This window comes from Schistocerca americana, chromosome 2 (assembly GCF_021461395.2).
Source record: "Schistocerca americana isolate TAMUIC-IGC-003095 chromosome 2, iqSchAmer2.1, whole genome shotgun sequence".
Classification (NCBI taxonomy): domain Eukaryota; kingdom Metazoa; phylum Arthropoda; class Insecta; order Orthoptera; family Acrididae; genus Schistocerca; species Schistocerca americana.
The window spans coordinates 208,268,642-208,412,820 of NC_060120.1; positions in this window are offsets into that span (position 1 = coordinate 208,268,642).

Here is a 144,179-nt window from a genome sequence, read left to right on the forward strand (position 1 = left end):
TGAACGTCCATTTACAGAAGGTGTTCGAAGTGATGACCATTGGTATCAATGCAGTGGTGCGGTCATCGTATCATGGATTGAGTGGTATTCCTTATCATATCGGCACTTATCGAACCACCCACTGACAGTTCTTTCCCGTATGTCGTGCAAATACTAAATATACACCGAATACGGCGTATCCATCTAACGTGCCACAGACGTGTAAACACCATTCGACGGTTTCGCAGTACAACACTAACAGGAACCGTGAGACAAATATTATCGAATCAAGCAAATGTGAATGATATATTCCTTTGAAGAACAAGTCCATATGCTTTTCATTTACGGAGAATGCCAACGAAATTCAGTAAGAACTAGAGACTTATACGGTGAAAGATATCCTCAACGTACTCACCCTACGCATCGTACATTTAAATATGTATGTGATACATTGAGAACATCTGGATCTTTAACGCTACAGAAGCATATCCGGCAATGGAAGGTTACTAACGAGGAAACAGAAATTGGTGCTCTTGCCATTGTTGTTCGAGATCCTTGTGCTAGTTCACGTCAAATCGCAAAGGAATCTGGCATGAGCCAGAGTAGTGTAGTTAGTGTTCTGCATCGCCATAAATTGCATCCTTACCATATCAGTCTCCACAAAGAATTAACTGGTACAGATTATATGCGTCGCACTGAATTCTGCCGATAGGCTCAACTTCAGAATCAGACGGATGACACATTTATTAATTTGATTTTATTTACTAACAGGATACATTCACGAACCATGGAATTGTTAATTTGCATAACATGCATTATTGGGCAAATGAAAATCCATTTTGGCTGAGGCAAGTTGCACACTAAAAACTGTGGTCGGTGAATGTATGGTGTGGGATTCTGGATGACAGAATTATAGGCCCCTATTTCATCAAAGGAAATCTTTATGCTAGGAAGTACACCACATTCCTGCAAGAAACATTAGGTCTGTTGTTGGAAGAAATACCGTTAGGAACAGGGAACAGAATGTGGTATCAACACTATGGGTGTCCGGTACATTTTTCTCTGATGGCTAGAAATGAGTTGCAGAGACAATTCCCAAATAGTTGGATTGGACGCGGAGGAGATGAGTCGTGGCCGTCTCGTTCGCCAGATTTGACGCCTCTGGATTTTTTCTTGTGGGGATTCGTAAAAGACATTGTTTATAAAGACTTTTCAACTACACCTGAAGATATGCGAGAGAGAATTGTCAGAGCATGTGCTTCGATAAGTGCCAATGTGATTAGGAATACCGCTTAATGCATGATAAAAAGACTGCAGCACAGAATTGGTACCAATGGTCATCACTTCGAACACCTTCTGTAAATAGACGTTCATGCCACCTTTTTTACCTCCGTTGACCTTCAAAGACCTAACTGTTACACGTCATTGGATTCGTCTCGATAGCCGCTATCAGAAGATAAGTACCAAACCATAGCATCCCATTTAACAAAAAAAAGTTGACCTTCATATCTCTGAAGCGACCCCACCTAGCAACAAAACACCAACGTCGTATTATGGCCCCCATTGTCCCATGCAACTTTTGTCCCACAAACTTTTCAGCTCCTATCATACTTTCGGAGTTCTTCTTGGTGGTAATAGTGACTCACCCTATATAAACGCTTTAGGAGACAATCTGAGCAGCCGCCTTAGGTTGTTTACAGATGATACTGTCGTTTATCCGGTAGTAAAGTCATCAGAAGATCAAAACAAATCGCAAATCGATTTATAAAAGATATCTGTATGATGCGAAAATTGGCAACTGACACCCTAAATAATGAAAAGTATGAGGTCGTCCACATGGGTGGTAAGTAGGCTGTTTATGTTTTCTTATTGGCAACGTTACGTAGCGCTCTGTATGAAAATCACTGGCTGTGCTTTGTGCAGTCTGTGGCTAGTTTGCATTATTGTCTGCCATTGTAGTGTTGGGCAGCTGGATGTTATCAGTGCATAGCGTTGCGCAGTTGGAGGTGAGCCGCCAGTAGTGGTGGATGTGGGGAGAGAAATGGCGGAGTTTTGAAATTTGTAAGACTGGATGTCATGAACTGCTGTATATATATTATGACTATTAAGGTAAATACATTGTTTGTTCTCTATTAAAGTCTTTCATTTGATAACTATGCCTATCAGTAGTTAGTGCCTTCAGTAGTTTGAATCTTTTATTTAGCTGGCAGTAGTGGCGCTTGCTGTATTGCAGTAGTTCGAGTAACCAAGATTTTTGTGAGGTAAGTGATTTGTGAAACGTATAGGTTAATGTTAGTCAGGGCCATTCTTTTGTAAGGATTTTTGAAAGTCGATTGTGTTGCGCTAAAAATATTATGTGTCAGTTTAAGCACAGTTATGTATAATTTTTCTAAGGGGACGTTTCATATGGCGACCCTGCCAGGATACCTCACTGGAATCTTCTGATTTTTTCTTGTAGTTTGTGTAATTAGTGTAGTTTTGTTTATTGCTAGTGCATAATTATAGAGAGAATTTCCTTTGTAGTTGTAGTTTTTCATTGTTGTACAGTAAAACAGTTGTGGCATGCATGTAGATTTGCAGCAAGTATTTCGCAGCTGCGCTTGCAATTAACGAGATATTATTTTCAGTGCTACGTTAATGTGTTCTCTTATTTTTGCTCTTCAAATTGTGCTTTTCTGTGTTATCGTGTGAAATATTGTGACAATAATGGCGTGTGAAAAACGTAATACTAGGCGCCAAAGTAAACTGAGTAGTGACAGTGAAGGCGAAAGCAGTGTGTTAGCGCCACCGAGTAATGAATTAACTAATGTTCAAAGTAGTAATTTGGTAATTGTGCATAGGGAAATGGAGCGGGCTGCAAAAAATGGTGTAGACAGTGAAACAATTAGTGAACAGGGAAGGATTATCGATCGATCGGTCGGCAACAGCTTGCCTCAGGAATCCGAAATGACAGGACACAACCTTGCATATACTGTAGATTCAGGTTTTGCGTCCTCACTGTTTTCTCAAATAAGTCAAGACACATTTTCTGCTTTTCAAACTTCGAATATTGCCGGTTCAAATGCATTGCCGAATAGCACTGAGGAACATGTTTCAGACACCAGTGCATTGTTATTACAATTAATGCAACAAATGGGACAAAAGCTTCAAAAGTTAGACATAATGGAACAAAATCTTCAAACGTTAGACACAATGGAACAAAATCTTCAAAAGTTAGACACAATGGAACAAAATCAGAGACAAACACAGCAAAACCTTCGAAACTTAGACACAATGGAACAAAATCAGAGACAAACACAGCAAAAGCTTCAAAAGTTAGACACCACACTTGAACAAACACTTGAAGATTTAACTACTGAGTGACATAACATTGAATTGAAATGTCAAAAAGTCTGTAATGACGTAAAAACACAAATTTGTGAGCATTTTCAGCCTATTTTTTCGTGGCATGAAAATGCATTACAGAACCACAAACCAGCCATAAAGGAACTGCAAACCATTGTTCATGAAAATCATGAGACCTTGTGGGCTAAAACTGACTCAGTTGCATCTACCGATTCGGTTACGCAACTTGCAAAAACTCAGGAAAACTTAAAGGACACAGTAGATTCGGTTTCAACACAAATGGACACTCTGAAACTTGGTTCAGAAAAACACACTGAGGAAATGTGTTCACTATCGGAGAAAGTAGCCGAACTTTCGGATCAGTTCACTAACTTATCTACAAAGGTAGATGATGATCTGAATGACACAAGACCCGTAGCCTTCACGGACACTGAAGAGTATGAACAAATTAGAAAATTCAAACAAAATCAAAATCAAATCAATACACAGTACAAAAGAGAAATCCGGGAAGTACAAGATCACTTGGCACAAGTAATACAAGAACTACATATTTCAGAGGACACTCGCACTCCAGTACGGGAAGAGGGACATAGAAATACGGAACAACCACAAAATAATAACACAGAACACTTCGGAAATTATGAAAGAAATTGGCAAGGCGCATTGGATTTTGAGATGGAACCGCCGAAACGAAGTAACAATGAGCGATGTGCGACTCGCCGACACGACAATTTTGACTATAAGCTGTTCATTACTACACGTAAATTCAAAACATTTAAGAATTCTGACAACGACATTCATCCACAAGCATGGCTGCATCAATTCTCTTAATGTTTTCCTCCCAACTGGTCACTGGAGCACAGGTTAGAATTTATGTGTGGCTACTTGGAGAATGAACCAGCTGTAAGAATGCGATCGGTCATTCACGATTGTCACAGTGAAGGAGAATTTTATCATGCCTTCCTCTCAGTGTATTGGTCTCAAGCTACACAAGACTGAGTAAAACATAGCATCATAATGATGAAACGTTTCGAACAATCTGAATTTTCCAGTCTTATGAAATATTTTGAAGACATGTTGCATAAGAATCAGTATCTTTCAAACCCATACAGCCCCTCAGAACTTATTCGCATTTGCTTAATCAAACTGCCTGAACATTTACGACATATTATTTTAGCAGGACGTTGCAAAGACGACATTGAAGCTTTTCAGGGACTGTTATAAGAACTGGAAATTGACACTAACAATCGCGGAACGAAAACAGGAGCACAACAATTACAGGTCACATCTGTCGCAATTCCGCGATGACAGAAATAATACACGACAAGGCTATTCTTACAACGCAGATCGTGACCAAAACAGACACCACCCGTATGACAACTGTTGGCAGAGTAGTAATAATTACAGGGAAAGATCACCTCTCCGGAGTAATGACTATCACAGAGACAATCAGAGAAACAGACAATATGGGAACCAAAATAATTATTATCAAGGGAGGCAGAATAACTTCAGATGCAATGGTCCAGCGCGCAGTTACGATTCAGGGAGAAATTCTCCACCACGTGACCGACACGAAAGAAACTATGGAATCTACCGACATGACGACAGACGATATGATCGTAACGACAGACCTGAATTGCATCAGAACTGACGGGATTCAAACAGAGCAGGGCCCTCTCGACAAGGTGAATTTGTAGAAGTTAGGTCTCCGAATCCCAATAACGACGCGCGCCAACAAAGACACAATAGGCAATGACTCATACTGCTGGCAGCCACAAAACGTACTTATGAGACTGACGACGGAGCTGGCGTAGCTAGTAATTATGTAAAAATGGAAGACATTAGGGAGATCTTACTCCAGGAACACGACGTAAAACATAACAACATTGCATATCCTATGATTCACATTACTGTAAATGACGTAAAATTTACAGCAGTACTTGACTCTGGCAGTCCCATTTCAGTAATTAGTGAAACAGCTTTTAGCAAATGCAACAAATCGAACGATTTCCCCACACTTCCGTTACGTAAGATTAAATTACAAGGTGCAATCATTGGAAAAAGTGTAGATGTACGCCAACAAACCAACTTAGAATTCTTTTGTCACAGCCACAGCTTCTCTATGAACTTTCTTATTGTTCCATTATTGTCGACGGAAATTATATTGGGAGTAGACTTTTTGAATGAATACAAAGCAATCTTAAACTTTCACGATGGTGAAATGAGTTTAGAGAAAGAAGGTAAGTCAATAGCTTTGAAATTTGAAGATTGGCTCTCAAACCATGACGAGGATATTAATCGGCTTTACCTTCTGTTAGACAACAGTTCGGAATTTTCTACAGAACTAGACATTAACAATCACTCTGCAAGTACTGACATATTTGAAACTAATGAGTTAATTCAGAATAAAATTCGAACAATTAAGAATTGTAATGACACTGATAGGCAGGACCTTTTTGAGATTTTACAAGTACATTCCACAGTTTTTACTCACAAAACAGGAACAATCAAGGGATTTCAATACCAATTTCGTGTTCGTGAGCATACTAAATTTTGTGTTAGACCATACATAATTCCAGCACATTATAGGGACCGTGTTAGAACAGAAATACAATCTATGCTTGACGAGGGCATTATTGAGCCTGCAGTAAGCTCATACAACAATCCATTACATGTTGTTTAGAAGAAAAATGGATCGATCAGGCTTGTCTTAGATTCGAGACAAATCAATACTACCATCATTCCTGAAACAGACAGACCTCAAACGTTGGAGGAACTTCTTCAAAATTTTAATGGTGTAAAAGTGTTGTCTTCCATTGACCTCAGATCCAGCTTTTATCAGTTCGAACTTCATCCAGAATGTAGAAAATACACAGCTTTCCCTTGTTTCGGTGTTTGTTATCAGTTTCGGAAACTTCCTTTTGGTTTGAACATTTCTTCGGCAGCATTCCGTATTACCTGAGTTCTTAAAACGTCACATCACCTTACATGTGGACGATATTCTAATAGCAGAAGTTTCATGGGAACAACATAATCGCATCCTCAACAGTTTGTTACGTATTTTTGCAGAATCTGGAATTACAGTTAACTTGGAAAAGTCTGAATTCGGTAGGTCAAAGGTGAGGTTTTTGGGACATATTATTTCTTCTGAAGGCATTCAGCCGGATCCTGAAAAGTTAGAAGCAATCAGAGCCATTCCAGTTCCATCCACAAAAAAACAAGTCCGCAGTTTTCTAGGTCTCGTAAATTTTTACCGTCGTTTCCTAAATATGCATATTCTAGTTACACCAAAACTTTGTTCTCTCACTGGAAAAAATACTATTTGGAACTGGGACGAACAAGCACAGTTGGAATTCAATTCTTTGAAAGAATCGCTACTTAACGCGCTCATCCAGATCTGTCACAAGATTTCTGCCTTAGCACGGATTCTTCTAAAGTCGGTCTTGGTGCCCATTTATTTCAAGAAGCCATAGAAAATGGCACTACCGTTCAGAAAACCATTGCTTTTGCTAGCCGAGTGCTAACAAAATCTGAAAAAAATTATTCCGTTACTGAATTAGAAGCTTTAGCTATCGTTTGGGCATTTAACAAATTCCGTTTCTTTCTTTCTGGCAAGCACGTAGAAGTATACAGTGATCATCGTGCATTACAATTTCTTATGTCTTCAAAATTAAATCATGACAGGTTAAAATGTTGGGCATTGTTTCTGCAAGAATTCCACTTCACAATAGTCTACATTCCCGGCAAGGAGAACATTGTTGCGGACGCACTGTCACGCGCACCGGCTGCGCTTGAGAAAAGTAACACAGAAGGCAACCTCGAGAAAAATTTCAGTATTCTTTGCATCCAGAAAGTCGCCTTTGAAAACTTCATCACCACATCTTTAAAGGACATAGCTCATGAACAAGATAAAGATCCGATTTGGAAAGACATCAAGAGAAAATGGCATGAAAAGACACACACACAGATTCGGCATTATTATCTGGTTAGAAACAACATACTGTTCAAACGCTGCACTGTTGATGACAAGCTATGGGTACTTTGCATTCCTGACGATTTTGTTAATAAGCTCATTTGGTACATTCATTTCAGCTACGCACATTTTGGCCCACGAAAATGTTATCATATTCTTCGAACGACTTGTTATTTTAACAATATGGAAAAGAGAATTCGAAGAGTCTTGTCTATTTGTAAACTTTGTCAAAAGGCGAAACCATCTACTATCTCCCATCGTGCTCCGCTGTTTCCTATCATTCCTTACAAATTAAAAGAATTTGCTGCTGTTGATCTCTTGGGACCGCTTGTCAGAACATCTAATGGATTTTCGTTCGTTCTAGTCGCTGTTGAACTTACTTCAAAATTTGTTTCTTTCACACCGTTACGTAAAGCCACTGGACGGTCTGTATCTAACACCTTTGTTAAAAATTTCTTACCTGAAGTTGGCCACATTGCTAAAGTCATTTCAGATAACGGACCGCAATTCAGATCTGCTGTTTGGTCACGCATGCTTCGCAACCATAAAATCAAACCTGTTTTTATTTCATTGTACTCACCACATTGTAACCCCTCCGAACGGATTATGAAAGAAATCAATAAGCTTTGCAGACTTTATTGTCACTGAAAGCATCAGCATTGGGACAGATATTTACACTTATTTCAAAACGTGCTGATTGAAATGCCTCATGACTCCACTGCTTTACCACCTACTCTTGTACTGAAGAATGAAGAACCACCGAACAGAATCAGAGAGCTTGTACCTTTCCCGAATACACGTAAACTTCGACACAAAGACATAATTGATTTGGCTATTATAAATATAAAATCTGCAGCAGACAAAAGGAGAAAACTACACGGTAAAGCAAATGCAAAGAAATTATATATTGGTCAGAAAGTTCTCATTAAAGCTCATTCATTGTCACATAAGAAGAAACACTTGAGTCACAAATTCTTTCTAGTTTACAATGGACCTTACAGAATCCGACGTATACTACATGATAATTGCGTTGAAGTTGAAACTCTGCGTACTAGGAAGAGTAAAGGTTTACACCACATTTCACATGTAAAACCGTTTATTGAAAGATAATCTGCTTTTTAACTTTGTCTTTGCCATATAACCTTTCTCTTTACATTACTAGTACGCTTTGTCAGACTTAGAATCTGTTAACATGCAACAATGTTTTGAAGTTCACTATACAGTCTAGAACCTAGGGAACATATTTAGACAGTATTTACGAGTGCATTGTTATAGTGAACAGACGACACAGTGTTATTGTGTGTGTACATTCTTGCTTGTTAGTTGCACGATTACGTAACGACCATAGGGCTGACATACTTAGAACATGTACCAGTACTGCTAATGAGATTTTAAGGCAACATTTTGGTTTACTTGAAAATACATTCTGGATTTAAAGTACTTTCTGTGAGATACCAGATGACCAGTGGTTAGTTTATGTGACAGCTACACGATTTTATCACGACGCTACTAAAGAGTGACAATTTACAATGTTGCTTTTGCGGTGCACCTGTTTTATATCTATACAGTTTTCTGAATTCTTCTGGAAAGTAAAACATGTTTTAGTAGTAACTTTTGCGGTATAGCTACAAGGAGACAGCCTTTTCTGTAGCACAACAATACGTTACAGCACAGTACTTTCTTCATCACGGCAATAAGCGTAATAACTAAGATATCTATACGCAAAGCATTTCACTTTTGTGTATCATGAGGTAAGTACATTGACTTCTGCAGAACTTAGCTTTCGGAGGACGATAACTACGACACTTCCACAGAGATTATCTTGCAACAAGACGCACAGTTTAGCGCTACAGTACACGTATTTGAGTGATTAATTTTGTACTTAAAACATTTATTTTTAAAGATATTTGAAGTACAATGATACAAAGGTTTTCCATTATACATTTCATTCCATTGCTGTAATCTGTAACACCTGGGGGTATAATTACATTAATCCTCAGTGGGGTACACGCTTACTTTGTGTACCATGTGTGTGGCAAGCACAAGGATCCCTAGCTAATATGGTATTTGCTTATACAACTTTACACATCGGTACCATATTTCTCCAACACAGAATTACACAGCTATCTGATCGTTTAACTGAGAGATAAACATTTTTTTTACTACATCAGTGACACATGTTTACGCAATTACACAGTTGGGTAACTTCACACTTATGAAATTGTATTTTGTCTGTACTTTATGAACTGTTCATATTTTTTCGGAACCATGGTGATACTATGAGAGCATTGATTGATGTATTTGGTATGGGATCATGATTTTTAAAGTACGTTTGAGGTAGATGACACTGTAGAAATGAGCAGAGCATTTTTTGTAGGTTTTAAAATATTCAGAAAGCTACGACGATTTTGAGATGTGATTGATCTGTTAAGATGTTATTATTATGACGACGATGTGTATTATGCTGTTGCAGTATGTTTATGATCAATAAGCCAATGCTATATGAGTTATTTGATTATGCTACGTATCTGTTATGATGAAATGTTGAAGAAGTGTCGACGAATAAGGTAAGGAATAATGAGTAGTGGTTAGGGACTCTGGTTTGTGAAAAAGGATGATGGACACCAAGAATCGTACTTTAAAGAGTTATGAAATGTGTGTAAACGCGTGAATGTATCACAACGCTGACGAAATTTTTTTGGACACTATTATATTTAAAAGATTTTGTTTCTACACATTTCTAACACAAATTCTCGACCTGTGAAATTTTATATGAGACTGTCACTGTAGTGCAATCTGCTGTCGTAAATATTTCGGTAAGAAAGGTAAGTGACCTTGACGTAATGCGTTATGGGCGACCAGCTGTGCGAGTCACCTGGAGAAAAAGCCATTAGGTAAAAAAAAAAAAAAAAAAAAAAAAAAAAAAAAGAGACCATTAACCTCGCTATTGACTTTCCATTGTAGAAAGCATCACAAATACGACACGCTCATTACTTGGAAACATATCGTACTTTGTGCTACTTACTGAAATGCTTATGAATTGATGGGAAATATTCTTACATCTGCAAACCTGATTATGGCAAGTGTCTTTCTACGAGAGTTGAGAGCTACTGACTTACGAAATGCCACATAGCTATTGAATGATGTTTTTATGCTTTGGTTTGCGTAATTGCTTATTTCATTTGATATCTGTTTTCCAGCTGTGTTGCAGCATTGGTTTTATAAAATAAACTTAAATGCATTTGCTAATGTGAACACTTTCTGTCAACAGATCTATTAAATAATTATTTTCTGATCCACATTCTTCGAAAAAGGATCTCTTGGAATGGAAAGAACAATAAGAAGGGACTAATAACAGTAAATGCATATATAATTTTCTTTTCAAGTACTTGGTAATTTTTTGTAGAATTAGTTTTTGTGGTGCACCACTTTAATTACATAGACATTAAGATGTGAATAGACATTTCTCTTATCTGCATTGTTGTCTTTAGTGTACTATTTTTACTGCTTGAGCTTTGTCATGTTTAGGTATAAGTTATTGCATTTGCTGCTGCTGTGTGAGAGGCATAGTGCTACTAAATTTAACTTTGTATTACTCTGTTAAGCCAGTTTTACTACTGATTTATTTTTCTTGTTGCTGCACATTGGCTCATATTAGTTGTAATTTTGCATTTTATCTGTTAATTTAGATTTATGCTGCTTGCTTTGCCAATTTGTATTTTTTTGTTGTCATTGCTGTTTGTGTTAATTTTTTATGTGTTGCTGCATTGCCTCGTCCCATAGTTTATGCATCTGAGCTCAGTAGATTTAAGTTAGCTTAAGATGGGGTAGGTTATATAAGAGAACGAGTTGTGATGAATTGGAAGAAATGCACTGAGAAGCTATAAGAAAATGGTTTGGCCAAAAAGTATTTTGAAAGAGGATATGAACAAAAAAGTAGGGTTTAGGGACAACAGGTTTAGGTAGGATTTTCTTGGAAATAAATGATGAGGTAAAATAATGGAAAATAAATAATAAGGTAAGAAATATGTGAACATATACATATAGAAAGCATGCTTGGATAGGATTTTTTTGGTGGAAACAAATGTTGAAATATGACAAAAGATCTATGGAATGAAGTTTTGGGTTGGACTGCAGTACCAAATGTCATACTGAAAACAAACCCTGTCCTGTACTTTTGTGTTATTATACTATATATATTTGTGTTTTTCTTGTCTTTATGTGTTTATCTGATACGATTTATGTTGTAGAATTTTTCTAATACTCAGCTACATTCACTATGATGAGGAATACTGTTATCCTCAAATATAATTTGCATTAATAATATGTTATTTTCTTTGTAAAGATGTTTAGACATTATTTATTCTGTTCTGTTTTAATGCTCATGTGTGAAGTTGATATTTCGAAAGTTATTCTGATCTTTCATGTATGTACTCATGTCATAATTCCTGTAACACTGATGTATATGTTATTTCGATTCTTTTGTAAAGCCTGTACTACAAATGTTATCTGTATTGTTATGTTCTTTAATGATGTATTTTGTACCTTTGTAATTGTATTCTTCTGTTATAAAATTGTAATTGACACCAGTTCATCATATATTAACTTGTAAGTTCTATTTCACTGCACACGTTTCTGTTGGTCATAGTATATGGACAATATGTGAGAAGTAGGGACTGTTAGTGTTTGCACATGTGTTAATAATTCAGCAAGGGACTGGATAACAGCATTGCTGGTTCTAAGAACAATTCCAAAAACTTTTTGAGTGCACAAGTTGTGGTTATGGACTTGCTATATTATCCGCAAGACTCTTCAATGCTGATTGTGCACCTGCACAGTCGCAACAGATGGCTGCTGGCCGTCTCTACAAGGACTACAGTGGGTCTGCACCTTTGATGACCAACCAATACCATTATTTCTACAAGGATTGAAGTGGGTTTGCACCTTTGATGACCCACCAATACCATTATTTCTACAAGGACTGAAGTGGGTCTGCACCTTTGGTGGCCCACCAATACCATACTCTCTACCAGGACTACAGTGGCTCTGCTCTGTGATGATCTACCTACCAATATTCTTCAAAATTTCGACTGACTCTGCTGTGGGTTTCCTCTGTTGTGGCCCATTACCGGTCTGCATGTCAAGAGTCAGCACTGTCTTTCTGTTGGAAGGACAACACCACTTCTTCAATACGGCATGGAAATCCACTACTTCCGTGTGAATTTTCTTTTACTGCTCAGACTTTGAGAAAAACACTGCAATTTTACTGTGATGAATGATCAGGACTGTCTTTAAGGACTGTGAGAAAATTTTAGCTTTTGACCAACATTGTATCAATAAGTGTGTGCATTTGATATCTTTGTTATTGTAATTATGAAAAATTTTATCAAATCATTATTGGCCACTGCCCGAAACAATTTGTAATATTTTTTGTGGGGAGCATTGGGGCTATGTAAGTAGGCTGTTTATGTTTTCTTATTGGCAACGTTACGTAGCGCTCTGTATGAAAAATCACTTACTGTGCCGTGTGCAGTCTGTGGCTAGTTTGCATTGTTGTCTGCCATTGTAGTGTTGGGCAGCTGGATGTTATCAGCGCGTAGCGTTGCGCAGTTGGAGGTGAGCCGCCAGCAGTGGTGGATGTGGGGAGAGAAATGGCGGAGTTTTGAAATTTGTAAGACTAAAAGGAATCTGTTATATTTCGGTTACACGAGAAATCAGTCAAATCTGAAGGCCGTGAATTCAACTAAATACATAGTAATTACGAACATTTTAAACTGGAAAGAATATATAGAAAATATTGGGAGAGGGGGGGGGGCAAGGGCAAAACAAAGACTGGGTTTTATTGGCAGAACACTTACAAAATGTAACAGATCTACGAAAAAGACTACCTACACTACGCTCGTCCGTCCTCTTTTGGAATACTACTGCCCATTCTGGCATCCTTACGAGATGGGATTAACGGAGTACATCGAGAATGTTCAAAGAAGGGCAGCACGTTTTGTATTGTCGCGAAATAGGGGAAAGAATGTCATTGGCATGATGCAGGATTTGGGGAGGACATCATTAAAACAAAGGGGTTTCTCATTGCGGCGTAATCTTCTCACAAAATTTCAGTTACCAAATTTCTCCTCCGAATCCTAAAATATTTTGTTGCCCTCATACATAGAGAGAAACGATCACCATAATAAAGTAAGTGAAATCAGAGCTCGCACGGAAATATATAGGTGTTCGCTTTCCGCGCTCTGTTCGAGATTAGAATAATAAAGAATTATTGTGAAGGTGGTTCGATGAACCCTCTGCAGGGCACTTAAGTGTGATTTGCGGAATATCCTTGTAGATGTAAATGTACCTGCAGGAAGCGACGACTAGTATAGTGGAGCACTGTGGTGTGCACATGTGGGATAGAGAAATCCCTGCACAAGCCAGATAAGATGCGTTCTGATTCTAGACAGGTTAGTATTCGCCGAGGCAGATCGGGGAAAGAAAACTTTATAGAAGGCTATCGGAACTAGTCTCGGTTATAAACGGTAACAATGACCACATAGTTCTAATGATACATACATGGCTGAAACAAAATTTTAATAGCAATGAAATTCTTAACTCTGACTCGAATGCATTGAGTAAAGATAGGTAGTATGCTGGCGGTGGAGATGTGTTTATAGTCATAAAAAACACGATACTATCTAACTAGATTAGCACAGATTCCAAATTAGAAATAATTTTGGTGAAGATAATAAAGGTGAATCAAATACGGTCATCAGATTCTTTAGTAGACTTCCTGCATCAACAGCAATGATGGCGAAACGTTTGATGGGAACCTTGGAGAATATTTCGCGTAAATTTCCTGGCTATTTTATAGTTTTAAGTGAATATTTTTACTTACCGGCTATAGTCTGTAAATGCAAGTGATTACAGCTGGTGGTAGGGACAGGATATGGTGTGAAATTGTTGTTAAGTGCCTTATCCGAAAATTACTTTGAGCAGTTACTCAGATAACTGACTCGTGAAGGCAGCCTCTTAGACGTGCTGGTGAGAGACTCGTACTTTTCGACTCGGCTTAGAACAGGCATTCAGTTATCACAAATCCGTTACAGTATCAGTGAATATAGCTGTAAATAGGAACACAAAGAAAGGTAGGAAGACATTTCTATTTAGAAAGAGCGACAAGAGGCAATTTCAGATAGCCTAGAGATCAACATGAAAATTTCATGTCCAGCACTGACATTGTTGAGCATCAATTGACACAGTCCAAGAGCATCATACAACACTCTTTAGATAGGTATTTGCCGAGAAAAGTTGAGACGGATTGAAAAGAGCCTCCGTGGTTCGACAACCGTATCAGAAAGCTGCTACGAAAGCAAAGGGAGCTGCACCGCAAGTTTAAACGTAGTAAAAGTCGCACAGACAAACAAATCAGCGTAAAGATGGGCATGTGTGAAGCGTTCAACGAATTCGAAAGTAAAATTCTATCTACCGACTTGACAGAAAATTCTAGGATGATTTCGTCGATGTGAAGAAGGAATTTAGTAAATGTACAGAAATCTTCAAATCTGAGTGTAGTCAGACCAGAGAGGTTGTAAAAGCTGAAACCAGTCAACTGATATTAATATTCAGGATGCCAGACAAAAAGTAGTAGAAAAGTGGCAAGATAACTTTACAGATGCCCATAAACTCCAACCATTCCATTTATACAGGTGAGGTACCTGTAGGTCAAACCGTAATACCTAAACATAAATATAGCTTAATTAACAAGAGTGAACCATCTGTTTTTAATAATAGTAGAGCTTTATGAATTAGCGGTGTATCACACTCACTAGCAGCAACAGGCCTTAGGGATGAATTTGCTGAGTATGGAAAGATACATCATGTACGGATCTTATAAATCGTGCAACACCTGCAACAGAGGATAATGGCTATATTATAATGGTAAATAGTGAAAATGTTACAAAGTGTATTCACCTTTTACAAAATACTGTATTGCATGGAAGAATGTTAAAAATTAAATGTGCGAAAGAGTTAGAGCCTAAGGTATTTGGAAACGTTAGACCTGAGGTCAAGACAGGAACAGCGAGAAACGATGAATTACTATCACCTAAGTTATTAGAAATGAGACTAATAAGTTAAGGTACTTTATGAATTTTTGCTTGAGAGCTTGAGATAGGAAGCTGAGGATTCATAATCGGCTATATGTCTCCTCATCGGAAAATCTCTTATCTACCTTATCGATCGTCTTCCTAAGCTCAGCATGAAATTAAGACGTTTAATCTTTACCAACAAAGACAATATTACTATCTAGGCGACATTGAAATGTCTTGTGTCTATATAAATCTTCTTTTACTATCATTGAAGAATTCTGTTATCAGCTTAGGTCTCAATACATTTATGAACGTCGTATTTCTTATTAATTCCTCATACGTCTCAAAACCATACAAAATATTTTTAGGTATATCGGATTTAACTGGTACCGATAATCCTTCTTTGACTTTAACTTGGTTCTAATGTTTTCGTAAGTGCTAAATTCTGAGCTGTTAACAGTTGTTACTTTCTCTATTTGTGAGCCGTCAGCCGCGACATGATTTCTGAACGATAATATCATTTTAAATGTCCACCAAGGTTGTCAATTCTTCATACAAGATGACATTTATTGTATTACTTATTACGTCACATTCATCTACATCTAAATCTACTGATTACTCTGCAATTCACGATTAAGTGCCTGGCAGAGGGTTCACCGAACCACTTTCGAGCTAGACTGAAGAGCGAAAGAAACTGACACACCCTGCCTAATACCTTTTAGAGCCCCCGCGAGCACGCAAAAGTGCCGGACCACGATGTGGCATGGACTCGACTAATGTCTGAAGTAGTGCTGGAGGGAATTGACACCATGAATCCTACAGGGCTGTCCATAAATCAGTACGAGTACGAGGGGGTGGAGATCTCTTCTGAACAGCACGACGCAAGGCATCCCAGATATGCACAATAATGTTTATGTCTGGGGAGTGGAAGTATTTAAACTCAGAAGAGTGTTCCTGGAGCCACTCTACAGGGTGTCCCAGCTATCCTGTCCACCCAAAATATCTCTGGAACAATAACAGCTATTGGAAAACGACTTTCACCGGTATCAATGTAGGGCTGGGGCCCATGAATGTACTTACTTGGAAACATTCTAAAACGAAAGCATATGTGTTTTTTAACACAAACTTATGTTTTTTTAATGGACCTCCTATATTTTTTCTTCAGCAATCCATAGCATGACAAAGCACATACACAATGGCGTTGATTGCATCGCAATGTTCCCATTACATCCCATGATATTGAGACGCGAAGTTGACGCTTGAAACACCCGACATGCGCTGCTAGCGCACGTCCTGAGGCTCAGGCGTGAACCCCATGCTGCCCGTAATCGCGATGTGATTGACATGTGTAATCACACCTCCATACTTATCAAGAGGGACACTTACTTGTCAATCACATCGAGATTACGGGCAGCATGGGGTTCACGCCTGAGCCTCAGGACGTGCGCTAGCAGCGCATGTCGGGTGTTTCAAGCGTCAACTTCGCGTCTCAATATCTCGGGATGTAATGGGAATATTGCGATGCAACCAACGCCATTGTGTAAGTGCTTTGTCATGCTATGGATTGCTGAAGAAAAAATATAGGAGGTCCATTTAAAAAAACATAAGTTTGTGTTAAAAAACACATATGCTTTCATTTTAGAATGTTTCCAAATATGTACATTCATGGGCCCCAGCCCTACATTGATACCGGTGAAAGTCGTTTTCCAATAGCTGTTATTGTTCCAGAGATATTTTGGGTGGACAAGATAGCTGGGACACCCTGTATAGCAATTCTGGATGTGTCGGGTGTTGCACTGTCCAGCTGGAATTATCCAAGTCCGTCGGAATGCACAATGGACGTGACTGGAAGCAAGTGATCAGACAGGATGCTTACATACGTGTCACCTGTCAGAGACGTATATAGACGTATCACGGGTCCTATACCACTCCAACCGCACCCGTCGCACACCGTCACGGAGCCTCCACCAGCTTGAACAGTCCCCTGCTGACATACAGCGTCCATGGATACATGCGGATGTCTCCACAGCCATACACGTCCATCCGCTAGATACAATTTGAAACGAGGCACGTCCGACCAGGCAACATGCATCCAGTCATCAGCAGTCCAATGCCGGCGTTGGCGGGCTCAGGCGAGGCGTAAAGCTTTGTGTCGTGCAGTCATCAAGGGTACACGAGTGGGCCTTCGGCTCCGAAAGTCCATATCGATGATATTTCGTTGAATGGTACGCACGCTGACACTTGTTGATGGCCCAGCACTGAAGTCTGCAGGAATCTGGGGAAGGGCTGCACTTCTGTCACGTTAATTGATTCTCGTCAGTCGTCATTGGTCCCGTTCTTGCAGGATCTTTTTCTGGCCGCAGCGATGTCAGAGATTTGATGTTTTACCAGATTCCTGATATTCACAGTGAACTCGTGAAATGGTCGTACTGGAAAATCCCCACTTCATCACCACCTCGGAGATGCTGCATCCCATCGCTCGTGCGCCGACTATAACACCATGTTCAGACTCGCATCTTGAAAACCTGCCATTGTAGCAGCAGTAACGGATCTAACAACTGTGCCAGACACTTGTTATCTTACATAGGCGTTCCCGACCGCACCTCCATATTCTGCCTGTTCAGATATCTCCATATTTGAATTCGCATGCCATACCAATTTTTTTGACGCTTTAGTGTATTTCTTTACCATTCTACTCTCGAACAGCGAGCAGGAAAAACACATATTTAAACCTGTCGCGATGGCCGAATGTTGTTCTCCCGCACGCGAGTCCTGTGTGCTAACCACTGCGGTACCCCGCTCAGTGAGACATGCAGGAAGTTACTCTGGGTGATTGCGGAACAGACCTACAAGTGACATATTATGTGTTGGACAGCCTGTAGGGATACGATGATCGATGTCCTTGTCAATGAGCTTCCTGGCAGAAGGCGCTAACTGGCGATCCACAGCTTTTAGAACTTTCTACAGCCTCTGGTCTTTTCCAGCAGCCAAGGCATTGTTCTGTTGCATCGACAATACGAATTAGTAGCAAGTGTCCAAGGGTAGTAGTGGGAGACACTCGGTGCAGTGAACTTGTAATGAAATAGTTGTGAGTCGGAAATATAATAAGTTGAGTTATAAAGTGTTTAACAGCGCATGGAGAGGATTATTAGGTTAGAATAGGAATGTTGAATCGTCCGTGGCTTTTTTTTTTTTTTTTTTTTGTTAGTGAATGAATTAAGAATTTTTCTCCATCATCAAAGAAGTAAATGCGATACGATTAGGCATGTTTCTATTCTTTGGAAGTGGAATAAACTACGTTAAAGGGTATCAACGTATACTGAAGAAGAACCTTACAATCTTTTATAGTTAATTTTCTTGTAAATGATAAGCCACATCGAAACCAGGTGACAGTCTGCTTTATCGGTCGTGGCTATAGTTCGACAGTCAACCGTTAGGATAACGATCACACCACGTAAAATTAGCGGGGTTATAGTTTACAAGTAGCGTACCGTTCCACTATACAGTTTTCGAATTTAATAATCGCAAGAAGGAACCATACTGATAAACACAAGTCAAAAATAGGATAGGCACTGTGTGCACCAACAACAACAGTTGTTGATATGTACAGGAAAAAAATGGAAATGAGTGTTTGGCGTCAATGGCCGGGAGGCCCCTTACGGTGCAGGTCCGGCCGCCGTGGTGCAGGTCTTATCACATTCAAGGCCACATTGAGCGACCTGAGCGCCGGATAGGGATGAAATGATGATGAAAACAACACAACACCCAGTCCCTGAGTGGAGAAAATCCCCGACCCAGCCAGGAAACGAACCCGGGCCCCTTAGGAAGGCACTCCGTCACGATTTTGAATTTGTTCGTGGCGGACGTGCGATGACACTCGTTCAGGTTGTCCGCTGATCCAGTCACTCTGTTATTTATTACAGAAGGTAGCTAAACCCTCTGACCGAACACGCTGAGCTACCCTGCCGGCAGCCATTCAGCTATCTGGGCGGACATATGTACAGGAGAAGCATCTCATGTATGAAACAATGAAAACTATTATCAAGCAAAAGAGGAGATCGGTTACAGTGGCACGGGACATCAGAACACATCTACAACGGCAGCGCAGCGAGCAAAGTAATGATAATGAGCGTATGGCATTGGTGGCCGGGAGACCCCTCGCGGGGCGGTTCGGCCGCCGCTCCACAAGTTCTTTAACGCCACTACGGTGACTTGCGAGTGAATGAGGATGAAATGATGATGAAAGACACACAACACCCCGTCATCTCGAGGCAGAGAAAATCCCTAACCCCGCCGGGAATCGAAGCCGGGACCCCGTGCGCGGGAAGCGGGAACGCTACAAGACCACGAGCCGCGGACAGCGAGCTACGTCATCAAGCGGAATAACGTGTAAGCATCGAAAAAACTTTACTGGCGTAGTCGGTTGCATGTGGCACATCTGCTGTACCATTTCTAAGCAGAAGCAGATGTGTATTTCTGTGTGTGGGGGGAAAAAACTAATGTACTGCGTCAGAAAGTGAAAATCAGTGTAAGGAAGCTAAAATAATAGAACATCGAGACAAAAAGTGAAAATAGTTTTACATTGCACAAGCTTCGATCCGAAATAGTCGTAGCTGAAAAAAAAGGTAGATGCAGATTCAGGAATCGCTGAAACATCTGGAACAGAATCTTGTTTCATCCATGGAGAGGGGAAGTGAAAGACAGTAGTACATCAATCACGCTTCCGCGGCCCTGGCTCTGGCCCATATTACTGTATCTGCAACAGCAATCTGAGCACCAGTTGGCACCACACTGACACAACGAACTGTTACAAACCGCTTACTTCAAGGACAGCTCCGAGTCAGACGTCCTGTTGCGTACATTCCACTGACACCAAAAAAGACATACGTACAACATAATGAAATGATTAACACATCAAGTCCAAGAATCATGACAAAATAGTTGTAACAATACAGAAATTTATTACTTATGTTCGCCCATTAAGTTCTGTCTCGAGCATCTTCAGCGCTGGCTGTTGGATCTGCTGCTTCCATTGTCACTAAGGTCCCGTCACTCCACCTCAATCGCGGGTGACTTCTTGGACGTCTATCAACTGAGTGACGTAGAAATTCTCTGTTATGAAGAGTGCCCTCTGCTCGCAGAACATGTCCTGCCCACTGCAGCCTTTTTCTTGCAATCACTCTCCCAACCTCAGTTTTCTTAAACCGCAGATACAGAACTATACAGTGTTTTCTTTCCCATCTTTGCAGTTGCTGCGTTGTATACCGGGCCACAATTTTTTCTTAAAATCTTCCTCTCAAACGCATTAATGCGCTCTTCCATTGTTTGTGGAGTTACTCATGTTTCACAACCATACAATACAACCGGTTGTACCACTGACATGTATAGCTGTATCTTGCTTTCTTGGGGCACGATGCGTGAAATATATAGGTGCTTTAAACTGTAGTACACCCTGTTCGCACTTATTATTGTTTGTCGAATTTCCTTCTCTACCTCACTTATATTCGACAATATTGACCTAAGGTATTTGAACTTCTCAACTCTTTGAAAATTATGAGCGACTGTATTGATGGCATCCGCATCATTTTGTCGACGAGAGACTACAATATACTTTTTTTCTCATCGTTGAACAGTAACCCTAGTTTGCTAGCTTCAAGCGTTAATGGGGAAAAAAGAAAAGATTTTCTGTGAGTCGGGTTTTTTTTGTCTTAGAAGGTATTTCATGATTAGAATTATGGATGTAAATTTATCCTTCTCACAGATCACAAACATTTAGTGGCTGTCTTTAGATCGAAGGATACTGTTCCTATGCAGACAGCTCAACGTTTGCAGCGCAGGGCGCTACTTTCCTAGAATTACGACTACGAAATTATATTCACGTCCACAGCACAACACTCGAACGTAGATTTGCTTTCACGTTTGTGTCGCAAATCATATCAGTTCAAGTAAGTAACCCGACCGAATCTGATCAAATCTGACAATGAAAGTAATATTAAGTCGTTGTTGATAAACATTTTTCTGTAGGTTCTGTCTACGAAAGCCATTCCGACCTTTTCTGTTAAAATAATAGAATACAGTGATTTCCATTCTCTTCTTTCTTCAACCTCGGTTCTAGAATGTCGCATTACTCCAGTATCTTGAAGTCTGTTGTGAAACTATAATGCTATTTGAATTATATCATCTGTATTGTGTAGTACGGTGCATAATCTTACGTTCTCGTACTAAAGAATCTTTTGTATATTACTTGGTCTTTTAAATTAGTTGAAAGTATTCAGTTTGATGACACTATTATCGCGCGTCGTAGGCGCTCTATCGTCTTTTCATTTCATTATTTGTAACTCGAAACTTAAATCTGCTTTTATAAACTCGGTCCGATTACTATTATGCAAACTATTTCTTTGCGCTGACATTTAAAAACAACACAGATTCTAGTCACCAAGCTCGTTGCAGTCCAATGACGAGTTCTTGGCCTGCAGATAATTATTCCATGAGAATGAAATGAAACTCATAGTCTCTTATAGAATCTCTTAGACCACAAGAAAAGGTAAAAGAACCAATGCCTTATTTCTAATTTCATGATTAGATGTTTCCTTTTCTTATCGTCAAGTGGTGTATCTTTTCTTCTCTAAAAATGTAATTTCACGAACAAATTTAAAACAACACAACCCATAGTGGGAAATAAAAGTGTTACGTTACACTGGCGACAGTTCTAATTGACGAATGTATAACAGTTTTGTGTCGTTATATTGTTGCATGTTGTTTTTCTCTGTTTCATGTACTAAATAGAAACTGTAAAATACTGTACTGTCGAAAACGAACTGAAGTGAAGAAGAATATGTCTCATAAAAAAGAAAATACATTACGTAAGAGAATTTCCAACAATTTAAGAAGCAAGGAGGAAAAAGGAACAGTAATAATTTTTGAAATTATTTATGTTCTTTACGCCACAACATATGAGGTAAGGACTAGAGTCCTGCATGACCGAGTAAGCTAGCACAAAATTCGAGATGGAGCGAGCACACACTAACTGGATAGGCTGCCCGCACTAGTTCTAGTGACCGAGCATAGAAGCCGTGACCGAATACGTAGCACGTAACTTCAAACACTTTATACGTGTCATAATCCGTGTGTGACTGCAGCCAGTACGGGCTTGTCATTTGTGGTGTCTCTCTCTCTGTAATCATGCAGCGCGAGGAAGCCCGTGCAATAAGACGTAAGATTGACACCATTGATTACATAGAAAATGTATCCCAGAAATTTCGCTACTCTGTATTAAGTGATTAACATTGCAAGATCACAGCTTAATGTAAGCATGAGATAAGCCATTGCAAAAGGGAAATTCTGGTGCATTATGAGGTTCTTTAATTTTCTATTGTAACATCTGTCTTATCTCTTTGGTAGACGCTTCTTGTTCCGCCAGTGTAATGGAGTGAGAATTTTTGCCAAAATAAATATTACTTCCATTGTTATTGGTAAGTACCTACGATACCTGGCTTCCTATTGGAAAGTGTATGTATTCCAGTAACAGTTCTTTTAGTCTGACCTGCTGTTGTGAGTTAATAGTTGATGACCTTTATCACTCTGTCCTTTATATGATCTTCACCACTCGTCACAGTACTGCGGTGAGGGGGTTGGCTGCCAATATATATAAAGCTGTCATGCTATCGCGCGCACACGCACGTGTGTGTGTGTGTGTGTGTGTGTGTGTGTGTGTGTGTGTGTGTGTGTGTGTGTGTGTGATAGCATGACAGATTCATCACATTTGCTTCAGTACGAAGCTGCGAACCACTAATATCATCCAAACTCCTACGTGTCCGGATGAACGAAATGCTTGCGGCAAACGCTCATGAGAAGTGGTAAGTCCCCGTTCGAGTTCTGGTCCGGCAAAAATTTTCAACTTTCGCCATTGCATTTCCACAATTCACTGCATGGGTGCAAGTTACTAGTTTCCCATCCGCCCTTTCCCTTTCCTGCCCGTTCCTCTATTTGATATACAGTGTTTACCGACATGCCGCAACCCGGCAACTGAAGCCAGTTTCTCGATAGTCTCAGAAGCCTGAGTATTGCGATACTGAATAGCAGAGTATTTCACCCTTGCCTGATTACGTTTTGAGATTTCGTTTTTCCCTTCGATTGTGGTATATCTTCAGACGGGTTGGCTACGCCTTGGACTTGTGTGGATTATTTGTTCACCTCGTGACCTCCACTGTCGTTCATTCACCTGTGGACCTGCCTGTTTTTGTTGCGCCGGTCTCCACGTTAGTGGCCATGCGAGTTGTTATAAAATGTTTTCCTTCCTATGTAGGGTAGGATATAAAACCTCCCGTAGTAGTTGTGTTTGTAATAAGGCTCTTTCTAATTTCATGTGTATGTAGATGTACCCTGTTACTTGTGGTTACTAGTTCCGTGCATCGATGATCTTGTGGGACAACATTATGTTATTGTTAAGTATTTAAACGGCCAGCAGTGAGGTAGTGCATTTATTTATTTTGATTCTGAAACTGTGAGCATGGCGCTATGTGCAGACGTGGCTACTGAAATCCGAGGAGCTACACACAAAAATGGTTCAAATGGCTCTGAGCACTATGGGACTCAACTGCTGAGGTCATTAGTCCCCTAGAACTTAGAACTAGTTAAACCTAACTAACCTAAGGACATCACACACACCCATGCCCGAGGCAGGATTCGAACCTGCGACCGTAGCGGTCTCGCGGTTCCAGACTGCAGCGACAGAACCGCGCGGCCACTTCGGCCGGCAGCTACACACATACTGTATATGCATCTTATAGATCCAAAGTGCAGTGCTTGTTTTTTTTTATGTTACTGATGAAATGGCGCAGCTGCAGTCAGCGACGGATGTCGGTGGCACCAGCTGATACACGTTTCTCCCTTTCGGATGATACTGAAATACAACAGAATGGTGTAGCAAGATGTGATGTATTGTCCCTCTTTAAATTTTATATGGAAGTTAAGCTGACTCATGTCGTTTTTCACGTTATGAGGCCGGCCGTTGTGGCCGAGCGGTTCTAGGCGCTTCAGACTGGAACCGCGCGACCGCTACGGTCGCAGGTTCGAATCCTGTCTCGGGCATGGATCTGTGTGGTGTCCTTATGTTAGTTAGGTTTAAGTAGTTCTAAGTTCTAGGGGACTGATGACCTGAGATGTTAAGTCCCATAGTGCTCAGAGCCACTACAGTATGTTTGTCATTTTTAATGAGACAGCTAAATCTATTTTCTAGAGATCTTAATTTCTCCTACATCTATTGAGTTTTGAAGGATTAGGCTGGTATTAATATATGAAAGATAGATTATGTATAAGCCAGGTGTATGATTTATAGATTCTAATGTTATGAGTAGTCAAAGGACACATTATAGATTATGTTTTAAGATGTGCAAGCTACCACCACCAGTAAATAAATACCCTGGGGTAAAGGGAGAAGAAGTTTTTTTTTTTTTTTCAGGCACCAGTTTTGCGAAAAGAGTGTTCAGCAGTCTTAACCTTAACTGTTACGAGGGTTACTGTTTTTCTCCGTGCCCTTGTGAACGCTTACTAGCTGCGACAGCCAGAAAATATTATTTTAAGAAAATTTTCCCCACTGTTTATGAACTTTCTCTGCTCAGTGCACAACTTATCAACATTTACCACTTGGACCAACGAATGAGTGAGGACGGGAAAATTTGTGTTTAATATTTCGGGGCTGCGGCGTTTTTCATGCAGATTTGAAAAAGTGCTTGCCGTTAAGAGATATTTTTGTGGGAACTGTGTTTCTGAATTACATTTCCTTTGTCATTTAAGCAAACTTAACTATGGGATTAAACAATAAAATTATATCTTAATTTTACGTGACTGAACAAATTAGCATTGCTTTAAAAAATCATTCATCGCCAAGAATTTCCATGCGAGGATTACCTTGTGTCGATGTAAAAGTACATGTATTTACGAAATTTGATATTGCAAATTTTTCAGCTGTTGAAGAGCAGGAGAGTTGAGAGGCCTGCATGAAGAATGTCCTTCCCCCTTGGTGCTGACTTTAAAGAAGGCCAATTGGCCATTTACCTTGCCCACGACCACTGGAAGGCGTCAAAAGGAGTCGCCAGCACATAGCAACTCTTTATACTGTCCGCCTTGATCGGGAGTTGACATGCAACAACCCCGTTCGGATCTTTAACCACGACTTAGACAATTTTGTGGTACTGTTGTGTGACACAATCATGACAAGAGAAAATGCACACACTTGTGATGTAAAATAATCCGTTTTTACTGAACGCATGCTCAATGGAGAAATTTCTGTTTACTTTTGTTGTATTATTCTCGCAGGGGGGGGGGGGGATGGGGGGGGGCATAATCCTTTTGTAAACGTGTACTATGTTTGAAAGAACGTAATCGCAAGGAAAAGATAGTTTAATGCAACGTAAGTAACTGTTTTAGAAACTGAATCTGTGGCAAATATCACCATAATTTGCAGCAACTTATGCTGAGAGATGTGTGTCTATCTGTACAGTGTTTGTATCAGGTCACTACAAAAAGCTACGGCACCCTACCTTCAGAAATAAGTTTTCTTGCCGCCAGATTAGTGTGATGTTTGATTAACATAGCTGCACATGTATTTAATAGACTACTTTTTTCTTATGCAAACACACTTAATTTGGTGATCCAATTTGTTAGCTATTATGGACACATGGAGATGTAAAGTCACTTGTACTTGTCAGATGAGCTGCTCTTTTCCAACCATGTTTTTTGCCAAAAACCAATTGTTTACCAATTTCTGTTTAAGTGCAAGACATAAGGTACTGTAATTATCCAGGCTGTTTTTTTTTTATTCTTTGTTGTATAAATTAAACAGGCATTTAGCCACCTTGACGGCTCATATATACTTGCTGTAAGATTGAAAGGGGTCTTCTTTTCACTTTTGTTTGACTAAATCAGTTAATTTGTTGTATGTGTTGTGTCTAGACAAGACAGCCTAGACACAATGAGAGGAAGCCGAAAGGCACGCGCTAAGCTAAAGCAGGAAGGCGTGAGGTCTGAAACAGGATACGTAATGAATGCTATAAAGAAAAGTACGTAGCTTCTGGAATACTTCATCCTTTTGGTACATCTGGAGATTGTGGCGATACAAGTGAGACTCTTTAGATACATGCAATGTTACTAATGGCGCCTTGCTAGGTCGTAGCCATTGACTTAGCTGAAGGCTATTCTAACTATCTGCTCGGCAAAGGAGCGAGGCTTCGTCAGTGTAGTCGCTAGCTACGTCGTCCGTACAACTGGGGCGAGTGCTATTCCGTATCTCGAGACCTGCCTTGTGGTGGCGCTCGGTCTGCGATCACACAGTGGCGACACGCGGGTCCGACATGTACTAATGGACCGCGGCCGATTTAAAGCTACCACCTAGCAAGTGTGGTGTCTGGCGGTGACACCACAATATGGATACTTAAACCAAGTGGCGGATGAAAGGGGGCGACTTTATTCCTTTTTAAAGAAGGACAAAGCAGTGATGTAACATGTTTGATATCTGTTACAGTCATGGGCTAATTAATTGCGTGAGCTTGGTACATGTTGCTGGCAGGAGAAAGTATTCCATTTCTCGCCGGAAGGGAGTATGTCTGGAGCGGTCAGCAGTCCTGTAGTTTCGCAGAAGGCTTTCCATGACGTCTCAAAAGCAGACAACGAGTGCCTCCTGGTGGCTTGCAGCCAGTTTTTTCAGAAATTGGTCCTGTTTCCAGAATTGCTTATTGTGGACAGTTCCAGGTGCTGATCTGCTTGCCACAGGTATGGTGCCGCCAGTCACCATAGCTTTCCCCTGAGGGCGCTTCAGAGTGAAATTTGCCTTTTTGTCCACACATTAGAGGGGAGCTGTCTACCGGCGCTACCCGGGCGCGAGAAATTTCGGTGGTTCCCTTCAAAATTACGGACTGTCCACTTCAACGCAACATCCCTGCTGCCAGATGCAGTGTGGATGGTGCTGAGCACTCGAGAGGTAATGCTCAAAACCAGTATCAACCTCATGGGTCGTAATGATGCTTTTTGCAGGTTTTCAGTGGGAAGTTCCTGCTGTTTTCCCCGACTTTACGTAGAAAACGGAACATATTCGTTTTTACTATATATGAAGGTAGTATCCGTTCCCGAAAGAACGGATACCTTTGATGACCGCGCAGCTTCTCCAGAATGAAATGATAATTCAATCGACACCCTAGCTTCAAACAGGCGTTGAAATACGTCAGTGTGGACATATTGAAAATGTGTGCCACGACCGGAACTCGAACCCAGGATATCCTGCTTACATGGCAAACGCTCTATCCATCTGAGCCACCGAGGACACAGAGGATAGTGCGCCTGCAGTTACTAATTCCTTGCATGCTCACGGTGAGGGGAGCGTGCCCTCGGCGGCTCAGATGGATAGGGCGTCTGCCATGTAAGCAGGAGATCCCGGGTTCGCGTCCCCGTCGGGCCACACATTTTCAATATGTCGCCAATGATGCATATCAACGCCTGTTTGCAGCTAGGGTGTCGATTTAATTATCATTATATTCGTTTTTCAGATTGGCACCATCATTCAACATCGCCTTCCATTGGAGCTTAGGAATTGCCAGGAGTTCTGGAGACAATTTAGAGTGGATAATTTTCGATTCTCGTCTATCCTCTGGCGCTGACCGGCGGCCTCTCGATGTATTTGAAGAACCTAAGTTGCACTCAGGCATTATCAGAATCCATCCTCCTAGCAGCTCAGATTTATGTTATTTGGTTATGCGTCTTGAATGCTCAGCTATCTACAGGGTGGGTGAGAAATCGCTCCCTAGTTATAAATATCCATAAGTTTTGTAATTATTGATATTTATTAACGAACGTTGTTGTGGTACAAGATCTCGGAGAATACCTTGACCGTCCTTAGTATCTTCTTTATGGTAAACGACGAGATGGCAGGAAATTTGACTTTACAAGAGCGCGCAGGTTGCTTCGCGTTTTGAAGTGTGCCGATCTGTAGCCCATGTTCAGCGGCAGCGGCAAGGCCTTCATAGCCCTCGTGCCACACTTGATGCTAAAACCATTAGGAACTGTCACACCAAGCTAACGACAACTGGGTAAGCGCAGTTCTGGTAAATCAACACGCCAGGCAGCTCGTGAGATGGAATAAGCAGGCACGCGGTGAGTATTGTGTTAAAGAAGGACCTGATCTGGAAACCCCAATATGGTCAGGAGTTATCGAGAGAGGATTTAGAGAAGCGGATGGAATGTGCGCAAATGATGCTGTCACGGCATAACGATCGGCCAGATTTGTTCAAGAAAATTATTTTGAGCGTTGGGGTCAATCGACACAACTGCCATTATTGGACAGAAACAAATCCAGAAATTACAATCAAAAAATCACAAAATCGACCAAAATTGACCTATGGGGCGGTATGACCGCAGATCATCTCATTGGCCCATTCATACTGCGACACACCGTGAACAGCGACCGGTAACGCCTGATGCTGAATGAATGTGTGTGGCCACTAATATCACCCTTGGACAATGTTGCGGATATTCTTTTTCAGCAGGCGGAGTACCATCTCACTTTGTCTGCGTCTTTCGTGACTGGCTGGATGAACATTTTCCAGGATGTTGGCTTGGACGGCGAAGGCCCCATGAATGGCCCCCTGTGACTTCTTCTTGTAATGTTGCGCAAAGAGGAGGTATACTGAACAAACCCACGGCCTCTGGACGAATTAGAGGAGAAGATCACAGTTGTCCTCGGAAATGTAAATGTGACTTTAGTGCAGAAATCACTTGATGACATTCCTATACGTTTACGTCGTTTAGTCGACAGCGCAGAAGCATCTGTGGAATTGTAGTGTAGTACACATACTCTCATGGTCCTGAGAACCGACTTCAACTGGTTCGGTGTACAAATATTCACTAATAAAAAAATTTATGCACATTTAAAACTAGAGAGCGACTTCTCACCCACCCTGTATATTAAATATTTGTCTTATTATCTTGCTTTTGCAACCTGTTGAAGTCTTACTAGTTTTGCTTCCAACAGTCTTCCAATTAAACACCAGTCCACGAAGTTTAGAATCATTTTAATTTGCTATAGTTTTCAGAAAAACTGTCAGTATTATTCATTATCAGTTGACCATTTAATTGGGTTAAATAAAAGTTTTGTCCTCTCGACCTGACTTACGTTTCGAGATTTCTAAATGTCGTACAACTTCCATATGTTAGACAGCCCTTAAATACAACGAGCCACATTTCTTGGATGTTTACTTCATTGTGGTGATTTTCTGTTGTGTGCAGCGACTGAGCATTAATTTTTAAGATGTAAGTGGTGCAGAGATAGTAGTTAATGTCAATGGCTCACGAGCTGTTGAGCGTTACTTCGACCTCTTACCGTTCTGTTAATCGTGTCACTATTCACGTTACTTGTGCCAGGCGTCGCTGTAGGAACATATTGCATAATTCACATTTAATTTTCGCAGGCTCTAAATGAAGTAATTACACGCCGACGTAAGTATTTATTACAAGACGAGGCATTTAATTTTCAATACATGAAATTATATTTATTTGACGTACAGTTTCTGCTCACTGTGGGTTAGCATGAAATAATGAAATATTTTGTATAAATATCGACCGTGAACTTTCTCTTAAAAACAGACTCACTGAAGAACCTGTTGTGTCATTAGCAGACCATAATGTTGCCTAAAAGAAATTGAGTGATGCCTGTTTTAAGAGAGGTGCGATGCATTCGGCTACAGTTTTCTGGCTGCGGCCACCAATGACGCAATGTCGATGTAGCACTTTGGTCCTTCCGCATCCTTTGATAAACCCTTCAGTTTCTCTGCACGCTGTATCCAGTCATCAATGAAATCATCCTTTAGGTCTTCTGGCACGCGGTTTACGAATGGACACACCGATGTCAAGAGATCTGAAAGAATAAAAAGGTAGGAATTATTATTATAAATTACAAATAACATGCAAGTATAGCATTTAGTAGCGACTGAATTTATGGAAGCTAGGGTTTTGACATATGATAGGATGCAAAAGGCTCAGTTTTCTGCTGTACGTTCAATGCCTGAGGTTTTTAACTATCAAAAACCTGAAGCAGTTCTGAAGTGGGGGACAAGGAAGGAGCCTCGAGGCGTGCACTATCTGAGATAAGAGACCGAGAATCATCTGTTAGATAATGCCGGCGTCCCCCGGATACGTTGCAATAAAAGACAACGGCCAATCCTTCCAACACCGGAAAAGTAAAAAGAATGGGCCCTTCTCATAGCCAACTCTGACGATTGCAAGTCTAAACGTAAGGGTATCACCAAAAACAAACAACAAATCATATCACAACTTTGCCGCACGCACAAATGGGACATACTGTGTATACAAGAAACACACAAGAAAGAAGGGGCAATAAGACCAGAAATAGAAGGAATGAAATTAGCCATAGAAAATCCACATCCTAAATATTGCAGCGCTGTCTTCACTAAACCTGAGATGGCCATAATATCAACTAACAGAACTACATACAATAACATAGAATTACTGACTGTCGAGTGTAGCACCTTCACCGTAACGTCAGTATACAAGCTGCCCGGAGAGAAGTTCAACTTGACTTTACCGCCAAACTTCAACAACCAGAAAACACAGTTCATCTTAGGAGACTTCAACTGCCACAGCACATCATGGGGCTACAAACATACAGACGACAACGGACATAAATTAGAGCAGTGGGCGGAAATAAATAACTTATCCCTGATCCATGATCCCAAGCTACCATGCTCGTTCAGCAGCAAAATCTGGAAGCGCGAATACAACCCTGATATTTGTTTTGTAAGCGCAAACGTGGAAGACCGATGCTTAAAAACTGCATACGCACCTCTTCCTAAAACACAACACCGACCTATCGGAATCCAAATATACGCTGCTCTGAGAACAACGAAAATACCGTTCCGCAGACGCTTCAACTTTAAAAAAGCTAAATGGACAGAATATGCTGTGAAACTGGATGCAGAAATAAAAAATCTACACCCAATTCCAGAAAATTATCAAACTTTCGTAGATACCCTCCAAAAGATTTCTCGAAGACACATACCCCGAGCCGGCCGAAGTGGCCGTGCGGCTAAAGGCGCTGCAGTCTGGAATCGCAAGACTGCTACGGTCGCAGGTTCGAATCCTGCCTCGGGCATGGATGTTTGTGATGTCCTTAGGTTAGTTAGGTTTAACTAGTTCTAAGTTCTAGGGGACTAATGACCTCAGCAGTTGAGTCCCATAGTGCTCAGAGCCATTTGAGCCACATACCCCGAGGCTGCAGAGAGCATTTCATCCCAGGTCTCTCTGACGAATCAAAGAACATCCTGAGGGTGCACGAAATGCTTCACGAACAGGACCCCTTTAGGGAAGAAGTAGTCCAATGTGGAGAAACACTAATGGAAATGATTAGTGAATCAAGACAAAGGAAATGGGTCGAAACTCTGGAGAGAATGGGTATGACCCACAGTAGCAATGTCGCTTGGAACTTAATAAAAAAAACTTAATTGTGATTTTGGGACAGCTAAACAATGCTCTTCAGTAACACCCAATCAAATTGCCCATCAGCTCCTACTATATGTAAAACCCAACAAGAAAAGTCAGAAAATAAAAATCAGCAGAATTCAGAGTCAAGAGTCAAGCATGTTCGAAATACCATTTACCATTAAAGATCTTAATCATGGAATGAACTCAATGATAAACGGGAAAGCAGCGGGAGTCAACGATATATGCGTGGAACAGATCAAACAGCTCGGACCTAGTGCCAAGCAATGGATCCTGCAGCTCTTTAATCATTGCTTAAAAACGTGTAAGGTCCCAAAAAAAATGGCTCTGAGCACTATGAGACTCAACATCTGAGGTCATCAGTCCCCTAGAACTCAGAGCTACTTAAACCTAACTAACCTAAGGACACCACACACATCCATGCCCGAGGCAGGATTCGAACCTGCGACCGTAGCGGCCGTGCGGTTCCAGACTGACGCGCCTAGAACCGCTCGGCCACACCGGCCGGCTTAAGATCCCAAAGATGTGGAGGAAATCAAAGGTAGTGGCGTTGCTAAAACCTGGGAAAGACGCAGGTCAACCGAAGAACTACCGCCCAATAGCACTCCTGTGCCATCTGTACAAACTGTACGAACGAATAATCCTAAACCGCATAGCAAATATCGCAGACCAAAAGCTCATTCCCCAACAGGCTGGATTCAGACCCGGGAAATCATGCACCAGTCAAATCCTAGCACTCACAGAACACATAGAGGAAGGGTCTGAAAACAAACAAATAACAGGTGTAGCACTGGTGGACTTAAGTTCTGCATACGACACCGTCAACCACAGAAAGCTCATGGAAAAACTGTACTGTACATCTAAGGATCATCAGTTCACAAAAATCATTGAATCTCTGCTGCAAAACAGACAGTTCTATGTAATGCTGGACGGAAAAAAAAGCAGATGGTGTCGACAAAAGAACGGTCTCACCCAGGGCAGTGTGCTGGCCCCCTTACTATTTAACCTATACACCAATGATCAACCAACACCGGAACGTACTACCCATTTCTTGTATGCCGATGATCTGGCCATTACAGCGCAAGGAAATAGCTTCGAGGAAGTAGAAGGGAAAGTACAAAGCTCGCTACACGTAATGTCTGAATACTATAAGGAGAACTCCCTCAAACCAAATCCATCTAAGACACAGGTTAGCGCTTTCCACCTCCGCACAAAAGAGGCAAACAGGAAGCTGAACGTCACCTGGAATGTCAACAAACTGGACCATACGGACAAACCAACATACCTTGGTGTCGTGCTGGATAGATCACTGACGTACAGATACCACTGTGAAAAAACCTGCCAAAAAGTTGCTGCCAGGAACAATATTTTAAGAAAACTGACGAATAGTAAATGGGGAGCCAGTTCGACTGTATTACGAACAACTGCTCAAGCACTTTGCTTCTCCACGGCAGAATATGCATGCCCTGTATGGTCTCGATCCACACATGCCAAAAAGTCACTACAGTCCTTAATGAAACATGCAGGCTAACAACAGGATGCATGAAACCCACTCCACTTGGGAAAATATACAAAGCAGCTGTATTCTCATCTCCTGAACCCCGAAGAATTTCACACGAACATACAGAAAAATTTAAACAGATTTTCCACGAGTCCCACCCGCTGCATGGTTCTTCATGTGGACGTAGCAGACTTAAATCCCGCAATAGATTTCTCGCTAGTGAATTGAACGAGCCTCCGAAGGACTACCCTGCCTCACGAGAAATACCCAGCGGCAGTACATCAAGCTGGAAGATTTGGAGAACACTGAACCACGTCAGAACGGGCGTAGCACCAGTTAAAGCAAACCTAATCAAATGGGGCTTCAAGGACGAAGGAGACAACAAATGCGACTGTAGTGAAGTTCAGGATATGGAACACCTTCTACAGTGTTCCATCTGCCCCACAAGGTGCACCCTTGACGAACTATGGCTTGAGAAGAGAGAAACATTGGACTTGGCCCGACATTGGGCTGAAAGGCTCTGAAACAAATCTCCGGACACGAAAAAGTAAAGTAAGTATGCAGAGCTGTATTGTCATTGTCAATAAAGAACTTTCGAAAGTAGAAGTATACAAACTACATACGACATTTCTTATCGTTTGCAGTGGAGTTACACGCAAAAGAAGTTAGAAACGTTCCAAGCAAAAATGCCAAAACTGCCTCCGCTTTGCAGCTTTCCATCCAGTGAAAAGACCGCAAATTCGGTTACAAACAGGCTATACCTTTTGTGTTGCCCTTGTTTTCGGTATCTTTCTCGCCCTTTCTGTCAACGGTTCTTTTGTGAATCAAAACTAACGTCATTTCATTATTATCAACTTTGGAATAGTTTTTGAACGTTGGCAAAAAGTACACGGATTCATTTTAAAAAAGTTTAGGTACTTCGATAGCTCGCAGACAAACATTCTCATCTCATTCCACGTTGTTGGGCAAGAGAACTGCTTTGGATGTACTCACTCAACCGTTCGTGAAATTTTACCGCTCACGACATTAACAGATGCTTTCCGTTATGACGGTGACCAGACGAATGGTAATTGCATTTTCCAACGTGTCTAACAAAACGGATAGTTTCTAGGGACGCTTTTATTTTCACGGGTTATGGTTTTTATATCAAAAAGGCGTATGTCACCCTCGGAGCACAAAATGTAGGACTGCGATTATTAAGATCCTTGATGTAACAGCTCGAATTCCCAGTTAAGATCAATGAAACAGGCGAAATACCATCAGACTGCAAGGAGAATTCGACGAACTCCATTCCAAAGAATGCTTGTGTATTACCTTACTAACAATTTAAAAAGACATGGTTGCAAAATAGGGACGCGAATTAATTAGAGAAGGATATAACGATTAGTAGAAGGTGACCTGGAAAAAGATTGGTTGGGTTTCAGAGAAATGAAGGAAGATGCGAACCAACACCAATCCTACGACTTACCTAGGAAACAGCTTGAGGAGGGGCAAACCCACATTTACACCTTCACTTAAGACTTCCGGGCTGATAGGCCGTGGTCGAAGTATAAAACTCTCCCCTGACGTTTCGTCTCTGACTGCGAGAGACATCCTCGGAGGTACAGTGGCGAACTGCGAAGAAAACTCGAGGAAGCGCTGATTATATAGGCAGTACAGAGGGCGACACTGTCGATCACGTGGCATCGGCTATGAGATTGTCATAGTCGACGCCACGTGATCGACAGTGGCGCCCTCCGTACTGCCTTTATAATCAGCGCTTCCTCGAGTTTTCTTCGCAGTTCGCCGCTTTACCTCCGAGGATGTCTCCCGCAGTCGGAGACGAAACGTCAGGGGAGAGTTTTATACTTCGACCACTTCGACCACGGCCTATCAGCCTGGAAGTTTTAAGTGAACACAATACCGACCGTGAAAGCTTACATTGTATTACCACAGTCAGATCAGTAAAGGAAACCAAAGAGAATTTTGGTAAAAGAGAACTGATGTTCACAGAAAAGAAATGAAAACTTAAAGGTTTGCCAGTGTCATTGTAAAAAGGGATGGCAAAACCCTTGGGATCAGTTGAACCGAATGAATAGTTTCCTAAAAATAAGTTGTGAAATTATCATCAACAAAAGTAAAATAAGGATAAGGGAATGTAATATAATTAAACTAGGCGATGCTGAGGAAATTAAATAAGGAACACTGACAGAAGTTTTTTACTGCTTCAGCAACAAAATAACCGAGGACGGCCAAAGAATACACGATGAAAGTAGCCCTATAATCTGTCAGTATCAAGAAAGTCGGTTCTGAAAAGAGAATACAAAGTTAAGTCAGAAGGTCTTGTCTGAAAATATTTATGTGGAGTGTAGCCTTATATGAAAGTGAAACATGGACGACAAACAGGTGAGCAGCAGGAGAGTGGCGTTAAAGCACAATTGGCTAGATTAGGTGAGCAGATAGTGTAACTAATGAAGAGTTACTGCATTGAATTATTAAGGAAATAAGGCACGTCAGACTACTTAACAACAAGATGGGATCGGTTGATACAACACTTGCTGATGCATGGAGGAAGAGTTAATTTGGTAATGGAGAGAGGGGTTCAGGGTACAATATGTAAAGGAAACCAAGATTTGACTTGAGTAAGCACATTCTAACGGATTCAGGGTGCCGTGGTTATGCAGAGATAAAGAGATTTACGCAGGATACACTAGCTTGGAGAGCGTTGTCAAAGCACTCTTCGGACTGAAAACTACAACAACCATAACAATAACTGTTGTTCACGGTCTGGGAAATGCACATGTTCCCTAACTGTGCAGCAGCAAGTGTGGTTACCAATGGAACCAGTATAGCTTGTGTAAGGTGGGTTAATTATTTATTTAGCGCCACCCTACATATTGCATTCATATTTTTCTGCTCTAATGGTACTCCTTAGGTCTGTTGACACAATAAATGAGTAACCGAAGTGTTCCTCTCATAATTCGTGATACTACTTGCAAAATACTTATGTAATTACACATACTGCCATTGGTCAAGCAAAAAATTGAATTTTGGTTAAAATAGCAGTCGAGATTACAATAACATTTATTATGACCGGTTTCGGTACGTGATATCACGTGAAAAACAGAAGAGCCGCCAGCACCAGCCAGAGGGAGCCCAAAAAAATCTGAGGATGGCCTCAACATAAACCGAAACCGGTCATAATAAATGTTATAGCGATACCGACTGTTGTTTTAACCAAAGTTTAGTACCAGATCGCTGCAGTCCACTAACAATGTTGTCTACATTTATAAGAATTGAAATAGCTGTTCACTTCTGCCTGAGATAAGCTATATTGTACTGTTTATTCGGCACAGCAACCTGGCAAAGAGAGCTAGGGCCACGTTAACGCGACGGAAGGTAATGCGACGGGTGGCTTGAAAACTCTCGGGCAAAGACGCGATGCCTATTTACTCAAAGAAAGCGGCAGTTTTCCGTGGGAACCGTAAGACACACCGTCCTGCTCTGGGACGTAACTAGGAACACGGTTAGCCCTTGCCCGTGTCCCCGCCTACAAAAATAAACAAAAAGTCTCACTCTTGCTGACGTTCTGTCACAATCTCGGGAAAACTTGGATTGAGGTTGGACAGCGCTCGGAGTATTACCGTCATTGGTCGATGACTTGGAGCTTTACCAAAACTGGAGAGATAAGTTAGAATTTCTTTCAGACACTCTACCTTCTGTCTCCATGAACGATGGTCTTTCTAGCAGGCCGGCCGCTGTGGTCGAGCGGTTCTAGGCGTTTCAGTCCGGAACCGCGCTTCTGCTACGGTCGCAGGTTCGAATCCTGCCTCGGGCAAGTATGTGTGTGATGTCCTTAGGTTAGTTAGGTTTAGGTAGTTCTAAGTCTAGGGGGACCGATGGCCTCATATGTTAAGTCCAAATGGTTCAAATGGCTCTGAGCACTATGGGACTTCTGAGGTCATCAGTCCCGTAGAACTTAGAACCACTTAAACCTAAGGGCATCACACACATCCATGCCCGAGGCAGGATTCGAACCAGCCACCGTAGCGGTCGCGCGGTTCCAGACTGAAGCGCCTAGAACCGCTTGGCCACAAAGGCCGGCTAAGCCCCATAGTACTTAGCCATTATGAACCATATCTTGCAAGCAGCCTCGTGGGCCGCACACGATAACATGGGTCCAGTGCGCTGTTAACTGAGGCACACAACCGGCGCGCAAGCAGCCAAGTACTGGAAGTTTATTTGTTGAGATACGGGAAGTTTATTTGTTGAGTTGCGGCGAGCAATGCTTTTCCGTGGAATAGTGCAGAGCGAGCTGTACTTGTTAAACTTCGCGGAATTAGTCGTTTCTGTGAGTGATGACCGCACTTAGTTGTCTGATTTTCAGGAAGTACCTTGCATCTGTGAGCGGTGTTTGTTCTTCCAAGTTCACATTACATTAGCAATTTCTCACATGCTGTTCGCTTGATCTTTGGCAATATTCATTACACCATCCTTAAATTGGCACCAAGATAGGAATTAAAGATAACTGTTCCCTACCTTTGCGTTCATTGCTATCTTGTTGAAGGTTTCCGACCTGAATGCTGTTCATTAAGGGAAAGAAAATAAGCGTGTATTTTGATTTAAGTGTTAGATTCCTCCCTTGACTGAAATGTGCGGTCGCGTTGTGATTGACCGTGTATTTCATGCATAACTAACAACTTTTAAAGGTGGGTCCGCCCTTGTTCAAGTCAGACTTAGTAAGACATCATCCGTTGCGCTACTATTTCATTACCTTTCCAAAGTAAATTCGCATAATTGCAAAGGGAGCTTCACTCCGTTTTCCGATCACGGGGACTTTACTTTTGGATCTCAGGAGTTTGCACACTACAACCATAACCACACTACCTTGTAATTTTATGTGTGCCACACAGATTTTTTTAAACGAATTTGTGTCTGCATTGTTCCGAGAAGCTCAGTAATGGATGTAAATACCGTAAATGTAAATTTAATTCAAAAAGTACTTGAAGTGAAGTGAAGCGCAGCCGGACAGCAACAAACTCTTTAGCGCGCAATCCCCACAACGATAGTAGCTGTGAATCTTTGAATATGGACTCCCCCCCCCCCCCCCAAAAAAAAGACAATTGCTTTATTAAAAAAAAGAGGACTGTTAATCTATATCTTGTGGAACGAGGACGTGTTGCTAGGCCGTCGCTCAGAACGTATTGGTACATTTAATGGAAATTGATATTTTAGTGATAAAACCGAGTAAAGTATGTGTAAGAGTTGCCAAACATTTATATATACAAATTTTTTGTAAGTGAAGAATAGAAATATCTTGTTTTTGTAAAAGGAGGTGAACTTTATTGTCGTCGCTGTCTATCAATCGACAGAATTGTAAGTGTACAAAGTTCACTAAAACACAGGAAAAGAAATGTATTCTCTATAGTTTTCATTCAATAAGTAACAACATCTCATAATTTCTTAATTACAGTAATTGGATTATGTTCTTGTACAATAGCATGATGCTGAACTCCACTGACCAATTCTGATTTAGCAGGACGTGTAGTTTGAAGGAAGTTTGTGTGCCAAGCAATCTCCTTTTCTCACGAAAAGCAGATTGCTGTTTGAGCTTATGTACTTACAACAGTAGTCCCTTAGGTATGAAAAGCTACGAAAACTTGGGCTCAAAGCTATCTGCAATACGGCCAAGTAACTAACAGAATCATATTTTAAACCTTAAAGAACAATAACTTCCTCCAAATTGTAATACGTCACCAACTGGTGCAGAAGCTGATCATTCAAGGAGGCAGCAACCAAAATTCAGGTACCAGTTACGACATAAAGTAAAAATCTCAATCAAAAATCAATCACTCTCTCTCTCTCTCTCTCTCTCTCTCTCTCTCTCCAAACACATATATAAATATTCATATTATTAAGATAAAAGTCATTTTATAGCCTCACACCTGCGCAAGCAAAGTTTACCATGTTAATGCTGAAGTAATTAAAAATATCATAACAAGGCGAATTTTACTTTACAATGCTGTTCAAGTTTATGAAGAGTGAATTCACTGGATTTACATGGAATGGCCACACCTCAGTCTTTATTCATCATCATCCATGTGCCTGTACGTTAGGCTACTGTTGTCAGTCAGTGGTTAACTCACAATTAATGCTTTAGCTGGCTGAAACAGTGGTTGAATGAGCGCTAAGCGTATCGTCTATTACAGCTCTTTAAGGACACCAACAGTTGAGTCACATTGGAAACGTACATCCAAGTCAAAAGTGAGATTCTGATACACAACCTTAGCTCTATGAGTCAGTAATGCGACACCCAACTTACAGCTGTGGATCTCGGTTTAGCGCGAGGTAGCCGCGCGGTATATGGTGTCTTGTCACGGTCCGCGCGGCTCCCCCCGTCGGAGGTTCGATTCCTCCCTCCGGTATGGGTGGCTGTTATCCTTAGCGTACGTTAGTTTAAGTTAGATTAAGTAGTGCTTAAGCTTCGGGACCGATGCCCTCAGCAGTTTGGTCCCATAAGAACTTACCACAAATTTCCAATTTTTTCCACTAAACCAGTAACCATCGATACTTTAAAAAAAATCGAGCTTCCACGTTGTATAAAACAGCTTCAAACGTCTGATAGCTTCACAAATAAATTAATACGTTAAATATTAGAGGCTATGCTAAGAGAGATAAAGTTTAGAAAAGGTTTGAAATTATGTTAAAAGTTTGGTGGATGTCGAAGCCGGCCGGTGTGGCCGAGCGGTTCTAGGCGCTTCAGTCTGGAACAGCGCGACCACTATGGTCGCAGGTTCGAATCCTGCCTCGGGCATGGATGTGTGTGTGCTGTCCTTAGGTTAGTTAGGTTTAAGTAGTTCTAAGTTCTAGGCGAGTGATGACCTCAGAAGTTAAGTCTCATAGTGCTCTGAGCCATTTGAACTATTTGATGTCGCGAAGTCCACTCGTCATGAAACACTGGATGAGTATTGTGTGTGAGTTATTTGTGCTCAAGTTTAAGAAAAGCTAGTTTTTCACTTATTTCAAAATTTACGGAGTGATATCTCTTGATGTATGTGTCGTAAAATGGTATAATTTTGCATTTGCATTCAGTTATAAGTGTAGATTCCGTCAACAAAGTGTGTTGCACATGGAGTTAGTATCACGGAACTAATAATTTGAAACGTCATGCCTGATATCTTAAGTTTTACTGTGGCCATTATAAGCAGAAGTAATTTTTTCACATGTCTAAGTGTCCATGACGACATATCCCCGGAAATATGTGTCCTACAGTGGCATAATTTTGCAGCTACATACAGTGGTACATGCAGATGCTGTCTGCAAACTGTGCCGCAAATAAAGTCGTTAGTAAGGAAGTATGAAATTTAAACGTCACGTCTGATGCTGAAATTTTACTGCACTAACAACGAAAACGTAGCAAGCGATGAACGTTTTTCCTTTAATAATTTTGTGTGGGGTATCAGCGAAAAAAGTTTCGTAAAGGTTTGAATTTGTTAAGTTTCTTGAAATGGTGTTTGCGCATCGTCAGTTGTGCTGCCTACAGACACCCTGTTCTCCCATGGTCGACGTTTTCCAAAATGTTATTCATCCATGACGTCTTAAGTTCACATATGACACTTACTCACAAGTCGCTTTTGTGTTTCTTTAAGATCAGAGTCAGTTATGGAGCAACAGTTAGTGAAACGCTTACAGTGTAAATACATTTTGAGCTATAATTCCATAATTAATTATACAACGAAAATTAAGTTATATCAGTGAAACGTTTACTTATTCTTTGTTTAGTTACTACAAAGCTTTTTCACAGGCACAACTACAGGTGTTTAAGGTTGTTGTATGGGAAATGTTAGGCCATCATATATAAACACTGATCTTTTTATCGCTTCTGTAGAGGCTTTGTAGCTGATGTAGGTACATTTAACATGATGTGTGAGCGCGTGGTACAAACTGAGTTGGCAACACTGTCACTGGCTAGCTTTGCCATTTTGAAAGACGCACTCAGAATTACCAAATCCCAAGGTTCATTTGTCCACCTGTTGCCAGTACCGTAAATAAGTAGATACCTTACAGTAAGACACCAGATTTTTATGAACGATTTGTATTTGCAAATTTCTCCCACACTTCTTCATTTACACAAAACTTCCGTTGTCTTGTTTAATTCATCCTTTTCGAAGAATAGCAAAATTTAAAATATTGCTACCGCCAAAAAATTGCTGCCCTGGCTGGTGGCAGTGGCAGTAAAAAAAAAATACCATACTTGCCTCAGTGTCTTTGTTGGTACAAGAGCTATGAGTAGTGTATCTGATGAAAAGAAAACTGCTGCTCGTGTGGGATGAAGTGTTTCGGTAGAGCAACGGGTGTGTGCAGAATGGTTCAGGGATGGCCGTACAACACGACGAGATGGGTCAGGTCGTATCACCCAGACCAACCCAACGAGAAGATCGACACTTCATCCGAATGGCATTGCAGGACACATCTGCGTCTTCCTCGGCTCTGGCGCAACAGTGGAACATTGTAAAACATCGTACACTTTCAAGGGTGACAGTCCGGCGGCATTTATTACGGCGTGGTTTACGTGTGTGTCGTCCAGTTCCCCACCTGCCTTTGACGAGTGTACAAGAACATGCTAGACGGCAATGGCGTATTGAACGACGTCACTGGGGACAGGAATGGCATCAGATAGTGTTTTCGGACGAATCCAGGTTCTGTTTGTTTGAAAATAATGGCCGCATTCTGCTTCGCTGCAGACAGCGGCAGCGGCATCTCAGTGACTGCATTCGTAAAAGACATTCAGCGCCAACTCAAGGCCTAAAGGTGTGGAGTGCTATTGGGTACAACCACAAATCACAGTTGGTGTGTGTCCAGGGCACTGTGACCAGTGTGGCCTGCGTGAATGACATCCTGTGACCCGTAGCCGTACCCTTTCTGCACAACACCTCAGACACCATTTTTCAGCGAGACAGTGCACAACCACATGTATCTGCACGAACACCTGCCTTGTTGGTGTCACAAGATGTCAGCCTTTTGCCCTAACCCGAAAATCAGCAGACCTGTCGTCAATCGAAAATGTGTGAGATTGGTGAAACGACAGGTGCAGCGATGTGACCCAATGCCAACCACCACAGATGAACTCTGGAACCACGTGAATGCAGCGTGGATGGCTATACCACAGGATGCCATTCGCGTCTTATATGCATCGATGACATCACGCATGAAACAAGTTATCAGAACCCATGGCGGATCCTGTGCCTACAGGGCAATAGGACACATTCTGAACTGAGGCGACTGAAATGATAATCATTTATGCAGAACATACTAATGTACACTACTGGCCATTAAAATTGCTGCACCAAAAAGAAATGCAAATGATAAACAGGTATTCATTGGACAAATATATTATACTAGAATTGACGTGTGATTACATTTTCACGTAATTTGGGTGCATAGATCCTGAGAGATCAGTACCCAGAACAACCACCTCTGGCCGTAATAACGGCCTTGATTCGCCTGGCCATTGAGCTTGGATCGCGTGTACAGGTACAGCTCTCCATGCAGCTTCAACACGATACCAAAGTTCATCAAGAGTAGTGACTGGCGTATTGTGACGAGCCAGTTGCTCGGCCCCCATTGGAGAATTTGCTGGCCAGGGCAGCAGTCGAACATTTTCTGTATCCAGAAAGGCCCGTACGGGACTTGCAACATGCGGTCGGGCATTATCCTGCTGAAATGTAGGGTTTCGCAGGGATCGAATGAAGGGTAGAGCCACGGGTCGTAACACATCTGAAATCTAACGTCCACTGTTCAAAGTGCCGTCAATGCGTACAAGAGGTGACCGAGACGTGTAACTAGTGGCACCCCATACCATCACGCCGGGTGATACGCCAATATGGCGATGACGAATACACGCTTCCAATGTGCGTTCACCGCGATGTCGCCAAACACGGATCGGACCATCATGATGCTGTAAACAGAACCTGGATTCATCCGAAAAAATGACATTTTGCCATTCGTGCACCCAGGTTCGTCGTTGAGTACAACATCGCAGGCGCTCCTGTCTGAGATGCAGCGTCAAGGGTAACCGCAGCCATGGCCTCCGAGCTGATAGTCCATGCTGCTGCGAACGTCGTCGAACTGTTCGTGCAGATGGTTTTTGTCTTACAAACGTCCCCATCTGTTGACTCAGGGAACGAGACGTGGCTGCACGATCCGTTACAGCCATGCGGATAAGATGCCTGTCATCTCGACTGCTAGTGATACGAGGCCGTTGGGATCCAGCACGGCGTTCCGTATTACCCTCCTGAACCCACCGATTACATATTCTGCTAACAGTCATTGGATCTCGACCAACGCGAGCAGCAATGTCGCGATACGATAAACCGCAATCGCGATAGGCTACAATCCGACCTTTATCAAAGTCGGAAACGTGATGGTGCGCATTTCTCCTCCTTACACGCGGCATCACAACAACGTTTCAGCAGGCAACGCCGGTCAACTGCTGTTTGTGTATGAGAAATCGGTTGGAAACGTTCCTCATGTCAGCACGTTGTAGGTGTCGGCACCGGTGCCAACCTTGTGTGAATGCTCGGAAAAGCTAATCATTTGCATATCACAGCATCTTCTTCCTGTCGGTTAAATTTCGCGTCTGTAGCACGTCAGCTTCGTGGTGTAGCAGTTTTAGTGCCAGTTGTGTATATGTCCGGCAATATGAGCGTTGAAGGTGTGCTGGTTTCGTTTTTTTCTTCTTCTTCTTCTGAAGATGAGTATAGCCCTTTACGTAAAGTCGCCGTGCTGGCTGGACTCCCCCTAGCACTCTGATACTTACGAGGAATTCCTTCGGCTGATTTCATTCGATTCTTTTTGAAGCTCCCTCCGCTATGCTCGACGGTCGCTGCCAGTCAGTTCATGACGTCTGTGTGCTCTTAGTTTAGCTGTGTTTGTTCCTTCGCGTTTCCACTTCACTGTCACCAGCAGTCGCTTTGGACAGCCTTAGAAGTTTTATATTGTCCCTGGTGGATGAGTGTCTCAGGCGACATCCAATGGCCAGGCCGCGTTCGCCGGTCTCGGTGGTCTCGCGGTTAAGGCGCTCAGTCCGGAACCGCGCGACTGCTACGGTCGCAGGTTCAAATCCTGCCTCGGGCATGGATGTGTGTGATGTCCTTAGGTTAGTTAGGTTTAAGTAGTTCTAAGTTCTAGGGGGCTGATGACCACAGATGTTAAGTCCTATAGTGCTCAGAGCCATTTTTGAAGGCCGCGTTCGAAGTCACTGAGCAGTCCTGACCGACACATTGTGCTGTCACTTCTCTACTGACAACACAATTATCCTCGCCCCTTTTTTTACTGGCGGCTCGACCTCTCGTGAAATGTAGTGGTCAGTTCCGCAATTACATACTTTTGACCATATAGTGTATGCTTCATACGGTGTGTTCAAAAAGTCTCTCCGCAGTGCCGTTTGATTGTTACCCGCGCGTGCCGTATGATTGTTCGCCTGCCTGGGTTACTTCCCTTCAAGTGGACTCTCCCAACATTCCACTGCTTCGCTTATCTCAGCCAGCGTCAGTAGTATCGTTGGTGTGTGTCGTTACGTGTTGACGTGAACGTTTAAGTTTAGTTCCTTTGTTCGTTTGTTTCGTTTCTGTCAGTGTTAAAATGCTAACCATTGAAGAACGTGTGTTTTTAGTCGAACAAGTGTTCAAAACTGGCCGTAAATACACAGTTTCAGTTTGTCAAATATTTAATTCAGTTTTCCCGAAGACAACACTCCCACATCGCGATACTATGCGAGATTTGACTAACAAATTTCGAAGTACGGGTTCAGAGACAGATGCACCGAGAAGTGGTCGTCCTAGCGTTTTGTCTGAGGATAAACTACTCGATATTTCCGATAAAACGTCCGTGAGTCCGAACAAGTCAGTAAGAAAACTCGCCCAGGTTAGTGTCGGAACGGCCCACACAGCTGTAACGAAAATTTAGAACTTTTCCCAAACAAAGTCGTGCAAGAACTGAAAAATTCTGATCATGGCAAGATACTGCATTATTGTCAATGGTTCAAAAATTTCGTTTGACAGAATGTAAGGGATATTCTTAATGAAACATTTTTCGCTGATGAGGCGCGGTTTCATTTATCCGGGTACATGAACTCGCAAAATTCTCGTAAGTGGAGTACTGCAAATCCATTGTGTATTCGTGGGGAACCACCTCGCTCTGTGAAAATAGGAGTTTGGATTGCAATTTCTAGGCGTCGGATTGTGGGTGCCATATTTTTCAATGAAATAATAAACGCACAACGATACTGTAGTGATATTATGTATTCATTCATAGAAGAACTTGTGTTAAGTGAAATACTGAACGGTTGTTTTCCACAAGATGGTGCAACCGCGCATACAGCTCGCGTTTCAATGTCACTGCTTGCTGATGTTTTTGGTGATCGCATAATTTCACAGGGACTTTGGCCTCCACGATCGCCTGACCTAACACCACCTGACTTATTCATCTGCGGTGCAGCGAAAGCAACTGTCTATAAAAGCCGTCCAAAATCTATCGATGAATTGAAAACTGCAATATCCACTTTCACTGCTTCTGTTACAGAAGACACGTTACAACTTCTGTTTGGAAACATGGTTAGCGAATTGAATTGTGTATTCAACAACAGGGGGGACACTCAACATTTAATGTGAAAATTTGTGAGTAAATATGAATATTAAATAAATTAATAACTTGTATTTCACTGAGTTTCGTTTCGGTATATTCACTGCCGCATACGGCACGCGCGGCTAACAATCATACGCCACAGCGAGGAGACTTTTTGAACAACCCGTACAACAAAACATGTGGCACTCAGCGTGCTAGCATTTGTCGAAAACAGCCTTAAGATATTTTGAACAGTTCACGAAATAAAAGGGCTACTACATCTCACGTAGCTCATTTTGTACATACAGGGCACTCTGAACCGACTGTACACTGAGCTGAGAAAAGTCGCACGATATCTCCTAATATCGGGTTCAAAATGGCTCTGAGCACTATGGGACTTAACTTCTGAGGTCATCAGTCCCCTAGAACTTAGAACTACTTAAACCTAACTAACCTAAGGACATCACACACATCCATGCCCGAGGCAGGAATCGAACCTGCGACAGTAGCGCCTAGAACCGCTCGGCCATCCCGGCCGGCCCTAAAATCGGGTCCCACGTCCTTTCGCTCAGCGTGGTGCAGCATCTCGACGTGGCAAGGACTCAACAAGTCATTGGAAGTCCCCTCCAGAAATACTGAGCCGCCGGCCGCTGTGGCCGAGCGATTCTAGGCCCTTTCAGTCCGGAACCGCGCTGCTGATCCGGTCGCAGGTTCGAATCCTGCCTCGGGCATGGATATGTGTGATGTCCTTAGGTTAGTTAGGTTTAAGTAGTTCTAAGTCTAGGGGACTGATGACCTCAGATGTTAAGTCACATAGTGCTTAGAGCCATTTGAATATTGAGCCATCTCGCCTCGACAGCTGTCCATAATTGCGAAATTATTGCCGCCGCAAGACTTTGTCCACAAACTGACGTCTCGATTGTGTCCCATAAATGTTCGATGGGATCTATGCTGGGCCATGTGGCTGGCCAAATTATTCTCTCGAGTTGTGCAGAATGATCTTCAAACAAATGACGAACAATTGTCACCCTGTGACATGAGGCTTTGTCATCCGAGTCCATGAATGGCTGCAAATTAGCTCCAAATAGCCGAACATAACAATTTCCAGTCAATGATCCGTTCAGTTGGACCAGAGGACCCAATCCATTGGATGTAAACACAGCCCACACAATTATGAAGCCACCACCAACTTGTACAGTGCCTTCTTGACAACTTGGGTCCATAGATTCAGGGTCTACGTCACACTCAAACCGTACCATTAGCTATTACCAACCGAAATCGGAACTCATCTGACCAGGCCACGGTTTCCATTCGTCATTCGCGTCGGTCATCTGCTGCCATAGTTCATTAACGCCAAATTTCACTGCACTGTCCTAACGGATACCTTCATCATTCGTTCTGCTTTGATTTCTGTGGTTATTTTAAGCAGTGGTGCTTGTCTTTTAACACTGACAAGTCTACGCAAACGCCGCTGCTCTCGGTCGTTAAGTGAAAGCTGTTGGCCGGCCGCGGTGGTCGTGCGGTTCTAAGCGCTCCAGTCCGGAGCCGCGCTGCTGCTACGGTCGCAGGTTCGAATCCTGCCTCGGGCATGGATGTATGTGATGTCCTTAGGTTAGTTAGGTATAATTAGTTCTAAGTTCTAGGGGACTGATGACCACAGCAGTTGAGTCCCATAGTGCTCAGAGCCATTTGAACCATTTTTTGAAAGCTGTTGAGCACTGTGTTGTGTGTGGTGAGAGGTAACGCCTGAAATTTGATGTTCTAGGCACACTCTTGACACTGTGGACCTCAGAATACTGAATTCCCTCACGATTTCCAAAATGGAATGTCCCATGCGTCTAGCTCCAACAACCATTCCGCGTTTAAAGTCTGTTAATTCCCGTCGTGCGACCGTAATCACGTCGGAAACCTTTTCACATGAATCACCCCAGTTCAAATGACAGCTCCGCCAATGCAACGTTCTTTTATATCTCGTGTACACGGTCTACTGCCATCTGTATACGTGCACATCGCTATCCAGTGACTTGCACATCGCTATCCAGTGACTTTTTCCACCTCAGTGTGCCGATATTTTTTCTCGGAAACAGTTCGTTCGTGTTTTATTGGTAAAATAAGTATTATACATGTCCTGTGAATACACCTTACGTGTTTTTAGTACAGTGGTTTCGTTTGTCTTCTTCACGCTCATGCTGTTATTCATTGCTGACTTTTCCTTTAGGGCCAGTTTCCCATCACAGGGGCAAGAGTGTGCCCTGAACCTCTGTCCGCTCCTGTGCCCTCTTTGATAAAGCCCTTTGGCAGAACGAGGGTAACTTCTTACGCCGGAAGTCTTCGACCGCCATTGCTGACGATTTTGATTCAAAATTTATGTAGTGGCTGGGGTTGTGCACAGGACGCAGGACGGTTTCGATTATTAGATAATGACGCTAATAGTAGGCCACGGCTCATACTTGAGGATCTATGTAGAAAAGAACCATTGCTCACTGCTGCATATCTGTTCCGAGAATAATAGCGAGTGGGTCCTTTTTGAGATTTTGGTGTCCATACATATCAAAAAATTGAATGTAAGTATATATGTATGTTACAAGCCTTCTACTAAACCGTTGTATTGATTTCAACCAAATTTGGTGGGTAAGAATCATTTACTTCTCAAAGTGGTAGAGATCAAAAAGGAGCGTAGCTCACGATCCACAGCTATCCAGAGAATGAGAGTATTTCATGACTTGCAACAAACTTCACACATTTTGTGAAACCTTCAAGAGACTTTTCTCGCTGACACTCCCCACAAAATGATGAAAGGAAAAATTGTTTATCACTTACTGCATTTTCGCTCTTCATGCAGTAAAACTGCGTTATCAGGCATGACCTTTTACTTTATTACTTCTTTACCACTAACTCTATTTGAAACACACTTCGCAGAGGGTACCTCTGGATGTACCTGTAAAATCAGATCATTGTGCAACGCATAGGTCTGGAAATATAACGTCACCAACATTGACTTGCGTGGAAACGAAACTACAGGGCGAAAATCGCAAGAGATACAAGCGAAATAAGTGTATAACTACGTGTTAAATACGCTAAATACATGTGAAATATATGTAATATGTGCGTTATTGGGTAAAGCTATGGGTAAAAAGCTCCTTGTCAATACCTGCATAGAGTCAACCACATTTGGAACCCATACCACTACCTACCTGAAAAATAATATTGTGGGGATAAGAACCAGCAAACGTCTATGGCAGTGAAAGTGAAAACGTGGAAAAAGTATTGGAGGGGGGGGGGGGGGGGAGAAGATGGACAGACACAGAGGGCAAAAGAGGAGATGGGCAGGGTGGCGCATGGAGGAGATAGACAGCTAGAGGAAGAGGAGGTATACTTAGAAGGCGGAGTGGAGATGGAAAGGGCAAAGAAGCAGACATACAAAGGGAGGATGAGCAGATGGACAGACGGAGGTGGGGAGGAACAGATGGACAGAGAGGTGGGAAGAAGGAGCAGATGGATGGAGAGAGTTGGAGAGGAGCACATGGACAGGGAGAAGTGGGGAGGAGCAGATGGACAGAGAGCGAAGGGTAGAGGTGTTAGACAGAGAGAAAGGAAGAAAGAGATGGACAGTGGCAGGGGACGGTCGTGGCGGGGGGGGGGGGGGGGGGAGGGGGGAGGAATTGAAATAACAGAAGACTGGAATAAATACTTGTCAGGGCAATGCCAAGTATTCAGCTAGTTTCTACATATTACACTCCATGTTCTGTAGCTATGGTTGTAGATGCACAAATCACATTTATGCACACTGATGGTTATCTCTTTTGCCCACTTCTACATTCCTGTAGAGAACAAACAAATGGAGTGCCTCTACAAATGAGCACTTCTTTTCGAACTGAAACGACGTAATATTGTTTCACTGCTCAGCTTAAGCGATTTGACACTGCAACGCTGTCAGAGCGAAAAAGTGAAAGCTGTAGCTGAGTCGGCGTAAGTTGTTGATTCCTGACACTCGGAGTGGGCTGGGTGTGGCAGCTTTGTGGGCCTACCTCAATAAATAACTAAAGCAATTTTGTAAAAGTCTCCATGGCAACGCCTCAGTGCTGTCACAGCCCTGTAGACGGCTACTGTTTTCGCCTGCTTTGCAGTTAAAAGCTGGCAACAGGGCTGCGAGCTGTCAGAGATCTTCTTACACCATATTGACTATCGGCTGAGAGTAACGGGAGAAGCAGTTACAGACAACGTCAGAGGTAGATATGGTTCGACCACACGAAATATTCTCCACCCTTGGCAGTGTGTTGGTTTTTGCATGCAACGACATGGTCCATCAGAAATATTGCCCAGCTGTCTCACAACATTTCTGTGCATTATGGCCGCATTGCACCAATGTTGATGGCAAGACAATTGAGGCCACACACTGCCACAAAATATGACCGACGTAAAGACGTCTTTAGCTCTTACAGGCACTGCTTACAGCTTACAACTGTCTGGCAATGTTGTACAGACAAAAAAAAGAAGTGCGCGAAACTGATGGACACATTAGAGGTAAAAAAGCTGCTCACCTCTGCGTTCCGCCTCAGACGCGCAGACGAACGAGTGCGGACTCAGGTCACAGCGCAGAACCTGGAAGCCCTCGCTCTGCAGCAGCCGACGGAACTCGCTGGTTGGGTCCTCACTGTGCTGGTATGGAGGTACGAATTTCTCCACGTCCTGCGAGGAAGAGAAACAATCACGACAGCGCTTGCTTCATTTAGGCAAAAAATAGCATCTCTCAGGGTACTGTTATACAATCAAATAGCGTTAGCTCATTTAACATTTAAAAAATAATATTGTTAATATTAGTAGTCTTTCTTCCCCAGCAGCTATTTCAATTCTGTTCATCATGTTGCTAAGAAAAAATTCGTCTTTTCCTACTTAATGCTTATTTCGTTTTCAACCAAACATGTTTTACCTGCTCATATTAGGTATCACGACTGGCCTATAATACAAATAAAATTATTTAATTATACACTTTTTGTGAGGAGGTGTGTAGTGTTCCCTGACATCACACGTAAATTACGTATTCGTAAATATGTGGGTAGACCTCTTCTGCTCCACACTGCACGAGGCCCTACAAAAAACTAAATTTAATAAATAAAAAGGAAGTTAGAAAATTTAGAAAGACACACACAGTGCAACGACCACCAAGCCTCCATCCATTCCCACACCAACACCCTCCTTCATTCTCACCCTCTGTAGCTCCCACGATCCTTCAGTAAACCCTACTGCAAGTGAGCAAGGTAGTGTGCAACAGGAAAGGTAATGAAATGTATAAATGTCAGCTACTATCAACTGTAAATGTGTACTGTGTGCATCTGGTGTCAGAAGATGATCCAATGCACACATCTACATCTACATCTACATACATACTTCGCTAGCCAGCAAGCGGTGTGTGGCGGAGGGCACTATTCGCACCAAAGTCATATTTCCCTCCCTCTGTTCCACTCGCGGATCGCGCGAGGGAAAAACGACTGTCTGAACCCCTCAGTACGAGCTCTAATTTCCCTTATCTTTGAATGGTGGTCATTGCGCGATATGAAAGTTGGTGATAATACGAGGCCTGTTCAGAAAGTAAGCTCCGATTGATTGCCAAATTGAAACCACAGTGAACATCAGAAATGTTTTACTTCTAACAATTAGCTACACCTTTCAGCTACTTCTCTACGTAGTCGCCGTTCTGACTTAGACTTTTGTCATAGCGTTGTACCAACTTTTCAATCATCATAGAAGGCAGCCGCCAGTGCTTTCCGCCAATTCTCCACGCTGGCCTACACCTCGTTGTCTGTGTCAAAATGTTGTCTTCAAAGACAGCGGTTCATGTGACCAGAGATGAAACTCAGGGGGAGACAATTGCGGACTGTATTGTGGGTAATCTAACATTTCCATTTGAAAACGATGCAGGAGCATCTTCATTGCCCCTGCAGAATGCGGCTGAGAATTGTCTTGAAGAAGAAACAGCACGACAGTTATGTAATGTTAGCTGCATAGCTTCAGGCGAAATTTCTCACCAGGCCCTCGTACTTGGCGGCAGACACTATTTTCTAGACATCTTTACGCACTCACTGCGAGCTCAGAAATGAGAAGAGCGACGTGATGCTAACTGGGGTTATACTAGAGACACTACCCAACACATCTGTGCAAAGCTTTATCGGATTTTCATAGTCGTTTCCATTTCGCGACCGATCGGAGCTTACTTTCTGAACGCCCCTCGTAATATATGCTCTACATCCTCGGTAAAGATCGGATTTTGGAATTTAGTAAGCAGCCTCTTCCGTTTAGCGTGTCGTCTATCTGCAAGTGTGTCCCACTTCAAACTTTCTATGACACTTGTAAAGCTCTCGCAAACAGCTAAATGTACCAGTCACGAATCTTGCCACTCTTCTGTGGACCTTCTCAATCTCTTGAATCAGTCCCAACTGGTAAGGGTCCCATACAGACGAACAAAACTCAAGGACTAGACGAACTAAAGTATTGTAAGCAATTTCCTTTGCTGAAGAACTGCATCGCTTCAGGGTTCTACCAATAAACAACAATCTAGAGTTCGCCTTACCCGTTACTTGTGCAATCTGATCCTTCCATTTGAGATCATTTCGAATAGGCACACCCAGATACCTGACGGATGTTACCGCTTCCAAGGACTAGCCATTTATTTTGTGCTCTTACATTAATGGGGATTTTCGCTTTGTTACACGCAGTAGGTTACACTTGCTAATACTGAGAGATAACTGCCAGTCATTGCACCACGCATTTATTTTCTGCAAATCCTCATTGATTTGTTCACAACTTTCGTGTGATACTACTTTCCTGTAGGCTATAGCATCAAAGGCAAACAGTCTAATGCCGCTGTCAATACCATCAACCAGATCGTTTATGTAAATCGTAAAAAGCAGCGCACCTATCACGCTGCCCTGGGGCACACCTGAAGTTGCTCTTGTTTCTGTTGAAGTCACCCCTTTCAGGACGACATACTGCTCTCTGTCTGTTAGAAAACTTTCTATCCAACCGCATATGTCATCGGATAGACCGTAACCGTGCACTTTTTGGAACAAGCGACATTGTGGAACTGAGTCGGACGCCTTTCGACAGTTGAGGAATATGGCATCACCCTGGGAGCCGGTATCTAGAGCCTGTTGTATATCATGCACAAAGAGGGCCAGCTGTGTCTCGCATGACCGCTGCTTCCTAAAACCGTGCTGGTTTCTGCAGATGACTTTCTCAGTCTACAAAGGTCATTATGTCTGAACACAAAATATGCTCCACGATTCTACAACAAATCGCTGTCAGTGAAATTGACCGGTAATTATGAGCATCCGATTTTCTACCCTTTTTATAGATTGCTATGACCTGGGCCTTTTTCCAGTCTCGTGGAACTTTCCGCAGTTCCAGTGATCTCTGATAGTTGATGGGATAAATCAGAACAATATATTCATAAATCCAGGAGGGCGTGCTGGCCGGGGTGGCCAGGTGGTTCTAGGCGCTACAGTCTGGAACCGCGCGACCGCTACGGTCACAGGTTCGAATCCTGCCTCGGGCATGGGTGTGTGTGATGTCCTTAGGTTAGTTAGGTTTAAGTAGTTCAAAGTTCTAGATGACCTCCGACGTTAAGTCCCATAGTACTCAGAGCCATTTGAACCATTTTTTGAACCAGGAGGGCGTGTGTGTTCCAGATCTCCTTGTAAACAACTGGACCGATTTCAACCAAACGCCTTACACATGTCCCTTCCTGTCGGACAACAATCGCTGTTGGGGGTAAAAATCACCTATTCATCACATTTCAGAAAATATGACGTCATAAACACAGATGAGTGAAAAAAAATCCGCATCATGCATGAAGTTTTAATACATTTATTCTTTACCTTTGAGACACTCCTAAGGTAGAGTCAATATAAGGAAATCCATGACACCTGACATCTCTTTTGACAGCTTTAAACTTCAAAACGTAAACATCTGTAGGCGGAAACGATAGCATTTGATAAAGCTATGAAAGGATGTTGCCATAGCGACGTTTACAAAATCGCGTTGTAAACACGCGGCCTAGCCCGCAAAAACCGTCTGGGACTTGTTTCTTAATTTGGATGCTGTGCTTACATTTTTGTACATTGTGTATATTACCTTGTACGACTGTTTAGTATTCTCAGAGGTGTCTTCACGAAGATATGGTAATGAAAGTTTTTCGATACTTCACTACAAACACAGTTTCTTGTTCGTTTTCGTTTCTGATACAAATCTGGAAAAATTAATACCTGAGAAATGCTCAGTTTGTCAGAATAATTTAAATGTGCTGCCAGGATAAAATACAGATCTCCTAATAAAATGTGTGTAAATAATTTTCTTTATATTATAGGTCACCGACGAAGCCGGTACGAATAATCGATACATATTTTGGTTAAAAACAAGACAGGCATTCGTCTTCAAAAGAAGGAGTTTTTCTTACCTACATGCTAAACGTAATTAAAAAGAGACACATTCAATACCGTAACTCAATTTATTTCAAATTATACTCGTAAATCATTCTGCTGAGTAATTATTGTTATGAGGAGGCGGCTTATTATACGTCCACAATGGGATTTCCGCTCCCTTTCCTTAATTTTTCAAAATTTTTCAGTTTTCATTACGAAATTCCAATTCTGAAAAAACGAAATAGCTGAATGTCACATTTTGTGTCGTTGCGGCGCGCTGAGTGCGCCAGTGAGACACGTGAAACGACGGAGAAATACATTTCTCATTCCCATAGGCTCTGCAGAGCCTGCTCTTACAAGAAAGCGAACTCTTTTCTGTCCTTTGAGAACAGAGACACCACAACAACCTGACACGAAAGGTTTGCATTTGTCTAATGACTGGGGTGCGCAGTGAATGTGGTGCATAGCACGGGCTCTTGTTTGAAGCTACATAATTTAATCAGTTATCGATCTGGTGCTGACAACGAGCAGGGAAAAATATACACACTGCAAGACAATATTTTATTCTTTTTCAGTTATGTGTCGTTAAATCGTAGCACCTGTGATAGAGTGTGATACAAGATAGAGTGTGATACACACTGGACAATGGCGATTAATGGAAAAATATTATGGCAACCATAAAAGTTACACAATTCTTCGTTGCTAATAGTGCAGCCATCTTTATTGCTGTCAAGGTGGGAGTCATCAATAGACCAACGACCGTAATAAATTCACACAATGGGAATTTATAAAAAAGATATTGTGGCATACATAAAAACCATTAAGCGCGTATGTCAAGCCAATCGAGAATCGTAATGAGAATCTGTTCTTTGGTACGTCCGCCGCGTCACAATGCCAGACTTTTCGCAATAAACAGTTACCTGATATTCTGTAGTTGATACCTGAGCCAGAGACAGTTTTCCTGGTAATTCACTGATGAAGTGATCATTTCCAAGACATAAAACAAACCATGGACAGCGTTGTTTGCACTTAGAGAATATCTTACCTGCGTGTACTGCGCCCAGCGAGGGTCTTTAGCCATTTCCTCATACGCAGCGAGAAGTCCCGTGTTCGCTATCATTGTGAAAATAGCTTCTCCGCCTATCGACAGCAGTTTGTGCACATTCTGGACACCACGCCTGTGAAAACACCCACTTATTACGACTGCTATAATGAAAATTATTGTTCTCCAGATATTAAATTAACATTTGTTAGAGTAGGACTGTTTGGTAGAGTATAGAATAAGATTTAAGTTTGTCCCAGCATCACGGCGGTTAAACTAACGAGTACTCGCGTCGTGGTGTGCACCCTACGACGCTGAATCACTGCCGTTTTAAGTGGTGTGTGTCTGTACTGGCCCAGAATATAGCTCAGGGATGGAGGTGTTGCTTGCTGCATAGTGTGAACTGCTTCTCTCTGTTAGCATGCGATGCTGCTGACATTACCCCAGTCAATGAGGACAATAGGAAGTTTGACTTTTCCTACCGATTGTTGAGTGGCGTCATTCCCTGCCTGACATTTTCGGGGTTGGGTTGGGTTGTTTGGGGGATGAGACCAAACTGCGAGGTCATCGGTCTCAGCGGATTAGGGAAGGACGGGGAAGGAAGTCGGCCGTGCCCTTTCAAAGGAACCATCCCGGCATTTGCCTGGAGCGATTTAGGGAAGCCACGGAAAACCTAAATCAGGATGGCCGGACGCGGATTGAACCGTCGTCCTCCCGAATGCGAGTGCAGTGTGCTAACCACTGCGCCACCTCGTTCAGTCCGACATTTTCGTTTTAGCTTGGAGATTACGCACCCATACCTCGTTTCTTGCAACAGTTCTACCCAGATATCCATCGTCTGATACCTGGAAACGCTGCAAACGTTGTTCAAAGACATCAACGCAATAATCTCTCTATCAGTCAACTGATGCTGCACCCATCTCGCGGACACTTTACTGAATCCCAGCACAACATGGACAGTGTTGTGTTCTGCACCTTCCGAAATTGTACCACAGTGTAAGGTAAGAAATTCGTATTTCGAATGCTGAAACCACATTAATACGTTACCCAATATTTTGTTGCCATGAACTGTGGATCAATAACAGGTAAAGACTATAGTAAAATAGTGCGTTAATTGGGAACCACCTCATTTAGTTACTTCCAAAACTGTGTCGCATATGAAAAAGGAAGTTGTCATGTAATGTTGATATTCAGCTAAATGATTGTTTTGAAAAGTGACATTTATTCAGCACATGCTGGAGGACAAAAAATATGTGTCACGAATTATGCAAAATCTCGTAATCCAAAAGCATCATCTCAGTTAGTATTAGTAAAATATTACGTTGCAAATATTACCGACTCGCAAAATCTAAGAGCAGTTTTATGAGTAAGGAAACGCCTTTCACATGTGAAACTGCATCAATGATTCTTAGCTCTTTCAAATTTTGTGCATTTTTTTTTAATTTGGTGATGTAGCTGCCAGGTCTAGTGTCAGGTTCTTCGACTGGCGATTCTTTAACGATTTTTCTGACTTTTCGCCAGCACTAGTGGTCGGCATTGTCAAGCATTCAGTCTCCATCACTGGCGGTGGAATGGAGTCGAGCATGCATCCAGAGATTATACGCTAATGAGCCGAAACATTAGACCACCTGCTTAATGGCTGGTTTGTCCGTCTTTGGAACGAAACACATCACTATTTTGGGTAGAAATCCGACACTTTGTAGGTTTGTGGAGGTGTGTGGCATTAGACGTCTACGCACGTGTTATGTTCAAAAATGGTTCAAATGGCTCTGACAAGGGAACATCCCCACACCCCCCCCCCCCCCCCCCCCCTCAGATTTAGTTATAAGTTGGCACAGTGGATAGGCCTTGAAAAACTGAACACAGATCAATCGAGAAAACAGGAAGAAGTTGTGTGGAACTATGAAAAAATAAGCAAAATATACAAACTGGGTCGTCCATGCGTAAGATAGGCAATATTAAGGGCCATGTGAGGCGAGGAGCGCCGTGCTCCCGTGGTTAGCGTGGACAGCTGCGGAACGAGAGGTCCTTGGTTCAAATCTGACCCCGACTGAAAATTTTGCTTTCTTTATTTTCGCAAAGTTATGATCTGTCCGTTCGTTCATTGACGTCTCTGTTCACTGTAATAAGTTTAGTGTCTGTGTTTTGCGACCGCAGCGCAAAACCGTGTGATTAGTTGACGAAACGACGTGCCTCTCCAATGGGAACCGAAAACATTTGATCGCAAGGTCATAGGTCAACCGATTCCTCCACAGGAAAACACGTCTGATATTTTGTATACGACACTGGTGACAGCATGTGCGTCACATGACAGGAATATGTTGTCGACCCACCTAACTAGTACACTTGGCGAATGGGTGAAAAATTCTTCTACCTTGCCCGATTTAGGTTTTCTTGTGGATGTAATAATCACTCCAAAAAAAGTGATGAAAACATAAGAGTTTTTCACATAAACTGAAAATAAAAAGTTAAAATTTTCGGTCGAGGGAAGATTTGAACTTATGACCTCTCGTTTCACACTTGTTCACACTAACCACAGGACCACGGCGCTCCTAGTCTCACACTGCCATTAATAGTGCCTGTATTACACATGGACGACCCAGTTTGTATATTTTGCTTATTTTTTCATAGTTCCACACAACTTCTTCCTGTTTTCTCGATCGATCTGTGTTCAGTTTTTCAAGGCCTATCCACTGTGCCAACTTATAACTAAATCTGAGGGGGGTGCGATGGGGATGTTCCCTTGTGAGCACTATGGGGGACAACTGCTGAGGTCATTAGTCCCCTAGAACTTAGAACTACTTAAACCTAACTAACCTAAGGACATCACAAACATCCATGCCCGAGGCAGGATGCGAATCTGCGACCGTAGCGGTCTTGCGGTTCCAGACTGCAGCGCCTTTAACCGCACGGCCACTTCGGCCGGCCACACGTGTTATGTAATTCGCGTAAATAACGGGCCGCTGAGTTACGTACGCGGTGATGGTGCCCGATAGCGATCAGATGGGTTCCATAGGATTTCCATTAGGCGAATTTCGTCGTCACAACATCACCGTGAGTTCAGTATTCACTATTATACCCCTCAAATGACTGTATAACTGTTTTGGCTCCGGGACAAGGACAATTATACTGCTGAAAGATGACATCGCCTTCGGGGAAGACATTAAGCATGAAGGGATGCAGGTAGTTCACAGCTGTCAGCATATGTTCGAATACCACCACAAGTCGTAAGCAAAGCGCAGGAGAATGTGTCCATAGCAAATACTGCTGCCACCAGCCTGCGTCCGTGCCGCGCTGCACGTTTCGAGCCAGCGTTCGCCTAGATGACGGCGTTTGTGGAGACGACCATCGACTTAGTGTAGCAGAAATGTGTTTCACCCGAAGAGTCGACACGTTTATATTGATTGATCGACGGTCGAATCCTGATGATCCCGTACCCACTGCAATCGTAATTGACTATTTGGTTGGGTCAACTTGCGAGCACCTAGGGGTGATCTGCTCCAGAGCTCCACGTTCAACAATGTACGATTAACGGTATGCTCCGAAACACTTCTCGCGCCTGTAACACGAATCCTAGGCCTAATTTCACGCGCGCGAATGGTAAGTAAGCAGTGAATTAAACTTATAGGTTAGCCGAGCGGTCTAGGCGCTGCAGTCATGGACTGTTCGGCTGGTCCCGGTGGAGGTTCGAGTCCTCACTCGGGCATGGGTGTCTGTAATTGTCCTTAGGGTAATTTAGGTTAAGTAGTGTGTAAGATTAGGGACTGATGACCTTAGCAGTTAAGTCCCATAAAATTTCATACACATTTGAACATTTTTTTGAAACTTATAGGTAAACGTTTCCAGTTGGTATAAATATAAGTGTTGCTACATTAGTGGAAGCGTTAGCGATGTGCTAAAGAAGGTTAAACGGGGTAACAAGTTCATTTTCATTCTCGCGGCTATAGCACGGTTTTTAGGCTTAATTTCACGCGTGCGTATCGTAAGTAAACAGTGACTTAAACTTATATGTAATCACCAGTTTTTTTATTCAGTACTCTTTCAATTTATTTATATCTGCCTGAATAGTTTCTAGGGTCCTTTTTTTATGTTTTAGTCAGTACTTAAATCAGTTTATACGATTTCTGTTTTTACCATGAGTGAGAAGTGTGTGACATGCCGTAGGATCGTTAGTTCCGGGGTGTGGTGTGATGGGTGCTGCAGTTTCTTTCATTGGGCCGAATGTAGTGGTGTGGGAAATGGGGACATAAATGAGGCTCACCTGTGGTATTCTAGGATCTGCAGTAGAGATAGGAAAATACTGGAACAGAAAGGGAAAATTGCAGCTCTTCAAGCTGACTTAGACAAGGCAAGGGAGGATCTGGACAGGTTAAAGAGGGAGAAGGTTGAACATAGGTGGGAAGTGGAAACAGGTAATAGGGGTAACAGGCAAAGGAGAGCATCAGAGAGCTTTGTCATAAATCTTGAAAACAGATTTGACCTGTAGCCTCAGTCAGAATCGGATGAGCCTCATGTAGCTGAAGCTATAGAAAGGGCACAACAAGCTTTCAAGGACTTGAAAAAGGTAGGGAAATTTGTAAAGAGAAAGAAAGTTCTGTTGTTAGGTAGTTCCCATGGTAGAGGTGATGGCCAACTACTGCAGGAAAGTCTAGGTCCAGAGTACCAGACTTTTTCAAGCCTAGTGCAGATCTGGGTCAGGTAACAGAGCATGTAGGTTCTTTATGCAACGATTTCACAAAGGAAGATGCCGTGGTTATAGTGGGTGGTCCGGGAAATAGCACTGGTAGAGATTAAATATTCCATAGAAAGTGACCAGGTGAAGATAGCATCAGCAACGAAGCATACGAATGTGGGATTTGTGTCTCTGTTGAGATACCATGATCGGCCTCATTTGAACTCTTCCGTCGGGAGGGTGAACTTGGAGTTGGAGTGGCTTAGGATGGATATAGGATCCCAAATTGGTTTGATTCCTGTGGATGCTATCGATAGGTGGGACTACACTAGGCATGGCCTTCACCTCAATAGGAAAGGAAAGGGAAAACTGTCTGGGTTGATTGCAGAAAACGTAAGGTAAAATACCAGTGGTCACAGGTGTCAGAGGGATGCCTTTTTTAGGATAGGGAAGGGGGAAAGAAAACGAGTTTTAAGAGAGATTTGCAGACATACTCAGTTTGAGAAAACAGATGAACGTAGGTTAGATTTTAGCATACAGCCTCCATTTAAACAATGTTTAACAGAAAGTAATCAGAAACTCCCAGTTCATCTTCGCCAAAGCAGTTATAATCACATTAGTATGCAGTATCAGTTATCTTTATTACACCAGAACATTTCGGGACTCAGAAATAAAGTTGATGAACTACTCATTTGTATTGATGAAATGAATTCATCTAACCAAATTGACATAATCTGCCTCTCTGAACATCAAGTGATCACTGGTATAGATATGTTAGACATTTCAAGATTTAAGCTAGCTTCCTACTTCTGCAGAGCAGATATGGATGGAGGAGGAGTTGCCACATTTATTAAAAACTGCCATAAATTCAAGAACATTGACATTAATAAAATCTGTTTAGCGCAGCATCTAGAAGTATGTGCAACAGAAGTAGAGTACAATGACAGATCCTATATAATAGTAACTATTGACAGAGCACCTGCAGGAAATTATAATCTATTCATAAATCATCTAGAAGCTCTTTTGGGTTATTTAACAGGAAGAAACAAAGAAATTTTGATTGCTGGTGACTTTAATACAGATGTTCTAATGCAGTCTTCCAGTAAATATTTACTGCAGTTAGTAATGTTGTCTTTCAATCTAACTCACACTGTAAACTTTCCAACTAGGATCACTAAATCCTCAAGGACAGCCATTGACAACATTTTTATACGCAAATCAAACGAACAAATTCATATCATAAAACCTGTAATAAATGGACTATCAGATCATGACATGCATCTCCTTGTTTTAGATGTAAATTCTAAGCAGATTATCAAGACTGCTAAATCTGAGTACAGGAGAGTAGTCAATCAACCAAAAACTGAGTGTTTCAGAAAACTGCTCGAAGATATGAACTGGAAAGATGTATGTAGTGCTCATGACATTAATGAAAAATATAACACATTCATGAACAATGTCAGTACCATGTTTGAGAACTGTTTTCCTCTAAAAGTTACTCAAATTAAACAGAAGTCTATAATAAAACCATGGATTACACAAGGAATAAAGATTTCCTGTAAGACAAAAAGGAAAATATATCTGTCGACCAAGAATAGCTCCAATGCTGATGATTTAACTAAATATAAGGAATACTGTAAAATATTAAAAAAAGTAATTCAGACATATAAACAAATGCACTATGAGAAGAAGATAGCAATGTCAGGGAACAAAATAAAAACAATATGGGATATGGTGAAAGAGGAGACTGGTAGACCCAGAAAGATACAGGATCAAATAGCATTAAGGGTAGATGACACATTAGTAACCGATGGGCTCAGTGTGGCAAATCTATTTAACAAGTACTTTATATCCGTCACTGATAGAATGGAATTGTCAAGATCAGTAAATAATGCCCTTGAATATCTGAAACTAGCCTTTACAAATAGCTTCAGGTACATGAATATGTCACTCACTCCACCAAAAGAAATAACTTCCATAATAAAATCTTTAAAAACAAAGCATTCTCGTGGTTATGATGAAATATCAACAAAGTTAATTAACGCATGTTCTTGTGAATTTAGTGCAATTCTAAGTTACTTGTGTAACCAGTCAATTATAACTGGGACATTTCCTGACTGGCTAAAATATGCAGATGTTAAGCCTCTATTCAAGAAAGGGGGTAAAGAGATACCATCAAACTACAGACCGATTTCACTTTTGCCAGCATTCTCAAAAATTTCAGAAAAAGTAATGTACAGGCAGCTTCTCAACCATCTGACCACAAATAAGATATTATCAAGAACACAGTTTGGATTTCTGAAGGGTTCTGATATCGAAAAGGCTATTTACACCTACAGTGAAAATGTACTTAATTCATTAAATAACAAATTACAAGCAGCAGGTATTTTCTGTGATTTGTCAAAGACATTTGATTGTGTGAACCACAACATCCTTTTAAAAAAATTAGAATTCTATGGTGTCATGGGCAATGCTGCAAAATGGTTCAAGTCATACCTAGCTAACAGGAAACAAAGGGTTTCAGTGCAAGGGACTAGTGAACTAAGTCATCAGTCATCATCAGAATGGGAAGAAATTACATGTGGTGTCCCACAAGGATCCATCTTAGGGCCATTGCTTTTTCTTGTGTACATTAATGATCTCTCATCAGTTATACTGCCAGAAGCAGAGTTCGTTTTGTTTTCAGGTGACACAAGCATTGCAATAAATAGAATGTCGAGTGTAGTTCTAGAAAGATCTGCTAATGATATTTTCATGGATATTAATAAATGGTTTAAAGCCAACTCACTGACATTAAACTTCGAAAAGACTCACTATATGCAATTCAGAGGTTTCCACCCAGCATATGCATAAAGTATGAAGAAGAGCAGATAAAAGAGGTTGACAGTCTTAAATTCCTGGGATTACAACTTGATAATAAATTCAGTTGGGAGGAGCACACCACAGAACTGCAGAAATGCCTTAACGAATCTGTATTTACAATTCGAGTGTTAGCAGACATAGGCGACATAAAAATGAAAAAGCTTGCATACTTTGCCTACTTTCATTCCATAATGTCATATGGTATAATATTTTGGGGTAACTCTTCAAGTCAAACAAACGTTTTCAGAGTCCAAAAGCGTGTAATATGTATTATTTGTGGAGTAAATTCATGGACATCCTGTAGAAACCTCTTCAAAGAACTGGGTATACTAACTACTGCCTCTCAGTATATTTACTCCTTAATGAAATTTGTCCTAAATAATAAATCTCTTTTTCCAACACACAGCTCAGTTCATACATACAATACCAGGAACAAAAATGATCTGCACGAGGACTTAAAAGCACTTACTTAAGTTCAAAAAGGGGTCCACTACTCAGGAATACTCATCTTCAACAATTTGCCAGCAAACATAAAAAAATTTAGTTACAAATAAAGGTCAGTTTAAAAGGAGCCTGAAAGACTTACTAGCGGCCAACTCCTTCTACTCCATTGACGAATTTTTTAGTAGAAACAAATGATGTATTGTATATACTCATACTATTAGTGTTGTTATTTCAGCTTAAAAAAATGACATGTTCTACATCCACGAGGATCTCCTCAGCACGGATCTATGGAACGAAGAACTAATCTAATGTAATCTACTTGTGCGTGCACCAGCATTGTGCTCTTCCGGTAGAGATGCCAGAGATCACCATCTATCCTACTTTACAGAGCAGAATAAGTCTCCGAGCCCCATGTTCTGTGAAGAGTCGTGGACATCCAACCATTTAGCGCCTAGTAGTAGTTTCACTATTTTTCTACCTCTTTCTGCCTCTTTCAGTAGATGCTCAAGACAGTCTTCCTGAATATTCGACCGGCTTCGCCGTTTTCGACATACTCGTTCACAGACTCTGGGTAACAATAATCTGTCAAAATCGATTATCTCAATAGATTTCCTGATTTGTAGTGCATATTTTCACTAGGGTGACCCCCATCCGTGTCTGCTCCGCCTACATACTTTTGTCATCGCGTCACGTGCCTCCAAAGCCACCAGGCAGCATTCAACGTCGCGGCTGTCAGTGGTCATAATGTTTCTGCTCATTAGTGTAATTATGTACATGTCGCGCCAACGTCTGAGCCGAGGGCTTTTCCCTGGTCATTACCAATGTGGTTCTCCCCTTACCACCTGTAACGTCGTTGGTTGCAGCACAGGAATCTAGGATCCGTTTTTCTTGGAACTTCCCTCAAAAATGGTTTAAATGGCTCTAAGCACTATGGGACTTAACATCTGAGGTCTCAGTCCCCTAGACTTAGAACTGCTTAAACCTAACTAACCTAAGGACATCACACACATCCATGCCCAATGGCAGGATTCGAACCTGCGACCGCAGCAGCAGCGGGGTTACGGACTGAAACGCCTAGAACCGCTCGACCACAGCGGCCGCTGGAACTTTCCTCTTTCTTGTTGAAGCTACTGGGCCATAATATGACCTTTGTCTCTTGTTGCTAGGTGGGGTCGCTTCAGAGATATGAAGGTCAACTTTGTTTTTTAAATGGGATGCTATAGTTTCTGATAGAAGCTATCGAGACGAATCCTATGATGTGCAGCAGTAAGGTCTTTGAAGGTCAACGAAGGTCATGGATTGAGTGGTGTTCCTTATCACATCGGCACTTATCGAAGCACTGTAAGTAGGCTGTTTAGGTTTTTTTATTGGTAACGCCACCTCTGTATGAAAATCACTGGCTGTGCTGTGTGCAGTCTGTGGCTGCTTTGCATTGTTGTAATACTCGCCATTGTAGTGTTGGGCAGCGGCAGCTGGATGTGAACAGCGCGTAGCGTTGCGCAGTTGGAGGTGAGCCGCCAGCAGTGGTGGATGTGGGGAGAGAGATGGCGGAGTTTTGAAATTTGTCATGAACTGCTATATTTATATATGATGATATCAAGGTAAATACATTGTTTGTTCTCTATTAATATCTTTCATTTGCTAACTATCCCTATCAGTAGTTAGTGCCTTCCATAGTTTGAATCTTTTATTTAGCTGGCAGTAGTGGCGCTCGCTGTATTGCAGTAGCTTGAGTAGCGAATATTTTTGTGAGGTAAGTGATTTGTGAAAGGTATAGTTTAATGTTAGTCAGGGCCATTCTTTTGTAGGGATTTTTAAAAGTCAGATTGCGTTGCGCTAACAAAATATTGTGTGTCAGTTTATGGACAGTCATGTATAATTGTTCAAAGGGGAAGTTTCAGCACATGCATTCACAATTCTCTCTCGTATATCGTGGAAATAGTAAATATTCGCCGAATACGGCGTATCCATCTAACGTGCCATTGACATGTAACCACCATTCGACGGTTTCACAATACAACACTAATAGGAGCGGTAAGACTAGTATCGTCGAATAAGCGAATGTGAACGACGTATTACTTCGAAGAACGGGTCCATATGCTTCTCATTTGCGGAGAGTGCCAACAAAATTCTATGAGAGCTAGAGGCTTACACGCTGAAAGATATCCTCAACGTACTCACCCTACACGTCGTACATTTAAATATGTGTATGATAAACTGAGAACAACTGGATCTTTAACGCATCGGAAAGATAACCGGCAAAGGAAAGTTACTAACGAGGAAACGGAAATTGGTACTCTTGCCACTGTGGTTCGAGATCCTTGTGCTAGTTCGCATCAAATCGCAAGGGAATCTGGCGTGAGCCAGAGTAGTGTTGTTCGTGTTCTGCATCGCCATAAATATCATCCATACCATATCAGTCTCCACCAAGAATTAACTGGTACGGATAGTATGCGTCGCATTGAATTCTGCCGATGAGCTCAGCTTCAGATTCAGAGGTATGACACATTTATTAATTTGATTTTATTTACTGATGAGTCTACATTCACGAACTATTGAAATGTTAATTTGCATAACATGCATTATTGGGAAACTGTTAATCCATGTTGGCTGCGGCAAGTTGCTCACCAAAAACCGTGGTCGGTAAATGTATGGTGTGGGATTCTGGAGGACAGAATTATAGGCCCCTATTTCATCGAAGGCAATCTAGCACATCACATTCCTGCAAGAAACATTAGGTCTGTTATTGGAAGAAATACCTTTAGGAAGAAGGAACAGAATGTGGTATCAACACCATGAGAGTCCGGCACATTTTTCGCTGATGGCTAGAAATGAGTTGCAGCGACAGTTGCCAAATCGTTGGATTGGGCGCGGAAGAGATGTGTCGTAGCCGGCTCGTTCGCCAGACTTGACGGGTCTGATTTTTTTCTTGTGGGGATTCATAAAAGACATTTTTTATAAAGACGTTCCAACTACACCTGAAGATATGCGAGAGAGAATTGTCAGAGCATGTGCTTCGATAAGTGCCGAAGTGATAAGGAATACCACTCAATCCATAAGAAGATTGCAGCACTGCATTGATACCAACGGTCATCACTTCGAACTCCTTCTGTAAATGGACGTTCATACCACCTTTTTGACCTCCGTTGACCTTCAAAGACCTTGCTGTTACACATCATTGGATCCGTCTCGATCCCTGCTATCAGAAAATAAGTACCAAACTATAGCATCCCACTAAAAAAATAAAAAACGAAGTTGGCCTCCATACTCTGTAGCGACCCCACCTAGCAACGAAAAACAAACGTCATATTATGGCCCCCGATGTCCCATGCAACTTTTGTCCCACAGACGTTTCAGCTCCTATCATACTTTCGGAGTTTTTCTTGGTGACAATAGTTAGTGACTCACCCTGTATATATATACCAAATAAATTAATAAGAGATGTTTCTGGTTCCCCACGGTACACAAGACGGATCAGAACACTGTTGCAGAGGCAACGAAGAAACCATGTCAAATTTAAAACAATGCAAAATCCCCAAGATTGGCGAAGTTACCAGAAGTTCCAACTTCAGCACGATCTTGAGTGTGAGATGCTTTTAATATCTTCCACAACGAAACTCTGTCTTTAAATAAGGCAGAAAACCCAGACAGATTCTGGTTGTGTGAAAGAACACCAGCGGCAAGACGCAATCAATATCTTTATTGCGAGATAGCAGTGTTAATGTTATTGATGACAGTGCCACTAGATTAGAGTTATAACCACAGTTTCTCGAAGTTCCTTCACCAAATAAGATGAAATAAATGTTCCAGAATTCGTACCTAGAGCAGCTGCGAACAAGAGTAACTTACTTAATAAAGGTAAGGCCTCCAGTCCATATTGTACACCCGTCTGTTTCAGAGTATACTGATACACTAGCTCCATACTTAGCAATCGTATTCAACCGCTCGCTCAGAGCACAGGCCAAGAAAGGAAATCGCAGTAATCCGCTGAATTACAGCCCCAGATTACTAACGGCGATCTGTAGTAGGTTATTGGAACATTATCAATTTCCTCGAAGAAAACGATTTTTTTGCCAAATGGCCAACACGGATTCATCAAATATCGTTCTTGTGACTCACATCTATTTCTTCAATATCACGAAGTAATGAGTGCTGTCGAAAGGGGACGTCAAACGTTAGATTTCCAGAGAGCTTTCGACAGCGTTCCTCACAAGTGACTTCTAATCATATTGCGTGTGTACAGCGCATTGTCTCAGTTATGCCACTGGATTCGTGCTTTCCAGTCAGAATGGTTATAGTTCGTAGCAACTGACGGAAAGTCATCTAGTAAAACGGAAGTAACATCCGGCGTTCCCCAAGAAAGTGTTATAGGTCCCCTGATGTTCCTGATCTATTGAAACAATTCACGAGACGATCTCGTAGGTCGTTTGCAGGTGATACTATCATGTACCGTCTTGTAAAATCATTAGATGGTTCACACCAATTGAAAAATGATTTAGACAAGATGGTACAAGGAGTAGCAATCGACTAAATAATGCCAAGTGTGAAGTCATCCGCAACAGAATCCGCTAAATGTCGATTACACGATAAATTCCACAAATCTAAAGGCTGTCAATTCAACTAAATACCTAGGGATTAGAGCTACAAATAAGTTAAACTGGAACGATCACATAAATAACGTCGTGGGAAATGCGAATCAGACACAGATTTATTTGGCATAATACATACATTAAAAAATTTTTGCATCACCCCAGTTCCCACAAATCCTAACGATAGACGTTGACTGTGGATACTGTATCACAGATAGAGTCCCTTTGACTATCCAGAGATTTCCATAAACCCGCCCAAAGATGTAAACAACCATGCACGAGCAGAGCCTATTAGACGGAGGGGATCCGACAGCTGATCAGTTCCAGTCATTCCACCAAGAAGGAGGTACATGGCTCGTGTTGTCTGTAGTTCAACCATTCCTACACGGCCAATACCGCGGTACGATCGCGTCCGCATTGTTTCTTTGTGCAAGGAAGGGTTCTCAACAAGGGAAGTGTCCAGGGGTCTAGGAGTGAACCAAAGCGATGTTCTTCGGACATGGAGGAGACACAGAGAGACAGGAACTCTTGATGACATGCCTCGCTCAGGCCGCCCAACAGCTATTACTGCTGTGGATGACCGCTACCTACGGATTATGGCTCGGAGGAACCCTGACAGCAACGACACCATGTTGAATAATACTTTTTGTGCAGCCTCAGACGTCGTGTTATGACTCAAACTGTGCGTAATAGGCTGCATGATGCGCAACTTCACTCCCGACATCCATGGCGAGGCCCATCTTTGCAGCCACGACACCATGCAGCGCGGCACTGATGGGCCCAACAACGTGTTGATTGGACCGCTCGGGATTGGCATCACATTCTCTTCACCGATGAGTGTCGCATATACCTTCAACCAGACAATCGTCGGTGACGTGTTTCGAGCCAACCCGGTCAGGCTGAACGCCTTAGACACACTGCCAAGCGAGTACAGCAAGGTGGAGGTTCCCTGCTTCTTTGGGGTGGCATTATGTGGTGCCGACGTACGCCGCTGGTGGTCATGGAAGGCGTCGTAACAGCTGTACGATACGTGATTGCCATCCTCCGACCGATAGTGCAGCATACTGGCAAGGCATTCGTCTTCATGGACGATAATTCGCTCCTCCGTCGTGCACATCTGACTTTCTTCAGGATTGCGACATCGCTCGACTACAGTGACCAGCATATTCTCCAGACATGATCCCTAACGAACATGCCTGGGGTAGATTGAAAAGGGCTGTTTATGGATGAGGTGACCCAGCAAAAACTCTGAGGAATCTACGCCGAATCGCCCTTGAGGAATGGGATAATCTGGACCAACATTGCCTTGATGAACTTGTGGATAGTACGCCACCACGAATACAGGCATGCATCAATGCAAGATCAGTAGCTACTGGGTATTAGAGCTACAGGTGTATACAGCAATCTGGACCACCATATCTGAAGGTCTCGCTGTTTGATGGTACAACGTGTGTGGTTTTAATGAGCAATAAAACGGGTGGAAATGATGTTTATGTTGATCTCTGTTCCAGTTTTCTGTACAGGTTCCGGAACTCTCGGAACCGAGGTGATGCAAAACTTTTTTGATGTGTGTACTTACAAAATACAGCAGGTATACCAAGGAGACTGGCTACACTACACTTGTCCGTCCTCTTCTGCAGTATTGTTGCATTGTGTGGTTTTCGCATCAAACAGGATTGCTGGAGGACATCGGAAAAGTTCAAAGAATGGCAGCTCACTTTGTAATGTCGCGAAATGTGGTTCAAATGGCTCTAAGCACTATGGGACTTAACGTCTGAGGTCATAAGTCCCCTAGACTTAGAAACTACTCAAACCTAACTAACCTAAGGACATCATACTCATCCATGCCCGAGGCAGGATTCGAACCTGCGACCGTAGCAGCAGCGCGGTTCCGGACTGAAGCGCCTAGAACTTATCGGCCACAGCGGACGGCCGCGAAATATGGAAGAGAGTGGATCACCATGAGAGAAATCAGAGCTCGACGGAAAGATTTAAGTGTCCGTTTTGCCCATATACAAAAGCTCATTCATCTTTGAAACACCAGTATTATTAATGAATAAATGAATAAGTAATTTGTTCATGGTTATTTTTGGTCGTTGCACATTTGATCTGCACAAAAAGAGTAAAAAGAGAAAACCGTTTATATAGGAACGCTACAGCTAATGCATATTTGTAGGAAAGAGTCACATAGTCTTTAGATCATATAACCCATATAAATAACATTATATGAATATTTTTTGGGTATTGCACGATTGATCTGTACAACAGACAAAGCAAAAAGAAAAAGCTGTTTATACACGCATGTTACCGCTAATGTATATGAGTGGGAAAGCATGATAGACCCTTTAGATCGGATGCACATATAAATAACTTTATACTTCCGAAAGTCATAAGACATCCATTTTGAACACATATTTCATTTCTGGGCTTACAGTCATCGCAAAATCTAAAACACATAATTTCTTGCTGCCTCATTTGGCAAGCGCAGTAGATATGACTTTATTCGTACAAATATGGAAAATGAAGCTTCGTGGATGAGATACGTTCGTTTTATTAAACAGTTCTCTTATGAACTTGTTATTTTCTCTATTTTGTATCCTCAAGAGATTTAGGTCCTATATGATGAACATACGTTGAGCTTTTTGATAGAAGCCCAAGTTTATGTTGAATGTCAGAACTTAACTGGAACTACCTTCAGTACCACCAAAACTTGTATCCATACTGATATCAGTGTTACATCTGTCGGATAAACTCTAGCGTACGATTCCACCCGTCAGCTTCGACAAATGACTCATACTGAGCTCAAAGATGCAACAAACACAAGTTTTCAAAATGACGAACAGTACTTGTAAGCGTTTCCATGGTGCCAAAACGTAGTCACGAACTATAAGAGCGCGAAAAACCTAATTTACTCTTATAGAAACTAACGGGACAACCACGAGAAAATGGGGTTTTGGAGGTGTAGAAAATAACATCTAACAATCTCAGAATCACAATAACAGTAAAATATAGGAAAAACAACAAAAGTTAGGAACAAGATACACCTAGCGAAAAATCACGTAAGCTGACAAAAAAAAAAAAAAAATGGTTCAAATGGCTCTAAGCACTTTGGGACTTAACATCTGAGGTCATCAGTTCCCTAGACTTAGAACTACTTAAACCTAACTAACCTAAGGACATCACACACATCCATGCCCGAGGCAGGATTCGAACCTGCGACCGTAGTGGTCGCGCGGTTCCAGACTGTAGCGCCTAGAACCGCTCGGCCAGCCCGGCCGGCCACGACGCCGTGACTCGAAGCCGAGAATAGTAATCTTGTGCTAGAGTTGACCCAGCCTATCAGTACAGAACGAAACTGTAGTTAGTGTTAAATGTTCTTTGACGTACATTAGCAAAATGTGAGTGTCTTTCGACTGTTAACTGCGTTTGTATTTTGTCATTTTGTATGTATCTTGCAATGACCAGTCGTCATACACGTGCTAATTTTTTTACCTGTTTTTGATTCTTCCAGTACGCCCTTATAAGATGATTCGCATCCCAGATATGACCTACAACAAATTATTCTTTTAAGAAGCCTAGCGGCTATATGATGCTTTGTCATAGTTATACAAGGGGCTTTCAAAATGTAATCCAGCACTTTTTTTCTTGGCCGATATCGATTGGAAAAACGTGGAATTTGTTGGGGGAACACCATGGAATATTCTCGCGTCAGCCCCTGTAGTTTCATGAATTTCCGACAGGTGGCGGCGCTATACGTAGCCCGCAAAATGGCGTCTGTAGCGGATGTCAGGTCCAGGCAGAGAGCTGTCGTTGATCTTCTTTTGGAGGAAATGAGATCACCACAGATTGCATTGTATTGTATTGTATGTTAACCGGGGGCTCTAGAAACGACGTAGATGCTCTGTCCCCGCCGCAGCCGCAGTGATCCACAACCCCACGACGACTACCGCAGTCCACTTCACGCCTCCGCCGCCACACCCCGAACCACTCTTTCAGGTTTATTGTGCGGTTCAGCCCACGGTGGACCGCCCCCTCCCCCCCCGCGCCCCCTCCCCCCGCTAGGGAACGTCTCACACCAGAAGGGTGTAACCCCTATGCTTGCGTGATAGAGTAATGGTGGTGTACGCGTGCGTGGAGAACTTGTTTGTGCAGCAATCGTCGACACAGTGTAGCTGAGGCAGAATACAGGGAACCAGCCCGCATTCGCCGAGGCAGATGGAAAACCGCCTAAAAACCATCTATAGACTGGCCGGCTCACCGGACCTCGACACAAGTCCGCCGAGCGGATTCGTGCCGGGTATCAGGTGCTCCTTCCCAATCCAGAAAACCGTTCGTTAGTCCGCACGGCTAACCGGACGGGCTCACCACAGATACTCGTAGGTGCTTGCAGAATGTCTACAGACAACTGGCAGTGAACAAAAGTACGATGATTATTTGAGCGACGCGTCTGTCATTATCGCAACAAGGTCTCGCAAACCTGCGCCGCGGGGGATTAGCCAAGCGGTCTCAGGCGCTGCAGTCATGGACTGTGCAGCTGGTCCCGGCGGAAGTTCGAGTCCTCCCTCGGGCATGGGTGTGTGTGTGTTTGTTCTTAGGGTAATTTAGGTTAAGTAGTGTGTAAGCTTAGGGGCTGATGACCTTAGCAGTTAAGTCCCATAAGATTTCACACACATTTGAACATTTTTTCGCGCAAACCTGCCCAAACAGCCAGCCAGCCAGGTGTACACAGCTGTGACTCCTGCAATGTTGGAACGTGCGGACACTCCCATTCAGGTGATCAGCGGAACACGGTCAAATACCTCGCTGCACAACTGGACATCTCTTTCCTTAGTGCTGACACACTCGTCCACTAGTTGGGCACTCAATGCGTGTTCTCCCTCATCCACACTAAAGCCCAGTGATTCGCCCTGCTAAACCCACAGGACAGGACAAGTAGTAGGAATTGTGGAAGGGGACCAGAACGAGCGTCTTTAATTCTAAAATGGCTGAAGGCCCATGAATTAAATACAACTTTTTTTTTTGACACAGAAGACTCTAGGCCTTAAGCTTAAATGCTATTTAAGGCCAAGCAACGTAAGACTTGACTTGTCAGATAGATTAAGTTTTTAAAAGCGGCTGAAGGCCCATAAATTTAAAACAATGTAACTACAATAACCTTTCAATAGGCAGAAGGTCCAAGCTTTATGACCAATAAGAAACCTTACTTCAAACGGCTGAAGGCCTTTGTTTAAAAAGAACTGCAACCAATTTTCCAAGGCAGAAGGCCCAAAGCTTTTAACCTTATATAGTATTTAAGCCCAAGTGATGTAAGACCTGATAAGTAAGAATCCAAAATTTTAAAGCGGCTGAAGGCCCATCATTTTAAGAACAATACAACTACGATAAATTCTCAACAGGCAGAAGGCCCACAGCTTTATCTTGAAAGAATATAATACTTGATAAATAAGCACCTTAAAACTTAAAGCGGCCGAAGGCTGATGCTTTTAAAAACAATACACTACAATAAATTTTCAACAGGCAGAAAGCCTTCCAATGGATAATACTTGGTAAGTAAGATCCTTAAAACTTAAAGCGGCTGAAGGCCGATGCTTTTAAAAACAATACAATAATTTTCAACAGGCAGAAGGCCCAAGCTTTATCTTCGGACAACGTAAGACATGCCCAATTAAGAAAAACTTATTTTTAAAACGGCTGAAGACCTTTGTTTTTGAAAACACATTTACAAACATACAAATTCCAACCATTGGCTATGAGCCATTAAAAATACACAATTAAACGCTAAAAAGAAGGCAGCATAGGCAACAGCGCTCAGAAGTTTCCAGGAGGCTCGGTCTGCCCTAGAAATCTTAACGTTGGCTTAGGTGAGACAAGAAGTCGGCCCAACTATACTCGATCCGCAGGCAACACAACCAAGAGACAGTCAGGGACCCACCGACAAGACGACATGCTAACCACCGACCAGTATACGAGGATTCCAAAGCCAAAACGTTACAGACACAGCCGCCCACAAGCAAATATACATTAAGCTCTCAAAAACTACACACCATATTGGACAGCGACAACAGGTGAAGAAAGCACACTGCATAAATTTACGTCAGCGACCAGGGCAGGTAAGCAGAACACTAACGGCCACAGGACAGAAAATTCCGCTGGTGCATTTGAATTTCAAATCGCCAAATATAGTTACTTCCACCACACAGTGGCTATGTCTTCACCAACTCGAACACTCGCTGTTGCTCCCAGGAATATCACCAACGGTGAACCACCAACCAACGGGACAACGTGAACAGACGTGGTTTCGGTAATTAAATCACCACTCAACTTTCATGCCCTGGGTCAGTGAGCCACGGACCTCGCAGCACTCAGAACAGCCCCCACACGCTCCAACACTGCGTAGAGACCGCCAGCGAGCCCGGACGACTGCTCCACGCGGTGATTTGCTTGCTGATCCGCTCCAACCGACTCACTACCAGTACGACGACAACATTTAAAGCAAGTTTTCAGTGTAAATGACACCAAATACACACACAGTTTGACAAACACTTGCATGAAGACTTGAACGACACTCAGCAGTGGCTGTGCAATCATGAAGACAAATCGGGAGTCGATACACACTCACACAGCCAACGCATAAGCGATCGGCAAGCCAATTCACGTCGTCCAGTAGGACAACCGACCGACGATCCACGAAGACCGTCCCCGGCTCAAGTGAAGCGTGGCGGCAACGATCGGGGGGAGCCATGGACATCCAGGTCTCACTGCTGCTCCAACCCGACTGAACTAGTGGCGTGTTCCAACTCCACGACTGGCAGGTTCGAACTGCCCTCCTGTCACGTTCCAACTGACTCCACGACAGACGACAACAGGGAAGTACACTACTGGCCATTAACATTGCTACACCACGAAGATGACGTGCTACAGACGCGAAATTTAACCGTCAGGAAGAAGATGCAGTGATTTGCAAATGATTAGCTTTGCAGAGCATTCACACAAGGTTGGCGCCGGTGGCGTTGCCTGGTGAAACGTTGTTGTGATGCCTCGTGTAAGGAGGAGAAATGCGTACCATCACGTTTCCGACTTTGATAAACGTGGGATTGTAGCCTATCGCGATTGCGGTCTATCGAATCGCGACATTGCTGCTCGCGTTAGTCGAGATCCAATGACTGTTAACAGAATGTGGAATCTGTTGGTTCAGGAGGGTAATACGGAACGCCGTGCTGGATCCCAACGGCCTCGCATCACCAACAATCGAGATGACAGGCATCTTAACTGCATGGCTGTAACGGATCGTACAGCCACGTCTCGATCCCTGAGTCAACAGATGGGGACGTCTGCAAGACAACAACCTTCTGTACGAACAGTTCGACGACGTTTGGAGCAGCATGGACTATCAGTTCGGAGACCATGGCTGTGATTCCTCTTGACGCTCCATCACAGACAGGAGCGCCTGCGATGGTGTACTCAACGACGAACCTGGGTGCACGAATGGCAAAACGTCATTTTTTCGGATTAATCCAGTTTCTGTTTACAGCACATTCTCCAGATCTATCACCAATTGAAAACGTCTGGTCAATGGTAGCCGAGCAACTGGCTCGTCACAATACGCCAGTCACTACTGTTGATGAACTGTGGTATCGTGTTGAAGCTGCACGGGCAGCTGTACCTGTACACGCAATCCAAGCTCTGCTTGACTCAATGCCCAGGCGTATCAAGACCGTTATTACGGCCAGAGGTGGTTGTTCTGGGTACTGATTTCTCAGGATCTATGCACCCAAATTGTGTGAAAATGTAATCACGTGTCAGTTCTAGTACAATATATTTGTCCAATGAATACCCGTTTATCGTCTGCATTTCTTCTTGGTGTAGCAATTTTAATGGCCAGTACCGTAATAGCAGTGCAGCACAGATAACGTGTGAGGGCTGTATCAATAGGCGCTGCTGCTGCCGCTGGCAGGCAGACAAAGCAGCAACTCAGTGACAACAGAGATTGAAACTAACATAGCGAGGTGGTAACACGAAAAAGACAAAGTCTAAAATAAGAGATGGCACGAGCGTGAACCTCGCACGGCTGACCCGGATTTCGCTCTTGCGACTTCCACCTATTTGTCTCAAAGTAGGATGCACTCAGCAAGAAGCCATACGTGCATAATGAGGAAGTTATTGATGCAGCAAGAATATGCCTCCGAAATCGACCAGTAGAGCAGTACCACACGGACATACAGCCCCTCCCAGTAAGGTGGCGTAAGTCCGTCACATTGAACGGAGATCACATTGCAAAACAGTGTTTTGTAGCCAAAAGAGTAGTGAATAATATGGTGTTTTGGAACCCTGGATCAAAACCAACCTGCTTCCAGAAAAAAGTGTTGCATTATTAAACGTCAGTTGTACATAAGGTGTATGAAGTTTATAGCGTACTTTTTTTTCACTCTTATATGTTACTTGGCTCGATTTGAGAATGATATTGTGGCCGAAACTAGTCACCAACAAATATGGCACTCATCAAGCAACTCTTTGGTGTTCCAAAAGTAATTCTCTTTCATTACAAGTAGTGCTTTAAAATGTGTGTAGAGTACAGGATTTGGCAATTACTGACCAAATAACTTTTTATCGGCTTTTGCCAGTGCTAAATGGGAAAGAAGTTAGTGATTTTCAGAATTCCAACTTTTGTCAGGAGAACTGTCAATGTAGGTGCACATTACTCAGTTGCATTGTCCTGAAGTGTGGTAGTACATCTGTACTGACAGTCTACTAACAGTTCATGTGTGGTATACTTTTATCGAGCACAAAAGACACAGATGAGTGCAGACTTAAAATTGCTGAAACTCACTGTGTGGTTACATCATTGTGTACAGGAATCTATTGACTACGGTGTCTAAGTGAAGTGTGAGCGGCTGGCTCTTGTAGATATCAAGACGTTATGGTGAGTACGCACCTGGTGTCAGGCACCCAGTGCATCAGCATGAAGGCGAACACCTTGCCAAAGGGCGTGTACTGCCACACGGCGGAGTTCTCCAGATCAGGTTCCAAAAGATCCAGGCGCTCGAACGTGATGGCGCCAGTGAGTGAGTTGTGCTGCCTGCCGAACTCCACCATCTCTGGGCTGATGTCGCAGGCCACCAGTTTCGTGCCAGGTGGGAGCCGCGGGGCTAAAACCTGCAAGCACACAGACACGTTTTCTGGATAAGTTGTAACGCGCTTGGAAGAATTATGTAGTGTATCGTTTATATGAGAAGGAGGAATCTGTTACAGTGTCATTCCGTAACCCTGACAGAAGTGTGATGATACCGGTCTTCAGACCCATCGAAGATGGAGAACAAAGGGATAACTGATAAATAAGGCCCACCACTGCGCAATGTATAACATTTCTGGCACCCAAGAGAAGTTTGCCTTTCTATCTATCAGTAGATACCACACACACGCACTCAGGAAGTCATGTGACCAAGCAACGTGTAAACATCAGTCTGGTCCCATCTGGGTTCGGTTCAATTTATGGCGTTTGCAAAACAATAGCGTACTGCGATGTAAAGGGGGTGACAACTGTCACCACTAATATCCATAATTTTGATTTACAGTTCCTTGTATTGGCCGTGTTTGCAAATAAAATTGTCGGATGTGAGGTCCGCCAGCTACGCAAAACACCGTTTTTCTCAGTACCATCATCAGTGATTTTCGTTTTTATTTATTCTACAATGTGAACATTTTTGTTAAATGATTATAAAATTACGTGCATTTTTAGTTCGAACAACAGATCGTTTCTTTTTGTAAATACCTTTACATTCATGCACACCAAATGTAAAGGTATTTACAAAAAGAAACGGTCTGTTGTTTGAACTAAAAATGCACATAATTTTATAATTATTTAACAAAAATGTTCACATTGCAGAATAAATAAAAACGAAAACCCACTAATGATGGCACAGTGGCACCGAAACATGTTTGGGTACTGAGAAAAACGGTGTTTTGCATAAATGGTGAACCTCACATTCAACAATGTCACCAGTAATGTTTGAACTGTCGAGTGGTTTCCATCTTTTAAGTTTCTTACAGGGCACCTTTCGTCAGTTTGTAAAGTCATAACAATCACATATTAATAGCGACAGTTACAAGAAAAAAATTAATTACTGATTGTCATTATGAAATATTATTTATCTCTGCAATGAAATGCCGGCCGGTGTGGCTCAGTGGTTCTAGGCGCTTCATGCTGGAACCGCGCGACCGCTATGGTCGCAGGTTCGAATCCTGCCTCGGGCATGGATGTGTGCGATGTCCTTAGGTTAGTTAGGTTTAAGTAGTTCTAAGTTGCTTTCAACACAGTGCATCTTGGTCCCTAACAGACTGTGTCATGAAGAATGCCTCATTGTGCTAGTCTACGAAGTTTGACCTCAGATGTTAAGTTCCATAGCGCTCAGAGCCATTTTTCTGCAATGAAATATCCAGACAGACCTAATTAACCGCTGAACTGTGGTTTGAACTCGAATCCTTGCCTTTTGTGGGCAATCTTTTTACTAGCGGATGTATCCAAGCAAGTATCGCTTTCCGACTCAAAGCTTCAGTATTTGAGTAGCGATCTTCGAGTCCATCCATTACGTTCGCCTAGATAGTTCGGTAGGTACGACTGTTTCCCCCGGGAGATAAGGTCTGGCTTCGAATCCTAGAACATGTCATTTATATACATTGCAACAACGAGTGAGGAAGGAAAATTCCAGGAAATGCCCACTTTTCATCAATCATCTAATATTTATGTGTGTGTAAGTGTGTATAAGTTCTGTTTTGTGTGATGTGTGGCAGCGCTATATCCATGGCGATCCCAGATAGTGGACAGTAGTCAGTTGGCGTTCAACGATTTCTCCAGGCACTTATCTGGGTGAGCAGATCAGTTAAAGTTCACCTGTTCTGAATAATGTACAATATCGAGACGAGTTGTTGACTAGTTGCTTTTAATGTACCTCAGCTTTGGCGCTAAATACCAGTCACTGTTCCAATTCCCATCTGACAGGTGCTTTTGCAGATGTGTAACACCAACAGAATGGATCTATCAGGTTTCAGTGGCATATGTGAGTCATCTCAGATGAGCTGTGGGTTGCTCAATGTGTGTGAGTGACTGAATGCCTATAAGTCATAAGGGCGTTCACATGTACTGTTGCTTCTCAACACAGTGCATCTTGGTCCCTAACAGATTGTGTCAGTAAGAATGCCTCATTGTGCCGGTCTACGAAGTTTGACCATATGCATGAAAAAGCGCAGCAGATGAAAGTTACTCTCACTGCAATTAACCTAAGTTGTAAACAGTTTGCTGTACCACATTCAAGATTCTTAGCAGAGACCTCCATTTCGCAACCACTCCTAGGAATGAGCCTATTTCAAGTTTCACCAGTGTAATGGAGCAAGTAACCAGCACACATCCACTAAACGTGGAAGAAGAAATCCGCAGGAGAACTGCAATTCGATCATCAAGACGATAGCTCCAAAATCGAACATTTCCAACTATGAGAAGCTGGCACTCACGAAGCTCTGGAAATACAGCAGCATCGTTATGTCGCTAGCTGACAAAAGGGAATTCCACAGTTGTTATGCAGCAGACTGATTACGATCAGAAAGTTCTGGAGGGTTCAGCCATGTGGAATGTGGCCCTATAGTCAGCGTGGATAAGTAGACCAGGGTTCTCTTGAATCCCGCAAGTGTGCCTAAGAGGGTTACCAAACAACTATGACTTTATTTTTGACTTCTGCTTAAGACTCAGGGCACATACTGGTTGAAAGCACCGATGATGGCTGTTAATCAGTTGAAATCGATTTGCAAAAGTGAATAAATAAAACATGATTTTGCGACTGGTGCTGCATATTTCGCAACTTGAAAATTTACAGGAGGACAGAAAAGAACCTATGATGTAACAGCACCATAAATTTATAAATTATCTAAATTTTTCATTAAGTTGTAAAGCCATGTCATAGTGAATTGATAGTAACCCCACAAAGACCACTCTAAAACTATGCTAATATATATCTATACTCAAATATCTAAGTGTTTTAATTATGTGAATGGACTATTAATCGTAAACGACTGTCATAGTCCCAAGGGAATGATATAGTATTATGTTGAATTCATAATTGTTTCAGTCGTTCGAGTACGCAGGGGAACCACGGTGTTATTTCGTTTGGAGTGTTTTTGCGATGACCTTGACGTGCTTAGCGACCGAGTGCAGAACTGAGCAGCAATAGCGAACTCGCCTGTAGGCAGTGAAATAGTGCAGTCGACGTTCTGGAACGCACAGTTAAAAAAATATTATAGTGCGGCAAAATTTTGTTAAGAAGGTCAACGAAGTGTTGTTACAATAATGTTCACGCTCGTTTGTTGTTTCAGTGAAATATTTGTCACGGATGCTAGATTTTTCAGGACATAAATTGTGGTATTCCGAGATATAATCAAGTTATAGAAGTTTTAACGCAGGTAGGCAGTGCAGTGAAGTGTTTGTGATTGTATTTTGTAGGGAAACAACCAAACCCTATATCCACAAAACATTTCGGGTAAATTTATACGACAGCCTTTCACAGTAATTCAGATAGAGGTCAAAACACGGTTACATTTTATCAGAATTGTTGTCCCGAGTACAAACGATAACAAGAATAGACACCTTAAATTTACGTTTTTTGCAATATGTATGAGGGTTAAGGTCGCGTACCTAAGCTGCACGAACAGACGCACGCTACCTCTCAAAATGTAACCAGTTACTACGGGCTTACTCTATTGCAAGCTCTTTGACTGCGGTGAAGGCGTTGAGGACGTGTTTAAATGTGGGCCCTGGTTTTTCTTTAAGCGTTATTGACGTCCCATTCCACCGACCTCTCACTACTAAGGAGGTGGTACTTCCATAGTTTGGTGAATTAAAAAGTTGCTAGTATTTACCACAGCATATACGTGCCTTTTTGAGTGCTGTCTTTTGCAAATAAACCTCTTTTCCAAATCTTGAACCGTTTATGAATTATGACGATTGTGATGACCCGCGACAGAAATGAGTGTGTTGCGCGCGACCGTCCGTCAGATATAAGAACCAGTAACTTGAGAGCGAAATGAGATATCGTTCTGCTCTCAATTTTAAACAAAATTTTGCTGTCTTATCTACCTTTCATAAGTCTACCACACAAAAAGTTTATGCAATGCCTTTTTACCTCTGCAAATCCTCTAAAATTTCGTGAAATGATTTACTTGATTTGATGCTGCACAGTAATTATGTTGAACAAAGAAAAGAAATTCAGTTCTTTATCGAGAAAAGATGTCAGACTGTAAGTTATGCAGAAATGAAAGTGTTACGAAGAATAGCTTTCTTAAAAATGGATGACAGGTATTTCATTGCAGCTGGCAAGTCCACTTGGACAGAACTGGGCACACCAACAGTCCGTCGGATATCAAAATCAATAACTGGATAACGAATTGAGATATCGTTCTGCTCCCAAATTTAAATTTAAGTTCGGTATCTTACCTACATTTCACAGACAGCAATGTATGAGGTAAAATGAACCATATGTAAAGTTAATGCAAAGCATTTTTACCTCTGAAAATTCTTTAAAATTTCGTATAACGTTTTATTTAATTTGATGCAGCACATTAACGATGACGAATAGTGAAAAGAAATTCAGTCCTTTATCAAGCAAAGATATCAGATGGTAAGATGTGGGAAAATCAGTTGTCTTTTACATAGTAGTTTGATGAAAGGAAAAAAATTAGAAGTGCAACGATCAAGCAGGGAAAGTGAATATAAACGCTGAAAAAATGAGATTGACAGGAAGTGCAAAATATGTAAGCGGGAATGGCACAGAAAAAAATGTAAGGATTTTGAAGCATATTTCGCTAGGGAAAAGACAGATAGTGCCTGCAGGAAAATTAAAGAGGCCTTTTGCGGAAAAAAGCAGCTGTATGAATATCAAGGGATCAGATGGTAAAGTAGTTCTAAGCAAAGAAGGGAAAGCTGAAAGGTGGAAGGAGTATATAGAGCAGCTAAAGAAGGGTGATGAACGTGAAGGCAGTATTATAGAAGGGGATGTGGACGTAGATGCAGATGAGAGGGGAGACATGACACTGAGAGAAGAGATACGAACTCTGGGAAGAATTTGACAGAGCTTTGAAAGATCTAAGTCGAATCAAGCGCCCCCCCCCCCCCCCGGGGGGTAGACGACACTCCGTCTTGAGAGAGCCAGCTATGAGAAAACTCTGGCGTGCAAGATATATGAGACAGGCGAAACACCCTCACGCTTCGAGAAGAATGTAGTAAACCCAATTCTAAAGAATGCAGTTGCTGAAAGATGCGAAAATTACCGAATTTTCAGTTGAATAAGTTTTCGTTGCAAAATACTAACACGAATTCTTTACAAAAGAATGCAAAAACTTATGGCAGCCGACCACGGGGAGATCGCTTTGGATTTTGGGAGAAATATAGGAACATGTGAGGCAACATTGACTCTTCGACTTATCTTAGAAGACAGGTTAAAGGAAAGATAAACCTACGTTTTTAGCACTTCCTGACTTACAGAAAGCTTTTGACAATGTTGACTGGAATATTCTCTTTGAAAATCTGAAGGTAGTAGGGGTACAATAAACGGAGCGAAGGCTATTTGCAACTTGCACAAAAACAAACGGCAGTTATGACAGTCGAGGGACATGAAAAGGATGCAGTGCTTTAGAACGGAGTGAGACAGGGTTGCAGCCTATAGACGATGTTATTTAATTTGTACATTGAGCAAGCAGTACAGGAAACCAAAGAAAATTTTGGAGTAGAAATACCCGTAAAATTTGGAGAAGAAAAAAAACTTTGAGATTTGTCTACGACGCTGTATTTCTGTCAGAGACAGTAACGGACTTGGAAGAGCAGTTGGTCCGTGTGTTGGAAGGCAAATATAAGATGAACATTAACAAAAGCAAAACAAGGATAACGGAATGTAGTCTAATGAAATCAGGGGATACTAAGGGACTTAGATTAGGAAACGAGACGCTTAAAGAAGTAGGTGAGTTTTGCTGTTTGGACGGACAAATAACAGATGATGGCCGAAGTAGAGAGGATATGAAATATAGAGAGGCAGTGACAAGAAAAACATATCTTAATAACAATAATTTGTCAACAGCGTAGGTGGATTTAAGTGCGCGCCGCTCATGGTCTAGCGGTAGCGTTCTCGCTTCCCGAGCACGGGGTCCCGGGTGCGATTCTTGGCGGAGTGAGGGATTTTCACTTGCCCCGAGATAATTGGGTGTTGTTGTGTCGTCTTCACCATCATCATACATCCTCATTATGGTCGGAAGAAAGCAACGGCAAACCACCTCCATTAGTACCTTGCCCAGTACGGCGGTGCGGGTCTCCCGCATCGTTCCCCTACGCTCTGTCAAGAAGCATGGGACTCCATTTTCATTTCCATAGATTTGTGTTAGGAAGTCTTTTTTGAAGGTATTTGGATGCAGCGTTGCCATGTATGAAGTGAAGCGTGGACGATAAACAGTTGAGAAAAAAAGAGAATAGAAGCTTTCGAAATGCGGTGCTACAGAAGAATACTAAAGATTACATGGGTCGATCATGTAACTAATGAGGAGGTACTGAACAGAAATCGAGAGACAAGAAATTTGTGGCACAACTTGACCAAAAGAAGGGATCGGTTGAAAGGACACATTGCGACATCAAGGTATCACCAATGTAGTATTGGAGAGAAGTTTGGGGTGTAAAAATATCGTAGAGGGAGACCAAGAGCTAAATACGGTAAGCGGATCCATAAGGATGTAGGCTGCAGTAGTTATTCGCAGATGAAGAGACTCTCACAGGGTAGAATAGCATGGAAAGCTGCATCAAAACAGTCTTCGAATTGAAGACTACGACAGCAACTGTTTTCTTAAAAGCGGGTAATAAGTATTTCACAGCGGCCGGAACACCTGCTTTTAGCACAGGTAGCAGTATTTGGCGAGCAGTGCACCGACAACAAAGCCGCGGTCAGCACGAAATTCAGGGAGCACGGCTGTAGCAGCGAAAGAGTTAAAGCGCATTTACTTGCATTTATTCACTTTTTTTTAAAATGAGCAGCCATTCATTTTGACAAGTGTAACTTTTTTTGTAGGGCTTTCTGAATTTCCAGCACTGATGATAGTTTCCAGAAAGCCACAAAGTTTTCTGGCTCGTCGAAGGGTCCTGGTGAGTAGTAATGTGACGGGAAGGAACTGAAGCAGCAGCCGGCCGAAGTGGCCGTGCGGTTAGAGGCGCTGCAGTCTGGAACCGCAAGACCGCTACGGTCGCAGGTTCGAATCCTGCCTCGGGCATGGATGTTTGTGCTGTCCTTAGGTTAGTTAGGTTTAACTAGTTCTCAGTTCTAGGGGACTAATGACCTCAGCAGTTGAGTTCCATAGTGCTCAGAGCCATTTGAACCATTTTGAACTGAAGCAGCGCCTACCTTGCTGGCGATGTCGCCGGGCCCGCAGCCGATGTCTAGCGCGGGCAATGGCGGCTCGGGCCACGTGAGCAGCGGCCACAGCTGGTCAACATATTTCGCGGCAGTCACCACGAGGTCCGCGCCGTTGCGACTGTACATCTCTGGCTTGTCCATGCTGCTCACCTGTCTGCGACACTCGCCTTCAACAGCAAGATGCTAATGCCTGTACGACAGAAGTGGGCAGGTATAAGCTCAATCTAGCGAAGGTTAGCGGGACATTAAGTCACGCCAACGCTGAAGTACAGAATTTAACTACATAAAATTTCCTACAAAAAGGCCCTGTTTATCCTTTCTGTAGGTCTAATGCACTACTGGCCATTAAAATTGCTACACCACGAAGATGACGTGCTAGAGACGCGAAATTTAACCGACACGAAGAAGATGCTGTGATATGCAAATGATTAGCTTTTCAGAGCATTCACACAAGGTTGGCGTCGGTGGCGACACCTACAACGTGCTGACATGAGGAACGTTTCCAACCGATTTCCCATACACAGCAGTTGACCGGCGTTGCCTGGTGAAACGTTGTTGTGATGCCTCATGTAAGGCGGAGAAATGCGTACCATCACGTTTCCTACTTTGATAAAGGTCGCATTGTAGCCTATTGCGATTGCGGATTATCGTATCGCGACATTGCTGCTCGCGTTGGTCGAGATCCAATGACTGTTAGCAGAATATGTAATCGGTGGGTTCAGGAGGGTAATACGGAACGCCGTGCTGGATCCCAACGGCCTCGTATCACTAGCAGTCGAGATGACAGACATCTTATCCGCATGGCTGTAACGGATCGTGCAGCCACGTCTCGATCCCTCAGGTAACTGATGGGGACGTTTGCAAGACAACAGTCATTGCACCAACAGTTCGACGACGTTTGCAGCAGCATGGACTATCAGCTCGGAGACCGTGGTTGCGGTTACCCTTGACGCTGCATCACAGACAGGAGCGCCTGCGATGGTGTACTCAACGACGAACCTGGGAGCACGAATGGCAAAACGTCAGTTTTTCGGATTAATCCAGTTTCTGTTTACAGCATCATGATGGTCGCATCCGTGTTTGGAGACATCGAGGTGAACGCACATTGGAAGTGTGTATTCGTCATCGCCATACTGGCGTATCGCCCAGCGTGATGGTATGGGGTGCCATTGGCTACACGTCACGGTCACCTCTTGTTCGCATTGACGGCACATTGCACAGTCGACATTACATTTCAGATGTGTTACGACCCGTGGCTCTACCCTTCATTCGATGCCTGCGAAACCGTACATTTCAGTAGGATAATGCACGACCGCATGTTGCAGGTCCTGTACGGGCCTTTCTGGATACAGAAAATGTTCAACTGCTGCCCTGGCCAGCACATTCTCCAGATCTATCACCAATTGAAAACGTCTGGTCAATGGTAGCCGAGCAACTGGCTCGTCACAATACGCCAGTCACTACTGTTGATGAACTGTGGTATCGTGTTGAAGCTGCACGGGCAGCTGTACCTGTACACGCAATCCAAGCTCTGTTTGACTCAATGCCCAGGCGTATCAAGACCGTTATTACGGCCAGAGGTGGTTGTTCTGGGTACTGATTTCTCAGGGTCTATGCACCCAAATTGCGTGAAAATGTAATCACATGTCAGTTCTAGTATAATATGTTTGTCCAATGAAAACCCACTTATCATCTGCATTTCCTCTTGGTGTAGCAATTTTAATGGCCAGTGGTGTATTTTTCGGGTAGCGAGCGAGAGAATATGAAAATCTCGCGCGTAGATTTTGAAGGTGGGTTGCATAAAACGGGAGCGGCAGGAACAGCTGACTCACGCTGTACAGCAGCACGTTCCAAAACCTTCAGTTTTCATTTTCTCTGCCCTGTTTATCGCCAAGTGTCACTTCCTTACAGGTCTACAGGTATCCATGCAAATAATTTCAGAAAAGATTCCCAACATTTAAATTTACGTGTCATATCAACAGATTTCTCTGTCTCAGAAACACTTTTCTCGCTACTGTCGGTCTGTATTAAACACCCTCTCTATTTCGCCCATCGTTGGTTAACTTTGCTTCTCAAATAGGTCAGCTCATCAACTAATTTTAGAGTCTGGTATCCTTAGCTAATTCTATCAACATCCCCTGACTTAATTCGGCTATATTCCATCATCATCGTTTTAATTTTCTTGATGTTCACGTTATAACGTCTTTAAAAGAAGACTAACCTGAAACAAATTGACTGCTCTAGGTAACATACACTTCTAATCATCCATGGGTGCTACTACCTAACTTGTACAGCATGTCTCCCTGCAATTGTACAGTAACGTTATCAATAAAGGAAATAAATTCCTAATACCACCCTGTGATTGTAAAGAACATCATGAAGCGAGATCACTCATGGTCGTTTTGTCATATTAATTCACGTAACACGTTTTAGTACTGATATAACCGTGACTCAAATTGCGAGTTGTATCCTTATTTACGATTACTATCGGCTCTCGCATTCACGAATAATGACGTCTTAAAAACTTTTTATTATTGCATTACTTCATGAGATGCACTGAGGTGAGAAATATCATGGGATAGTGATATGTACGTATACCGATGGCGGTAGTATCGTGTAGACAAAGTAGAAAATGGCTGTGCACTTACGGAGGTATCATTTGTGCTCAGGTGCTATATGTAAAAAGGTTTCCGACGCGATAATGGCCGCGCGCCTGGAATTAACAGATTTTGAACACGGAATGGTAGTTGGAACTAGACGCGTGGAAGATCCCACGCCGGCCGTTGTGGCCGAGCGGCTCTAGGCGCTTCAGTCTCCTACCGCGTGGCCGCTACGGTCGCAGGTTCAAATCCTGCCAGGGGCATGGATGTGTGTGATGTCCTTAGGTTAGTTAGGTTTAAGTAGTTCTAAGTTCTAGAGGACTGATGACCTCAGATGTTAAGTCCCACAGTGCTCAGAGCCGTTTGAACCATCTGATGACCTCTTCGTAGATCCATAGTTGAAATGAAGGACAGTGGGACGCCAGCTGGTATAAATTTATATTAAAAATGAAGAAATTCCTCCAGTTGTATTTAAGGTGTCGATTTTATCTTGGCAACTAGATTGAACGTTGTAACAACGTCATCTTCAGGCCCATACACTTGTTGACGTCAACTGCGTGCGGCTGATACTAGAAATCAGTGGTGAGATTCGGACGTGCTCCGTGTGGAAGGTGGTTAGTAAATGAGTTACTAACCACCTTCTACACGGAGCACACCCATCAACGCAACCCATGTAAACAAGCCTGTGATTACGAATACCTGATCAGCCAGAACATTATGACCAGCGACCTACTATCGATATAAAGTGGTCCAGGCGGTGTTAGCGCCACCTGGCGAAGAATGACTGCTAGTCAGCCACACACTCGGTGCACGTAGTAAGGCTCAGGGTGCTATCCCTGTGTAGAGTGAGGAACGCGCGCGATGTATCTGAGTTTGACTGAGGGCAGGTGATGATGACCCGGAGTCTCGGCATTTGTCGGGTGTTCTAGGAGTGCTGTGATGTGTTTCTTCAACACGTGGAAAAAACAGAGTGAAACCACATGCAGACGTCGTGGGGTTGGACGGCCACCCCTCATTACAGATGTCGGACGTCGTAAGCAGGGTAGACTGGTAAAATAAGACGAACAATGGCGGAACTAACATCAGACTATAACGCCGGGCGGGGTATGAGCGTGCGAAACATGGCAATGTGCTGTGCACAAATGACCACCCTTAGATAAGCAACAGTTTTAAGAACTTCATTCGATAGCTAAGAATATGAGGTGGTTTCAGAAAGAAACCCGGTTGTTGTACGAGCAATGAAACTAAAGTTAAAGCCTTTTTAATTAATCAATCATCGATTAGAATGCAGCGTGATAGCAGACGGGGATGGAAGGCCAGAGCGGAGGTAGCGTGCCGAAGGGTTACAATAAGAGCCGAGTCGGGCGCGGTAGCCCGGCACAGTGACCTGCAAGACCGTGAAGCAGAAGGACACAGAAAAGCCAGGGAAGCTTAGAATACGAGGCAGTATCCAAAGGCGGACACCCTTTGGGGATGGAGAAGGTGGCCTGGTCAGACCAGAGGCTGCCAAAGGGTAGAAAAGTAGTTCGTTTGATAAAACTTCAAATTAGAACAGAGGGCCAGAATAAAATATGCATAAGAGTGTAAATCAAAAGTGCATTGCACAGAAAGCGACAGGGAAAGTATAAGGTAAAATATGTCTGTTTTAAGGGAAAAGGTGGTGCTGATGTCACAAGCAGTTTTGTGTGGGAGAAGGGCGCACAGCACGCCACTGTTGAGGACTAGCAGTTAGACCAGGGAGCAGTACGGATGGCCGGCAGTTGCGCTCCCGCAAGATTACCAACTAAGCTTTGCTTTTGGCTAAATCTGAATAAGACCGGGAGAAAGTAACGTTCACATAGGAAGTGAAGTTATTTTGACTGTGAATGAATGTTTATCTTACTGTGCGACAATTACTGAAGCATAGATGCAAATAGTTAATGGAGCAAAGCCTATTGCGTGCAACCGCACGACAGTCAATGAACACGGTAAGTCAGCTGCTGTGCTCGCTCCTGCTGTTGAAATTCTGTTTTGTTTAGCCAATTGGTTATGATCATGCTTATTTTGCTAAGTCCAGAATCCAAAAGGTGCGAATAACATATGAGTGGCTGAACTGCAGGTAAAGGCAGGTACGATTACAGGTCGAGAAAGTGCGGAGGCTGACTACGCTGCCACCGCGCAGGTAAGTCACAATGAGGACCTGCCACACACCCTTGTAAATCTACCGCTTACCGCACCAGACAGTGAAAGGGGCCCAGTACGTTATAAGTTAGGGTTTGTCATTCCGCAGAGGGGATGTTTTAAAGTGGTACATCGGCCTAGCATGTTACATGTGCCTGAACACAAAGTACACTGAACACTCCTAACAATGGGCCTCCACAGCCGACGACCAATTTACGTGCCAGTGTTAACACCACGACATCGGGAACTACGACTGAATTCAGCATGTGACCATCAGCAACGCACTTTGGCATGGTGGCAGAGCTGGTGGGAGGGCGCGAATCCGTAGCCTTCCAGGGCAGCAGCTCCTTGACACCTGTACTGTAGGACGGAGACAACCTGGCTGCGGATCCATTACGATCTGGAGAACAATCACATAGGCATCCATGGGGTCAGTGGAGCTCGTGCAAGGCACGGCCAAGGAGTATCGCACACTGGTTGCAGGACACCTACACCCCTTCATGACTATCATGCTTCACGGTGGCAGTGGAATTTTTCAACAAGATGATGTGCCATGTCACACATGTGTGACGGAGTTTCAGCTGATGTGCTGGTCCACCAACTCGTCAGATGTGAAACCGATCGAACACATCTGAGATGTGACAGAACCTGGCGTCACATTCATTGTCCCCCTCCCCGAAATTTACTGTAATTAAGTGACTTGTGCGTGCACATGTGATCCCAACTCCCTATAGCGACTTAGCAAGGCCTCGTTGCCTCCATGGCATGACGCGTCGCCGCTGTTATCCGTGACAAAGGTCATAATGTTGTGACTAACAAGTGTATTTACCACATGGGCGCTGTTTCACACTTACACGTTAGGTACACTCCTGGAAATGGAAAAAAGAACACATTGACACCGGTGTGTCAGACCCACCATACTTGCTCCGGACACTGCGAGAGGGCTGTACAAGCAATGATCACACGCACGGCACAGCGGACACACCAGGAACCGCGGTGTTGGCCGTCGAATGGCGCTAGCTGCGCAGCATTTGTGCACCGCCGCCGTCTGTGTCAGCCAGTTTGCCGTGGCATACGGAGCTCCATCGCAGTCTTTAACACTGGTAGCATGCCGCGACAGCGTGGACGTGAACCGTATGTGCAGTTGACGGACTTTGAGCGAGGGCGTATAGTGGGCATGCGGGAGGCCGGGTGGACGTACCGCCGAATTGCTCAACACGTGGGGCGTGAGGTCTCCACAGTACATCGATGTTGTCGCCAGTGGTCGGCGGAAGGTGCACGTGCCCGTCGACCTGGGACCGGACAGCAGCGACGCACGGATGCACGCCAAGACCGTAGGATCCTACGCAGTGCCGTAGGGGACCGCACCGCCACTTCCCAGCAAATTAGGGACACTGTTGCTCCTGGGGTATCGGCGACGACCATTCGCAACCGTCTCCATGAAGCTGGGCTACGGTCCCGCACACCGTTAGGCCGTCTTCCGCTCACGCCCCAACATCGTGCAGCCCGCCTCCAGTGGTGTCGCGACAGGCGTGAATGGAAGGACGAATGGAGACGTGTCGTCTTCAGCGATGAGAGTCGCTTCTGCCTTGGTGCCAATGATGGTCGTATGCGTGTTTGGCGCCGTGCAGGTGAGCGCCACAATCAGGACTGCATACGACCGAGGCACACAGGGCCAACACCCGGCATCATGGTGCGGGGAGCGATCTCCTACACTGGCCGTACACCACTGGTGATCGTCGAGGGGACACTGAATAGTGCACGGTACATCCAAACCGTCATCGAACCCATCGTTCTACCATTCCTAGACCGGCAAGGGAACTTGCTGTTCCAACAGGACAATGCACGTCCGCATGTATCCCGTGCCACCCAACGTGCTCTAGAAGGTGTAAGTCAACTACCCTGGCCAGCAAGATCTCCGGATCTGTCCCCCATTGAGCATGTTTGGGACTGGATGAAGCGTCGTCTCACGCGGTCTGCACGTCCAGCACGAACGCTGGTCCAACTGAGGAGCCAGGTGGAAATGGCATGGCAAGCCGTTCCACAGGACTACATCCAGCATCTCTACGATCGTCTCCATGGGAGAATAGCAGCCTGCATTGCTGCGAAAGGTGGATATACACTGTACTAGTGCCGACATTGTGCATGCTCTGTTGCCTGTGTCTATGTGCCTGTGGTTCTGTCAGTGTGATCATGTGATGTATCTGACCCCAGGAATGTGTCAATAAAGTTTCCCCTTCCTGGGACAATGAATTCACGGTGTTCTTATTTCAATTTCCAGGAGTGTATATTGTGTAACAGCGCTAATTAAAAAGTTGGCAGATCCAGATCTGTGCGTTTGGGACGCTGGTGCAAACTTGTTTATGATAGATGTGTCGTGTAATACCACCTCTAGCGCCCATCATGAAAGCTAGAACGCCCTCTAACAGCGACCAGGTTGACTACCACTGGTGCAGAAGAAATAAGAGCGGCCTAACAACCTAGAAGACTTTTACCTTCAATGACATCGGCCACGACAGCCTACAGACTAGTCCATTACTTGGACTCAGAGGGCAGGCACAGATGTGAAGGAGCCACGATGTGCATGGTGCACAATGCGGCGAGTCTTCCTTATGGTGGTCAGACGTGGTCGACTGGAACCTTGACAAGTACGCCTGCCCCCATGTTCCTATGTGGTCCAACATTGGGCTACTGTACATCCAAATCAGGATATTCCACGATTCGCGCAGGCAGCCAAATGGGGCCACTTCCAAACTGTCAGGTGTTGATAGTGCTGCCTTAGAGCAGTACGCATCATCTGTGTCTTTCACATCACTCAACATCTGACGCTTTCCACGCACCATATATACTGAAGACTCAAAGAAACTGGTACGCCAGCCTAATATCGTGTAGAGCCCCTGCGAACAAGCAGAAGTGCCGCAACGCGACGTGGCTTGGACTCGCCTAATGTCTGAAGTTGTGCTGGAGGGAACTGACTCCACAAATCAGTAAGAATACGACGGGGTGGAGATCTCTTCTGAACAGCACATTGCAAGGCATCCCAGATATGCTCAATAATGTTCATGTCTGGAGAGTTTGGTGGCCAGCGGAAGTGTTTAAACTCAGAAGAGTGATCCTGGAGCCACTCTCTGGCAATTCTGAATCTGTGGGCTGTCGCATTGTCCTGCTGGAATTGCCCAAGTCCATCGGAATACACAGTGGACATAAATGGATGCAGGTGATTAGACAGGATGCTTACGTATGAGGCACGTCTCAGAGTTGTAACTAGACGAAACAGGAGCCTCAGATCACTCGAACTGCACACGCCCCACACCAGCTTTAACAGTGCTCTACTGACATACAGGGTGCATGGTTTCATGAGATTATCTCCATAACCGTATACGTCCATCCGTTTGATACAATTTGAAACGAGACTCGTCCGACCAGGAAACGTGTATTCAGTCATCAGTAGTCTAATGTCGGTGCTGACGGGCCCAGTCGAAGCATAAAGCTTTGTGTCGTGCAGTCATCAAGGCTCCGAAAGTCCATATCGTTGCTGTTTCGTTGACTGGTTCGCCCGCTGACATTTGTTGATGGTCCAGCATCGAAATCTGCAGCAATCTGTGGAAAGGTTGCATTTCTGTCCCGTTGAACGATCCTCTTCAGTCGTCATTGGTCCCGTTCTTGCAGAATCTTTTCGGGAGCAGCGATGTCGGAGATCTGATGTTTTACCTGATTCCTGATATTCACGGTACACTCGTGAAATGGCCGTACGCCAGTCTTAAAAATGGGCATATATTCGATGCCGTAAGAAACCTATAAAAACAAGTGCACATAAAAAATGCACTACGCTGTTGTCCTTTCGTGTTGTACTGATGGTACTAAACTTAACCCACTGATCATTTTCAAGGGCAAAACAATCGTTTTGTTGTTCACTTACATATCAAGGGTTCGATGGACGAGGCTGGTATAAAATTGTGGATTACCAGTGTGTGGGACAGAAGAAAGGTGCTTTATGAAGAAGAGTTCTCTTCTTGTGCTAGATCTGTCTCGTAGCCATTTGAAAAATTGTGCGGAGTAGAAACTGAGACAGGGAAATACAGAGCTTGCTGTATTCCGGGAGGATCTACGTCACAATTGCAACCTCCAAATCTCTCGACAGATAAACCATTTAAAGTGTATATGAGAGAGGAATGGAACACATGGATGATGGTCGAAACCCAACATGAATTCACCCCGGAGGAAGCTTTAATCAAAGAAGTATGTCAGTGGATAAAACAGTCGTGGTGTAGAGTGAGAGAAGCCATAATCGTTAAATCTTTCAAGAATTGTGGCATAAATAACGCTTTTGATGCCAATGAAGACCACCTAATATATGAAGAGGACGACGATGACGGCGAAGAGGAAAAACAAAAAGGAAGTTCAGAAGACGTTTTTCAGGGATTTTAAAAGTCAGCTCGGATTTATAAACTAAGAATTTTTTAAATCTGGCTTTCAGTCTAACAATAAAAATACTAAAAATGTTATTTTTTTAAAAAATTCTTAAAAATTAAGGCGCGTTTTATAGTCAGTAGCGTCTTACAAGCCGTAAAACACAGTAATTCTGTGGGCCTTCGGAGGCCTCCTGGGACAGGGGTATAATACATAATTAGATTGTAATAAATCTTACTCGAGTTTCGCTAATGGATTGCGCGCAGGTGGTTTCTTTCGTTTTATACATAGTGTCCAAACCTTTTGGGTCAAATTGTAACAGGTGGTAGTGAGTCCACAACCGATTATATTGAAATGGGGAACCAATGGTCGGAAATGCATATTTATTGTAATATGGACACACACAGCGTACACCGCATAACAACAACGTAGCACGTAGATAACTGCTCACAACGACGAACGCCGGTCTCGATGCATGTACTGCAACGGGGCATGCAGTTGCGTCGCACTCTCTTAAAGACCCTGGGTGTCTGTTGTAGACCGGAACAGACAGCGGGTGATAAACAGCGCACACCCCTTGCCACCAAACAGGTACTGTACACATCTTAACTCAAAGCACGTGTGTCATGTGCCGACCGCATGCATCACATCGGTGCCTTAAACTGTGCCGCACGCACACCACTATCCCTGGTGTCAGGTGCCCATTCATCACGACGGTGCACCAGCCCACTTCGATGCTCACGTCCGCGAGCACCTGAACAGCATGTACCTTCACCGTTGGATTGGAAGAGAAGTTCCTGTCCTATGGCCAGCACTATCGCCGGATATCACACTTCTGGACTTTTTGCCCGGGGGTACGTTGCTAGCGTCTAAGATATCTGTCTCCCGGTACAACAGATACCAGGGTCTCTGACAGAGCGCGGCAGAAATTCATGCGCCGTTGCCATGCATGCAGTGAGACTGGCGGCCATCCCATTGAACAATTTCTACGAGGGGTGTTTGAAAAGTCCGTTCAAAGTCCGAGAGATGGCACAACCAGCGCGTATCGAGGTCATGTTTAGTTACTAGCATCTTTGGAAAGCACGCACACCAAGTTTCAGCCATATTGGTCTATTTCTTTGTGTTTGGCCTTTGTGTGAACCAAGGAAGTCGAGTGTCAAAAAATGGACGAAAAAGAATTTCGTGTGGTGATTAAACATTACTTTATGAAAGGCAAAACGCCTCAGGAGACTAGCTTGATAAACATTATGGTGACTCTCTACCTTCGACTAGAACAGTTTATAAGCGGTTTCCAAACTTTCGGAGTGGCCATATGGGCACAAGTGATGCTGAACGTTCTGGTCGCCCTGTGGAGGTTACGACTCCAGAAATCATTGATAAAATCCATGATATGGTGATCGATGACAGAGGAGTTAAGGTGCGTGAGATTGCTGGTGTTGTGGGCATCTCGAATGAACGGGTACATAATATTTTGCATAAACATTTGGACATGAGAAAGCTATCCGCAAGATGGGTTCCGCGACTGCTCACGCTTGACCAAAAACGGAATCGTGTGAAGTGTTGCAAGGATGGTTTGCAGCTGTCCAGGAAGAATCCGCAGGACTTTAAGCGTCGTTTCGTCAGTGTGGATGAAACACGGATACCTTACTGTACTCCTGAGACCAAAGAACAAAATATAAACAGTGGGTTACCAATGGAGAATCTGCACCAAAAAAGGCGAAGACCATTCCTTCGGCTAGAAAGAATATGGCGACTGTCTTTTGGGGTTCGCAAAGAATAATCTTCATCGACAATCTGGAAAAAGATAAAACTATCGCAGGTGCATATTATTCATCGTTATTGGACCGTCTGAAACCGAGCTGCAAGAAAAACGCCGGCGATTGGGCCGCAAAAAAAGTCCTTTTCCATCACGACAATGCACCAGCAAACACCTCAGCAGTTGTGGTTGCAAAATTAATGGAAATTGAATTCCAACTCGTTTCACGTCCCCCCTGCTCTCCGGATTTGGCTCCAACGGACTTCTATTTGTTCCCCAATTTCAAAAAAAGGCTGGTGGGACAAAGATTTTATTCAAACGAGGAGGTGATTGCAGCAACTAATAGCTATTTTGGAGACTTGGACAATTCCTATTGTTCGGAAGGTATCAACAAATTAGAACAGCGTTGGACGAAGTGTAAAAGTCTAAAAGGAGACTATGTTGAAAAATATAAAAGGTTTACCCCAAACACGTAAGTAGTTTTTATTGTTGCATGGACCTTTCAAACGCCCCCCCCCCCCCCCCACCCCGTATGAGGTACGCTGTTGTTACACGGTGTAGACTGTGTATGTCCATAACACAATTAATATGCACCTCCGACCATTGGTTCCCTATCTCAGTATAACCGGTCGTGGATCCACTATAACCTGTATATTTCAGAATTGGGGGTAAGTAGAAAGGTGCAATTTGCACCATAATGACCACACACATCTGAAGTTATTCAGGTTGTGGACGAAAGTGTCCCCCCGCCCTCGCCTCCCTCAGACCAAATTTGACACACAAATCTAGCGGAAACCTGTTAGATTTTTCTTTCCTTTTTTGGGCTTTGTGAAGAATTTTTGAATATCGCTTAGATATCACGTGTGCTACATATCGTGCACACATTGAACACCATTAAACAGCTACTGTGACAATTAGGTGTGTATATCAAGTCGCAAACCGTACCTTCCTACCTACATATCCCCATTTTTTAAATATACTTGATCAAAGTTGTAAAATTCATTTTAGGACACTGTGTTTTCCGTACTTTTTATTGAGAACAATGAGAAGCCGCCAGCAGTAGATGATCGCATGCACGTCGCCGCAGCCCCACCCACCAGACAATTCAACGTTTTAAATGTCATTTCTGCTCATGGAGTTGTGATACAAGTTCGTATTCATTACTGCAGATAAGTACTACGTTTGGACATAAAAATGTCTGTAATGCGCTTTCACAAATCCTTGTCACTTTACTGTGTAATTTATATCACAGCAGCTTATCGCTATGAGGCACGCACACTGGCGTTGTCAGCACAGAAAGGCAAACGAGGAAACATGCCTAATCTCACGTCCCCGCTCCCCGCGATACACTGTGGCCGTCGGCAAAGTTATCGTCGACAGACTATGTGTGTCCGGGAAAATAGTGCGATTAGACCCAAATGCCGGGCGTTTTAAAAGTCTATCTGTGGCTCTGCGTTTTATGGCCTACTCACACATCACTTGCGGAAACCCTTCACTGTCCACACTACCAGCGAATGGCTTGGGCTTTATGTATTCACATAACCTACGGCAAGTGTCTTCTGTCTTCTACATTGTCTACGGCATTTCAATAAGCTTTCTTCAAGAGGCACGGGAACCCACGTCGCCGTTTTCGCTTCCTTCCTCCTTGTGATACGTTTCGACAAATCTTATCTTTCTGCTTCAGGATTGTCGATAGCGTGGATGAGAGAATCCTGAAACCATTCGCTACGTTCTTTTCATTTTGTTTCAGTTCAAGTCCCACCGGCTATATAATCAGCTTCTTATCTGCGAAAGACTTTGAAGTCATTTCTGCAAGTGATTAACAAACTGTAGTACAAAGGAGTGTCACAAAAAGTTGAATACTGAAACAATTATCTGAATGACTAACGAAACAGTTCGAACAACCGATTGTTACATAGCCGCTGAATTCGTGTTATAATAACAACCGCTTAGCTTTATCGAGCAAGACACATAGGTTTTCTCGATTTAAGCACCCATCTTGTATCTTAAAATGTTGCATTTTTACTAAAGCATTGTAAATTTTACTTCTCCATATTATATTCGAAGGAAGTTATTATCTGTAGTTTATGCACTAGTTAATTACAATTATGTTTCCCAATGGTCGTGTGACTAGGGCCTCCCGTCGGGTAGACCGTTCGCTGGGTGCAAGTCTTTCGATTTGATGCCACTTCGACGACTTGCGCGTCTATGGGGATGAAATGATGATGATTAGGACAACACAAAACCCAGTCCCTGAGCGGAAAAAATCTCCGACCCAACCGGGAATCGAAATCGGGCCCTTAGGATTGACATTCTGTCAAGCTGGCCACTCAGCTACCGGAGGTAGACTTTCCCAATGCTATGTCCCGTACAATACAAGTACGAAATATCCTGTTTTACATCCCATATTGACAACAACAGATTGGCAGGAACCGCGACCTTGTATCAACTGAAATCGTAAATTTTGCAAAGTTTTGGTAATGTAGGGTTAAAGATATGATTCGTGTCCGACTCGTGGAGTGACCTTAAAATATTCAACACCGGAGGTGGAATAAAACAGCAAAAAACTGGATAAAGTTTTGGAATACACAGAGATGGCAGAAAATCAATGTACGTTGGGTAAATTCCCAAGCTGGCATCCCCTATAATGAGAAAGTTGACGTCTTAGCGGAGCAAGCTGCATCAATAGGAACCGTCGTCGATTTTAAATTGCCGTATATGACTGCTTACGTGAGGTCAAGGTATACATTAAAAGCAAGAGACGTGGAACGTGTCACAACAACAGAAAGGTGGATATAATGCGGCATTACATCTTCAGTTTCTTATGTTGCCCTTATAGCATTATGAAAATATACCTCAACATCCCCAGAAATTTGGCCGGTGAGATTCGTGTTCAACCTCTATAAGCGAACTCCGCAATGATTGGTAATTTTTATGTGAACCCACTCTATGTTTAATTTTTATAGTACTTTCCACGAAAGTTTTTTGACTGTTACGTGTATAAGGATGATCGATAGTTTAAAAACTTATGCAAAGTTAGTTAGGAAAATCAGGTGTTGAGTCCGTTACGGAAGACGAGGTAGGCGCGTAATGTGTGCGCGCCAACAAGGGAAATACCTCGTCTCGCACGCCTAAAACAGAATGGAAGCAATCATGAAACTTTTTTTTTTTTGAGCCATTAGTGTTCTGATTGGTTTGATGCGGTCCACAACGAATTCCTCTCCTGCGCCAACCTCTTCATTTCAGAGTAGCACTTACATGAAACGTACTCAATTATTTGCCGACAACCTTGTCGTCTTGGATATTAATAAATTGCTTCAGCTGTATTTTTTCCTTTATTATTAGATGATTGCCGGTTTCGTGGCACTTAACCATATCTTCAAGTGAACGTATAACTAAAACACTAGAGCTAAAAACCTCGGAAGTTTGTATCCAACATTCGTTGTCTGTCATAACAAAACGCGGTGAGTCTCAGAATAATACAGCCGGATTCCAGTGTGGTGAATGGGTCCGCTTCTCCGGTCTATACGCAATCACGAACAGGAAATGCAGCCGCGTGCTGTGTCACACTGAAGGAAACAAAGTAAACAGCTTGCCTGTAGACAGCTCGCGCAATGCGGGACACCAAAGGACCACCGATCATCCGGTCGCGCCATGAAACCGGTAGTGATGTAATAATAAAGGACAAAATGAACCGGTTTATTAATACTCAAGATGACGTACACTATTTGTTGGACATATTCCAATCCCCATTTTTTCCCCTACAAGTTTTATGTCTACAGCTCCCTGTGGTCTGTGGAAGCTATTCCTGGATGCTTTAACACATGCCCTATCATTTTGTTCCTTCTTATTGTCAATGTTTTTCCCATATCCCTACATCCGCCGATTTTGCGGAGAATCGCCTCTTATGTTATTAGTCCATCAAATTTTCAGCGTCTTTCTGCAGCACCACATTTCAAACGCTTCGACAGTCTTCTTTCTCAGTATCCCACCACAGTCCACGATTCACTACCATCCGACGCTGAGCTCCAAACGTACGTTCTCAGAAATATCTTCCTCAAATTAAGGCCAACGTTTGATACTAGTAGGTTTCTTAGGCCAGGAATGTCGTCTTTGCCAGTGCTAGTGCTTTTTATCTCCTCTGTCGTATGTTACTTTGCTTCCGAGGCAGTAGAATTCCTCACTCCGTCTACTTCGTGGTCACCAGTCTGGATGTTAACTTCATCACTACTCGTGTTTCTGCTGCAAGCCATTACGTCCGCCTTTCTTCGGTTCTCTCTCAACCCATATCCCCTGCTCAGTAAAGTGTTCATTCCGTTTAGTACGTCCTATAATACTTCCATGCTGTTAATGAGGATAGCAACATCATCAGCGATTATAACTGTTGACATTGTACTACTTTGGATAGCTCTCAGTTCCATTTATCAGTAAAATAAACAGTACGGCCGTTAGGACCATCTGAAGGTGAGGGTACTAGTCGCGGTGCTTTGTAGCTGTCCACGCAGTATGAGTGAGACCGTTGTGGTAGATGGTGAAGTGAACGTAATAGCCGGCCGAAGTGGCCGTGCGGTTCTAGGCGCTGCAGTCTGGAACCGCGAGACCGCTACGGTCGCAGGTTCGAATCCTGCCTCGGGCATGGATGTGTGTGATGTCCTTAGGTTAGTTAGGTTTAGATAGTTGTAAGTTCTAGGGGACTGATGACCTCAGCAGTTAAGTCGCATAGTGCTCAGAGCCATTTGAACCATTTGAACGTAGTAACGACAGACATGACTAGGTGGGAGACAATTAATCCTGTGAACATTGTTAAGTTGTTACACGTATAGGTACACTGAATAATGTGCACTGGATAATAGAACTGTCATTGAAGTGGAGAATAGGTCGTTTGAGTGTACGTTACATGCTGTGAAAATCAAAAAAAAAAAAAAAAAAAAAAAAAAAAAAAAAAAAAAAAAAACTTGTTATGGGGACTTACTGGTAATACAAACTGGTACATTGGAGACATTACTATGAATCTATTTGTGGAGAAGATATGAGAAATCCCGCAGTTCTGAAATGTCTTATCCAGCAAATGAAGGAGCTACAAGCCGAAATGAATATGCACATTAACTGCCCCAAATACTGCGAATAAGCGCGCTACTGAGTACAGATGACCAAGCATTGGATAATAATTATGAGGAGTATTATATCCAGGACTGCAATTATTACAATTAATTAACGGTGTATTCGTAGAAATCATCTGCAGGGTGATACGCAAAGGTCACTCCCAGGTCACTTCGAGGGAAACGGACACCAAACATAACAATTGAAGCTTTAAAATAGTCTGTAAGAGAGCAGTTTGACAGAGAGAGAACCAATGGGTCCATCAGAGCACAATTGGCGCGTTCAACCGTAGGGTCTGCATGTTGCCAGAACTATAGCTCTCGGCAATTTTAAAAGCTTCTTTGCATTTCGTCATTGCCTTCAAAGCAAAATATACGAGGGTAAGTCAATTATTATCCGCAACTTAGTTATATTTTTGTTTATTTTGGTAGTACTGTGCTTATACATTGATGACGCATGCTTTGTTTATTCGTTGTTATATCTTTGCAATGTTCAAGCTGCTAGGTTAGTTTCGTTATCGCTGCCGTGCTGTTAATCATGGCTGCTCCGCTGTCTATTTCCACCAAAGAAGAGCAACGTTTAGTGATCCATTTTTTGTGGTCAGAAGACGTATTAGGGGCCGAAATTCATCGAAGACTTTCGGTACAGTACGGGAACAGTGTTTTGCCACAACGGAGTGTCTACGAATGCATTGAAAAATTCCGAAATGGTCGCACGAGTGTTACGCACGATGAAGGACCAGGACGACATTTTACCGCCACAAATGAAGAAATCATTGAGGGTTCACGTGAAATGATTCTCTTAGACAGACGATTAACTATTGACGAAGTGGCACATCGTCTGCAAATTAGTCACGGGTCTGCCTACGAAATCATCCACAACAGACTTGCGTTTCATAAAGTTTGTGCGAGATGGGTCACAAAAGAACTCTCACAGTTTCATAAACAAACGCGCTTGGACATCTGCAAAAAACATTTGGATCGCTATGGTAACGAAGGGGACAACTTCTTACACAGGATCATTACTGGTGACGAAATATGGATCCATCATTACGAGCCGGAGAGTAAACGGCGGAGTATGGAATGGAAACATCCAAATTCGCCGTGCAACAAAAAGTTCAAGACCCAACCGTCCGCAGGAAAACTGATACTTACGGTTTTTGGGACGCACAAGGTCCAGTGCTGGAACATTATGGGGGAAGGGGCACAACAATAGTGTACGCTACAGTGAGATGCTTACTGCCAGGCTAAAGCCTGCAATTCGAAGCAAACGCCGAGGATTGCTGTCAAAAAGTGCTGTGTTGTTGCACGACAATGCCCGTCCGCAAACTGCTTCCAATACTGCTGAAAATCTCCAGAAACTCAAATTTGAAGTGCTGGATCATCGTGCATATAGTGCCGATCTTTGCCCGTCTGACTATCACTTGTTTGGTCCACTCAAACAGGCATTAAGCGGCCGTCGATTTTCCTCGAACGAAGCAGTTAAAGAAGCGGTGCATTCCTGGCTCGCAGCTCAACCGAGAACCTTTTTTATGAGGGCATCAGCAAGCTTGTTCAACGATGGACCATGTGCGTTGAAACGCAAGGAGACTATGTTGAAAAATGATGTTATTGTAAGTTTCTTATTTGATTACAACAAAATTATATAACTACTTTGCGGATAATAACTAACTTACCCTCATAGCATCTCTTCCAAACACATCGCTACGGCCATATCTTCCATAGAGAGTGGAGGAAACCGTATTATTATGCCGACAGAAGTCTCATTTGTCACAAATGTGAACATGCTCATTAAAGACGAAAACATAAATAAGGAACGAGAGAACAGTGAAGTGTTTCCTTATGCAGTACTATCACATAGACGGGAAAATCAACAGCTGCTTTTGATGTAGTCTGTTCAAAGGCCCACACGCAGTTACACAGGCAGCGCGGGATTAGCCGAGCGGTCTGGGGCGCTGCAGTCATGGACTGTGCTGCTGGTCCCAGCGGAGGTTCGAGTCCTCCCTCGGGCATGGGTGTGTGTGTTTGTCCTTAGGATAATTTAGGTTAAGTAGTGTGTAAGCTTAGGGACTGATGACCTTAGCAGTTAAGTCCCATAAGATTTCACACACACACACACACACACACACACACACACACACACACACACAGTTACACAACAGATATGGCTGTGTCTACGGATGCTAGATAAGTGAACGGGCTGCAAACATTTGTTTGCAGGAAACACAGGGGACATTAGGTCAATAGGTTGATAAGAAAGTAGTCCACGAACTTACATATTGGAGCGAGAGTGAGGAAATGACTAACACACACATGAATAAGTTTTTACATTCGGGCATCGATGAATAGGTTGGTGGGGCTGGTCTATTACTTTGCGATCCCTGATCAGAACACAGAGACTACCAAGGATATTACGCTAATGGTAAGGACACAGGTCATCCCCGTTTTCAAGAAGGGACGTCGAACAGATGTGCAGAACTATAGACCTATATCTTTAACGTCGATCAGTTGTAGAGATTTGGAACACGTATTATGTTCGAGTATAATGACTTTTCTGGAGACTAGAAATCTACTCTGTAGGAATCAGAATGGGTTTTGAAAAAGACGATCGTTTGAAACCCAGCTCGGGCTATTCGTCCACGAGAGACGTCTACAGACGTTAAAGTAACCTCTGGCGTGCCACAGGGGAGTGTTATGGGACCATTGCTTTTCACAATATATATAAATGACCTAGTAGATAGTGTCGGAAGTTCCATGCGGCTTTTCGCGGATGATGCTGTAGTATACAGAGAAGCTGCAGCATTAGAAAATTGTAGCGAAATGCAGGAAGATCTGCAGCGGATAGGCACTTGGTGCAGGGAGTGGCAACTGACCCTTAACATAGACAAATGTAATGTATTGCGAATACATAGAAAGAAGGATCCTTTATTGTATGATTATATGATAGCGGAACAAACACTGGTAGCAGTTACTTCTGTAAAATATCTGGGAGTATACGTGCGGAACGATTTCAAGTGGAATGATCATATAAAATTAATTGTTGGTAAGGCGGGTACCAGGTTGAGATTCATTGGGAGAGTGCTTAGAAAATGTAGTCCATCAACAAAAGAGGTGGCTTACAAAACACTCGTTCGACCTATACTTGAGTATTGCTCATCAGTGTGGGATCCGTACCAGATTGGTCTTACGGAGGAGATAGAGAAGATCCAAAGAAGAGCGGCGCGTTTCGTCACAGGGTTATTTGGTAACCGTGATAGCGTTACGGAGATGTTTAATAAACTCAAGTGGCAGACTCTGCAAGAGAGGCGCTCTGCATCGCGGTGTAGCTTGCTCGCCAGGTTTCGAGAGGGTGCGTTTCTGGATGAGGTATCGAATATATTGCTTCCCCCTACTTATACCTCCCGAGGAGATCACGAATGTAAAATTAAAGAGATTAGAGCGCGCACGGAGGCTTTCAGACAGTCGTTCTTCCCGCGAACCATACGCGACTGGAACAGGAAAGGGAGGTAATGACAGTGGCACGTAAAGTGCCCTCCGCCACACACCGTTGGGTGGCTTGCGGAGTATCAATGTAGATGTAGATGTAGAGACTCAGAGGGCCATAGACACGGGTTCCCATGTAGATGCCGTGTTTCTTGACTTCCGCAAGGCGTTTGATACAGTTCCCCACAGTCGTTTAACGAACAAAGTAAGAGCATATGGACTATCAGACCAATTGTATGATTGGATTGAAGAGTTCCTAGATAACAGAATGCAGCATGTCATTCTCAATGGAGAGAGGTCTTCCGAAGTAAGAGTGATTTCAGGTGTGCCGCAGGGGAATGTCGTAGACCGTTGCTATTCACAATATACTTAAATGATCTTGTGGAAAACATCGTAAGTTCACTGAGGCTTTTTGCGGATGATGCTGTAGTATATCGAGAGGTTGTAACAATGGAAAATTGTACTGAAATGCAGGAGGAATGGTGCAGGGAATGGCAATTGAATCTGAATGTAGACAAGTGTAACGTGCTGCGAATACATAGAAAGAAAGATCCTTTATCATGTAGCTATAATGTAGCAGGTCAGCAACTGGATGCAGTTAATTCCATAAATTATCTGGGAGTAGGCATTAGGAGTGATTTAAAATGGAATGACCATATAAAATTAATCGTCGGTAGGGCAGATGCCAGACTGAGATTCATTGGAAGAATCCTAAGGAAATGCAATCCGAAAACAAAGGAAGTAGGTTACAGTACTCTTATTCGCCCACTGCTTGAATACTGCTCACCGGTGTTTGGTCCGTACCGGATAGGGTTAATAGAAGAGAGAGAGAATATCCAACGGAGAGCTGCGCGCTTCGTTACAGGATCAATTAGTAATCGCGAAAGCGTTACGGAGATGATAGATAAACTCCAGTGGAAGTCTCTGCAAGAGAGACGCTCAGTAGCTCGGTACGGGCTTTTGTTGAAGTTTCGAGAGCATACCTTCACCTAGGAATCAAGCAGTATATTGTTCCCTCCTACGTATATCTCGCGAACATACCATGAGGATAAAATCAGAGAGATTAGAGCCCACATAGAGGCATACCGACAATCTTTATTTCCACGAACAATACGAGATTGGAATAGAAGGGAAGACCGATAGAGGTACTCAAAATACTCTCCGGCACACACCGTCAGGTGGCTTGCGGAGTATGGATGTAGATGTAGGCGTAGATGTAGAATGCCATCACAGACAATCAAATACTGCTATCAGCTGAATGTATATTTTTATACACAGTCGAACTGCATGCCTTGTTGGTTTCGAACGCTTGCAAAATTCCAAACGGCAGGCTACATTATATGAATGATATTTCATCATCTGTCTTTGCTCTTTTACCAATAACCAATGTTATACACCGAGATACTCAGCTGCGCTAAGATATGCGTAGGAAAGTTCTGATTGCGAGGGTGACATTTATGTTGCATCATTTGACAACATCATCATTGCGGTTTCTGATATTAAACTGCTGCAGTGCGAACACACCGAAAACGATGTAGCAGATCCAAGCGTGTGCTCTGCTCCATTTCGCTGTGTTTTAATCACTTTCTTGAAACTCCACATCTGCACTTCGCTGGCTTTTAAGAGAAGAACTACGATAGTAGAGCAACTTCTCATTTGGGAAACATGACTCTGTAAGTAGGACCTCCACACGTGTTAGCACATATAGTTTCAAGGAAACTATATCTCATTCATCATTCTTGTGAACCTGCCGGTCACAATTATCTATTATATGGTATTGTTTATTTAGCGATTTATACTCCTGTAGTATTTAGGTCCGTTAAAATTCAAACATTGATTTTACACAAATTCAGAGTTTCACAGATGAATGATTTTGATTGTTGGTAGAACAAATACGTCACTATATATTAAGATCATTTTATTAGGTTTTAGGAGATTGAGGTAGAGCACTTTTCCTGTACGAAAAACACACAGCTGGCTGGAGGCTAGCGTTTACAAGACAAATGGACCCTTGTTAGCGTAACCAAAGGACTCCGAACGTATAGCCTCGGATGATGATCATAACTTTCGTGTCAGCAACAGAGGAAAGTAACAGACAAGGTTTCATTGCGTACTACGGGGAATACAGGGTGAATCAGAAAGCCATCGACAAGCTTCCTTTGGTGGTATGTAGTACGGGCCAAAACAAGAGAAAAAAAAATCAAGTAAATGTGAGCTTTAGAGTGCAGATCTTAAGCGCTATGGGCACTTATTCATTGCGAGAGTTTTGTCTCACAGTAGAACAGGTGAACAAGTGCTCATAGCTCTTGAGATATGCATTTTAGAACCCACGTTTACTTGACTTTTTTTCTTGCTTCGGTCCATACTATCACCTCTGAACGTTTGTCGGTGTAATTCTGGTTCATTTTGTATAAGCGGAACGAAGTGCCTATAGTCGGTCGTGACTGCCGTATCCGAGCCACCTTCGTAGAGGGGTTCTTTGAATAATGAAAACAAAGACCTATGCACTGATACAGTTTCACTGCTCTTCCAGGTAGAGTATTGGGTAGCATTGTAAATGAATGGATACCTGCAGTGTTTTTTTGTTTTTCAAACTGAAAATATCGAATGTATTTTTTTTCTTTTTTGCGTATGTATAACCTATGAATGTCCCATTTTAAAAAAAAAAAAAAGGTTCAAATGGTTCTGAGCACTATGGGACTTAACATCTGAGGTCATCAGTCCCCTAGAACTTAGAACCACTTAAACCTAACTAACCTAAGGATATCACATACATCCATGCTCGAGGCAGGATTCGAACCTGCGACCGTAGTGGTCGCGCAGTTCCAGACTGTAGCGCCTAGAACCGCTCGGCCACCCCGGCCGGCATCCCATTTCGTGTCATCTCGAATAGGCTCCTTTTCGACGTCTTATATTTGTCATAAAACTTATAAAGGTTTAAAATCACATACTCAAACAGCGAGTGATTAAAATAACATTAATTAATTGATTTTCAAGAGAATCGTTAGTACAGTTTTTAGTGAGTGCTGAACAGTAGCTAGTTCTCATAGTTAATCTTTTTAGTCAGTCTTTCATTTTCAGTTGTAAACACTCGTGAAGTTCATAAAGTTTTTGTCAATAACATTCGAATATAACTTAATATAGCTACGAAATAGAAACCGTATTCAAACAATTGTTGTAAATGCGTTCTTGTACGGTGCTGTTGCTTATGTGCGTGTGTGTCTGTCTATTTATTGTGAGCTCTGTTGCAGTTACATATTCCGAGTGTAGTTCGAAGTGGTATTGTGAAGGAAATAAAAGTTTCTTCTAGGTAGACATTACGGAGGTGACGTGATTAATTAGCGTTTCCAGCAGCAGTTTACAACTGTCCGATAGAATTTTAAAAGTATATCAGTGAAATTATCGATATTTACTCTTGTTCTAGATTCATGCTTCTTTCTTGCATTATCTGCGTAAGCTAAATAACGAACTGGTTAACATTAGCAGTTTTCGAAACAGGACTACCTACCATTCATTTTCCTTACCTAATTTCTGCTAATAAATAATATACGCCGGATTTGACTACTCTGTTCTCGTGCTTCGTCGAATTTCTGTCTATATTACGCCATAATTTTTCGTTAGTCTGCGACAACTTCGGTGTAAGTATTGTGATCGATAAATTATGGTCACCTTCAAAGTAACAAATACTAATACATATAGGTGTCTTCTGAGAAGTCAGTTCTTACTAGCGCAGTGAGAATTTATTCATAGCTTTGTGCAGAGCTCCTCCCAAATATTAAAAGTCGGACGACAGCGTCTTAACAAATTCCACTAAGCTCGAAAATGATGTAAGGTTCAGTTCTAGCACTGCTGAGAATCGCTCGTAGTCCTTGAATTTCACCACTTACTCAAATGTTAAAAAAAAAAAAAAGTAAAACAACAAGAGTTATCTGTATCAGTCCCTTGCTTATTGTACGTTTGCACGTTTCAATGGTTCACGCCATTATTTTCACGTGGGGCGTTACGCAGTTGAATTTTTAGTATTATTGAAGAGGTCAGACACCTTTTGAACAGTAACAGGTCAAGAGGAAATAGGTACTTTTCATGGTAATTGAAGAAGTTATTTCCCAAAACTGTCAAAACGTAGAGAGGTATAGCAAACAACTGACTGGTCGAGAAAATTTTAATTTATATTCAGTTTTCAGTCGAAGCCCCCATAATGCCGTCATTTATCGACGAAATATGTTATCTTAAGCACTACTACTAGAGCTGAAAACATATATATATATATATATATATATATATATATATATATATATATATATATATATATATATATATGTAAAGTATTAATGAATTGCTTATGCATGTTGGTGAAGGCGGATCGCTCTCCAATTGTATCGCCTCCATTTTTCCGTTTTTTTTTTTAACAGGGACGTCCACACTGATTTTCGACAATGTTGTAAGTTGCGCTAGGGACCGCATCTACCTTCTTTCGAAGTTAGCAGGCAACTACGCTGTTATGCGGCGGCTCGTTTCGGCCCATTCAACATCTGTCATTCAAGTGTAACGAGCGAGTAACAGAGTTTATATTTCATACCTGCCATAGCAAATTTGTGTTCGTGGGGTCTCTATTCTAATTCGAACGTTTGACTTACGCTATACGTATTCGTTTCGGAATATCGGTTCTACGTCTTCCGTTAACTATGCATGGTTAACATTATGAAGACAATTAATAACATTTGTGAAATACAACTTTGTTTGCGGAAAACATAATGATGTTCGAAGTCGATATATGAATTATAAAAAACAAATACTAAAAAAAAAAGAAAAAAGGTTGCACAGCGCGAGATTCGATCCGGCGACCTTCAGATTACGAACCAGAGCGCTTACCGCTGCGCGACGACGCTGTAGAGAATTATTAATCGTAGAGAGTATTTCACTGCAACGGTTTCTTTTAACTGTCGATTTTATCGACAACGGCTGAGAAGTGCATCTTGATGCCTTGCCACATTACACCTCTGGCCATGAGCTTTTATTATGCGCAGTATGAATCGAATCTGAATTTCGCAATTGGCGGCCTCCCCTTGTCAGACATCATGGCGTAGACCAGGCTTCAATGGCTTTGATAATGCTCGAATGGTCAAAAAACGCGTGCTAAAAGATTCTCTAGAAAACATGCTGTCTACTTACGTTATAGTTCTTAACATCAAAAAAGTATTGAAATGCTAACCTCAGTGTAAAAATAAACAAAAAATAACATCAAAAGTAAATAAAAATTTTTGTTAGTGCCTATGTAAGACTGTCGCTTATAATAACTTATTGCTCTGCATCCTACTTCTGGCATTATTCGCTATGCTGCATCACAGTCTCCTAATGACTAAAGCTCTACTGAGCTGAAAAAAAAAGGATGGTGTCGGTATTGCCTTGTTAGTCGCTATTTCTCCGGTTCCTCTACTCTTACGTAAACTACGTTTGTATGTATAGCACTGGTATTTTTCAGAAAAAAATATTTCTGTCACTGGGAAAAGACGTAACATACCAGCTTTTCACTTTGAATCCAGCTGTGGTTTCCACTAATACCAAGAATGTAAGTATGTAACAATCCACCTGAAAAAATGTTGGCGTGACCTTCGAAACGCGTAGTGATACAATAAACAAATGACTTGCGCATAAAGCTTTTATTTATACTTAATTATCGTCGCATTTCTCATCATTCAGATCTCTATGAACGAAATAAATTATTCACTTGAACTACAGTAATGATACACAGGTCCAGCTGCTAATTTGGCGAAGGTTTAACGAATTTGAAACTGCTCGCTGGCGCACAAGCAACTGCCCTACCAATTTTTCAAAGCATGAGCAATCGAGTCCATGTCTGAGAAGATGCTGGCACACCTGCCAAAACTCACCCACCACCAACGAAGACCGCGCCACAGATGACTAGGACACCGAGGCAATGGCGTCCGACTTTTATATAGCAGATAAATGAGTCCCCCCAATCCCCTCCCCTCCCACTAGTTCAACGGTTACGCGGTGACTACCACTTGACTAGCCTACGAGCTAGCTTTCTCTCTACGGATCTATATAAAATATTTATACGTGATTGGCTGCGCTGTTATAAACCGACAAATTTCGTGCAATATAGTCCTGAAAAATTATAGTAATTAACAGAGAGACAGTTAATTTAATTTTTTTCTAATAAACGTATTGGCAATTAAAAACATAAAAATTATATAAAACTTGCAAGTACACTGTGAGTGACGGAACAGGTTTGTTTCCTCATAAGCGTTAATGTGGTATTGACGCGCTGCTCTTCTGTGGCAGTTTGTTTACAGCATGGACTGAACGTGACGTTCGTGAAAGTCGTGACCAATTTAATTTTGTAGTAATTGACATAAATTCTTCAAGAATAATGCAACTGTCACCAGAGGGAGGCAGAGCAATACATCATTCAGATGATGGTACCGCGGCCTTAAGAAAGCATCGCTATCACCTCGTAGTATGTCCAGAAAAAGTTGCAGATTTATTATTAATAAATTTCATATCATCAACCATTTATCAATATTGTTTAGTGCAGCCGGTATCTGACGGCATCGAAGCCAGATGGAATCAATGAGGAGATATGAATGACCGAATCATTTACAATAATTTCTTGCACGTAATAAGCGCAAGGCACACTAAAATACGAGGGGCGTTCAGAAAGTAAGCTCCGATCGGTGACGAAATGGAAACGACTATGAAAATCCGATAAAGCTTTGCACAGATGTGTTGGGTAGTGTCTCTAGTATAACCCCAGTTAGCATCACGTCGCTCTTCTCATTTCTGAGCTCGCAGTGAGTGCGTAAAGATGTCTAGAAAATAGTGTCTGCCGCCAAGTACGAGGGCCTGGTGAGAAATTTCGCCTGAAGCTATGCAGCTAACATTACATAACTGTCGTGCTGTTTCTTCTTCAAGACAATTCTCAGCCGCATTCTGCAGGGGCAATGAAGATGCTCCTGCATCGTTTTCAAATGGAAATGTGAGATTACCCTCAATACAGTCCGCAATTGTCTCCCCCTGAGTTTCATCTCTGGTCACATGAACCGCTGTCTTTGAAGACAACATTTTGACACAGACAACGAGGTGTAGGCCAGCGTGGAGAATTGGCGGAAAGCACTGGCGGCTGCCTTCTATGATGATTGAAAAGTTGGTACAACGCTATGACAAAAGTCTAAGTCAGAACGGCGACTACGTAGAGAAGTAGCTGAAAGGTGTAGCTAATTGTTACAGGTAAAACATTTCTGATGTTCACTGTGGTTTCAATTTGGCAATCAATCGGAGCTTACTTTCTGAACAGGCCTCGTAACTGGTATCTGATCCCGGGGCGTGATTTTCTAAGTCCAGTAACAACTAATGAGTGAACGCAGTGTGCGTTCCACCATTACGTCTCTTCACAATGACCTGCCGACTTCGCTTTTGAGCCAAAAATTATCTGATTTTTTACGCGTCGTTCGTATTTTATTCTAAGAATAAATCCAGGAATCGTCAAGTTGACTTAACATCTGCTCTCTAAGGCAGCCTGAGAAAAAAGACGTAAGAAAAATGTGCAGAGCTACGCCCCTACCACATGACAAACAAAAGATACGTTTTTGTGTCTGTTTTGTTTAGTTTATGTCACTGATTTTCTTTGGGATTACTTTACCATTCACTACGTTTACATGCGACACATCATCCTGAAGATGAAAACCGAATTTCGGAAACCGTTTTCCGCTTTCTCGTTTACATGTTAAGGGCTGAATCGGATTTGTTAGCCCAGTTAAATATGGCATCTGGAAAACAGCTGATCCAATTTCTGATTCAGTCAACACAACTGTTATTTCGCTTCACTTAAATATTACAGGTCGACAGCTTCATGCTCAGTCTAATATTTCTGCTTCTCCTTCACTGCACAATAAGTCCATATGAACCGAATATTATGAAGACAACACGTAACTTGACAAACCGAGCACGTTTCAAAACCGGTTGCGTTTACTTGGGAGCGAAAATCGATTGCGGAATTGGAAAACAGGCACTAGAAGCGGATTTCCAGAATCGATTTTGAAGTGTCAACATGACCACCCAGAAGCAGTACTGAAAAATCGGTATACGAAATCCGGTTCTGGGAGCCCCACGTAAACGGGCCGATTATATGGTTCTTGAAGCACAGAGATTCATGAAACATTTTCATGAATTAAAGAAAAATAAAGCACCCACACGCGCGAAAAATGGGTTCCTACAGAACGTTACCAAAAAAATAGTACATTTACGTGACGTAATACTTTAATATACTTTGTATTATTATTGACAGTTTTACTTAAGTTTTTTCATGATCTGTTAAGGTCAACGAAATTTGTTGAGGTCAATGACTATTACAAAATTTATGAAACATCACTAAGAAAAATGGCTCTGAGTACTATGGGACTCAACATCTGTGGTCATCAGTCCCCTAGAACTTAGAACTACTTAAACCTAACTAACCTAAGGACATCACACACATCCGTGCCCGAGGCAGGATTCGAACCTGCGACCGTAGCGGTCCCGCGGTTCCAGACTGACGCGCCTAGAACCGCACGGCCACACCGGCCGGCTGAAGCATCACTATTTCGGCTTCAGTCTCTTCTGTTTTACAACGTTTAAGATCGTTTTCTTGTCAGTCAGTGTGTGTATTCCGTACAAATTTTGCAACGGGTTTAAAACTTGCCGAGCCTAGACTTGCAACTTTCAACACAGCTCAGCAACGCAATATTAACTCGCTTTCTTGTCTCGTGTACGTCGGAGGGCAGCTTTGTGTACCACTGTCGTTTCCCAGTTTTCCTGTTGCAGTCGCGAATGGTTGGCGGGAAGAGAAGTTGTTGGTAAGCTTCCGTGTGAACTCGATTGTCTATCGTGAGATGTACGTACGAGGAAGCACTATACAGGTTGACTCAGGTGAAGAAAGACCGAAACAAAAAATTAAATTTACCACGTGTCTGTATTGCAATCACATCAAAATGTTGGAAATCGACTGAAAAATTTCGCATTCACACAAAAACAAAAGGCAGAAAATAATTATTTTGACACAAATAACCCTTTAATATACCATTTTTTTTAAGTTAGCTTTCTCGCGGTTCTAGGCGCGCAGTCCGGAGCCGTGCGACTGCTACGGTCGCAGGTTCGAATCCTGCCTCGGGCATGGATGTGTGTGATGTCCTTAGGTTAGTTAGGTTTAAGTAGTTCTAAGTTCTAGGGGACTGATAACCACAGCAGTTGAGTCCCATAGTGCTCAGAGCCATTTTTAAGTTAGCTTAACAAATGTTAAATAATTTCTGCTAGTCCCATAGAGACTCCTAATACCATACAAAAAGTCTTGAAAATTTGTGACATTGAAAGTTTAGTAGCTATGGAAATACGTACACCGTTTAAGACGAAAAACGTGAGGCACATGCAGTACACAAATTATGCATGAATATTTCACTTCCTTACTATTATCTGTTGCATGTGTCCAGGATACTTCTTCTTAAGTGTTGCAAATATTTCCACAGTAGCCCGGCCGTTTGGACGAGTGGTTCTAGGCGGTTCAGTCTGGAACCGCGCGACCGCTACGGTCGCAGGTTGGAATCCTGCCTCAAGCATGGATGTGTGCGATGTCCTTAGGTTAGTTACGTTTAAGTAGTTCTAAGTTCTTGGGGACTGATGACCTCAGATGTTAAGTCCCATAGTGCTCAGAGCCATTTCCACAGTTATTAAAAATTCAAATCACCATTTTCACACACGTGTGTGTATGTGAGTGTATGTTTGTGTGTGTGTCTGAAAAATAATTCCTCCCGTACAGATTCCTAACCCTGGTTAGGAGTCTGCGTGGGAGAAATTATTTTATACTTTTCAGCCCGATTTAAAAAAGTGGTATATTAAAAACTGATTTTTGTTTAAATAGTTTTCCAATATTACTTGGCATACTGCCGTCAACAGGTGTTACATGTACATTAATTTTTAATTATAGATTCATTTTAAGTGCGATGAGGTATATTTCCTTGGTCTGGCAGTGATATTAAGTACTGAATCTTGTCGCTCTCCAGAATAATTGATTCATTTTAAAGTGCGCCATTGTGTGTGTTCCCAAAATGAGATTTTCATATTTCAATGCAGTGAGTTCTAACTTGAAACTTCCCGGCAGATTAAAACCCTCTGCCGGACCGAGACTCGAACTTGTAACCTTAGTGTTTCACGGCGAAGTATTCCAGCTACTGAGCTACGTAATCACGATTCACAACTCCTCCTCATAGCTTTATTTTTGCTAGTGCCTCACTTACTACCTTCAAAATTTGACTGAAGCGCTCCAGAGAAACTTGCAAGAGTAGCGCTCCTGGAAGAAGAAGGGATGTTACGGAGATATGGCTTGGCCACAGCCTGGAGGATGATTCCAGAATAAGAATTCCGCTCGGTAGCGGAGTGTACGCTGATATGAAAGTTCCTGGCAGAGATACTTGCGGAAGTAATGCTGTGGGGACGGGTCGTGAGCCGTGCTTGGGTAGCACAATCGCTAAAGCACTTGCCCGTGAAAGACAAAGATCCCAAGTTCGAATATTGGTTCTGTACAGAGTTTTAATCTGGCAGGAACTGTCATATCAGCGCACACTTTACTACAGAGAGATACTCTCATACCGGAAGCGTCTCCCAACCTACGGTTAAGCTATATCTCTGCAGTATCTTTTCTTCCTAGAGTCCTAGTGTTGCAAGTTTCGCAGGAGAGCTTCTGTGAGGTTTGAAAGGTAGGAGGCGAGATACTGGCGGAAGTACAGCTGTCAGAGTTGAATACATCCTTATCTGGCTCACAGAGCAAACTACGATATCATTTCACACTTCCAAATACCGTTGTTTGCATTCCAAAGATAGTTGCCTCAGAAGATTCCAATATGGAATACTTGTCATATTAATATAAAGACACTTAGTTAATATTATCAAAGGTAAGTAAAGCCACATACATCTCCGAAAAAGTATAACATGTTCCATGACATAAATTTTCTTATATATGAAAAGTCTGTATTCTTAGTGTGTGTACTACCTTTGCAATTGACGTACACTGTAGAGGAAAAACATTATGACCACTACCCATTGCAAGTTTGGATGTCGTTTGGTGGCGTTGAGCGAAGGTGACGCGATAAAGAAAGTTCTAAGTGGATCAAAGCCTGATGGGGAATCATTCTAGCGACGACAAGGGCCGCAGTGGGGAATTCTACTGATATAAGCGACTTTGACAAAGCTGAAATTATTATTACACAGAGCCTGCGAAAGAGTATCTCGAAAACGGCGTAGCTGATCAAATGTTCACGAGCTACTGTAATAAGCGTCTATAGAAAGTGGTAGAAAGACAGTGAAACCACAACTTAAGTGGTTGGACGTCCTTGACACTTGACAGACCGTGGGATTTGGGGGCTTGCTCGTCTGTAAAACAGGATAGTTGGCGATCTATGGCACCACTGGCGAAAATGCGCAATGCTGGTGCACGCACAAGTGTTTCGGAGCACACCGTTCATCGTACATCGTTGAACAGGGGGCTCCGCAGCAGACGACTCCTGCGTGTTCACATGTTGGCCCAACGTCATCGTCATTTACGATTTCAGTGGCCACGGGGTCGTCGGGATTGGACCGTGGATCAATGGAAAAGTATTGCGTCTTCGGATAAATCAAGTTTTTGCTGCACCAGGTCGATGTTCGTCTCCACAAACTCCGTCATCCACGCCAACAGCGGTTAGAAATGCGCAGCACACTGAGGACGCAGGTTGCTGGGAGCTGTATTATGCTTTGGGAGACATTCTGCTGCGCTCGCATGGGACCCGTGGTGGTAATCGAAGATAGCTGACAGCTGTGGACCCTTCGTGTTTGATGTCTTCCCCGCCACCGATGTCATTTTCCAGCAGGATAACTGTCCATTTCTCAAAGCCAGAACCCCCCTATAGTGGTTAGAGAGGCGTGGTACTGTACTCACATTGATGTCTGGGCCACGGTATTCTCCTGATGGGAATCCAGTGGAACCCATTTGAGTCGCTATCAGGCGCCATCACCGCGTACACAAATCAGCGGCCCACTGTTTAAGAAAATTACTTGACTTGTGTCTGGACATCTGGTGTGACATACATCCACAAACCTACCAAGAAACAGTCGAATCCTGATATGCAGTATCGATGACATATTTCTTTCCAAAGATGGACTAACAAGTTACTAAGCAGGTCGTCATAATGTTTTGGCTCGTAACTTTTATGCTAGCAGTTTAGAAGCTTTAGAATGTAAACAGTTACACGTGCAAGTGGTGAATGTTTATTCTTATACTCCGTGTGCCACACAACGACAAAATGAGCAAAAATGGAAGTAAAGACGTCATTGAGATGAATTTAAGATGCGGTTCAGTTAAGGGGCTCACTAAAACGAACAAATCTTTGTGGACAGAGACTAATTTCGCTACATAACGTCACTGGCACACGCAGCAAATAGACCTCATAACACTTCAAATGAAGCTATAAGTATAATGTTCGTGTAACTGTAAAGCTCCTGTCTGATGACAGAATGTGCTGGAACGCGTCGTGCCGATGGGTACTTGCAAATTAAAGTGACTGAAGGGCTGAAAAATTATTTCACAAACTAACAACAATGTCTTAAATTTTACTGTTGAAATCTTCTCGGGATTTCAGCAGAGCGGCAGCTCGTCTTGAAGCGGAGTTTTAACGAATCTGTTACTCGTCATTATGAGGCAAAGACGACGACTGGGTGAAAGTTGAAAACCCGATTCATGACGAAGGTACCTTTCCTCTGATAGGATTTCATCTGACAAATTTCCCGATAAAGCCAGTACTGGAACACTCTAGCACTTGTCTGCTAGACCGGGGACTCCAACCCGGAATTTCGCTTTTCGCGGACCTTGGTCTTACCGTTGAGCTATCCAGACACGATTCACAACCCACCTCACAACTTGATTTCTGCCATCATCTCTCTCCTACTTTCCAAGCTTCACAGAAGCTCTCATGCATAACGTCCGGGACGGACACTCCTGGAAGAAACGATTCTGGCTTTTTTAAATTAAATTTCTGAGTGATTCTAAATGTTATTATTTCTACATAAAGAAAAGTATTATCTTCTCAATAACCTTCAGATCGTGAGCTACTCCCTTAATTATATGCATGTGGATTGGTGAATTCACTCACGTCACTTTTGTTGCTATGCCTATGGTCAGTTTCAGAAGTGAAATTAATAATCAAATTAATTAATTTAGTAACATTTAACCTTAAATTGCTGGTGTACCCATGTACCACCATAATAAAATAAAGACAATGAATAGCTGAGGAAGTGTGAATGAGAACAGTGGCGCATTTAAATTCACAGAATAATGACAAGGTTTGTGATTCTTGAGTTTCTCCCGGCGTATTTGATAATCAAAATATCCACGGGTATGCTGCCGGTCTATAGTGTCCAACGGGCACAATATTTCGGCGATCAAACATGTCGCCATCATCAGGTGAACTGACGGACTGAGCTCCTGTGAACGTGCCGGCACGGAGATCCGTACGCTATGGCTGCTCAGAGGGAACTGGGTTCGGTCACTGCGTGGCTTCTTCGCGAAGAAACTTCAGTCTTCGAGTAAAGCGGAGTTCGCAACATATACATGTTTTGCCTCCTATTTATTCTGGTGGTGCGTCTTCTAGAAGTGATTGGCTTCTGGTTGTTTCCACTCTGTCTTCTTCTTCAGGTACAGCCTATGCCGTAAGGAGCTGGGGCCAGCGTGTGTTGGCATTGCGCCGTATCTTCTGCCCCAGAGAGCGTATGTACCGGTTCTCGGATTGCCGCGCCTGTTCGTAGAAGCGGCGGGCAACCATACGGACGTGGTCCTTGACTTTGCGGACCTCAGCGAGGTCGTGCAGTGGTCCAGATGGGAAGTCCCGCGGCAGGTGCAGCGCGAGGCGGAGAGCCCTGTTCTGCAGAGATTGTAGTTTCTTCAGGTGGTCGTCTGCCGCATTCCCCCAGACGACAGCCGCGTAATCGAAGACAGGGCGGATTAGCGCCCTGTACAACGTGACGCCCAGTCGCGGAGGAAGAGTCGACGTCGGGTTAAGCAGGGGGTAGAGCTGGAGAAGTCGACCCCTTGCTTTGTTTACGACGCCCTTCACGTGTGGGCCCCAAGTGAGGCGGCGATCTATGGTGACCCCAAGATACTGCGCTGTCGGTCGCCAGTTGACAGGACTGCCTCCAACGACGAGTGGGGGCAGAGCGGCTGGGATGACACGACGGGTTGCAATGAAAAATTGCGTCTTGGCGCCATTGAACTGCAGTTTCCACTTGACGGCCCAATCGGCTAGGGTGTCGACAGCGTGCTGCAACCTCTGGCGAAGTGTGTCCGCGCGCATACTTCGTGAGTAGAGCGCAGTGTCGTCGGCGTACAGTGCTAGATGCACACGAGGGACCGTCGGCGTATCAGCCGTGTAGAGCGTGTACAGGATCGGCCCCAAGACCGACCCTTGTGGCACGCCTGCTCTGATGGGACGGACTGTCGACAGGCCAGTTTCTGCACGGACGTGAAAAGTCCGTCCATCGAGGAAGGACCGTAGCAGACGGATGTGGGATCCAGGGACCCCCATTTCGAGAAGTTTGAAGAGCAGCCCATCGTGCCAGACGCTGTCAAAAGCGCGCGAGACATCAAGGAAGACTGCTCCGAAGTATTCGCGCCTCTCCAGGGAATCGAAGGCTTCTTCCACGAGTCGGAGAAGTTGGTGCTCCGTAGAGTGGCCCTTACGGAAGCCGAACTGGGCATCTGGGAGTAGAGCTTCGGCGGTGACGTGTTGCTGTAGCCTCTTCAGGTAGATGCGCTCGAAAACTTTCGAGATGGCAGGCAGCAGACTAATCGGGCGATAGCTCTTCGGCTGCCGGAGATCTTTTCCCATCTTAGGAATAGCCACAATCTCAGCATGCTTCCACTGCAGGGGAAAGTGACCGGTGCGAAAGATCTTGTTGAAGATTGCAGCCAGGTGAGTAGAGGCGTCCTCAGGCAGTTGTTTCAGCATGGCAGTGGAGACGTCGTCACGGCCTGCAGCTCTCTTTGGATTGAGGGCCTTCAGAGCCGCCGAGACTTCTTCAGGAGTTGTGGCCTCTATGTCATCATCGCCCTCTGTTTCCAGATAGCGAGGGAGCCGGGCAGCGACCATCTCTTCATGTTCTGCGTCCAGTGGATCCTCTACAGGCTTGAAGTTCTCTTCAAAAACATCGGCGAGGGCATCAGCCTTCGCGTTTGGTTCACAGACAGTTCCGGTTGTAGTTCGGAGAGGCGGCATACGCTGCGTTCGCCGTAGGAAGTGTTTCGCGGTCCTCCAGGCAGACCCGTCGTCAAGCTGAAGAGTCGCCACACGGCTGGCCCACTCCCGGTTGCGGTGATTGTCCACAGCCACCGTGATTTCACCCCACATACGGCTGAGTTGCCGTTTGGTGGCGGGGTTCCGTGTACGCTGCCATTCGCGGTATACTCTGTTCTTCTCGGCAATTTGTGCAAGGAGATCGGGGGGCAGCTGTCGAGAGTGGTCCTGGCGCTCGCGTCTGGGCGGAGCCGCTTCATTGACTGCGGTGAGGGCGGCGTCCGTGAAGTGGAGGAGGGAATCTTCAGCTTCTGCGTCGTCGACAGGTGGCATCCCAGCTAGGGACTCGGTCAGGGTGTGGCGAAAGAGATCCCAGTTGACTCCAGAGAGTGACACCCCACGCCTGGGTAACTGCAGTGGGTCGAGGTCGACGTCAAAAACAACTGGCACATGGTCAGAGGAGAGAACATTCCGTATCGAGGCGAGGATGCGGTGCGGAATGCCTTTCACGACCGCGAAGTCGACGATGTCCGGTTGTCCATTAGCGGGGAAGATGGTGGGATCATAGGGACCCACTACCACGGCGTCATTGCGATCCACGATTCGGAGGACGCGGCGTCCGTCTCTGTTGGTGAGTCGTGAACGCCAAGCGACGTGCTTGGAGTTATAGTCTCCAGCGATGAACAGCTTGCCTCCGATGGAGAGAAGAGATTCTAAGTCCGCATCTACCCATGGATGCGACGGTGGTTTGTAGATGGCAATGAAGGTTATGTCTCCCGCTGACGTGTGCGCGACAACTCCAATCGCCTCCAGAGTCACGAGCGGCGGCAGTTGAATCTGGTGGTGACGGATCCCATTCCGTATGTAGATGGCCATTCCTCCGCCGGCAGTTGGCCTGTCAGCACGGTAACAGGAGTAGTTCGGCGCTTTGACTGCAATGCCTGGTTTAAGGCGGGTTTCGCTGAGCAGACAGATGTCCACGGCTTCATCACGAAGAAATTGACGAAATTCGCCAGCTTGTGTGCGTAGACAGAGGGTGTTCCACGCGACGACCGTGAGTCCTCTAACACTTCCCATGATGAGTAGTGGAGGAGCGTCTGGTGGCTGCCGGAGTGGCAATCTTCTGTGCAGCGGTCAGGTGCTGCGTGAGGACATCAAGCAGTTTTGTTGTGCTCGCCACAAGGGCGGTGAGTTGAGTAATCAGACTGGCGATGTCCGTGGCGGAGGCGGCAGGAGCCGTATCTTCTCTGGCGCCGATGGAAGTGGCCACCTCTTCGCCATTGTATGTGGCTTCTTCTGGGGCGTTGGTTGTGCGACCCCCCGTCTTGCGCCGGCCGCCGCGGCGTTGGGGGCGTGCACCAGACGTCACGGGTAGGGCAGCAGAGGAGGGGCCCGATTCCGGGCCCGACGAATTCTGCACAGGTGGAGTGGCGCAGTTTAGTAGTGGATGTCGTGCCCCTGCGTCTTCAAAAACATCGCGGGTGTGGGAGTCTTCATTGCGGCGACGTGCCTGTGGGCCTGCATGGTCGGCGTCATCGCTGTTGGGTCGGCGGGGCGCCAGTCCTCTGGCGACAACCGTGGCGTGGGAGATTGTAGGTTCAGCCTTGGCAGGCTTCTTCTGTTTCGCGGCGACTGGCTGGCCTCGCTGACGAGCACTGGCGCGTCTCCAAGCTTCACAGCCGCGGTAGCTGGCAACGTGAGCGCCCCCACAGAGAGCGCACGTTGGCTGCTGCTTCCGAGGGATGGGGCAGTCCTTCGCTGGGTGTGCACCGGCGCACTTCACACATTTTTCAGGCATGGAGCAATGCCGGGCGACATGGTTGATGCCCTGGCACCGGTAGCACTGAACAGGGCCTCTCTTGGCGCGCAAGTCTTCTGTGGTCACCGAGACGTTGGCGAGTCGGGTGAGCTGGTAGAGCTTCCTGTTCTCGATTGTATCGGTTGCGATGACGAGAAACAGGGGCATGTAGTCACGTGATTTGGGCTGCTTCATCTTGACCACAGTTCTGACACTGAAGTCGAGCTCTTCGAGTTCTTCTTGAATATGATCCGGCTCCATGTTGAAGGGCAGATGCCGGATGACAATCTTCAGGACGCGGTCCGGTGTGGTGGCGTGAGTGAAGAAAGGTATTCCCCTTTCAGACGCCTCCTGCGTCACGCGTCGGTAGTCGTCTGCTGAGCGCAGCGTAATCTTGTACATGTCTCGTCCGGCGACCTTCACATTGTAGACTGCCGTCGTCCAGCTATTGAGAAGCTGTTGCAGCTGCCGGAAGGTCCCTTCGTATTTCAGAACGATCGGCGGAAGTGGCGCATCCCTCCTTGGCGCCGTGGAAGGGCGCGGTGGTTCCTCTGGGGCATCCTCAAGGGCAGCAAAAGTGTTGGCAGTGGATGCCGGCTCGTTGGTGGACAGCACCCGTCGTCGCGCTGTATGGCGTCGCTTCGGGCGAGTGAATCCGTCAGCATCGTCAGCAGGCGTTCGTTTCGATCGCTTCTCAGCCGGGGAGCTGCGCCCGCCGGTAGGGGCCGTATCGTCTTCTCTTCTGCTTTTGCCGGATTGCCGACGAGGTGGTGGTACGGCAGACGGCTCGTCTTCTTCCGACTCCGGAAGCGGAACTGTAAGCGCATCCATAGCGATATCCATCATGTCCTCATTCGTTGCGTGGTCCGTCATAAGTGGGGGGCCAGATGGGGCCGCCGACGGAGAAAGCTCCGCCGGACGGCGATCTGCCACACCCTTCGCAGTACGTAGCTCCGTTCGCTTCGACATCTCTCACGCAAATCTCTCATCCCGTGTCTTGGGTTCGGTCGCGGCGGCGGCCGATTTAAATACCCTCCGCCCGCGGCGCGCTCCCTCCGCCGTCCGCGCCCAGCGCCACGGTCGCGCGGTGGAACAGATTGCGACGGCGTCTGAGATGACGTCGGTGTGATGGCTCTGTCCGCCGTGGTCGTCACAACTATACGTCTGCTCGATTTACTCTTGATTAACCCGATCGCTGGTTCCCAAGCCTTGCTACGATTATAGCCACAGTCACGGTTTATGAGGTCGTCATTGGTGCGAGTTTCGATAGCCTCTCTAACAACGCTGTCCCAGTATCCCGACGTCTGTACCAGAATCCTCGTGCGGTCATACTCCATGGCGTGATTTTCCGACAAACAATGTTCAGCGACCGCCGACTTGCTCGGATACATCAGTCGAGTGTGCCTCTGGTGTTCACGGCATCGATCCTCGACGGTACGCATCGTCTGACCAATATACGACTTGCCACATTGACACGGAATCTGGTACACGCCGGCCTTCCTCAAACCGAGGTCATCTTTGGCGCTCCCCACCAGTGCACGAGTTTTATTTGGAGGACAAAACACAGTTCCGACCCGGTGTTTCTTCAGAATGCGGGCGATTTTTCCCGAGAGTGCGCCTGTGTATGGAATAAATGCAGTGCCTACCTCCTCCCTCGTGACTTCATCCATCTCAACAGGTTGTGCTGCAGTGGTTGGGCGGAGAGCACGTTGAATCTGCCACTCTGAGTACCCATTTTTCGAAATACAGTTCTCAGATGTTCCAATTCCTGGGGTAGACTATGGAGACTGAAACGGAGGGTAAATTACCTTTCCTTGACGTCTTGGTCAAGAGAAGGGCTGACGGCACCCTAGGTCATGGGGTGTATCGGAAGGCTACGCACACTGATCTGTATTTGCATGCAGACAGCTGCCACCACCCTTCACAGAGGAATGGGGTACTTAAAACTCTAGTACATAGGGCGCGCACTATCTCTGACGCAGAGAGTCTACCCCAGGAATTGGAACATCTGAGAACTGTATTTCGAAAAAATGGGTACTCAGAGTGGCAGATTCAACGTGCTCTCCGCCCAACCACTGCAGCACAACCTCTTGAGATGGATGAAGTCACGAGGGAGGAGGTAGGCACTGCATTTATTCCATACACAGGCGCACTCTCGGGAAAAATCGCCCGCATTCTGAAGAAACACCGGGTCGGAACTGTGTTTTGTCCTCCAAATAAAACTCGTGTACTGGTGGGGAGCGCCAAAGATGACCTCGGTTTGAGGAAGGCCGGCGTGTACCAGATTCCGTGTCAATGTGGCAAGTCGTATATTGGTCAGACGATGCGTACCGTCGAGGATCGATGCCGTGAACACCAGAGGCACACTCGACTGATGTATCCGAGCAAGTCGGCGGTCGCTGAACATTGTTTGTCGGAAAATCACGCCATGGAGTATGACCGCACGAGGATTCTGGTACAGACGTCGAGATACTGGGACAGCGTTGTTAGAGAGGCCATCGAAATTCGCACCAATGACGACCTCATAAACCGTGACTGTGGCTATAATCTTAGCAAGGCTTGGGAACCAGCGATCGGGTTAATCAAGAGTAAATCGAGCAGACGTATAGTTGTGACGACCACGGCGGACAGAGCCATCACACCGACGTCATCTCAGACGCCGTCGCAATCTGTTCCACCGCGCGACCGTGGCGCTGGGCGCGGACGGCGGAGGGAGCGCGCCGCGGGCGGAGGGTATTTAATCGGCCGCCGCCGCGACCGAACCCAGTTCCCTCTGAGCAGCCATAGCGTACGGATCTCCGTGCCGGCACGTTCACAGGAGCTCAGTCCGTCAGTTCACCTGATGATGGCGACATGTTTGATCGCCGAAATATTGTGCCCGTTGGACACTATAGACCGGCAGCATACCCGTGGATATTTTGAATGACAAGGTTTGTTTATCCTTTAGTAACTACAATTGGCTGACAAACCTTACACGAAAATGACAAATACATTGGCAAAGCATACATAGGGGTGGAAGCTATACAAATTCTCCCCTGAATTAATCCTTTCTACAACTCAATCTGACTTTGTTTACACGAGTCCATTGTGAGGCCCAACTTTATTCAAATGGAATCAACTACGACCAAATACACCACATACCATGGTTCACCTGAAAGCAGGGACCTGTGAATATCATTTAACAGCCCTACGCCGGTGCAGCAACATTTTACCCTTTCACCACGATCCAGGTGGCAGCAGAAAACGGCGCTCTGTGGGGGACAAGCGGCGCGCTGCGGCCGCTGTGATGTTCTGACGCGTCCACAAGTACTTGCTAACTACGCGGTGTGGCGTTCTGATTATCGGAACGCGAGAAACTTCCCTGTCAGAGCCCTGAAATCCCGGCACATTTCAGTGTGAGGTGCATCCGTTCGCTGGTCTGGCCAAACCAATTAGATTCACGGACACGACGGTGCATGCTGGAATTGTCAGACGGCCAGGTTCAAATGGATCTGAGCACTATGGGACTTAACTTCTGAGGCCATCAGTCCCCTAGAACATAGAACTACTTAAACCTAACTAACCTAAGGACATCACACACATCCATGCCCGAGGCAGGATTCGAACCTGTGACCGTAGTGGTCGCGCGGTTCCAGACTGAAGCGCCTAGAACCGCTCGACCACATCGGCCGGCCAGCCGACTCAGGACGAATATGTTCACCCTTGTGACACACGATATGTCCGATATGATATACATTTCCACTGCCGGTACAGCTGGAAACTGCCACTGGCCCTTAGTCCACCACAAGATACAGACCTTAAGTCTCACCCACTAGGGAAAGACCTGAAGTTCTCTACCAGGGGAGGATCAGAAGTCGAAGAAGGCAAAGAGTCACAAGCACTTTCAACCAGGCCTCGATACAGGAGCTGCTTAAGCGACCGGTTCGTGAACACAAGGGGGATCGTGGAAAATCTGTCAGTTTTCTCAACAGTGTAGCTCAAAGAACAAAATTTGTAATCCCATGTTATGCTTATCATCTTTTAGTAGATCTTTTAGGAACAATTTGATATATGAATCAAAGCTTTTGATCTCAAACTTTTTCTGAACTGTATTTTGTGCTGCAAGTGAAATAAAGCATGTTAATTATTTATGAACAGCGTAGATATACTTATCTCGAAATAAAAACGAAGTAGACGCTTTATTTTTTTCTACTTGTTCTTTACGCTATTACGTTTAAAGTAGACCTTCATTAATATGTTGTTGTCACAAATTATGGCTCAAAAATTTTCTTATAACGATTGTCAAACATTTCAGTATTTAACTCATAGTTTTTCCTTAACAAAGCCGTCAGTTTTGAATTTTAAGTCGCAGCAACAGTCTGCTCATTAGTTAAGCATGTTTTAAGACAGTACACAAAATTTCAGCTCTCTGTCTTTAACAGTTTTTAACCAATGTGTAAAAGAACATCAAAAAGTGAACTTCGGAAAATACAAGAGAAAAGTTAAAGCTTCGTTTGCTATCTACCCTGCTTAACACTAACTCGTCTCAGTTGCATATTCATCTTGTTTCTGGTGTTGTTCTCCCCCACCATATTTTTGTGCAGACTTCTTATTCTTGCTTCTTTGGTGGCTTCCAACATTGATTTCTCTGCTTCGAAGAGTCTCCTGAGGTCAATGTCAATTAAGTTCATTGCAAATTTAGTTCACCAGGCACTACCATCAATTCTGTATTCTTAAACCTTGACCCTGCGTTATCACTTGAAACGTAGCAGAGCATCCAGCTCACTTATTTTCAAAGTACATAGTCCTATCAGAACAGTTTTTTCGGTAGCCATTCCTATGTACAGTGTTTAAAACTCCCATTTAGGTTTTGAGTCCTACCATGTAATTACTTGCCTAATAATCTTGTGTCATTAAGCCATCATAGACTAAAATGTCATAAAAAACAAACAAATGAGAACAAAATTCTGTTTGTAACAGACATGTCTGAATGACGTGGTGGCGTCGCCATGTGTGCAGACACTTAAAAAAAAAAGCCTCTGATTTTTGGGCTTTCCTCAAAGTAAACATTTTCTTGTTCAGAAAACTGCACATAATCTTTTAAGATAAAAATTAAAAAATCTATTTTTGACACTTATTCATGTACTCGTCCCCTTGAGGTCGAGTAGAAGTGAAGCCAGACAGTCAAATCTAGACATCTTGTCGAACGTGAGACAGCTTTTAAACATGACATCAACGATAAAATCAGTGAGTTTGCTTCCCTCAAAACAAGGAAAAACGCAATTCCTGGAAAGGCTGTTTTTTTCCTCAGCTCTGTTATAGCCCTTCCTTTTATTTCCAATCAATAATTTATTTGTGCTGTTTGAGACTTTGTCGACGTAGTAACTGCTTCATTGGTTCACAGGCGTCGCGTCCGATAACGTTGTGGAAGCTGCACAAAATTTCAGCGAGACAGCTGCTCGTCATCTTCAGATGCTTACTGACATGCTGCTGCAGTGCTCGCCAGTATACAAAAAATAATTTATTTACTATTAATAATTTATAAGGAGCAAATAAAATCCGTTCTTTGTTTTACATCATAGTGTACGGTAGCTGCCGTAAACAGTAAGATATCGATCTCGTTCTAGTTTCAATTTTTTTAGAAAGTTTGTACAATTTTTAATTGAATTACTACATCGATATATTTCATTGTGTAATATTTTTCATGAATATAGTACATTTAAGTATTTTTATCAAACCTGTTTCCAAAATTATAAAATTTGGCTAACCTCCATATAAAAAAAAAGCGGAAAAGTAGTATTACCCGAGCTGGGAAGAAGACGAAGCTTTAGCACTTCCGCCAGGGGCGCATGACCACCTAATAACTATTCTGGTCACGTAGGTCCTGAAGAGTATTATTAATTTTACCTAGTTTTGACTGATTAATATACATTCACACTTCGAACTTTCCGATCATTCATCCCACAAATTAGGAACTTACGTCCGATTAATACCCTCTTCGAGAACGTCCAAATGATGTCGCCAGTTACTTTGTGCTACGTATGGTTCCAGACTCTCCTTTGCTCTATATTACAGTCGAAGCTGTACGTGCGCAATCTTACTCGCGCCATCCGTCCCGCCATAAAAGCCCTGTCAGCCATCAGGTTTATCCTGTAGTCACGTTCACGTGTTGTACTTCGCCTGCCTGGTGCAGCAAGTACTCTCGCTGACGCCAGGTTCGCCCGTATTACTAGCTGCGGTCGACAGTGCACACCGAGGCAAAGCACTTACCCAGTTGCTTGTCATCTTACATGGTCTGCGTCCGACACGGGCAAAGATTTCGTAGCTTTGGTTCAAATGGCTTTGAGCACTATGGGACTTAACTTCTGAGGTCATCAGTCCCCTAGAACTTAGAAGTACTTAAACCTAACTAACCTAAGGACATCATACACATCCATGCCCGAGGCAGGATTCGAACCTGTGACCGTAACGGTCGCGCGGTTCCAGACTGTAGCGCCTAGAACCGCTCGGCCACCCTGGCCGGCATTTCTTAGCTTTCTCCTGCTCAAAACGCATCTTGTGCGGAGACATGTAGTGCACTTATTAATGAAACTGTAAATACATCTACATACAAGTGACTCTTTTTTTTTTAACCGCCTACGTGTACCAAACACGGAGTACGTTTCACCTTTGGACACGGTACAATTCCAGCTTGACGCCTTTTCGTAGTGGTTGCAGTAGTTCTCTTCTTGTTCTTGGTGTTTATCCCGTGCTAACAGGACCCGTTTGCTGACACATATGCCCCGATTTGGGACTGTCAGGGGCATCTACATAGGTGGCATTGATGAATTCCATATCTTTCTTAATGCGGTCCATTCATTGCGTCTTGAGCCTGCCACGAGATCGTGGGCCATTTATTTAAAGATGCATAACTGTTCTTGACACCGAGTCTGCTTTACTGCGCATGACGTGTCCGTGCCATCGTAACCTGCTTTCCCGTAGTTTGCCTGAGATGGGAGCAACTCAAGGTCGCTGTCGAACGTCGACGTTTGTTGCACGTTCAAATCGGATAAGCTAAAGGGGACATCGGAACATAGGCGTTTCCATCACGTGGAGAGCCTGTTCATGCTTCGTTGCCGTTGGCCAACATTCTATTTCTCTCTTTCCACTTTTCCGAGTATCCAAATTTGTTCAGGTTTTAGACACTTGTGCAGGAAGGACACAATAAGCACACGTGATGGCGAAGGTCTGACAATATGCGGTCTTGCGTCATCGTGTTGAAAGATGACGTTACAGAGACCACGAAAACAGGGTACAGCCACTTGTTTTAACAAGAACGAAATGTAACGACTGCTATCAAACTTGCTGGTTACACGAGAGACGACTGAGCGTGTTGTATGGGCAATGGCATTCAGTACAGTCACGACAGTTTAAAAAAGAAAAACACATTCTACATTCTCCAAAATGTGTAAATACTGTTACTTAATTCTTTGTTCGCACAATCTTTTGACCTGTAACAGGGATTTTCTGTAACTGCGAGCTTCCTATAGAAGAAATACAGTGCTTAATATATTCCAACGTGTCCTGAATCGTCTGAATTCCCTGATATACTGATCAGCCAGAACACTACAACCACCTACCTAATAGCCAGTATGTCCACCTTTGGCACGGGTAACAACGGGGACGCGTCGTGGCATGGACGCAGTGAGACCTTGGTAGGTAGTTGGAGGGAGCTGGCATCACATACGCAGACACAAGTCACCTATTTCAAGTACATTCAGTAGATGCGGGAGGTGAGCTCTGAAGCAACGTTAATCACATCATAGATGTGTTCGATCGGGTTCAGATGTGGCAAGTTGGCGGGCCAGGACTTCAATTGGAACTCGCAACTGTGTCCCTCGAACCATTCCATTACACTCCTGGTCTTATGACATGGCGCATTATCTTGTTCAAAAGTGCCACTACCCTTGGGGTACATGATCGTCATTAAGTGATGTACATGCTCTGCAACCAGTGTACGATACTCCTTGGCCGTCATTGTGCCTTGCACTAGCTCCACTGGACCCACGGGTGCCCATGCGAGTGTTCCCCAGAACGTAATGGAGCCGCCGACAGCTTGTTTCCGTATCGCAGTGCTGGGGTCAAGGAGGTGTTCCTCTGGAAGACAACAGATTTCCGCCCTCCCATCGGCATGATGAACAAGGTATCGGGGTTCATCAGACCATGCAACGCTCTGCCACTGCGCCAACATCCAGTACCGATGGTCACGTGGTCATTTCGATGTCGTGGTGTTAACACTGGCACATGCATGGGTCGTCGGCTGTGGAGGCCCGTCGCTGGGAGCATTCGGTGCATTGTGTGTTCAGACAATCTGCCTAGCCTATGCCGTTCGACATCTGCAGTGAGGGGTGGCCACCCAACCCCAAGACGTTTGGACGTGGTTTCACCTTGGTTTCGCCAAGTACTGAAGACACTCACCACACCACTCCTCGAACACTCGACAAGTCGTGCAGTTTACTACATGCTCGAGCCGAGTCTCCGGACCATCACAATCTGCCCTCGGTCAAACTCAGATTGATCGCGCGCCTTCCCCATTCTACGCACGGACAGCACGCTCACCGATACCACACGCACCGTGCGTGTGCCTGACCGGCAGTCATTCCTCAGGTGACGCTGCTATCGGCTGGACGGGTTTGTATCGATAGTGGCTCTGTGGTCATAATGTTCTGGCTGATCAGTGTATACCAATTGAATTTAGCCCTAGTTCGTATTACAAAGAAAACACGCAACGGAAATCTAATTACTGGACTTAAGCTCTACTGATTAGGAATTGAATTTTAATAAATGCTTCCTAGTAAATTTCTCTTACAGGCTACATGACGTGAGTGGTCTTAAGAGGGTGGATGGCTTGCTGGTAGCACATTGGGGCAAAATTTAATGACCAACATTGAAGTTGAGAGAACATTTATTTACAGAATGGAGCGTAGTCATGAACTGCATTAAACATGGAGCACATATAAAGTCCTAATTCTACGATTTCGTAAGAACAATCTATAACTGAGCCAAAAGTTGGTTAACATTTGGAAATGCACTAATTGATGTAATAACGTAGGCAGAGGCGCACAACTTGACACACACGCCTGAAATGACATGAAGTTTTGTGACACCGAAAACGGGTGCAAAAACCGGCCAACAGAAGGCGCTGGACAGCGGGTTCCTGCTTTCCACACTGTCAGCGTGACGGATGTCCGTATGCCAATGTGTTACAGATTCGCATCATCCCTTGCCTGACTGACAAACACGTGCTAGAAGACACGACTTTTATGCAGGATGGGGCTCTACCCATATTGCTACACGCGTGAAAGTTGTCTTGCGCATGTCTTGTGGTAAGGATCGCGTGCTGAGCCACCACTTCCGTCATTTTTAGCTTCTCAAGTACCCTGGCCTCAATCCCTGTAATCACTGATAGTGGTGTTACCTGAAGTCGCAAGTCTACCGCGATCGTCCGTCCTCAACGAAGAAGGAAGATTCATTTTAACGTCTCGTCGCCATCGAGGCTATTAGCAACGGGTCCGATCTCATTAGGGATGCTAAAAGACAGCACCCGACTGCAATTTCTCACCACATCTGCTGATGTGCCGTACACAACTGTCCACAACATTCTCCCTCCGCTACAGGTATTGTTGATGAATAACGACAGACATGTTGTGCAGTTGTTATAAAGAATATCGTGTTTACCAAAAATCGACAGTTATGCTAATTATTGCTTTTGTATCACAGGGCCGGCCGGGGTGGCCGAGAAGTTCTAGGCGCTACAATCTGGAACCTCGCGACCGCTATGGTCGCAGGTTCGAATCCTGCCTCGGGCATGCTCAGAGCCATTTGAACATTTTTTTTTTTTTTTTTTTTTTTTTTGTATCGCAGGATCTGTTGTTCATTTTGTGCACTTTGTTTTTGTTTCAATGAAACTCATGTCATTTCAAACATAAGTGTCAATTTTTACCTCTCTACTGTCTTCTTCTTTGTAAGAATCAACCTACATTAACTGTACACAGCCACGGTCTCACCATATCAGTTTTAGACAAAATAGCTTTCTGATATTGTTCTTGCGATGACTTATTGAAGGTTTTCTATTTATAGGTTATAAGGAGCGCTGCTTAAGCATTACAAAACATAGCGTAAAACCGAGAACATTCTTAATATTTGTGACATTTTGATCTCGTTGGATTTAATATTGGTGAATGCAGTGGAGGTGGCTCGAAACATTTGTTTGTCTGTAGGGTGAGTGGCATCGAAGCAATCACGCCAGAAAATAGTATTCTCGTTTGAAATTTGTTCGTTTTAAAGCGAATTATTCTTCACATTCAAGTAGACCAAAGGACTTTGATGACGACGCTTTTTCGATTTACTACTATGGTTCACATCAGTGTACCTGATAAGCAGTAGATACGACGAACAGCGAGTGTTTAAACTTCGTGCGACAGTTGCATTCAGTGACCAATACTGGCGGACAAAAGAAAGAGAAGACGATTAGGGCCAAACGTCCAGTCGTGATTGGGGATGAAGCAGAAGCTCGGGTTGGGTAGGGATAAAAATGAAATCTGCAGTGGCCTTTCAAAGCGAAGATGCAAGCATCTGCGTTAATCGATGTAAGGAAATCACGGAAAACCTAAATCAGGATGGTCTGATGGGGATTTGGACCACGATATAACAAATTCATAAAAAGAAAGAAATTGCTGAACCCTAACGAAATATATATCGAGTGTAAGCCATAATGAGCTCACAAAATGTAATCTTAATTTCTTATTTTCATCTGCTTTGTTCAATAAAATGACACAAAACGCTATACGTTAAAATTTTATTTCCACTCGATTGTCAGTTACAAGGTACTCTGGTAAGCAGCGACCTCTTTACTAGCGTAATCACTCTGGTAAGTGATGTAATAAAAATAGGACCAGTAACAAACATCCTATGTCAGATTCAGGGGACCATCTCTCTGAAACAATCCAGTAAGAAACCTATTACGTCATTCTCAACTACGTTTATCCCAGCAGTCAAATGTCAGCGTAATACAAGTGAAGTCTACACAAAACACAAAGCTAGAAATGTATCCCATTTTGACCCACAGATGTCGACACAATGCAGTGCATTCAGTGTATCTGGTATCAAACCTCCATCAAGCAAAATTACAGGCTTGACAGAACTATGTTATGTGCAGTTTGGACTGAACTGAAATGCTACGTAAATTTATATTAGGATGGAAAGATATTCCAGATTGCTGGAACTGATTTTATGCTCGTAAAAGTCGTCACATGATTATAATTATACCACAGTGCTCGACGGAATATGTTTCTCTTGATGCTGTATCACTGAAGCACTCTTGTTAAACATGTAACTTGAAACTGTATCCTTATTAACGCAACCAGACACAAATTTAAGCACGGATGTTCCGTACACATCTTCGGAGGCCGCACATTGTAGAGAAGGGATACACAACATAAGCCCTCTGGGCCGCATGCGGCCCGTTACGTCTCTCCCTACGGCGTGTGGGAGAACATCGAAGGATGATCAGTTGCACAATTCTTTTATATAAAATTTTATGATTTTGTAAATTAATCTGTTATGATAAATCTAGATAACATTTAAAATTTCTTTGCCTCAGTAGTAGTGGCAGTCTCTGCGACAACTACACTACTGGCCATTAAAATTGCTACACCAAGAATAAATGCAGATGATAAACGGGTATTCCTTGGACAAATATATTATAGTGGAACTGACATGTGATTACATTTTCACGCAATTTGGGTGCATAGATCCTGAGAAATCAGTACCCAGAACAACCACCTCTGGCCATAATAACGACCTTGATACGCCTGGGCATTGAGCCAAACAGAGCTTGGATGGCATGTACAGGTACAGCCGCCCATGCAGCTTCAACACGATACCACAGTTCATCAAGACTAGTGATTGGCGTATTGTGATGGGCCAGTTACTCGGCCACCACTGACCAGACATTTTCAATTGGTGAGAGACCTGGAGAATGTGCTGGCCAGGGCAGCAGTCGAACATTTTCTGTATCCAGAAAGGCCCGTACAGGACCTGCAACATGCGGTCGTACATTATCCTGCTGAAATGTAGGGTTTCGCAGGGAACGAATGAAGGATAGAACCACAGGTCGTAACACATCTGAAATGTAACGTTCACTGTTCAGAGTGCCGCCAATCCGAACAAGAGGTGACTGAGACGTGTAACCAGTGGCATCCCATACCATCACGCCGGGTGATACGCCAGTATGGTGATAACGAATACACCCTTCCAATGACCATTCAGCGCGATGTCGCCAAACACGGATGCGACCATCATGATGCTGTAAACAGAACCTGGATTCATCCGAAAAACTGACGTTTCGCCATTCGTGCACACAGGTTCGTCGTTGAGTACACCATCGCAGGCGCTCCTGTCTGTGATGCAGCGTCAAGGGTAACCGCAGCCATGGTCTCCGAGCTGATAGTCCATGCTGCTCCAAACGTCGTCGAACTGTTCGTGCAGATGGTTGCTGTCTAGCAAAAGTCCCCATGTGTTGACTCAGGGATCGAGACGCGGCTGCACGATCGGTTACAGCCATGCGGATAAGATGCCTGCCATCTCGACTGCTAGTGATACGAGGCCGTTGGGATCCAGCACGGCGTTCCGTATTATCCTCCTGAACCCACCGATTCCATATTCTGCTAACAGTCATTGGATCTCGACCAACGCGAGCAGCAATGTCGCGATACGATAAACCGCAATCGCGATAGGCTACAATCCGACCTTTATCAAAGTCGGAAACGTGATGGTACGCATTTCTCCTCCTTACACGAGGCATCACAACAACGTTTCACCAGGCAACGCCGGTCAACTGCTGTTTGCGTATGAGAAATCGGTTGAAAACTTTCCTCATGTGAGTACGTTGTAGGTGTCGCCACCGGCGCCAACCTTGTGTGAATGCTCTGAAAAGCTAACCATTGGCATATCACAGCATCTTCTTACTGTCGGTTAAATTTCGCATCTGTAACACGTCATATTTGTGGTGTAGCAATTTTAATGGTCAGTAGTGTAGTTTAAAACAAGTTTCCATTATTGAACTTATTAGTAATGGAAGTGCTTACGACTGTTTGGGTCCAGTGGCGCTATCATCAAACAGCGATCTGGAAAAAAAATGCACTACTAATCCGCTCCACTAAACAGGTGGTATGCGCTCCTGTGGCGCATACGTAGTGATGTAGGGTGGGGGGAACTGATTTATAGGCTGCTATCTCACGCGGACGAAGTCGCAGATATCAGCTATTTACTTCACACACACACACACACACAAGAATTGAGAATTTTCGAACGCTTACGAAACTATATTATCGTAAGTCACCAGTACGAGTGTTCTGGATACGTAACTTCATTCGTTGAAGATCACCGTTTGTGTTTTACACTCGTGCCATAGAATACACCATCCCTGAACTTCATTGTATGTCAAAGCAAAGAAACGTGCGTTTTTGAGAATTTTCGGAAACTACAATTTTTCTGTATATAATCTACGAGTAATTTATAGTAAATCGGAGTTTAGCAGATATTGTAACTAACACGTTGAGTTTCACCTAGTTTCTCCTTAAAAAGAAAAGCCCTATATATTATCTGCCATATCGAGAATTAACTCTGATTTTGAGTTTGCTAACAAGTCTAATAAATCTCGGTTGTCCTAATAGAAATCTCGTGTTGTGTATTAGCTTCAATTCTTATAGGGAATTAACAAGGTTTTAGCTCAAAAGATTAAAAGAGAGTCAGTGGGCTTAATTTAAAGTAGTTTTTTCACTGTCCTGTAATGCATATTGTACCATCCAAAATGCAGCCCCCATTGAGAATACTGTTCTTGAACACAGAATGCGTTGGTTGACTTCTGTAAACGGCTGGAAATCGCCCTGACCACTGCTAGACGAGTGGCAGCTGCTGCGAGTCCGTGTGCTGGAAGAGCTCCCGCGAGTCGTATATCTGTACTACCGGTACCAGAGGTACATCAAGTACTATCCTCTCCTGTGGATCCTATCTCCTCTGGAGAAAGTACAGGATCTGTCACTACTCCTCCACTTGACTGCGAGTGGCGTGTCACGGCAGATAAGGCGTCCTGTACTGTGTGGATGGGGACCAGACAAGACTCAGGGTGTTGTACCGGTCCCTATAACCAACACGTTTGAGGTGCTGTCTTTCACTGAAACTGAAGCAGTGTGACTCCACCTACTTGGGAAAACCTGTTTTTTTCCGATGTCAAGAGGAGGCAAACGCAAGAGGGTAGGCGTCTATTAATCTCCGGCAGTTCATACTTACGGGGAAAGACGGTACCTCTTAGGCAAGGGACAGGAAAGGACACCAAATGCTCTCAGTATGAATGCCTGGGAGCCTCATTCGACTTGTTGAAGAGGCTATTCCTGCAGATATTGAGGGTACAGGATGCAACCAAATGCAGACTGTGGGCCACATTGGAATAATTGGTGTCTGCCGTCTGCCGTCTGGGCTCCAACTTCATACTTGAGTCATTCCAGCGACTGGCAGAGAAGGTCGAGAAGGCTAGCCTTGTGCACGGAGTTTCAATGAAGCTCACAATTTGCAGCATTGTCTCCAGAACTGATCGTGGCTCTTTGGTTCTGAGTCGACTGGAAGGAGTGAACCAGAGACTTGGAAGTGTCTGTCACAAGCTAGGCTGCGACTTCTTGGACTTGCGCCATAGGGTTGAGAACTGTAGGGTCCCCCTGAATAGGTCAGGTGTGCACTGCTCATCAGAGGCTGCTACTCGAGTACCTATGTGTGGGATGCACACAAGAGTGTTTTGGATTAGGCGACTCTCCATCCAATCCAGATAACGATAGCTGTGGGAAACCCAGAAGTTCCAGTGTAAGATCGAAAGAAATGACTCCCACACGCGAGAGTATTAAAATTCTAATGGTTCACTATCGAACCATCGCAACACTGTGCCAGAGTTTGAAGCGCTCCTGAAAATATGCGAAGCTCACATAACGCTAGGTACAGGAACCTGACTGAAACCTGAAATTGACAGCAGTGAAATTTCTGGGGTAATTCAACTGGATATCGGAAGGTTAACCAAGTGGGAAATTAAAGTAATGTATTTATCGCTGTGAAAAGAAACTCAACACCGAGTTAGAAATTGAAGCTGCATGTGAGATTGCTTGGGCAAGACCCAGTGTCAGGAGCGGGCATAAAATGATAATTGGGTCCCTCTATCGTGCACCAGACACATCTGATGTAACTGAAAATTTTAGAGAAAACCTCATTCATTTGTACGTAAGTTCCTCAGTCATACTGTAATCATCGGTGGAGATTTTAATCACCCGACAACAAATATGGAAAAAATTACAGTTTTGTTAGTGGTGAGAGTGATTAGACATCCAGTGAAATATCACTAAATGCGTTCTCTGAAAACTGACAAGAACAGGTAATTCGGAACCCCACTCAAGGCGGAAATACGTTGGACATAATGGCAACAAACAGACTTGACGCTGTTGTGGGAATAATGAGTATTGAAGTACGATGGACAGTGAAAACATACAGAAAGATATCTATGTCTAATAAAATAAATAAAAAATCGTTAGTGTCATATCTCAATGAGGAACTTAAAACTTCCAGGGCAGGGCAGGAGCATGTAGAGGCACTATGGCTCAAGTTTAAAAGAGTAATTGACTGTGCACTGGATAGACATGTACCCAGTAGAACCTTTCGTCGTGGGAGAAACCTTCCATGTTATACAGTCACTGTAAACAACCTTCAAAGGAAACAGAGATTACTGCACAATACGCGTAAAACAAAAGGAAACGGCGATAGACAGAGACGTGCTGAATGAAGGGCGTTTGGTTGTCAACAGAGCAATGTGTAATGAGTTTAGTGACTACCGTAGCAGCCGGCCGAAGTGTCCGCGCGGTTCTGGCGCTGCAGTCTGGAACCGCGAGACCGCTACGGTCGCAGGTTCGAATCCTGCCTCGGGCATGGATGTGTGTGATGTCCTTAGGTTAGTTAGGTTTAACTAGTTCTAGGTTCTAGGGGACTAATGACCTCAGCAGTTGAGTCCCATAGTGCTCAGAGCCATTTGAACCATTTGACTACCGTAGCAGAGTATTGTAAAATGATCTTTCACAGAACCCAAGGAAATTCTCGTCTTATGATAACGTTGTTAGTGACACCAAAGTTAGTATCCAGCCCCTAGCGATTGAGGCAGGAAGTGAAACTGAGGATGGCAAAGCAGAAGCTGAAATGCTTAATTACGTTTTCGAATATTCGTTTACGAAGAAAGCCCAGGAGAATTGCCCCAATCCTCGCAACACTGAAAAGGTCAGTGAAATAAGTATTATTCTCAGTGGTGTTGAAAAACAGCTGAAATGCCTGAAATTGAACAAAGCTCCCTGTGAGATTCTGTACTGAATTTTCGGCTGAGATAGAACCTCTTCTAACTATAACCTAACACAGATCCCTCGAACAAAACGCCGTGCCCATTTCTTGGAAAAAAGGCGCAGATCACACCCGTCTGCAAGAAGAATAGTAGAAGTGATCCACATAAATATCGCCCAATATCCTTGACATCGATGTGTTGTGGAATTTTAGAACATATTCTGAACTCAAACATAATAAGATACCTTGAACAGAATGATCTCCTCCATGCAAACCAGGATTGATTCCTAAAATATCGATCACGTGAAACTAAAGTCGCTTTTTTATTACCTGCCATACTGAAAGCCTTGGATCAAGGGTGCAGTATCTCTTGATTTCCGAAAAGCATTTGACTGAATGCAACACCTACGCTTATTGTCAGAAGTAGGATCACATGGGGTGTCAAGTGAAATTTATGACTGAATTGATGACTTTATAATAGGGAGGACGCAGCATGTTATCTCGGATGGAGAGTCATGGAAAGATGTAGAAGCGACTTCGGATGTATTCCAGGGAAGTGTGTTGGGCTCCTTGCTGTTTATGTAGCATATGAATGACTTTGCGGATAATATTAATATATTAACCTCAGATTTTTTGCAGATGATGCAGTTATCTATGATGAAGTGCTGTCTGAAAGAAGCTGCATAGATATTCAGTCAGAACTTGATAAGATTTCAAAGTGGTGCAAAGATTGGCAGCTTGCTTTAAATGTTCGAAAAAGTAAAACTGTCCACCTCACAAAATGAAAACAACGAAGTATGCTACGACTGTAATACCAATGAGCTACTGTTTGAATCGGCCAACTCATACAAATACCACTGTGTCACTGTGTAACACTTTGTAGGGGTATGAAATGGAATGACCATATAGGCTCAGTCGTGGGTAATGCAGGTGGTAGACTGCGGTTCGTTGGTAGAACACTGGGGAAGCGCAATCATTCTACAAAGGGGATTGCTTAGGAATCACTCGTGCTACCGGTTCTGGAATACTGCTCAAGTATGTGGGATCCATAACAAATAGGACTAACAGGAGATATTGAACATATACAGAGAAGGGCAGCACGAATGTTAATAGATTTGTTTGATCCGTGAGGGAGTGTCACAGAGAGACTGAAGGAATTGCAGAGTCTTGAAGACAGACGTAAACTATCCCTAGAAAGTCTATTAACATAGTTTCAAGAACGGGCTTTAAATGGTTACCCTAGGAATATACTACAACTCCCTAAGTATCATCCACACAGGCATCGTGAGGATAAGATTATTAGAAAGAATACCTAATAACTGGTACAATGAGATGTACACTCTGTCATGCACTTCATGGTGGCTTGCAGAGTGTAGATGTAGTAGACGTAGATGAAACAAACACTACATGTGACTGTTGGGCTTTCATGCGATATGTGAAGTGTTCCCAGTACTTCAAAGTTGTAAAAAGATGAAAAACTGCCAAGGTAGTTTACTATAGTGTATGTGACCTAGGGTCAGGTTGTCACACTATATTTGAATTTGATTTCTGACGTTCATACCTTGCAGCTGGAATTGAGCCACACGTACGCCTACATACTTGTATTGTTGTCGAATGAATATTACTGACATAGCTTTGATTAAAGAAGAAAACTATTGTCCTTGGTTAAGAGTTCAAATTCAGATGTCTCGATACGAACTTACCACTTTACTTACAGCTTGTGTCAGTTATCATGAGCCCTCTGCTCTCCATGCTCGGGCATGGTAAAGTTGGAGTTTTAATTATTAATGTTGACTTCAAGGTGGATAGAAATAGTGGGTGACAAGAACCGCAAGCGAAATTATTGTGTCTGAATAAAGAGTATTTAATATGGAGTGAACAAATAAGTACTTTTTATACCTTACGATGGTAAAGTACTTTGGTATGCCGCGAATCAATCGCAGTTGTATAAGAATATAATATCTTACGTCGTTTTGAATCGAAACATGCTGATACGGCGAAGTTGGATGATAACATAAGGAAATGAGGCGCCAAATTTGCTAAAATCTTTGTCTAGTCAACAACAATTTTCCAAAGAAACAAAAGACAGAGACTGAATGGTTACCCAAGTAAGCTTCTTAATTCGTATAGACATTGCTGTTGGTGTAAAGCCTTTTTAAAAAAGTGCATGATGATCGCTTTATCAGAACTAGCGCAGAAAAAAATCAAATTTTTGATAGTAGGAGCTTTTCCAGGATGACAGTTCAAAGAAGAGTGCATGCCAACCTTCACGACCAGTTAAGAAAGGAAGCTAAAGAATTCAAGTGGTGCTCACTAGGATGACAACACAATCTTTTGAGTTGTACAACTCGTAAGCATAATAAAAAAATTTCGTTATTTTCATCCCAATGTCAAACGTGATAGTGTGTTGTTGGCATATAACATTTAGATGAGTGCTGTGAAGACATGTTACTTGCTAAGGAGATATACTGTTTATTAAATGTCAATAAATTGCATGAGGTTTGCAAGAGTTGTTATCTACAAAACATTTGTTCAAAAATGGCTCTGAGCACTATGGGACTTAACTTCTGAGGTCATCAGTCCCCTAGAACTTAGAACTACTTAAACCCATGCCCAAGGCAGGATTCGAACCTGCGCTGGTTGCGGTCGCGCGGTTCCAGACTGTAGCGCATAGAATCGCTCGGCGACACCGGCCGGCAAAAACATTTGTCATTAGACACTGTTGCTAAAAATCTTCTTCTTCTTCTGCCAGTCTAGGATTAGGCCTTGTGACCTATTTCGGCTTCACCATCTCCTCCTCAGTCTTCCCACACTCTTTCCACCGCGATTGTATTCCATCGCTTATCAAGCGATTCTCTGAGGTGACATATGCAGTACATGCTCTTTCCAATCCTGCATTCGTTGGATTCATTTTTCAGTTAATGGTTGTATCACCAATTCTTTCTTATTTCTTCATTTCTTATTTTGTCTTCTCTTGTGCAGTCTTTCACTGATCTAAGGAACTACATTTTTGATGTTGCACATTGTCTTAGGTCTTTCGATCTTTGATGTCCAACTTTCTGCTCCTTATAGTACTCTGAGTAGTGCCATAACTACATAAAATTTCATCTGGGTTTCTCTTCTGGTTTTACCCTTCAATGCTCTTCTTTCCAGTAACATATGTCAGGCGCCAGCTGCCAGCTGAGACACAAGCTGCAACAGGTAAGTAACCGATTTTGTAACATTTTACGAGTTCCCACCCAGGAGCGATTTATACAGTTTTATCTGTGTGCTTAGGTAGCTTATTTTCTTGAATTTACGGGTGTTAATTTAATATTTAGTAGACGCAGTTCTCGTGTTTACGTTTCTGTTGAAAGTAATAAGATTTTGTGACATATAACAAGTTCCTAATCAGGAGCGAATTATTTAGTCTCACATGAGCTTTGATAGTTCAGTTTTTAAATCTCTATATGTTAAACTAATTATTACACACAGTTCTTGAGTTTTAGTCAATGTCTACAGAAGAGTTCTGTAGCGCATGAAATAACCCTTTGCTCATCTGTGTAGTGTAGTTTTCCACTGTCTTTAGTATGGACAGGGACTGTGATTGCTGTGTATGCATGCGAGCTGAATTGGTGACACTTCACTCTTAGCTCCAGGTTGTGATGGCTTCAGTTACTCAGCTTCAAGGTGCAGTGGATGGGCATCGCTGTTGTGGGCCTGCCGTGGGGATGCAACTGACGTCCAGCGCGATCCACAAGTTCGCCGATCCGTCTGCACCGGTGGCCAGCCCAGTTACTGCTCACTTGTGGTCGAGTGGGAGGTCACTTCGGAGCGTGGCAGGCGGTGAAAGACTTCCCAGGGGTCCGAATATAAGGTCTCCCCATTTATTCTGACAAATAGGTTACAGGTGCTGACTGTGGATGACAATGTCCCTCAGCTTTCCTTTCCGTCGCCAGTCTATCTTTTATAATTTCTCTACTTTAAGTGTCTCATTTCCTAATCTAATTCCCAAAGCATCACCTAATTTAATTCTACTACATTCCATTATCCTCGTTTTGCTTTAGTTGATATTCATCTTATATCCTCCTTTCAAGACAGTGTCCATCCTGTTCAACTGCTCTTCCAGGTCCTTTGCTGTCTCTGACAGAATTACAATGTCATCGGCGCACCTCAGAGATTTTATTTCATCTCCATGGATTTTAATTCCTACTCAGAATCTTTCTTTTGTTTCCTTTACTTCTTGCTCAATATACAGATTGAATAATATCAGGGATAGGTTACAACCCTGTCTCACTCCCTTCCCAACCTACTGCTTCTCTTTCATGCCCCTCAACTGTTATAACTGCCATCTGGTTTCTGTGCAAATTGTAAATAGCCTTGCGTTCCCTGTATTTCATCCCTGCCACCTCCAGAATTTGAAACCGAGAATTCCAGTCAAAGTTGTCAAAAGCTTCCTCTAAGTCTACAAATGCTAGAAACGTAGGTTTGCCTTTTCTTAATTATCTTCTAGCATAGGCTGTAGGGTCATTATTGCCTAACATGTTGATTGTTTCTTGCCGCTAACATACTTCACATATGACCAGAATCTCTTTAGATTTTCTGCCAGATTTCGAGACAAAGTTTCGTTGTAGAAACTGTTATAAGGATCTCGCACTGAAGTCCGCACTAAATTTCGAGCTTCTGTAAAAGATCGCCTATCTTGGAGATTTTCCGTCTGTTTAAGTTTGGAATGTTTGTTTCATTGTTTTTGCAACAGTATTCTAACCAGTTTTGTGTACCAAGAAGGATCAGCTACGTCGTTTGTTAATTTATTTGGTATAAATCTCACAATTGCTGCCGATACTATTTCTTTGAATTCAAGCCACATCTGGTCTACAATTGTATTATTAATATGGAATGAATGGAGATTGTCTCTCAGGAAGGCATCAAGTGAATCTTCATCTGATTTTTTGAATAGGTATATTTTTCGCTTATTATTGGAGGATTTGTGGATTACAATATTCAATCTCGCTACGACAACCCTATGTTCACTACTCCCTGTATCGGTTTTGATAAATAGTGTTGTTCACACTTCACATGTAGAGTATGTAATACAATACTTGCATAGTGGATACGTTATCCTCTTATAAGTGAAAGAAAATTATGTGTTATGTATTGTTTTCTAGAGTAAGATAGAGTGTTAATTTTGATCTCAATCTTCACATGTGGCGATTACTTGATGTAGTATTATTACACAGTGGACGTAACGATCTCTTGGTCTTGGGTAAGAATTACTAGTCTCAAGCTTTCTTTTGAATGATGGCACTCTGTGTCGCAATAGACGTTCGTGATTTAAGTATATTTTACTTTAATGTTTCATCGAGCTGTATAATAAGATTCAGCTATACATCTTGTACAAATCTAATAAAGATGTCTGCGACATGTCATTCATTGCAGACACACACACAGATACACGCGCGCTCGCGCGCGCTCACGCTCGCTCATGTGCACAAAATCCTTTTATCTACATCGTGGTAGAATTACAATGGGAGTCAGTACCATACCATTTTTCATTATATGCTATTATCTGTGTAATTACAGTTCTGAAGATGGCTTACAATTTTAGCCGAAACTCGTAATCAATAGTAATAATAAATTGCGATCTTGACCAATAACACTGTGTACGTGTTGTATGAGTGTCAGTTTCACTGTCATTTAATACCTCAAAAGATAGTTACATGAAAAACTTGACACTAACATTTGGATAAGGTTTCTGATTGCGTACTTGAGTATTTATTTATTTATTTAATCGTATGGCTAGGGCCCCCCGTCGGGCAGGCCGTTCGCCGGGTGCCCGTGTTTCACTTTGACGCCACTTCGGCGACCTGCAGTCGATGATGATGATAGGATGATGGTGAGAACAGCACAACACCCAGTCCCTGGGCGGAGAAAATTCCCCGACCCAGGCGGGGAATCGAACCCCGCCCAGAGGATTGACAATCCATCATGCTGACCATTCAGCTACCGGGGGCGGACAACTTGAATATGAAAAACTAAAAGAACAAATGAAACTGTAACAAAGAATACCTAAGCTATCTGACTCCGTCTTTGAAAAAGAATTTACAGCTGATACAGAATCTGACTTGTGCAACGGAATTTACTGGATTAGAGTACATGACATGTTGTTGTGTGTCAGTGTCTCTGATTTGACCCAAAGTTTTCCACTCACCTGTTCAGATGACTGCCTTTTTCCGTGTGGTTTACAGCATTTCGCAGCAGCAGCGGCTAGAGCTTATTCTTACTAAGAATGAATTTAATAAAGAGGAGTTTGCTTGGGTGCTGTTAACTACTAAATAACTTGTGAGAACGGATTTCATAAATTAAGTCTATTTAAAACTTCAGAAATTCTAATGACCAACAATAATGACAATTGCATAAGTATCTATAATGACTGAGTGCCAGATTAATATATTATTTCAGTTTCAAAGTTACATTAATATTTAATAAGCACAGCATATTATTTAGATGTGGAGAATAACTATTATTGTATGCAGGATGAGGAGGCTTCTTTAACTGACAAGCAAAACATGGGATTATTGCAAACTCGGACTAACAACTACGAGCTAATTGGGAATTTTACTTTGAATTCCATCTTCAAACGTAGTTAAGCCATCTAAACCTCTCCAGGCTATATAAATGAAATCAGGCCTTGAGTGTGGTAAGATCTGCCATCACTGATGTGAGGGCAGCATGGCATGCCCTCCGTCTCCGAGTTCTCGACCGGCA